At 44.8% G+C, this 122,034-nt stretch overlaps 1 protein-coding gene across 3 annotated transcripts; it reads left to right on the forward strand.

The window, feature by feature from the left end:
* The first annotated feature begins 57,326 nt into the window (after positions 1-57,326).
* LOC123995378 (sodium/potassium/calcium exchanger 4-like) lies at positions 57,327-110,459 on the forward strand. 3 transcript variants are annotated; one of them, XM_046298934.1, is made up of 17 exons: positions 57,327-57,469; positions 61,690-61,800; positions 77,940-78,016; positions 80,734-80,808; positions 81,148-81,232; positions 82,677-82,780; positions 89,602-89,676; positions 89,794-89,819; positions 89,964-90,017; positions 94,361-94,458; positions 97,738-97,907; positions 98,277-98,421; positions 99,950-100,116; positions 100,216-100,330; positions 100,545-100,657; positions 102,839-102,904; positions 106,339-110,459. In XM_046298934.1, exons 2-17 carry the CDS (start codon positions 61,698-61,700, stop codon positions 106,486-106,488), a joined length of 1,623 nt encoding a protein of 540 aa, XP_046154890.1. In that variant the 5' UTR covers positions 57,327-57,469; positions 61,690-61,697; the 3' UTR covers positions 106,489-110,459. The 3 variants fall into 3 exon arrangements, with proteins under 3 accessions (XP_046154890.1, XP_046154889.1, XP_046154891.1); XM_046298933.1 differs by having other exon boundaries at positions 57,332-58,188; XM_046298935.1 differs by lacking the exons at positions 57,327-57,469; positions 61,690-61,800 and adding an exon at positions 75,821-75,942.
* Positions 110,460-122,034: the final 11,575 nt, after the last annotated feature.

The raw sequence follows: 122,034 nt of genomic DNA on the forward strand, positions 1-122,034 counted from the left end.
TGGATCAGTCAGTCACATCAATCAGTCAGTCATCATGTGGAGATGACATCAGTCAGTCAGTCATCATAGTGGAGATGACATCAGTCAGTCAGTCATAGTGGAGATGACATCAGTCAGTCAGTAAGTCATAGTGGTCATCAGTCAGTCAGTCATAGTGGAGATGACATCAGTCAGTCAGTCATAGTGTCATCAGTCAGGAGATGATCATCAGTCAGTCATAGTGGAGATGACATCAGTCAGTCAGTGGGAGATGACATCAGTCAGTCAGTCATAGTGGAGATGACATCAGTCAGTCAGTCATAGTGGAGATGACATCAGTCAGTCAGTCATAGTGGAGATGACATCAGTCAGTCAGTCAGTAATAGGAGATGACATCAGTCAGTCAGATGACATCAGTCAGTCAGTCATAGTGGAGATGACATCAATCAGTCAGTCATATCAGTGGAGATGACATCAGTCAGTCAGTCATAGAGATGGAGATGACATCAGTCAGTCAGTCATCATAGTGGAGATGACATCAGTCAGTCAGTTATAGTGGAGATGACATCAGTCAGTCAGTCATTGTGGAGATGACATCAGTCAGTCAGTCAGTCATAGTGGAGATGACATCAGTCAGTCACTCATAGTGGAGATGACATCAGTCAATCAGTCATAGTGGAGATGGCATCAGTCAGAGATGGACATCAGTCAGTCAGTCATAGTGGAGATGACATCAGTCAGTCACTCATAGTGGAGTCATCAGTCAATCACTCATAGTGGAGATGACATCAGTCAGTCAGTATCTTAGTGGGATGACATCAGTCAGTCAGTCATCATGGAGATGACATCAGTCAGTCAGTCATAGTAGATGACATCAGTCATCAGTCAGTCAGTGGAGATGACATCAGTCAGTCAGTCATAGTGGAGATGACATCAGTCAGTCAGTCAGTCAGTCAGTCAGTCAGTCAGTCAGTCAGTCGCCGTGAGATGACATTAGTCAGTCAGTCATAGTGGAGATGACATCAGTCAGTCACCCATCAAGATCTTCAGTCAGTAAGTTGTAGTGGAGATGACATCAGTCATCAGTCAGTCAGTCAGTCAGTCATAGTTATAGTGGAGATGACATCAGTCAGTCAGTCAGTCATTGTGGACATGACATCAGTCAGTCAGTCATTGTGGAGACATCACATCAGGTGGAGATGACATCAGTCAGTCAGTCAGTCAGTCATGGTAGAATGACATTAGTCAGTCAGTCAGTCACATCAGTCAGTCACTCATATGGAGATGTGATAGTGGAGATGACATCAGTCAGTCAGTCTTAGTGGGGATGACATCAGTCAGATGACATCAGTCAGATGACATGTCATCAGTCCGTTATAGTGGATGACATCAGTCAGTCAGTCATTATAGTGGAGATGACATCAGTCAGTCAGTCTTAGTGGAGATGACATCAGTCAGTCATGTCAGTCAGTCCGTTATAGTGGAGATGACATCAGTCAGTCAGTCATTATAGTGGAGATGACATCAGTCAGTCAGTCATAGTCAGGAGATGACATCAGTCAGTCAGTCATAGTGGAGATGACATCAGTCAGTCAGTCAGTCAGTCAGTAAGAGATGACATCAGTCATCAGTCATCCAGTCAGTCAGTCATAGTGGAGATGGCATCAGTCAGTCAGTCAGTCATAGTGGAGATGACATCAGTCAGTCAGTCATTAGATGGCACATCAACAATCAGTCATAGTGGAGATGACATCAGTCAGCCAGTCAGTCAGTCAGTCATCAACCTAGTGGAGATGACATTGATCAGAGTCTTAGTGGAGATGACATCAGTCAGTCAGAGATGAGTCAGTCAGTCAGTCAGTCAGTGAGTGACAGTCAGTCAGTCAGTCCGTCATCATAGGAGATGACATCAGTCACATCAGTCATCAGTGACATCAGTCAGTCATCAGTCATGGTCAGTCAGTCAATAATAGTGGAGATGACATCAGTCAGATGACATCAGTCAGTCAGTGGAGATGACATCAGTCAGTCAGTCAGTCAGTAGTGGAGATGACATCAGTCAGTCAAGTTATAGTGGAGATGACATCAGTCAGTCAGTCATAGTGGAGATGACATCAGTCAGTCAGTCATAGTGGAGAGGACATCAGTCAGTCACTCATAGTGGAGATGACATCAGTCAGTCAGTCATCAGTCATAGTGGACATGACATCAGTCAGTCAGTCAGTGGAGATGACATCAGTCAGTCAGTCATAGTGGAGATGACATCAGTCAGTCAGTCAGTCATAGTGGAGATGACATCAGTCAGTCAGTCATCATGGAGATGACATCAGTCAGTCAGTCATAGTGGAGATGACATCAGTCAGTCAGTCAGTCAGTCAGGAGATGACATCAGTCAGTCAGTCATAGTGGAGATGACATCAGTCAGTCAGTCAGTCAGTGGAGATGACATCAGTCAGTCAGTCATTAGTGGAGATGACATCAGTCAGTCATAAGTGGAGATGACATCAGTCAGTCAGTCAAGTCATAGTGGATGACATCAGTCAGTCATCAATGGAGATGACATCAGTCAGTCAGTCAGTCATTGTGGAGATGACATCAGTCAGTCAGGAGATGACATCAGTCAGTCAGTTATAGTGGAGATGACATCAGTCAGTCAGTCAGAGATGACATCAGTCAGTCATAGTGGAGATGACATCAGTCAATCCGTTATAGTGGAATGACATCTGTCAATCAGTCCATAGTGAGATGACATAAACAGTCAGTCATCAGTCATAGTCAGTCATAGAGATGACATCAGTCAGTAAGTCAGTCAGTCAGTCACTGACATAGTGGAGATGACATCAGTCAGTCAGAGATGACAGTCAAACAGATGTACATCAGTCACCAAATGACATGGCATCAGTCATCAGTGGAGATGACATCAGTCAGTCAGTCATAGTGGAGATGACATCAGTCAATCAGTGGAAGGAACATCAGTCAGTCAATCGTGGAGATGACATCAGTCAGTCAGTCATAGTGGAGATGACATCAGTCAGTCAGTCATAATGAGATGACATCAGTCAGTCAATCAGTCAATGGAGATGACATCAGTCAATCAGTATAATGGAGATGACATCAATCAGTCAGTCATAGTGGTCAGAGATGACATCAGTCAGTCAGTCATAAATGAAGATTACATCAGTGGAAGATGTGGAGATGACATCAGTCAGTCAGTCAGTCAGATGACATCAGTCAGTCAGTAATAGTGGAATGACATCAGTTATGAATGACATCAGTCAGGTCAGATGACATCAGTCAGTCATCAGTCAGTCAGTTGTAGGAGATGACATCAGTCAGTCAGTCATAGTGGAGATGACATCAGTCAGTCAGTCATAGTGGAGATGACATCAGTCAGTGGAGATGACAGTCAGTCATAGTGGAGATGACATCAGTCAGTCATAGATGGAGACATCAGTCAGTCAGTCATAGTGGAGATGACATCAGTCAGTCTTAGTCATCAGTCATCATAGTGGAGATGACATTAGTCAGTCAGTCTTAGTGGAGATGACATCAGTCAGTCAGTCATAGTGGAGATGACATCAGTCAGTCACATAGTAGTCAGTCAGTCAGTCAGTCATCAGTGGAGATGACATCAGTCAGTCAGTCATGTGGAGATGACATCAGTCAGTCAGTCAGTCAGTCAGTCATAGTGGAGATGACATCAGTCAGTCAGTCATAGTGGAGATGACATCAGTCAGTCAGGATGTGGAGATGACATCAGTCAGTCATCAGTGGAGATGACATCAGTCAGTCAGTCATAGTGGAGATGACATCAGTCAGTCAGTCATCAGTGGAGATGACATCAGTCATCAGTCATAGGAGATGACAGTCAGTCAGTCAGTCATAGTGTCAGTCGAGATGACATCAGTCAGTCAGTCAGTCAGTCATAGTGGAGATGACATGTCACATCATAGTGGAGATGACATTAGTCAGTCAGTCTAGTGGAGATGACATCAGTCAGTCAATCATAATGGAGATGACATCAGTCAGTCAGTCATAATGGAGATGACATCAGTCAGTCAGTCATAATGGAGATGACATCAGTCAGTCAGTCCGTGTAATAGATGACATCAGTCAGTCAGTCATAGTGGAGATGACATCAGTCAGTCAGTCATCAGTGGACATCAGTCAGTCAGTCATAGTGGAGATGACATCAGTCAGTCATAATGGAGATGACATCAGTCAGTCATCGTAGAATGACATCAGTCAGTCAGTCAGTCAATAGTGGAGATGACATCAGTCAGTCAGTCATCAGTCAGTCAGTCAGTCATATTGTGGAGATGACATCAGTCAGTCAGTCAGTCATAGTGGAGATGACATCAGTCATCAGTCAGTCAGTCATTGTGAGTCATAGTGGATGACATCAGTCAGTCACTCATAGTGGAGATGACATCGTCAATCAGTCATAGTGGAGATGACATCAGTCAGTCAGTCATAGTGGAGATGACATCAGGAGATGACATCAGTCAGTCACTCATAGTGGAGATGACATCAGTCAGTCAGTCAGTCATCAGTCTTAGTGGATGACATCAGTCAGTCAGTCATCATGGAGATGACATCAGTCAGTCAGTCATAGTGGAGATGACATCAGTCAGTCAGTCAGTCAGTCAGTCAGTCATCGTGGAGATGACATCAGTCAGTCAGTCAGTCAGTCAGTCAGGAGATCAGTCAGTCAGTCAGTCAGTCATCGTGGAGATGACATTACTCAGTCAGTCTTAGTGGAGATGACATCAGACATCATCAGATCAGTCATAAGTTGGAGATGACATCAGTCAGTCAGTCATCAGTGGAGATGACATCAGTCAGTCAGTCAGTCATTGTGGACATGACATCAGTCAGTCAGTCAGTCATTGTGGAGATGACATCAGTCAGTCAGTCAGTCATAGTGGAGATGACATCAGTCAGTCAGTCATCATAGTGAGATGACATCAGTCAGTCAGTCATAGTGGAATGACATCAGTCAGTCAGTCATAGTGAGATGACATCAGTCAGTCAGTCATAGTGGAGATGACATCAGTCAGTCAGTAAGTCATAGTGGAGATTCGACAGTCAGTCATAATGGAGATGACATCAGTCAGTCAATCATAATGGAGATGACATCAGTCAGTCAGTCATAATGGAGATGACATCAGTCAGTCATAATGGAGATGACATCAGTCAGTCAGTCCGTGATAATGGAGATGACATCAGTCAGTCAGTCATAATGGAGATGACATCAGTCAGTCAGTGATAATGGAGATGACATCAGTCAGTCAGTCATAGTGGAGATGACATCAGTCAGTCAGTCATAATGGAGATGACATCAGTCAGTCAGTGATCAGAGATGACATCAGTCAGTCAGTCATAGTGGAGATGACATCATCAGTCATAGTGGAGATGACATCAGTCGGTAAGTTATTGTGGAATGACATCAGTCAGTCAGTCATAGTGGAGATGATATCAGTCAGTCAGTCATTGTGGAGATGACATCAGTCAGTCAGTAAGTTATAGTGGAGATGACATCAGTCAGTAAGTTATAGTGGAGATGACATCAGTCAGTCAGTCATAGTGGAGATGACATTAGTCAGTCAGTCATAGTGGAGGTGACATCAGTCAGTCACTCATAGTGGAGATGACATCAGTCAATCAGTCATAGTGGAGATGGCATCAGTCAGTCAGTCAGTCATAGTGGAGATGACATCAGTCAGTCAGTCATAGTGGAGATGACATCAGTCAGTCACTCATAGTGGAGACATCAGACATCATAGTCATTAGTCAGTCAGTCTTAGTGAGATGACATCAGTCAGTCAGTCATCATGGAGATGACATCAGTCAGTCAGTCATAGTGGAGATGACATCAGTCAGTCAGTCATCAGTGGAGATGACATCAGTCAGTCAGTCATAGTCAGTCAGTCAGTCAGTCAGTCAGTCAGTCAGTCAGTCAGTCAGTCATCGTGGAGATGACATTACTCAGTCAGTCTTAGTGAGATGACATCAGTCAGTCACCCATACTGAAGATTACTTCAGTCAGTAAGTTGTAGTGGATGACATCAGTCAGTCAGTCAGTCAGTCAGTCAGTCAGTTATAGTGGAGATGACATCAGTCAGTCAGTCAGTCATTGTGGACATGACATCAGTCAGTCAGTCAGTCATTGTGGAGATGACATCAGTCAGTCAGTCAGTCATAGTGGAGATGACATCACATCAGTCAGTGACATTAGTCAGTCAGTCATAGTGGAGATGACATCAGTCAGTCACTCATAGTGGAATGACATCAGTCATAGTCATAGGAGATGACATCAGTCAGTCAGTCAATCAGTCATAGTGGAATGACATCAGTCAGTCAGTCATAGTGGAGATGACATCAGTCAGTCAGTCATAATGGAGATGACATCAGTCAGTCAGTCATAATGGAGATGACATCAGTCAGTCATAATGGAGATGACATCAGTCAGTCAGTCATAATGGAGATGACATCAGTCAGTCAGTCATAATGGAGATGACATCAGTCAGTCAGTCATAATGGAGATGACATCAGTCAGTCAGTCATAATGGAGATGACATCAGTCAGTCAGTCATAATGGAGATGACATCAGTCAGTCAGTCATAATGGAAGATGACATCAGTCAGATGACATCAGTCAGTCATATAATGGAGATGACATCAGTCAGTCAGTCATAGTGGAGATGACATCAGTCAGTCAGTCATAGTGGAGATGACATCAGTCAGTCAGTAAGTTATTGTGGAGATGACATCAGTCAGTCAGTCATCGTGGAGATGATATCAGGAGTCATTGTGGATGACATCAGTCAGTCAGTCATAGTGGAGATGACATCAGTCAGTAAGTTATAGTGGAGATGACATCAGTCAGTCAGTCATTGTGGAGATGACATTAGTCAGTCAGTCATAGTGGAGACATCAGTCAGTCACTCATAGTGGAGATGAAATCAGTCAATCAGTCATAGTGGAGATGGCATCAGTCAGTCAGTCAGTCATAGTGGAGATGACATCAGTCAGTCAGTCATAGTGGAGATGACATCAGTCAGTCACTCATAGTGGAATGACATTAGTCAGTCAGTCTTAGTGGAGATGACATCAGTCAGTCAGTCATCATAGGAATGACATCAGTCAGTCAGTCATAGTGGAGATGACATCAATCAGTCAGTCATCAGTCAGTCAGTCAGTCAGTCATCGTGTCAGTCAGTCATAGTGGATGACATCAGTCAGTCAGTCAGTCAGTCAGTCAGTCAGTCAGTCAGTCAGTCAGTCAGTCAGTCAGTCAGTCATCATCGTGGAGATGACATTACTCAGTCAGTCTTAGTGGAGATGACATCAGTCAGTCACCCATACTGAAGATTACTTCAGTCAGTAAGTTGTAGTGGAGATGACATCAGTCAGTCAGTCAGTCAGTCAGTCAGTCAGTCAGTAAGTTAGGAGATGACATCAGTCAGTCAGTCAGTCATTGTGGACATGACATCAGTCAGTCAGTCAGTCATTGTGGAGATGACATCAGTCAGTCAGTCAATCATAGTGGAGATGACATCAGTCAGTCAGTCATTGTGGAGATGACATCAGTCAGTCAGTCATAGTGGAGATCATCAGTCAGTCACTCATAGTGGAGATGACATCAGTCAGTCAGTCATAGTGGAGATGACATCAGTCAGTCAATCAGTCATAGTGGAGATGACATTAGTCAGTCAGTCATAGTGGAGATGACATCAGTCAGTCAATCATAATGGAGATCATCAGTCAGTCAGTCATAATGGAGATGACATCAGTCAGTCATAATGGAGATGACATCAGTCAGTCAATCCGTGATAATGGAGATGACATCAGTCAGTCAGTCATAATGGAGATGACATCAGTCAGTCAGTCATAGTGTCAGAGATGACATCAGTCAGTCAGTCATAGTGGAGATGACATCAGTCAGTCAGTCATCATAGTCGGTGGAGATGACATCAGTCAGTCAGTCATCGTGGAGATGATATCAGTCAGTCAGTCATTGGAGATGACATCAGTCAGTAAGTTATAGTGGAGATGACATCAGTCAGTCATAGTGGAGATGACATCAGTCAGTCAGTCATGAGATGACATTAGTCAGTCAGTCATAGTGGAGGTGACATCAGTCAGTCACTCATAGTGGAGATGACATCAGTCAATCAGTCATAGTGGAGATGGCATCAGTCAGTCAGTCAGTCATAGTGGAGATGACATCAGTCAGTCAGTCATAGTGGAGATGACATCAGTCAGTCACTCATAGTGGAGATGACATCAGTCAGTCACTCATAGTGGAGATGACATTAGTCAGTCAGTCATAGTGGAGATGACATCAGTCAGTCAGTCATCATGGAGATGACATCAGTCAGTCAGTCATAGTGGAGACATGACAGTCAGTCAGTCAGTCAGTCATCGTGGAGATGACATCAGTCAGTCAGTCATAGTGGAGATGACATCAGTCAGTCACTCATAGTGGAGATGACATCAGTCAGTCAGTCATAGTGGAGATGACATTACTCAGTCAGTCTTAGTGGAGATGACATCAGTCAGTCACCCATACTGAAAATCATCAGTGGAGATGACATCAGTCAGTCAGTCAGTCAGTCACATCAGTCAGTCAGTCATAGTGGAGATGACATCAGTCAGTCAGTCAGTCATTGTGGACATGACATCAGTCAGTCAGTCATTGTGGAGATGACATCAGTCAGTCAGTCAGTCATAGTGAGATGACATCAGTCAGTCAGTCATAGTGGAGATGACATCAGTCAGTCATATTGGTCAGTCAGTCAGTCATAGAGAGATGACATCAGTCAGTCAGTCATAGTGGAGATGACATCAGTCAGTCAGTCAGTCAGTCAGTGGAATGACATTAGTCAGTCAGTCTTAGTGGAGATGACATCAGTCAGTCAGTCATCATAGTGGAATGACATGACATCAGTCAGTCATGGTGGAGATGACATCAGTCAGTCAGTGGAGATGACATCAGTCAGTCAGTCAGTGGATGACATCAGTCAGTCACTCATAGTGGAGATGACATCAGTCAGTCACTCATAGTGGAGATGACATCAGTCAGTCACTCATAGTGGAGATGACATGACATCAGTCAGTCAATGACATCAGTCAGTCAGTGGAGAATGAGTCATCAGTCATCAGTCAGTCATAGTGGAGATGACATGTGAGTCAGTCATAGTCATCAGTCAGTCAATAAGTCATAGTGGAGATGACATCAGTCAGTCAGTCATAGTGGAGATGACATCAGTCAGTCATCAGTGGAGATGACATCAGTCAGTCAGTCAGTCATAGTGGAGATGACATCAGTCAGTAAGTTATAGTGGAATGACATCAGTCAGTCAGTCAGTTATAGTGGAGATGACATCAGTCAGTCAGTCATAGTGGAGATGACATCAGTCAGTCAGTCATAGTGGAGATGGCATCAGTCAGTCAGTCATAGTGGAGATGACATCAGTCAGTCAGTCATAGTGGAGATGACATCAGTCAGTCACTCATAGTGGAGATGACATCAGTCAGTCAGTCATAGTGGAATGACATCAGTCAGTCAGTCATAGTGGAGATGACATTCAGTCAATCAGTCAGTCATAGTGAGATGACATCAGTCAGTCATCTTAGAGATGACATCAGTCAGTCACCCATAGTGGAGATGACTTCAGTCAGTAAGTGAGATTACATCAGTCAGATGACATCAGTCAGTCAGTCATAGTCATAAGTTATAGTGAGATGACATCAGTCAGTCAGTGGAGTGACATCAGTATAGTCAGTCATTGTGGAGATGACATCAGTCAGTCAGTCATAGTGGAGATGACATCAGTCAGTCAGTCATAGTGGAGATGACATCAGTCAGTCAGTCAAGTTAGGTGAGATGACATCAGTCAGTCAGTGACATCAGTCAGTCAGTCAATCAGTCAGTCATGGATGATGACATCAGTCAGTCAGTCATAGTGGAGATGACATCAGTCAGTCAGTCATAGTGGAGATGACATCAGTCAGTCACTCATAGTGGAGATGACATCAGTCAGTCAGTCATAGTGGAGATGACATTAGTCAGTCAGTCTTAGTGGAGATGACATCAGTCAGTCATCATAGTGTCATCAGTCAGTCACTCATAGTGGAGATTACATGTCAGTCAGTCCGTTATAGTGGAGATGACATCAGTCAGTCAGTAATTATAGTGGAGATGACATCAGTCAGTCAGTCTTAGTGGAGATGACATCAGTCAGTCAGTCAGTCATAGTGGAGATGACATGTCAGTCAGTCCATTATAGTGGAGATGACATCAGTCAGTCAGTAGTTATAGTGGAGATGACATCAGTCAGTCAGTCATCAGTGGAGATGACATCAGTCAGTCAGTCATAGTGGAGATGACATCAGTCAGTCAGTCAGTCATAGAGGAGATGACATCAGTCAGTAAGTTATAGTGGAGATGACATCAGTCAGTCAGTAAGTTATAGTGGAGATGACATCAGTCAGTCAGTGACATCAGTCAGTCAGTCATAGTGGAGATGACATCAGTCAGTCATAGTGGAGATGACATCAGTCAGTCAGTCATAGGAGATGACATCAGTCAGTCACCCATAGTGAAGATTGACTTCAGTCAGTGTTGTAGTGGAGATGACATCAGTCAGTCAGTCATAGTGGAGATGACATCAGTCAGTCAGTCAGTCAGTAAGTTATAGTGGAGATGACATCAGTCAGTCAGTCATTGTGGAGATGACATCAGTCAGTCAGTCAGTCATTGGAGATGACATCAGTCAGTCAGTCATAGTGGAGATGACATCAGTCAGTCAGTCAGTCAGTCATAGTGGAGATGACATCAGTCAGTCAGTCATAGTGGAGATGACATCAGTCAGAGATGAGATGACATCAGTCAGTCATAGTGGAGATCATCAGTCAGTCAGTCACAGTGGAGATGACATCAGTCAGTCAGTCATTGTCATCAATCAGGAGATGACATCAGTCAGTCAGTCATAGTGGAGATGACATCAGTCAGTCACTCATAGTGGAGAGGACATCAGTGGTGGATGACATTATCAGTCAGTCTTAGTGGAGATGACATCAGTCAGTCAATCATAATGGAGATGACATCAGTCAGTCAGTCATAATGGAGATGACATCAGTCAGTCAATGATAATGGAGATGACATCAGTCAGTCAGTCATAGTGGAGATGACATCAGTCAGTCAGTCATAGTGGAGATGACATCAGTCAGTCAGTCATAGTGGAGATGACATCAGTCAGTCAGTCATAGTGGAGATATATCAGTCGGTAAGATGACAGATCAGTCAGTCAGTCAGTCATTGGAGATGACATCAGTCAGTCAGTCAATAGTCATCAGTCAGTCATAGTGGAGATGACATCAGTCAGTCAGTCATTGTGGAGATGACATCAGTCAGTCAGTCATAGTGGAGATGACATCAGTCAGTCAGTCATTGTGGAGATGACATCAGTCAGTCACTCATAGTGGAGATGACATCAGTCAGTCACTCATAGTGGAGATGACATCAGTCAGTCAGTCATAGTGGAGATGACATCAGTCAGTCAGTAAGTCATAGTGGAGATGACATCAGTCAGTCAGTCATAGTGGAGATGACATCAGTCAGTCACTCATAGTGGAGATGACATCAGTCAGTCACTCATAGAGATGACATCAGTCAGTCAATCATAATGGAGATGACATCAGTCAGTCAGTCATAATGGAGATGACATCAGTCAGTCAGTCATCATAATGGAGATGACATCAGTCAGTCAGTCATAATGGAGATGACATCAGTCAGTCAGTCATAATGGAGATGACATCAGTCAGTCAGTCATAATGGAGATGACATCAGTCAGTCAGTCATAATGGAGATGACATCAGTCAGTCAGTCATAATGGAGATGACATCAGTCAGTCAGTGATAATGGAGATGACATCAGTCAGTCAGTCATAATGGAGATGACATCAGTCAGTCAGTCATAGTGGAGATGACATCAGTCAGTCAGTCATAGTGAAGATGACATCAGTCAGTCAGTCATAGTGGAGATGACATCAGTCAGTCAGTCATAGTCATCAGTCAGTCAGTCATAGTGGAGATGACATCAGAAGTCATAGTGGAGATGACATCAGTCAGTCAGTTATAGTGGAGATGACATCAGTCAGTCAGTCATCGTGGAGATGATATCAGTCAGTCAGTCATTGTGGAGATGACATCAGTCAGTCAGTCAGTAAGTTATGTGAGATGACATCAGTCAGTCAGTCATTGTGGAGAGTGACATCATTCAGTCAGTCAGTAAGTTATAGTGGAGATGACATCAGTCAGTCAGTCATCGTGGAGATGACATTAGTCAGTCAGTCATAGTGGAGATGATATCAGTCAGTCAGTCATAGTGGAGATGACATCAGTCAGTCAGTCATTGTGGAGATGACATCAGTCAGTCAGTCATAGTGGAATGACATTAGTCAGTCAGTCTTAGTGGAGATGACATCAGTCAGTCAGTCAGTCAGTCATAGTGGAGATGACATCAGTCAGTCAGTCAGTCAGTCATGGTGGAGATGACATTAGTCAGTCAGTCATAGTGGAGATGACATCAGTCAGTCAGTCATAGTGGAGATGACATCAGTCAGTCACTCATAGTGGAGATGACATCAGTCAGTCACTCATAGTGGAGATGACATTAGTCAGTCAGTCTTAGTGGGGATGACATCAGTCAGTCAGTCATAGTGGAGATGACATCAGTCAGTCATTCATAGTGGAGATGACATGTCAGTCAGTCCGTTATAGTGGAGATGACATCAGTCAGTCAGTCATTATAGTGAGATGACATTAGTCAGTCAGTCTTAGTGGAGATGACATCAGTCAGTCATAGTGAGATGACATCAGTCAGTCATTATAGTGGAGATGACATCAGTCAGTCAGTAAGTTATAGTGGAGATGACATGAGTCAGTCAGTCATAGTGGAGATGACATCAGTCAGTCATTGTGAGAGATGGCATCAGTCAGTCAGTCAGTCATAGTGGAGATGACATCAGTCAGTAAGTTATAGTGGAGATGACATCAGTCAGTCAGTAAGTTATAGTGGAGATGACATCAGTCAGTCATAGTGGAGATGACATCAGTCAGTCAGTCATAGTGGAGATGGCATCAGTCAGTCAGTCAGTCATAGTGGAATGACATTAGTCAGTCAGTCTTAGTGGAGATGACATCAGTCAGTCACCTATAGTGAAGATGACTTCAGTCAGAAGATGGAGATTACATCAGTCAGTCAGTCATAGTGGAGATGACATCAGTCAGTCAGTCAGTCAGTCAGTCAGTAAGTTATAGTGGAGATGACATCAGTCAGTCAGTCATTGTGGACATGACATCAGTCAGTCAGTCAGTCATTGTGGAGATGACATCAGTCAGTCAGTCATAGTGGAGATGACATCAGTCAGTCAGTCATCGTGGAGATGACATCAGTCAGATGACATCAGATGACAGTCAGTCAGTCATAGTGGAGATGACATCAGTCAGTCAGTCAGTCAGTCATGGTGGAGATGACATTAGTCAGTCAGTTATAGTGGAGATGACATCAGTCAGTCAGTCATAGTGGAGATGACATCAGTCAGTCACTCATAGTGGAGTGACATCAGTCAGTCAGTCATAGTGGAGATGACATCAGTCAGTCAGTCATAGTGGAGATGACATCAGTCAGTCCATCATAGTGGAGATGACATCAGTCAGTCAGTCATAGTGGAGATGACATGTCAGTCAGTCCGTTATAGTGGAGATGACATCAGTCAGTCAGTCAGTTATAGTGGAGATGACATTAGTCAGTCAGTCTTAGTGGAGATGACATCAGTCAGTCAGTCAGTCATAGTGGAGATGACATGTCAGTCAGTCATAATGAAGATGACATCAGTCAGTCAGTCAGTTATAATGGAGATGACATCAGTCAGTCAGTGATAATGGAGATGACATCAGTCAGTCAGTCATAGTGGAGATGACATCAGTCAGTCAGTCATAGTGGAGATGACATCAGTCAGGTAAGTTATTGTGGAGATGACATCAGTCAGTCAGTCATCGTGGAGATGATATCAGTCAGTCAGTCATTGTGGAGATGACATCAGTCAGTCAGTCAGTAAGTTATAGTGGAGATGACATCAGTCAGTAAGTTATAGTGGAGATGACATCAGTCAGTCAGTCATTGTGGAGATGACATTAGTCAGTCAGTCATAGTGGAGGTGACATCAGTCAGTCACTCATAGTGGAGATGACATCAGTCAATCAGTCATAGTGGAGATGGCATCAGTCAGTCAGTCAGTCATAGTGGAGATGACATCAGTCAGTCAGTCATAGTGGAGATGACATCAGTCAGTCACTCATAGTGGAGATGACATCAGTCAGTCACTCATAGTGGAGATGACATTAGTCAGTCAGTCTTAGTGGGGATGACATCAGTCAGTCAGTCATCATGGAGATGACATCAGTCAGTCAGTCATAGTGGAGATGACATCAGTCAGTCAGTCAGTCAGTCAGTCAGTCAGTCATCGTGGAGATGACATCAGTCAGTCAGTCATAGTGGAGATGACATCAGTCAGTCAGTCAGTCAGTCAGTCAGTCAGTCAGTCAGTCAGTCAGTCAGTCAGTCAGTCATCGTGACATTACTCAGTCAGTCTTAGTGGAGATGACATCAGTCAGTCACCCATACTGAAGATTACTTCAGTCAGTAAGTTGTAGTGGAGATGACATCAGTCAGTCAGTCAGTCAGTCAGTCAGTCAGTCAGTAAGTTATAGTGGAGATGACATCAGTCAGTCAGTCAGTCATTGTGGACATGACATCAGTCAGTCAGTCAGTCATTGTGGAGATGACATCAGTCAGTCAGTCAGTCATAGTGGAGATGACATCAGTCAGTCAGTCATTGTGGAGATGACATCAGTCAGTCAGTCATAGTGGAGATGACATCAGTCAGTCAGTCATAGTGGAGATGACATCAGTCAGTCAGTCATAGTGGAGATGACATCAGTCAGTCAGTCATAGTGGTGGAGATGACATCAGTCAGTCAGTCATTGTGGAGATGACATCATTCAGTCAGTCAGTAAGTTATAGTGGAGATGACATCAGTCAGTCAGTCATCGTGGAGATGACATCAGTCAGTCAGTCATAGTGGAGATGACATCAGTCAGTCAGTCATAGTGGAGATGACATCAGTCAGTCAGTCATTGTGGAGATGACATCAGTCAGTCAGTCATAGTGGGAATGACATTAGTCAGTCAGTCTTAGTGGAGATGACATCAGTCAGTCAGTCAGTCAGTCATAGTGGAGATGACATCAGTCAGTCAGTCAGTCAGTCATGGTGGAGATGACATTAGTCAGTCAGTCATAGTGGAGATGACATCAGTCAGTCAGTCATAGTGGAGATGACATCAGTCAGTCACTCATAGTGGAGATGACATCAGTCAGTCACTCATAGTGGAGATGACATTAGTCAGTCAGTCTTAGTGGGGATGACATCAGTCAGTCAGTCATAGTGGAGATGACATCAGTCAGTCATTCATAGTGGAGATGACATGTCAGTCAGTCCGTTATAGTGGAGATGACATCAGTCAGTCAGTAAGTTATAGTGGAGATGACATTAGTCAGTCAGTCTTAGTGGAGATGACATCAGTCAGTCATAGTGGAGATGACATGTGAGTCAGTCCGTTATAGTGGAGATGACATCAGTCAGTCAGTAAGTTATAGTGGAGATGACATGAGTCAGTCAGTCATAGTGGAGATGACATCAGTCAGTCATTGTGGAGATGGCATCAGTCAGTCAGTCAGTCATAGTGGAGATGACATCAGTCAGTAAGTTATAGTGGAGATGACATCAGTCAGTCAGTAAGTTATAGTGGAGATGACATCAGTCAGTCATAGTGGAGATGACATCAGTCAGTCAGTCATAGTGGAGATGGCATCAGTCAGTCAGTCAGTCATAGTGGAGATGACATTAGTCAGTCAGTCTTAGTGGAGATGACATCAGTCAGTCACCTATAGTGAAGATGACTTCAGTCAGTAAGTTGTAGTGGAGATTACATCAGTCAGTCAGTCATAGTGGAGATGACATCAGTCAGTCAGTCAGTCAGTCAGTCAGTAAGTTATAGTGGAGATGACATCAGTCAGTCAGTCATTGTGGACATGACATCAGTCAGTCAGTCAGTCATTGTGGAGATGACATCAGTCAGTCAGTCATAGTGGAGATGACATCAGTCAGTCAGTCAGTGGAGATGACATCAGTCAGGAGATGACATCAGTCAGTCATAGTGGAGATGACATCAGTCAGTCAGTCAATCAGTCAGTCATGGTGGAGATGACATTAGTCAGTCAGTCATAGTGGAGATGACATCAGTCAGTCAGTCATAGTGGAGATGACATCAGTCAGTCACTCATAGTGGAGATGACATCAGTCAGTCAGTCATAGTGGAGATGACATTAGTCAGTCAGTCTTAGTGGGGATGACATCAGTCAGTCCATCATAGTGGAGATGACATCAGTCAGTCACTCATAGTGGAGATGACATCAGTCAGTCCGTTATAGTGGAGATGACATCAGTCAGTCAGTCAGTTATAGTGGAGATGACATTAGTCAGTCAGTCTTAGTGGAGATGACATCAGTCAGTCAGTCATAATAGTGGAGATGATGTCAGTCAGTCATAATGAAGATGACATCAGTCAGTCAGTCAGTTATAATGGAGATGACATCAGTCAGTCAGTGATAATGGAGATGACATCAGTCAGTCAGTCATAGTGGAGATGACATCAGTCAGTCAGTCATAGTGGAGATGACATCAGTCAGGTAAGTTATTGTGGAGATGACATCAGTCAGTCAGTCATCGTGGAGATGATATCAGTCAGTCAGTCATTGTGGAGATGACATCAGTCAGTCAGTCAGTAAGTTATAGTGGAGATGACATCAGTCAGTAAGTTATAGTGGAGATGACATCAGTCAGTCAGTCATTGTGGAGATGACATTAGTCAGTCAGTCATAGTGGAGGTGACATCAGTCAGTCACTCATAGTGGAGATGAAATCAGTCAATCAGTCATAGTGGAGATGGCATCAGTCAGTCAGTCAGTCATAGTGGAGATGACATCAGTCAGTCAGTCATAGTGGAGATGACATCAGTCAGTCACTCATAGTGGAGATGACATCAGTCAGTCACTCATAGTGGAGATGACATTAGTCAGTCAGTCTTAGTGGGGATGACATCAGTCAGTCAGTCATCATGGAGATGACATCAGTCAGTCAGTCATAGTGGAGATGACATCAGTCAGTCAGTCAGTCAGTCAGTCAGTCAGTCATCGTGGAGATGACATCAGTCAGTCAGTCATAGTGGAGATGACATCAGTCAGTCAGTCAGTCAGTCAGTCAGTCAGTCAGTCAGTCAGTCAGTCAGTCATCGTGGAGATGACATTACTCAGTCAGTCTTAGTGGAGATGACATCAGTCAGTCACCCATACTGAAGATTACTTCAGTCAGTAAGTTGTAGTGGAGATGACATCAGTCAGTCAGTCAGTCAGTCAGTCAGTAAGTTATAGTGGAGATGACATCAGTCAGTCAGTCAGTCATTGTGGACATGACATCAGTCAGTCAGTCAGTCATTGTGGAGATGACATCAGTCAGTCAGTCAGTCATAGTGGAGATGACATCAGTCAGTCAGTCATTGTGGAGATGACATCAGTCAGTCAGTCATAGTGGAGATGACATCAGTCAGTCAGTCATAGTGGAGATGACATCAGTCAGTCAGTCATAGTGGAGATGACATCAGTCAGTCAGTAAGTCATAGTGGAGATGACATTCAGTCAGTCATAATGGAGATGACATCAGTCAGTCAATCATAATGGAGATGACATCAGTCAGTCAGTCATAATGGAGATGACATCAGTCAGTCATAATGGAGATGACATCAGTCAGTCAGTCCGTGATAATGGAGATGACATCAGTCAGTCAGTCATAATGGAGATGACATCAGTCAGTCAGTGATAATGGAGATGACATCAGTCAGTCAGTCATAATGGAGATGACATCAGTCAGTCAGTCATAATGGAGATGACATCAGTCAGTCAGTGATAATGGAGATGACATCAGTCAGTCAGTCATAGTGGAGATGACATCAGTCAGTCAGTCATAGTGGAGATGACATCAGTCGGTAAGTTATTGTGGAGATGACATCAGTCAGTCAGTCATCGTGGAGATGATATCAGTCAGTCAGTCATTGTGGAGATGACATCAGTCAGTCAGTCAGTAAGTTATAGTGGAGATGACATCAGTCAGTAAGTTATAGTGGAGATGACATCAGTCAGTCAGTCATTGTGGAGATGACATTAGTCAGTCAGTCATAGTGGAGGTGACATCAGTCAGTCACTCATAGTGGAGATGACATCAGTCAATCAGTCATAGTGGAGATGGCATCAGTCAGTCAGTCAGTCATAGTGGAGATGACATCAGTCAGTCAGTCATAGTGGAGATGACATCAGTCAGTCACTCATAGTGGAGATGACATCAGTCAGTCACTCATAGTGGAGATGACATTAGTCAGTCAGTCTTAGTGGGGATGACATCAGTCAGTCAGTCATCATGGAGATGACATCAGTCAGTCAGTCATAGTGGAGATGACATCAGTCAGTCAGTCAGTCAGTCAGTCATCGTGGAGATGACATCAGTCAGTCAGTCATAGTGGAGATGACATCAGTCAGTCAGTCAGTCAGTCAGTCAGTCAGTCAGTCAGTCATCGTGGAGATGACATTACTCAGTCAGTCTTAGTGGAGATGACATCAGTCAGTCACCCATACTGAAGATTACTTCAGTCAGTAAGTTGTAGTGGAGATGACATCAGTCAGTCAGTCAGTCAGTCAGTCAGTCAGTCAGTAAGTTATAGTGGAGATGACATCAGTCAGTCAGTCAGTCATTGTGGACATGACATCAGTCAGTCAGTCAGTCATTGTGGAGATGACATCAGTCAGTCAGTCAGTCATGGTGGAGATGACATCAGTCAGTCAGTCAGTCAGTCATGGTGGAGATGACATTAGTCAGTCAGTCATATTGGAGATGACATCAGTCAGTCACTCATAGTGGAGATGACATCAGTCAGTCAGTCATAGTGGAGATGACATCAGTCAGTCAGTCAGTCAGTCATAGTGGGAATGACATTAGTCAGTCAGTCTTAGTGGAGATGACATCAGTCAGTCAGTCAGTCAGTCATAGTGGAGATGACATCAGTCAGTCAGTCAGTCAGTCATGGTGGAGATGACATTAGTCAGTCAGTCATAGTGGAGATGACATCAGTCAGTCAGTCATAGTGGAGATGACATCAGTCAGTCACTCATAGTGGAGATGACATCAGTCAGTCACCATAGTGGAGATGACATTAGTCAGTCAGTCTTAGTGGGGATGACATCAGTCAGTCAGTCATAGTGGAGATGACATCAGTCAGTCACTCATAGTGGAGATGACATGTCAGTCAGTCCGTTATAGTGGAGATGACATCAGTCAGTCAGTAAGTTATAGTGGAGATGACATTAGTCAGTCAGTCTTAGTGGAGATGACATCAGTCAGTCATAGTGGAGATGACATGTGAGTCAGTCCGTTATAGTGGAGATGACATCAGTCAGTCAGTAAGTTATAGTGGAGATGACATGAGTCAGTCAGTCATAGTGGAGATGACATCAGTCAGTCAGTCATAGTGGAGATGACATCAGTCAGTCAAGTCATAGTGGAGATGACATCAGTCAGTCATCAGTCAGTCATCATCGTGGAGATGACATCAGTCAGTCAGTCATTGTGGAGATGACATCAGTCAGTCAGTCAGTAAGTTATAGTGGAGATGACATCAGTCAGTCAGTCATTGTGGAGATGGACATCATTCAGTCAGTCAGTAAGTTATAGTGGAGATGACATCAGTCAGTCAGTCATCGTGGAGATGACATCAGTCAGTCAGTCATAGTGGAGATGATATCAGTCAGTCACTCATAGTGGAGATGACATCAGTCAGTCAGTCATTGTGGAGATGACATCAGTCAGTCAGTCATAGTGGAGATGACATTAGTCAGTCAGTCTTAGTGGAGATGACATCAGTCAGTCAGTCAGTCAGTCATAGTGAGATGACATCAGTCAGTCAGTCAGTCATGGTGGAGATGACATTAGTCAGTCAGTCATAGTGGAGATGACATCAGTCAGTCAGTCATAGTGGAGATGACATCAGTCAGTCACTCATAGTGGAGATGACATCAGTCAGTCACTCATAGTGGAGATGACATTAGTCAGTCAGTCTTAGTGGGATGACATCTGTCAGTCAGTCATAGTGGAGATGACATCAGTCAGTCATTCATAGTGGAGATGACATGTCAGTCAGTCCGTTATAGTGGAGATGACATCAGTCAGTCAGTAAGTTATAGTGGAGATGACATTAGTCAGTCAGTCTTAGTGGAGATGACATCAGTCAGTCATAGTGGAGATGACATGTGAGTCAGTCCGTTATAGTGGAGATGACATCAGTCAGTCAGTAAGTTATAGTGGAGATGACATGAGTCAGTCAGTCATAGTGGAGATGACATCAGTCAGTCATTGTGGAGATGGCATCAGTCAGTCAGTCAGTCATAGTGGAGATGACATCAGTCAGTAGTTATAGTGGAGATGACATCAGTCAGTCAGTAAGTTATAGTGGAGATGACATCAGTCAGTCATAGTGGAGATGACATCAGTCAGTCAGTCATAGTGGAGATGGCATCAGTCAGTCAGTCAGTCATAGTGGGAATGACATTAGTCAGTCAGTCTTAGTGGAGATGACATCAGTCAGTCACCTATAGTGAAGATGACTTCAGTCAGTAAGTTGTAGTGGAGATTACATCAGTCAGTCAGTCATAGTGGAGATGACATCAGTCAGTCAGTCAGTCAGTCAGTCAGTAAGTTATAGTGGAGATGACATCAGTCAGTCAGTCATTGTGGACATGACATCAGTCAGTCAGTCAGTCATTGTGGAGATGACATCAGTCAGTCAGTCATAGTGGAGATGACATCAGTCAGTCAGTCATCGTGGAGATGACATCAGTCAGACAGTAAGTTAGAGTGGAGATGACATCAGTCAGTCATAGTGGAGATGACATCAGTCAGTCAGTCAATCAGTCAGTCATGGTGGAGATGACATTAGTCAGTCAGTTATAGTGGAGATGACATCAGTCAGTCAGTCATAGTGGAGATGACATCAGTCAGTCACTCATAGTGGAGATGACATCAGTCAGTCAGTCATAGTGGAGATGACATTAGTCAGTCAGTCTTAGTGGGGATGACATCAGTCAGTCCATCATAGTGGAGATGACATCAGTCAGTCACTCATAGTGGAGATGACATGTCAGTCAGTCCGTTATAGTGGAGATGACATCAGTCAGTCAGTAAGTTATAGTGGAGATGACATTAGTCAGTCAGTCTTAGTGGAGATGACATCAGTCAGTCAGTCAGTCATAGTGGAGATGACATGTCAGTCAGTCATAATGAAGATGACATCAGTCAGTCAGTCAGTTATAATGGAGATGACATCAGTCAGTCAGTGATAATGGAGATGACATCAGTCAGTCAGTCATAGTGGAGATGACATCAGTCAGTCAGTCATAGTGGAGATGACATCAGTCGGTAAGTTATTGTGGAGATGACATCAGTCAGTCAGTCATCGTGGAGATGATATCAGTCAGTCAGTCATTGTGGAGATGACATCAGTCAGTCAGTCAGTAAGTTATAGTGGAGATGACATCAGTCAGTAAGTTATAGTGGAGATGACATCAGTCAGTCAGTCATTGTGGAGATGACATTAGTCAGTCAGTCATAGTGGATGACATCAGTCAGTCACTCATAGTGGAGATGAAATCAGTCAATCAGTCATAGTGGAGATGGCATCAGTCAGTCAGTCAGTCATAGTGGAGATGACATCAGTCAGTCAGTCATAGTGGAGATGACATCAGTCAGTCACTCATAGTGGAGATGACATCAGTCAGTCACTCATAGTGGAGATGACATTAGTCAGTCAGTCTTAGTGGGGATGACATCAGTCAGTCAGTCATCATGGAGATGACATCAGTCAGTCAGTCATAGTGGAGATGACATCAGTCAGTCAGTCAGTCAGTCAGTCAGTCAGTCAGTCAGTCAGTCAGTCAGTCATCGTGGAGATGACATCAGTCAGTCAGTCATAGTGGAGATGACATCAGTCAGTCAGTCAGTCAGTCAGTGGAGTCATGTCAGTCAGTCAGTCATCGTGGAGATGACATTACTCAGTCAGTCTTAGTGGAGATGACATCAGTCAGTCACCCATACTGAAGATTACTTCAGTCAGTCAGTTGTAGTGGAGATGACATCAGTCAGTCAGTCAGTCAGTCAGTCATCAGTCAGTCAGTAAGTTATAGTGGAGATGACATCAGTCAGTCAGTCAGTCATTGTGGACATGACATCAGTCAGTCAGTCAGTCATTGTGGAGATGACATCAGTCAGTCAGTCAGTCATAGTGGAGATGACATCAGTCAGTCAGTCATTGTGGAGATGACATCAGTCAGTCAGTCATAGTGGAGATGACATCAGTCAGTCACTCATAGTGGAGATGACATCAGTCAGTCAGTCATAGTGGAGATGACATCAGTCAGTCAGTCAGTCATAGTGGAGATGACATTCAGTCAGTCAGTCATAATGGAGATGACATCAGTCAGTCAATCATAATGGAGATGACATCAGTCAGTCAGTCATAATGGAGATGACATCAGTCAGTCATAATGGAGATGACATCAGTCAGTCAGTCAGTGATAATGGAGATGACATCAGTCAGTCAGTCATAATGGAGATGACATCAGTCAGTCAGTGATAATGGAGATGACATCAGTCAGTCAGTCAGTCAGTCAGTCAGTCAGTCAGTCATCGTGGAGATGACATCAGTCAGTCAGTCATAGTGGAGATGACATCAGTCAGTCAGTCAGTCAGTCAGTCAGTCAGTCATCGTGGAGATGACATTACTCAGTCAGTCTTAGTGGAGATGACATCAGTCAGTCACCCATACTGAAGATTACTTCAGTCAGTAAGTTGTAGTGGAGATGACATCAGTCAGTCAGTCAGTCAGTCAGTCAGTCAGTCAGTAAGTTATAGTGGAGATGACATCAGTCAGTCAGTCAGTCATTGTGGACATGACATCAGTCAGTCAGTCAGTCATTGTGGAGATGACATCAGTCAGTCAGTCAGTCATAGTGGAGATGACATCAGTCAGTCAGTCATTGTGGAGATGACATCAGTCAGTCAGTCATAGTGGAGATGACATCAGTCAGTCAGTCATAGTGGAGATGACATCAGTCAGTCAGTCATAGTGGAGATGACATCAGTCAGTCAGTAAGTCATAGTGGAGATGACATTCGTCAGTCAGTCATAATGGAGATGACATCAGTCAGTCAATCATAATGGAGATGACATCAGTCAGTCAGTCATAATGGAGATGACATCAGTCAGTCATAATGGAGATGACATCAGTCAGTCAGTCCGTGATAATGGAGATGACATCAGTCAGTCAGTCATAATGGAGATGACATCAGTCAGTCAGTGATAATGGAGATGACATCAGTCAGTCAGTCATAATGGAGATGACATCAGTCAGTCAGTCATAATGGAGATGACATCAGTCAGTCAGTGATAATGGAGATGACATCAGTCAGTCAGTCATAGTGGAGATGACATCAGTCAGTCAGTCATAGTGGAGATGACATCAGTCGGTAAGTTATTGTGGAGATGACATCAGTCAGTCAGTCATCGTGGAGATGATATCAGTCAGTCAGTCATTGTGGAGATGACATCAGTCAGTCAGTCAGTAGTTATAGTGGAGATGACATCAGTCAGTAAGTTATAGTGGAGATGACATCAGTCAGTCAGTCATTGTGGAGATGACATTAGTCAGTCAGTCATAGTGGAGGTGACATCAGTCAGTCACTCATAGTGGAGATGACATCAGTCAATCAGTCATAGTGGAGATGGCATCAGTCAGTCAGTCAGTCATAGTGGAGATGACATCAGTCAGTCAGTCATAGTGGAGATGACATCAGTCAGTCACTCATAGTGGAGATGACATCAGTCAGTCACTCATAGTGGAGATGACATTAGTCAGTCAGTCTTAGTGGGGATGACATCAGTCAGTCAGTCATCATGGAGATGACATCAGTCAGTCAGTCATAGTGGAGATGACATCAGTCAGTCAGTCAGTCAGTCAGTCAGTCATCGTGGAGATGACATCAGTCAGTCAGTCATAGTGGAGATGACATCAGTCAGTCAGTCAGTCAGTCAGTCAGTCAGTCAGTCAGTCATCGTGGAGATGACATTACTCAGTCAGTCTTAGTGGAGATGACATCAGTCAGTCACCCATACTGAAGATTACTTCAGTCAGTAAGTTGTAGTGGAGATGACATCAGTCAGTCAGTCAGTCAGTCAGTCAGTCAGTCAGTAAGTTATAGTGGAGATGACATCAGTCAGTCAGTCAGTCATTGTGGACATGACATCAGTCAGTCAGTCAGTCATTGTGGAGATGACATCAGTCAGTCAGTCAGTCATGGTGGAGATGACATCAGTCAGTCAGTCAGTCAGTCATGGTGGAGATGACATTAGTCAGTCAGTCATATTGGAGATGACATCAGTCAGTCACTCATAGTGGAGATGACATCAGTCAGTCAGTCATAGTGGAGATGACATCAGTCAGTCAGTCAGTCAGTCATAGTGGGAATGACATTAGTCAGTCAGTCTTAGTGGAGATGACATCAGTCAGTCAGTCAGTCAGTCATAGTGGAGATGACATCAGTCAGTCAGTCAGTCAGTCATGGTGGAGATGACATTAGTCAGTCAGTCATAGTGGAGATGACATCAGTCAGTCAGTCATAGTGGAGATGACATCAGTCAGTCACTCATAGTGGAGATGACATCAGTCAGTCACTCATAGTGGAGATGACATTAGTCAGTCAGTCTTAGTGGGGATGACATCAGTCAGTCAGTCATAGTGGAGATGACATCAGTCAGTCACTCATAGTGGAGATGACATGTCAGTCAGTCCGTTATAGTGGAGATGACATCAGTCAGTCAGTAAGTTATAGTGGAGATGACATTAGTCAGTCAGTCTTAGTGGAGATGACATCAGTCAGTCATAGTGGAGATGACATGTGAGTCAGTCCGTTATAGTGGAGATGACATCAGTCAGTCAGTAAGTTATAGTGGAGATGACATGAGTCAGTCAGTCATAGTGGAGATGACATCAGTCAGTCATTGTGGAGATGGCATCAGTCAGTCAGTCAGTCATAGTGGAGATGACATCAGTCAGTAAGTTATAGTGGAGATGACATCAGTCAGTCAGTCATTGTGGAGATGACATTAGTCAGTCAGTCATAGTGGAGGTGACATCAGTCAGTCACTCATAGTGGAGATGAAATCAGTCAATCAGTCATAGTGGAGATGGCATCAGTCAGTCAGTCAGTCATAGTGGAGATGACATCAGTCAGTCACTCATAGTGGAGATGACATCAGTCAGTCACTCATAGTGGAGATGACATTAGTCAGTCAGTCTTAGTGGGGATGACATCAGTCAGTCAGTCATCATGGAGATGACATCAGTCAGTCAGTCATAGTGGAGATGACATCAGTCAGTCAGTCAGTCAGTCAGTCAGTCATCGTGGAGATGACATCAGTCAGTCAGTCATAGTGGAGATGACATCAGTCAGTCAGTCAGTCAGTCAGTCAGTCAGTCAGTCAGTCAGTCAGTCATCGTGGAGATGACATTACTCAGTCAGTCTTAGTGGAGATGACATCAGTCAGTCACCCATACTGAAGATTACTTCAGTCAGTAAGTTGTAGTGGAGATGACATCAGTCAGTCAGTCAGTCAGTCAGTCAGTCAGTCAGTCAGTCATAGTGGAGATGACATCAGTCAGTCAGTCAGTCATTGTGGACATGACATCAGTCAGTCAGTCAGTCATTGTGGAGATGACATCAGTCAGTCAGTCAGTCATGGTGGAGATGACATCAGTCAGTCAGTCAGTCAGTCATGGTGGAGATGACATTAGTCAGTCAGTCATATTGGAGATGACATCAGTCAGTCACTCATAGTGGAGATGACATCAGTCAGTCAGTCATAGTGGAGATGACATCAGTCAGTCAGTCAGTCAGTCATAGTGGGAATGACATTAGTCAGTCAGTCTTAGTGGAGATGACATCAGTCAGTCAGTCAGTCAGTCATAGTGGAGATGACATCAGTCAGTCAGTCAGTCAGTCATGGTGGAGATGACATTAGTCAGTCAGTCATAGTGGAGATGACATCAGTCAGTCAGTCATAGTGGAGATGACATCAGTCAGTCACTCATAGTGGAGATGACATCAGTCAGTCACTCATAGTGGAGATGACATTAGTCAGTCAGTCTTAGTGGGGATGACATCAGTCAGTCAGTCATAGTGGAGATGACATCAGTCAGTCACTCATAGTGGAGATGACATGTCAGTCAGTCCGTTATAGTGGAGATGACATCAGTCAGTCAGTAAGTTATAGTGGAGATGACATTAGTCAGTCAGTCTTAGTGGAGATGACATCAGTCAGTCATAGTGGAGATGACATGTGAGTCAGTCCGTTATAGTGGAGATGACATCAGTCAGTCAGTAAGTTATAGTGGAGATGACATGAGTCAGTCAGTCATAGTGGAGATGACATCAGTCAGTCATTGTGGAGATGGCATCAGTCAGTCAGTCAGTCATAGTGGAGATGACATCAGTCAGTAAGTTATAGTGGAGATGACATCAGTCAGTCAGTCATTGTGGAGATGACATTAGTCAGTCAGTCATAGTGGAGGTGACATCAGTCAGTCACTCATAGTGGAGATGAAATCAGTCAATCAGTCATAGTGGAGATGGCATCAGTCAGTCAGTCAGTCATAGTGGAGATGACATCAGTCAGTCATAGTGGAGATGACATCAGTCAGTCACTCATAGTGGAGATGACATCAGTCAGTCACTCATAGTGGAGATGACATTAGTCAGTCAGTCTTAGTGGGGATGACATCAGTCAGTCAGTCATCATGGAGATGACATCAGTCAGTCAGTCATAGTGGAGATGACATCAGTCAGTCAGTCAGTCAGTCAGTCAGTCAGTCATCGTGGAGATGACATCAGTCAGTCAGTCATAGTGGAGATGACATCAGTCAGTCAGTCAGTCAGTCAGTCAGTCAGTCAGTCAGTCAGTCAGTCAGTCATCGTGGAGATGACATTACTCAGTCAGTCTTAGTGGAGATGACATCAGTCAGTCACCCATACTGAAGATTACTTCAGTCAGTAAGTTGTAGTGGAGATGACATCAGTCAGTCAGTCAGTCAGTCAGTCAGTCAGTAAGTTATAGTGGAGATGACATCAGTCAGTCAGTCAGTCATTGTGGACATGACATCAGTCAGTCAGTCAGTCATTGTGGAGATGACATCAGTCAGTCAGTCAGTCATAGTGGAGATGACATCAGTCAGTCAGTCATTGTGGAGATGACATCAGTCAGTCAGTCATAGTGGAGATGACATCAGTCAGTCAGTCATAGTGGAGATGACATCAGTCAGTCAGTCATAGTGGAGATGACATCAGTCAGTCAGTAAGTCATAGTGGAGATGACATTCGTCAGTCAGTCATAATGGAGATGACATCAGTCAGTCAATCATAATGGAGATGACATCAGTCAGTCAGTCATAATGGAGATGACATCAGTCAGTCATAATGGAGATGACATCAGTCAGTCAGTCCGTGATAATGGAGATGACATCAGTCAGTCAGTCATAATGGAGATGACATCAGTCAGTCAGTGATAATGGAGATGACATCAGTCAGTCAGTCATAATGGAGATGACATCAGTCAGTCAGTCATAATGGAGATGACATCAGTCAGTCAGTGATAATGGAGATGACATCAGTCAGTCAGTCATAGTGGAGATGACATCAGTCAGTCAGTCATAGTGGAGATGACATCAGTCGGTAAGTTATTGTGGAGATGACATCAGTCAGTCAGTCATCGTGGAGATGATATCAGTCAGTCAGTCATTGTGGAGATGACATCAGTCAGTCAGTCAGTAAGTTATAGTGGAGATGACATCAGTCAGTAAGTTATAGTGGAGATGACATCAGTCAGTCAGTCATTGTGGAGATGACATTAGTCAGTCAGTCATAGTGGAGGTGACATCAGTCAGTCACTCATAGTGGAGATGACATCAGTCAATCAGTCATAGTGGAGATGGCATCAGTCAGTCAGTCAGTCATAGTGGAGATGACATCAGTCAGTCAGTCATAGTGGAGATGACATCAGTCAGTCACTCATAGTGGAGATGACATCAGTCAGTCACTCATAGTGGAGATGACATTAGTCAGTCAGTCTTAGTGGGGATGACATCAGTCAGTCAGTCATCATGGAGATGACATCAGTCAGTCAGTCATAGTGGAGATGACATCAGTCAGTCAGTCAGTCAGTCAGTCATCGTGGAGATGACATCAGTCAGTCAGTCATAGTGGAGATGACATCAGTCAGTCAGTCAGTCAGTCAGTCAGTCAGTCAGTCAGTCAGTCAGTCAGTCAGTGGAGATGACATTACTCAGTCAGTCTTAGTGGAGATGACATCAGTCAGTCACCCATACTGAAGATTACTTCAGTCAGTAAGTTGTAGTGGAGATGACATCAGTCAGTCAGTCAGTCAGTCAGTCAGTCAGTCAGTAAGTTATAGTGGAGATGACATCAGTCAGTCAGTCAGTCATTGTGGACATGACATCAGTCAGTCAGTCAGTCATTGTGGAGATGACATCAGTCAGTCAGTCAGTCATGGTGGAGATGACATCAGTCAGTCAGTCAGTCAGTCATGGTGGAGATGACATTAGTCAGTCAGTCATATTGGAGATGACATCAGTCAGTCACTCATAGTGGAGATGACATCAGTCAGTCAGTCATAGTGGAGATGACATCAGTCAGTCAGTCAGTCAGTCATAGTGGGAATGACATTAGTCAGTCAGTCTTAGTGGAGATGACATCAGTCAGTCAGTCAGTCAGTCATAGTGGAGATGACATCAGTCAGTCAGTCAGTCAGTCATGGTGGAGATGACATTAGTCAGTCAGTCATAGTGGAGATGACATCAGTCAGTCAGTCATAGTGGAGATGACATCAGTCAGTCACTCATAGTGGAGATGACATCAGTCAGTCACTCATAGTGGAGATGACATCAGTCAGTCACTCATAGTGGAGATGACATGTCAGTCAGTCCGTCATAGTGGAGATGACATCAGTCAGTGGAGATGACATGTCAGTCCGTTAGTTCAGTCAGTAAGTTATAGGAGATGACATTAGTCAGTCAGTCTTAGTGGAGATGACATCAGTCAGTCATAGTGGAGATGACATGTGAGTCAGTCCGTTATAGTGGAGATGACATCAGTCAGTCAGTAAGTTATAGTGGAGATGACATGAGTCAGTCAGTCATAGTGGAGATGACATCAGTCAGTCATTGTGGAGATGGCATCAGTCAGTCAGTCAGTCATAGTGGAGATGACATCAGTCAGTAAGTTATAGTGGAGATGACATCAGTCAGTCAGTAAGTTATAGTGGAGATGACATCAGTCAGTCATAGTGGAGATGACATCAGTCAGTCAGTCATAGTGGAGATGGCATCAGTCAGTCAGTCAGTCATAGTGGAGATGACATCAGTCAGTCAGTCATAGTGGAGATGACATCAGTCAGTCACTCATAGTGGAGATGACATCAGTCAGTCACTCATAGTGGAGATGACATCAGTCAGTCAGTCATAGTGGAGATGACATCAGTCAGTCAGTCAGTCAGTCATAGTGGGAATGACATTAGTCAGTCAGTCTTAGTGGAGATGACATCAGTCAGTCACCCATAGTGAAGATGACTTCAGTCAGTAAGTTGTAGTGGAGATTACATCAGTCAGTCAGTCATAGTGGAGATGACATCAGTCAGTCAGTCAGTCAGTCAGTCAGTAAGTTATAGTGGAGATGACATCAGTCAGTCAGTCATTGTGGACATGACATCAGTCAGTCAGTCAGTCATTGTGGAGATGACATCAGTCAGTCAGTCATAGTGGAGATGACATCAGTCAGTCAGTCATCGTGGAGATGACATCAGTCAGACAGTAAGTTAGAGTGGAGATGACATCAGTCAGTCATAGTGGAGATGACATCAGTCAGTCAGTCAATCAGTCAGTCATGGTGGAGATGACATTAGTCAGTCAGTTATAGTGGAGATGACATCAGTCAGTCAGTCATAGTGGAGATGACATCAGTCAGTCACTCATAGTGGAGATGACATCAGTCAGTCAGTCATAGTGGAGATGACATTAGTCAGTCAGTCTTAGTGGGGATGACATCAGTCAGTCCATCATAGTGGAGATGACATCAGTCAGTCACTCATAGTGGAGATTACATGTCAGTCAGTCCGTTATAGTGGAGATGACATCAGTCAGTCAGTAAGTTATAGTGGAGATGACATTAGTCAGTCAGTCTTAGTGGAGATGACATCAGTCAGTCAGTCAGTCATAGTGGAGATGACATGTCAGTCAGTCCATTATAGTGGAGATGACATCAGTCAGTCAGTAAGTTATAGTGGAGATGACATGAGTCAGTCAGTCATAGTGGAGATGACATCAGTCAGTCAGTCATTGTGGAGATGGCATCAGTCAGTCAGTCAGTCATAGAGGAGATGACATCAGTCAGTAAGTTATAGTGGAGATGACATCAGTCAGTCAGTAAGTTATAGTGGAGATGACATCAGTCAGTCATAGTGGAGATGACATCAGTCAGTCAGTCATAGTGGAGATGACATCAGTCAGTCAGTCATAGTGGAGATGACATCAGTCAGTCAGTCATAGTGGAGATGACATCAGTCAGTCACCCATAGTGAAGATGACTTCAGTCAGTAAGTTGTAGTGGAGATTACATCAGTCAGTCAGTCATAGTGGAGATGACATCAGTCAGTCAGTCAGTCAGTAAGTTATAGTGGAGATGACATCAGTCAGTCAGTCATTGTGGACATGACATCAGTCAGTCAGTCAGTCATTGTGGAGATGACATCAGTCAGTCAGTCATAGTGGAGATGACATCAGTCAGTCAGTCAGTCAGTCATAGTGGAGATGACATCAGTCAGTCAGTCATAGTGGATATGACATCAGTCAGACAGTAAGTTAGAGTGGAGATGACATCAGTCAGTCATAGTGGAGATGACATCAGTCAGTCAGTCACAGTGGCGATGACATCAGTCAGACAGTCATTGTGGAGATGACATCAGTCAGTCAGTCAGTCAGTCATAGTGGAGATGACATCAGTCAGTCACTCATAGTGGAGAGGACATCAGTCAGTCACTCATAGTGGAGAGGACATCAGTCAGTCACTCATAGTGGAGATGACATTAGTCAGTCAGTCTTAGTGGAGATGACATCAGTCAGTCAATCATAATGGAGATGACATCAGTCAGTCAGTCATAATGGAGATGACATCAGTCAGTCAATGATAATGGAGATGACATCAGTCAGTCAGTCATAGTGGAGATGACATCAGTCAGTCAGTCATAGTGGAGATGACATCAGTCAGTCAGTCATAGTGGAGATGACATCAGTCAGTCAGTCATAGTGGAGATAACATCAGTCGGTAAGTTATTGTGGAGATGATATCAGTCAGTCAGTCATCGTGGAGATGACGTCAGTCAGTCAGTAATAGTGGAGATGATATCAGTCGGCACGTTATAGTGGAGATGACATCAGTCAGTCAGTCATTGTGGAGATGACATCAGTCAGTCAGTCAGTAAGTTATAGTGGAGATGACATCAGTCAGTCAGTAAGTTATAGTGGAGATGACATCAGTCAGTCAGTCAGTCATAGTGGAGATGACATCATTCAGTCAGTCAGTCATAGTGGAGATGACATCAGTCAGACAGTCATTGTGGAGATGACATCAGTCAGTCAGTCAGTCATAGTGGAGATGACATCAGTCAGACAGTAAGTTAGAGTGGAGATGACATCAGTCAGTCATAGTGGAGATGACATCAGTCAGTTAGTCAGTCAGTCATGGTGGAGATGACATCAGTCAGTCAGTCATAGTGGAGATGACATCAGTCAGTCAGTCATAGTGGAGATGACATCAGTCAGTCACTCATAGTGGAGATGACATCAGTCAGTCACTCATAGTGGAGATGACATCAGTCAGTCAGTCATAGTGGAGATGACATCAGTCAGTCAGTAAGTCATAGTGGAGATGACATCAGTCAGTCAGTCATAGTGGAGATGACATCAGTCAGTCACTCATAGTGGAGATGACATCAGTCAGTCACTCATAGTGGAGATGACATCAGTCAGTCAATCATAATGGAGATGACATCAGTCAGTCAGTCATAATGGAGATGACATCAGTCAGTCAGTCAGTCATAATGGAGATGACATCAGTCAGTCAGTGATAATGGAGATGACATCAGTCAGTCAGTCATAATGGAGATGACATCAGTCAGTCAGTGATAATGGAGATGACATCAGTCAGTCAGTCATAATGGAGATGACATCAGTCAGTCAGTCATAATGGAGATGACATCAGTCAGTCAGTGATAATGGAGATGACATCAGTCAGTCAGTCATAGTGGAGATGACATCAGTCAGTCAGTCATAGTGGAGATGACATCAGTCAGTCAGTCATAGTGGAGATGACATCAGTCAGTCAGTCATAGTGGAGATGACATCAGTCAGTCAGTCATAGTGGAGATGACATCAGTCAGTCAGTCATAGTGGAGATGACATCAGTCGGTAAGTCATAGTGGAGATGACATCAGTCGGTAAGTTATTGTGGAGATGACATCAGTCAGTCAGTCATCGTGGAGATGATATCAGTCAGTCAGTCATTGTGGAGATGACATCAGTCAGTCAGTCAGTAAGTTATAGTGGAGATGACATCAGTCAGTCAGTCATTGTGGAGAGGACATCATTCAGTCAGTCAGTAAGTTATAGTGGAGATGACATCAGTCAGTCAGTCATCGTGGAGATGACATTAGTCAGTCAGTCATAGTGGAGATGATATCAGTCAGTCAGTCATAGTGGAGATGACATCAGTCAGTCAGTCATTGTGGAGATGACATCAGTCAGTCAGTCATAGTGGGAATGACATTAGTCAGTCAGTCTTAGTGGAGATGACATCAGTCAGTCAGTCAGTCAGTCATAGTGGAGATGACATCAGTCAGTCAGTCAGTCAGTCATGGTGGAGATGACATTAGTCAGTCAGTCATAGTGGAGATGACATCAGTCAGTCAGTCATAGTGGAGATGACATCAGTCAGTCACTCATAGTGGAGATGACATCAGTCAGTCACTCATAGTGGAGATGACATTAGTCAGTCAGTCTTAGTGGGGATGACATCTGTCAGTCAGTCATAGTGGAGATGACATCAGTCAGTCATTCATAGTGGAGATGACATGTCAGTCAGTCCGTTATAGTGGAGATGACATCAGTCAGTCAGTAAGTTATAGTGGAGATGACATTAGTCAGTCAGTCTTAGTGGAGATGACATCAGTCAGTCATAGTGGAGATGACATGTGAGTCAGTCCGTTATAGTGGAGATGACATCAGTCAGTCAGTAAGTTATAGTGGAGATGACATGAGTCAGTCAGTCATAGTGGAGATGACATCAGTCAGTCATTGTGGAGATGGCATCAGTCAGTCAGTCAGTCATAGTGGAGATGACATCAGTCAGTAAGTTATAGTGGAGATGACATCAGTCAGTCAGTAAGTTATAGTGGAGATGACATCAGTCAGTCATAGTGGAGATGACATCAGTCAGTCAGTCATAGTGGAGATGGCATCAGTCAGTCAGTCAGTCATAGTGGGAATGACATTAGTCAGTCAGTCTTAGTGGAGATGACATCAGTCAGTCACCTATAGTGAAGATGACTTCAGTCAGTAAGTTGTAGTGGAGATTACATCAGTCAGTCAGTCATAGTGGAGATGACATCAGTCAGTCAGTCAGTCAGTCAGTCAGTCAGTAAGTTATAGTGGAGATGACATCAGTCAGTCAGTCATTGTGGACATGACATCAGTCAGTCAGTCAGTCATTGTGGAGATGACATCAGTCAGTCAGTCATAGTGGAGATGACATCAGTCAGTCAGTCATCGTGGAGATGACATCAGTCAGACAGTAAGTTAGAGTGGAGATGACATCAGTCAGTCATAGTGGAGATGACATCAGTCAGTCAGTCAATCAGTCAGTCATGGTGGAGATGACATTAGTCAGTCAGTTATAGTGGAGATGACATCAGTCAGTCAGTCATAGTGGAGATGACATCAGTCAGTCACTCATAGTGGAGATGACATCAGTCAGTCAGTCATAGTGGAGATGACATTAGTCAGTCAGTCTTAGTGGGGATGACATCAGTCAGTCCATCATAGTGGAGATGACATCAGTCAGTCACTCATAGTGGAGATGACATGTCAGTCAGTCCGTTATAGTGGAGATGACATCAGTCAGTCAGTAAGTTATAGTGGAGATGACATTAGTCAGTCAGTCTTAGTGGAGATGACATCAGTCAGTCAGTCAGTCATAGTGGAGATGACATGTCAGTCAGTCCATTATAGTGGAGATGACATCAGTCAGTCAGTAAGTTATAGTGGAGATGACATGAGTCAGTCAGTCATAGTGGAGATGACATCAGTCAGTCAGTCATTGTGGAGATGGCATCAGTCAGTCAGTCAGTCATAGAGGAGATGACATCAGTCAGTAAGTTATAGTGGAGATGACATCAGTCAGTCAGTAAGTTATAGTGGAGATGACATCAGTCAGTCATAGTGGAGATGACATCAGTCAGTCAGTCATAGTGGAGATGACATCAGTCAGTCAGTCATAGTGGAGATGACATCAGTCAGTCAGTCATAGTGGAGATGACATCAGTCAGTCACCCATAGTGAAGATGACTTCAGTCAGTAAGTTGTAGTGGAGATTACATCAGTCAGTCAGTCATAGTGGAGATGACATCAGTCAGTCAGTCAGTCAGTAAGTTATAGTGGAGATGACATCAGTCAGTCATAGTGGAGATGACATCAGTCAGTCATGGTGGAGATGACATTAGTCAGTCAGTTATAGTGGAGATGACATCAGTCAGTCACTCATAGTGGAGATGACATCAGTCAGTCACTCATAGTGGAGATGACATCAGTCAGTCAGTCATAGTGGAGATGACATTAGTCAGTCAGTCTTAGTGGGGATGACATCAGTCAGTCCATCATAGTGGAGATGACATCAGTCAGTCACTCATAGTGGAGATGACATGTCAGTCAGTCCGTTATAGTGGAGATGACATCAGTCAGTCAGTAAGTTATAGTGGAGATGACATTAGTCAGTCAGTCTTAGTGGAGATGGCATCAGTATTGACGAATACGCTGATTCGGTGTGCGAGTTCATTAGAACGTGCGTCGAAGATGTCGTTCCCATAGCAACGATAAAAACATTCCCTAACCAGAAACCGTGGATTGATGGCAGCATTCGCGTGAAACTGAAAGCGCGAACCACTGCTTTTAATCAGGGCAAGGTGTCTGGCAACATGACTGAATACAAACAGTGCAGCTATTCCCTCCGTAAGGCTATCAAACAAGCTAAGCGTCAGTACAGAGACAAAGTGGAATCTCAATTCAATGGCTCAGACACAAGAGGCATGTGGCAGGGTCTACAGTCAATCACGGACTACAAGATGAAATCCAGCCCAGTCACGGACCAGGATGTCTTGCTCCCAGGCAGACTAAATAACTTTTTTGCCCGCTTTGAGGACAATACAGTGCCACTGACACGGCCTGCAACGGAAACATGCAGTCTCTCCTTCACTGCAGCCGAGGTGATTAAGACATTTAAACGTGTTAACCCTCGCAAGGCTGCAGGCCCAGACGGCATCCCCAGCCGCGCCCTCCGAGCATGCGCAGACCAGCTGGCTGGTGTGTTTACGGACATATTCAATCAATCCCTATACCAGTCTGCTGTTCCCACATGCTTCAAGAGGGCCACCATTGTTCCTGTTCCCAAGAAAGCTAAGGTAACTGAGCTAAACGACTACCGCCCGTAGCACTCACTTCCGTCATCATGAAGTGCTTTGAGAGACTAGTCAAGGACCATATCACCTCCACCCTACCTGACACCCTAGACCCACTCCAATTTGCTTACCGCCCAAATAGGTCCACAGACGATGCAATCTCAACCACACTGCACACTGCCCTAACCCACCTGGACAAGAGGAATACCTATGTGAGAATGCTGTTCATCGACTACAGCTCGGCATTCAACACCATAGTACCCTCCAAGCTCGTCATCAAGCTCGAGACCCTGGGTCTCGACCCCGCCCTGTGCAACTGGGTACTGGACTTCCTGACGGGCCGCCCCAGGTGGTGAGGGTAGGCAACAACATCTCCTCCCCGCTGATCCTCAACACGGGGCCCCACAAGGGTGCGTTCTGAGCCCTCTCCTGTACTCCCTGTTCACCCACGACTGCGTGGCCACGCACGCCTCCAACTCAATCATCAAGTTTGCGGACGACACAACAGTGGTAGGCTTGATTACCAACAACGACGAGACGGCCTACAGGGAGGAGGTGAGGGCCCTTGGAGTGTGGTGTCAGGAAAATAACCTCACACTCAACGTCAACAAAACTAAGGAGATGATTGTGGACTTCAGGAAACAGCAGAGGGAACACCCCCTATCCACATCGATGGAACAGTAGTGGAGAGGGTAGCTAGTTTTAAGTTCCTCGGCATACACATCACAGACAAACTGAATTGGTCCACTCACACTGACAGCGTCGTGAAGAAGGCGCAGCAGCGCCTATTCAACCTCAGGAGGCTGAAGAAATTCGGCTTGTCACCAAAAGCACTCACAAACTTCTACAGATGCACAATCGAGAGCATCCTGGCGGGCTGTATCACCGCCTGGTACGGCAACTGCTCCGCCCTCAACCGTAAGGCTCTCCAGAGGGTAGTGAGGACTGCACAACGCATCACCGGGGGCAAACTACCTGCCCTCCAGGACACCTACACCACCCGTTGTTACAGGAAGGCCATAAAGATCATCAAGGACATCAACCACCCGAACCACTGCCTGTTCACCCCGCTATCATCCAGAAGGCGAGGTCAGTACAGGTGCATCAAAGCTGGGACCGAGAGACTGAAAAACAGCTTCTATCTCAAGGCCATCAGACTGTTAAATAGCCACCACTAACATTGAGTGGCTGCTGCCAACACACTGTCATTGACACTGACCCAACTCCAGCCATTTAATAATGGGAATTGATGGGAAATGATGTAAATATATCACTAGCCACTTTAAACAATGCTACCTTATATAATGTTACTTACCCTACATTATTCATCTCATATACATATGTATATACTGTACTCTACAACATCGACTGCATCCTTATGTAACACATGTATCACTAGCCACTTTAACTATGCCACTTTGTTTACTTTGTCTACATACTCATCTCATATGTATATACTGTACTCGATACCATCTACTGTATGCTGCTCTGTACCATCACTCATTCATATATCCTTATGTACATGTTCCTTATCCCCTTACACTGTGTATAAGACAGTAGTTTTGGAATTGTTAGTTAGATTACTTGTTGGTTATCACTGCATTGTCGGAACTAGAAGCACAAGCATTTCGCTACACTCGCATTAACATCTGCTAACCATGTGTATGTGACAAATAAAATTTGATTTGATTTGATTTGATCAGTCAGTCAGTCAGTAAGTTATAGTGGAGATGACATCAGTCAGTCAGTAAGTTATAGTGGAGATGACATCAGTCAGTCATAGTGGAGATGACATCAGTCAGTCAGTCATAGTGGAGATGACATCAGTCAGTCAGTCATAGTGGAGATGACATCAGTCAGTCAGTCATAGTGGAGATGACATCAGTCAGTCACCCATAGTGAAGATGACTTCAGTCAGTAAGTTGTAGTGGAGATTACATCAGTCAGTCAGTCATAGTGGAGATGACATCAGTCAGTCAGTCAGTCAGTCAGTAAGTTATAGTGGAGATGACATCAGTCAGTCAGTCATTGTGGACATGACATCAGTCAGTCAGTCAGTCATTGTGGAGATGACATCAGTCAGTCAGTCATAGTGGAGATGACATCAGTCAGTCAGTCAGTCAGTCATAGTGGAGATGACATCAGTCAGTCAGTCATAGTGGATATGACATCAGTCAGACAGTAAGTTAGAGTGGAGATGACATCAGTCAGTCATAGTGGAGATGACATCAGTCGGTCAGTCAGTCAGTCAGTCATGGTGGAGATGACATCAGTCAGTCAGTCATAGTGGAGATGACATCAGTCAGTCAGTCACAGTGGAGATGACATCAGTCAGACAGTCATTGTGGAGATGACATCAGTCAGTCAGTCAGTCAGTCATAGTGGAGATGACATCAGTCAGTCACTCATAGTGGAGAGGACATCAGTCAGTCACTCATAGTGGAGAGGACATCAGTCAGTCACTCATAGTGGAGATGACATTAGTCAGTCAGTCTTAGTGGAGATGACATCAGTCAGTCAATCATAATGGAGATGACATCAGTCAGTCAGTCATAATGGAGATGACATCAGTCAGTCAGTGATAATGGAGATTTGACTTCCGGCGCCGACTGAGATGGCCGCCTCGCTTCGCGTTCCTAGGAAACTATGCAGTTTTTTGTTTTTTTACGTGTTATTTCTTACATTAGTACCCCAGGTCATCTTAGGTTTCATTACATACAGTCGAGAAGAACTACTGAATATCAGCGTCAACTCACCATCAGTACGACCAAGAATATGTTTTCCGCGACGCGGATCCTGTGTTCTGCCTTACAAACAGGACAACGGAATGGATCGCATGCAGCGACCCAAGGAAACGACTCCGAAAAAGAGGGAAACGCGGCGGTGTTCTGGTCAGACTCCGGAAAAGGGCACATCGCGCACCACTTCCCAGTATTCTTCTTGCCAATGTCCAGTCTCTCGACAACAAGGTTGATGAAATCCGAGCAAGGGTGGCATTCCAGAGGGACATCAGAGACTGCAACGTTCTCTGCTTTACGGAGACATGGCTTACTGGGAAAACGCTATCCAGGGCGGTGCAGCCAACGGGTTTCTCCACGCATCGCGCGGACAGAAACAAACATCTCTCTGGTAAGAAGAGTGGAGGGGGCGTATGCCTCATGACTAACGGGACATGGTGTGATGAAGAAAACATACAGGAACTCAAATCCTTCTGTTCACCTGATTTAGAATTCCTCACAATCAAATGTAGACCGCATTATCTTCCAAGAGAATTCTCTTCGATTATAATCACAGCCGTATATATCCCCCCAAGCAGACACATCGATGGCTCTGAACGAACTTTATTTAACTCTTTGCAAACTGGAAAACATTTATCCGGAGGCTGCATTCATTGTAGCTGGGGATTTTAACAAAGCCAATCTGAAAACAAGACTCCCTAAATTTTATCAGCATATCGATTGCGCAACCAGGGGTGGTAAAACCTTGGATCATTGTTACTCTAACTTCCGCGACGCATATAAGGCCCTGCCCCGCCCCCTTTCGGAAAAGCTGACCACGACTCCATTTTGCTGATCCCTGCCTACAGACAGAAATTAAAACAAGAGGCTCCCACGCTGAGGTCTGTCCAACGCTGGTCAGAACAAGCTGACTCTACACTCCAAGACTGCTTCCATCACGTGGACTGGGACATGTTTCGTATTGCGTCAGATGGGAATATTGACGAATACGCTGATTCGGTGTGCGAGTTCATTAGAACGTGCGTCGAAGATGTCGTTCCCATAGCAACGATAAAAACATTCCCTAACCAGAAACCGTGGATTGATGGCAGCATTCGCGTGAAACTGAAAGCGCGAACCACTGCTTTTAATCAGGGCAAGGTGTCTGGCAACATGACTGAATACAAACAGTGCAGCTATTCCTCCGTAAGGCTATCAAACAAGCTAAGCGTCAGTACAGAGACAAAGTGGAATCTCAATTCAATGGCTCAGACACAAGAGGCATGTGGCAGGGTCTACAGTCAATCACGGACTACAAGATGAAATCCAGCCCAGTCACGGACCAGGATGTCTTGCTCCCAGGCAGACTAAATAACTTTTTTGCCCGCTTTGAGGACAATACAGTGCCACTGACACGGCCTGCAACGGAAACATGCAGTCTCTCCTTCACTGCAGCCGAGGTGAGTAAGACATTTAAACGTGTTAACCTCGCAAGGCTGCAGGCCCAGACGGCATCCCCAGCCGCGCCCTCCGAGCATGCGCAGACCAGCTGGCCGGTGTGTTTACGGACATATTCAATCAATCCCTATACCAGTCTGCTGTTCCCACATGCTTCAAGAGGGCCACCATTGTTCCTGTTCCCAAGAAAGCTAAGGTAACTGAGCTAAACGACTACCGCCCCCGTAGCACTCACTTCCGTCATCATGAAGTGCTTTGAGAGACTAGTCAAGGACCATATCACCTCCACCCTACCTGACACCCTAGACCCACTCCAATTTGCTTACCGCCCAAATAGGTCCACAGACGATGCAATCTCAACCACACTGCACACTGCCCTAACCCACCTGGACAAGAGGAATACCTATGTGAGAATGCTGTTCATCGACTACAGCTCGGCATTCAACACCATAGTACCCTCCAAGCTCGTCATCAAGCTCGAGACCCTGGGTCTCGACCCCGCCCTGTGCAACTGGGTACTGGACTTCCTGACGGGCCGCCCCAGGTGGTGAGGGTAGGCAACAACATCTCCTCCCCGCTGATCCTCAACACGGGGGCCCCACAAGGGTGCGTTCTGAGCCCTCTTCCTGTACTCCCTGTTCACCCACGACTGCGTGGCCACGCACGCCTCCAACTCAATCATCAAGTTTGCGGACGACACAACAGTGGTAGGCTTGATTACCAACAACGACGAGACGGCCTACAGGGAGGAGGTGAGGGCCCTTGGAGTGTGGTGTCAGGAAAATAACCTCACACTCAACGTCAACAAAACTAAGGAGATGATTGTGGACTTCAGGAAACAGCAGAGGGAACACCCCCTATCCACATCGATGGAACAGTAGTGGAGAGGGTAGCTAGTTTTAAGTTCCTCGGCATACACATCACAGACAAACTGAATTGGTCCACTCACACTGACAGCGTCGTGAAGAAGCGCAGCAGCGCCTATTCAACCTCAGGAGGCTGAAGAAATTCGGCTTGTCACCAAAAGCACTCACAAACTTCTACAGATGCACAATCGAGAGCATCCTGGCGGGCTGTATCACCGCCTGGTACGGCAACTGCTCCGCCCTCAACCGTAAGGCTCTCCAGAGGGTAGTGAGGACTGCACAACGCATCACCGGGGGCAAACTACCTGCCCTCCAGGACACCTACACCACCCGTTGTTACAGGAAGGCCATAAAGATCATCAAGGACATCAACCACCCGAACCACTGCCTGTTCACCCCGCTATCATCCAGAAGGCGAGGTCAGTACAGGTGCATCAAAGCTGGGACCGAGAGACTGAAAAACAGCTTCTATCTCAAGGCCATCAGACTGTTAAATAGCCACCACTAACATTGAGTGGCTGCTGCCAACACACTGTCATTGACACTGACCCAACTCCAGCCATTTAATAATGGGAATTGATGGAAATGATGTAAATATATCACTAGCCACTTTAAACAATGCTACCTTATATAATGTTACTTACCCTACATTATTCATCTCATATACATATGTATATACTGTACTCTACAACATCGACTGCATCCTTATGTAACACATGTATCACTAGCCACTTTAACTATGCCACTTTGTTTACTTTGTCTACATACTCATCTCATATGTATATACTGTACTCGATACCATCTACTGTATGCTGCTCTGTACCATCACTCATTCATATATCCTTATGTACATGTTCCTTATCCCCTTACACTGTGTATAAGACAGTAGTTTTGGAATTGTTAGTTAGATTACTTGTTGGTTATCACTGCATTGTCGGAACTAGAAGCACAAGCATTTCGCTACACTCGCATTAACATCTGCTAACCATGTGTATGTGACAAATAAAATTTGATTTGATTTGATTTGATCAGTCAGTCAGTCAGTCATAGAGGAGATGACATCAGTCAGTAAGTTATAGTGGAGATGACATCAGTCAGTCATAGTGGAGATGACATCAGTCAGTCAGTCATAGTGGAGATGACATCAGTCAGTCAGTCATAGTGGAGATGACATCAGTCAGTCAGTCATAGTGGAGATGACATCAGTCAGTCACCCATAGTGAAGATGACTTCAGTCAGTAAGTTGTAGTTATGTGGAGTCACATCATCAGTCAGATTACATCAGTCAGTCAGTCATAGTGGAGATGACATCAGTCAGTCAGTCAGTCAGTCAGTCAGTCAGTTATAGTGGAGATGACATCAGTCAGTCAGTCATTGTGGACATGACATCAGTCAGTCAGTCAGTCATCATGTGGAGATGACATCAGTCAGTCAGTCAGTAGTGGAGATGACATCAGTCAGTCAGTCAGTCAGTCATAGTGGAGATGACATCAGTCAGTCAGTCATAGTGGATATGACATCAGTCAGACAGTAAGTTAGTGGAGATGACATCAGTCAGTCAGTCATAGTGGAGATGACATCAGTCAGTCAGTCAGTCAGTCATGGTGGAGATGACATCAGTCAGTCAGTCATAGTGGAGATGACATCAGTCAGTCAGTCACAGTGGAGATGACATCAGTCAGATCATTGTGGAGATGACATCAGTCAGTCAGTCAGTCAGTCATAGTGGAGATGACATCAGTCAGTCACTCATAGTGGAGAGGACATCAGTCAGTCACTCATAGTGGAGAGGACATCAGTCAGTCACTCATAGTGGAGATGACATTAGTCAGTCAGTCTTAGTGGAGATGACATCAGTCAGTCAATCATAATGGAGATGACATCAGTCAGTCAGTCATAATGGAGATGACATCAGTCAGTCAGTGATAATGGAGATTTGACTTCCGGCGCCGACTGAGATGGCCGCCTCGCTTCGCGTTCCTAGGAAACTATGCAGTTTTTTGTTTTTTACGTGTTATTTCTTACATTAGTACCCCAGGTCATCTTAGGTTTCATTACATACAGTCGAGAAGAACTACTGAATATCAGCGTCAACTCACCATCAGTACGACCAAGAATATGTTTTCCTGCGACGCGGATCCTGTGTTCTGCCTTACAAACAGGACAACGGAATGGATCGCATGCAGCGACCCAAGGAAACGACTCCGAAAAGAGGGAAACGCGGCGGTGTTCTGGTCAGACTCCGGAAAAGGGCACATCGCGCACCACTTCCCAGTATTCTTCTTGCCAATGTCCAGTCTCTCGACAACAAGGTTGATGAAATCCGAGCAAGGGTGGCATTCCAGAGGACATCAGAGACTGCAACGTTCTCTGCTTTACGGAGACATGGCTTACTGGGAAAACGCTATCCAGGGCGGTGCAGCCAACGGGTTTCTCCACGCATCGCGCGGACAGAAACAAACATCTCTCTGGTAAGAAGAGTGGAGGGGGCGTATGCCTCATGACTAACGGGACATGGTGTGATGAAGAAAACATACAGGAACTCAAATCCTTCTGTTCACCTGATTTAGAATTCCTCACAATCAAATGTAGACCGCATTATCTTCCAAGAGAATTCTCTTCGATTATAATCACAGCCGTATATATCCCCCAAGCAGACACATCGATGGCTCTGAACGAACTTTATTTAACTCTTTGCAAACTGGAAAACATTTATCCGGAGGCTGCATTCATTGTAGCTGGGGATTTTAACAAAGCCAATCTGAAAACAAGACTCCCTAAATTTTATCAGCATATCGATTGCGCAACCAGGGGTGGTAAAACCTTGGATCATTGTTACTCTAACTTCCGCGACGCATATAAGGCCCTGCCCCGCCCCCTTTCGAAAAGCTGACCACGACTCCATTTTGCTGATCCCTGCCTACAGACAGAAATTAAAACAAGAGGCTCCCACGCTGAGGTCTGTCCAACGCTGGTCAGAACAAGCTGACTCTACACTCCAAGACTGCTTCCATCACGTGGACTGGGACATGTTTCGTATTGCGTCAGATGGGAATATTGACGAATACGCTGATTCGGTGTGCGAGTTCATTAGAACGTGCATCGAAGATGTCGTTCCCATAGCAACGATAAAAACATTCCCTAACCAGAAACCGTGGATTGATGGCAGCATTCGCGTGAAACTGAAAGCGCGAACCACTGCTTTTAATCAGGGCAAGGTGTCTGGCAACATGACTGAATACAAACAGTGCAGCTATTCCCTCCGTAAGGCTATCAAACAAGCTAAGCGTCAGTACAGAGACAAAGTGGAATCTCAATTCAATGGCTCAGACACAAGAGGCATGTGGCAGGGTCTACAGTCAATCACGGACTACAAGATGAAATCCAGCCCAGTCACGGACCAGGATGTCTTGCTCCCAGGCAGACTAAATAACTTTTTGCCCGCTTTGAGGACAATACAGTGCCACTGACACGGCCTGCAACGGAAACATGCAGTCTCTCCTTCACTGCAGCCGAGGTGAGTAAGACATTTAAACGTGTTAACCCTCGCAAGGCTGCAGGCCCAGACGGCATCCCCAGCCGCGCCCTCCGAGCATGCGCAGACCAGCTGGCCGGTGTGTTTACGGACATATTCAATCAATCCCTATACCAGTCTGCTGTTCCCACATGCTTCAAGAGGGCCACCATTGTTCCTGTTCCCAAGAAAGCTAAGGTAACTGAGCTAAACGACTACCGCCCCGTAGCACTCACTTCCGTCATCATGAAGTGCTTTGAGAGACTAGTCAAGGACCATATCACCTCCACCCTACCTGACACCCTAGACCCACTCCAATTTGCTTACCGCCCAAATAGGTCCACAGACGATGCAATCTCAACCACACTGCACACTGCCCTAACCCACCTGGACAAGAGGAATACCTATGTGAGAATGCTGTTCATCGACTACAGCTCGGCATTCAACACCATAGTACCCTCCAAGCTCGTCATCAAGCTCGAGACCCTGGGTCTCGACCCCGCCTGTGCAACTGGGTACTGGACTTCCTGACGGGCCGCCCCCAGGTGGTGAGGGTAGGCAACAACATCTCCTCCCCGCTGATCCTCAACACGGGGGCCCCACAAGGGTGCGTTCTGAGCCCTCTCCTGTACTCCCTGTTCACCCACGACTGCGTGGCCACGCACGCCTCCAACTCAATCATCAAGTTTGCGGACGACACAACAGTGGTAGGCTTGATTACCAACAACGACGAGACGGCCTACAGGGAGGAGGTGAGGGCCCTTGGAGTGTGGTGTCAGGAAAATAACCTCACACTCAACGTCAACAAAACTAAGGAGATGATTGTGGACTTCAGGAAACAGCAGAGGGAACACCCCCTATCCACATCGATGGAACAGTAGTGGAGAGGGTAGCTAGTTTTAAGTTCCTCGGCATACACATCACAGACAAACTGAATTGGTCCACTCACACTGACAGCGTCGTGAAGAAGCGCAGCAGCGCCTATTCAACCTCAGGAGGCTGAAAAATTCGGCTTGTCACCAAAAGCACTCACAAACTTCTACAGATGCACAATCGAGAGCATCCTGGCGGGCTGTATCACCGCCTGGTACGGCAACTGCTCCGCCCTCAACCGTAAGGCTCTCCAGAGGGTAGTGAGGACTGCACAACGCATCACCGGGGCAAACTACCTGCCCTCCAGGACACCTACACCACCCGTTGTTACAGGAAGGCCATAAAGATCATCAAGGACATCAACCACCCGAACCACTGCCTGTTCACCCCGCTATCATCCAGAAGGCGAGGTCAGTACAGGTGCATCAAAGCTGGGACCGAGAGACTGAAAAACAGCTTCTATCTCAAGGCCATCAGACTGTTAAATAGCCACCACTAACATTGAGTGGCTGCTGCCAACACACTGTCATTGACACTGACCCAACTCCAGCCATTTTAATAATGGGAATTGATGGAAATGATGTAAATATATCACTAGCCACTTTAAACAATGCTACCTTATATAATGTTACTTACCCTACATTATTCATCTCATATGCATATGTATATACTGTACTCTACAACATCGACTGCATCCTTATGTAACACATGTATCACTAGCCACTTTAACTATGCCACTTTGTTTACTTTGTCTACACACTCATCTCATATGTATATACTGTACTCGATACCATCTACTGTATGCTGCTCTGTACCATCACTCATTCATATATCCTTATGTACATGTTCCTTATCCCCTTACACTGTGTATAAGACAGTAGTTTTGGAATTGTTAGTTAGATTACTTGTTGGTTATCACTGCATTGTCGGAACTAGAAGCACAAGCATTTCGCTACACTCGCATTAACATCTGCTAACCATGTGTATGTGACAAATAAAATTTGATTTGATTTGATTTGATTTGACATCAGTCAGTCAGTCATAGTGGAGATGACATCAGTCAGTCAGTCATAGTGGAGATGACATCAGTCAGTCAGTCATAGTGGAGATGACATCAGTCAGTCAGTCATAGTGGAGATGACATCAGTCGGTAAGTTATTGTGGAGATGATATCAGTCAGTCAGTCATCGTGGAGATGACGTCAGTCAGTCAGTAATAGTGGAGATGATATCAGTCGGCACGTTATAGTGGAGATGACATCAGTCAGTCAGTCATTGTGGAGATGACATCAGTCAGTCAGTCAGTAAGTTATAGTGGAGATGACATCAGTCAGTCAGTAAGTTATAGTGGAGATGACATCAGTCAGTCAGTCATTGTGGAGATGGCATCAGTCAGTCAGTCAGTCATAGAGGAGATGACATCAGTCAGTAAGTTATAGTGGAGATGACATCAGTCAGTCAGTAAGTTATAGTGGAGATGACATCAGTCAGTCATAGTGGAGATGACATCAGTCAGTCAGTCATAGTGGAGATGACATCAGTCAGTCAGTCATAGTGGAGATGACATCAGTCAGTCAGTCATAGTGGAGATGACATCAGTCAGTCACCCATAGTGAAGATGACTTCAGTCAGTAAGTTGTAGTGGAGATTACATCAGTCAGTCAGTCATAGTGGAGATGACATCAGTCAGTCAGTCAGTCAGTAAGTTATAGTGGAGATGACATCAGTCAGTCAGTCATTGTGGACATGACATCAGTCAGTCAGTCAGTCATTGTGGAGATGACATCAGTCAGTCAGTCATAGTGGAGATGACATCAGTCAGTCAGTCAGTCAGTCATAGTGGAGATGACATCAGTCAGTCAGTCATAGTGGATATGACATCAGTCAGACAGTAAGTTAGAGTGGAGATGACATCAGTCAGTCATAGTGGAGATGACATCAGTCGGTCAGTCAGTCAGTCAGTCATGGTGGAGATGACATCAGTCAGTCAGTCATAGTGGAGATGACATCAGTCAGTCAGTCACAGTGGAGATGACATCAGTCAGTCAGTCATAGTGGAGATGACATCAGTCAGTCAGTCATCATCATAGTGGAGATGACATCAGTCAGTCACTCATAGTGGAGAGGACATCAGTCAGTCACTCATAGTGGAGAGGACATCAGTCAGTCACTCATAGTGGAGATGACATTAGTCAGTCAGTCATAGTGGAGATGACATCAGTCGGTAAGTTATTGTGGAGATGATATCAGTCAGTCAGTCATCGTGGAGATGACGTCAGTCAGTCAGTAATAGTGGAGATGATATCAGTCGGCACGTTATAGTGGAGATGACATCAGTCAGTCAGTCATTGTGGAGATGACATCATTCAGTCAGTCAGTAAGTTATAGTGGAGATGACATCAGTCAGTCAGTAAGTTATAGTGGAGATGACATCAGTCAGTCAGTCAGTCATAGTGGAGATGACATCATTCAGTCAGTCAGTCATAGTGGAGATGACATCAGTCAGACAGTCATTGTGGAGATGACATCAGTCAGTCAGTCAGTCATAGTGGAGATGACATCAGTCAGACAGTAAGTTAGAGTGGAGATGACATCAGTCAGTCATAGTGGAGATGACATCAGTCAGTTAGTCAGTCAGTCATGGTGGAGATGACATCAGTCAGTCAGTCATAGTGGAGATGACATCAGTCAGTCAGTCATAGTGGAGATGACATCAGTCAGTCACTCATAGTGGAGATGACATCAGTCAGTCACTCATAGTGGAGATGACATCAGTCAGTCAGTCATAGTGGAGATGACATCAGTCAGTCAGTAAGTCATAGTGGAGATGACATCCGTCAGTCAGTCATAATGGAGATGACATCAGTCAGTCAATCATAATGGAGATGACATCAGTCAGTCAGTCATAATGGAGATGACATCAGTCAGTCAGTCAGTCATAATGGAGATGACATCAGTCAGTCAGTGATAATGGAGATGACATCAGTCAGTCAGTCATAATGGAGATGACATCAGTCAGTCAGTGATAATGGAGATGACATCAGTCAGTCAGTCATAATGGTGATGACATCAGTCAGTCAGTCATAATGGAGATGACATCAGTCAGTCAGTGATAATGGAGATGACATCAGTCAGTCAGTCATAGTGGAGATGACATCAGTCAGTCAGTCATAGTGGAGATGACATCAGTCAGTCAGTCATAGTGGAGATAACATCAGTCAGTCAGTCATAGTGGAGATGACATCAGTCAGTCAGTCATAGTGGAGATGACATCAGTCAGTCAGTCATAGTGGAGATGACATCAGTCGGTAAGTCATAGTGGAGATGACATCAGTCGGTAAGTTATTGTGGAGATGACATCAGTCAGTCAGTCATCGTGGAGATGATATCAGTCAGTCAGTCATTGTGGAGATGACATCAGTCAGTCAGTCAGTAAGTTATAGTGGAGATGACATCAGTCAGTCAGTCATTGTGGAGAGGACATCATTCAGTCAGTCAGTAAGTTATAGTGGAGATGACATCAGTCAGTCAGTCATAGTGGAGATGATATCAGTCAGTCAGTCATAGTGGAGATGACATCAGTCAGTCAGTCATTGTGGAGATGACATCAGTCAGTCAGTCATAGTGGAGATGACATCAGTCAGTCAGTCATAGTGGAGATGATATCAGTCAGTCAGTCATAGTGGAGATGACATCAGTCAGTCAGTAAGTCATAGTGGAGATGACATTCGTCAGTCAGTCATAATGGAGATGACATCAGTCAGTCAATCATAATGGAGATGACATCAGTCAGTCAGTCATAATGGAGATGACATCAGTCAGTCATAATGGAGATGACATCAGTCAGTCAGTCCGTGATAATGGAGATGACATCAGTCAGTCAGTCATAATGGAGATGACATCAGTCAGTCAGTGGTAATGGAGATGACATCAGTCAGTCATAATGGAGATGACATCAGTCAGTCAGTCATAATGGAGATGACATCAGTCAGTCAGTCATAATGGAGATGACATCAGTCAGTCAGTGATAATGGAGATGACATCAGTCAGTCAGTCATAGTGGAGATGACATCAGTCAGTCAGTCATAGTGGAGATGACATCAGTCAGTCAGTCATAGTGGAGATGACATCAGTCAGTCAGTCATAGTGGAGATGACATCAGTCGGTAAGTTATTGTGGAGATGACATCAGTCAGTCAGTCATCGTGGAGATGATATCAGTCAGTCAGTCATTGTGGAGATGACATCAGTCAGTCAGTCAGTAAGTTATAGTGGAGATGACATCAGTCAGTAAGTTATAGTGGAGATGACATCAGTCAGTCAGTCATTGTGGAGATGACATTAGTCAATCAGTCATAGTGGAGATGATATCAGTCAGTCAGTCATAGTGGAGATGACATCTTCAGTCAGTCATTGTGGAGATGACATCAGTCAGTCAGTCAGTCATAGTGGAGATGACATCATTCAGTCAGTCAGTCAGTCATAGTGGAGATGACATCAGTCAGTCAGTCATAGTGGAGATGACATCAGTCAGTAAGTCATAGTGGAGATGACCTCAGTCAGTAAGTCATAGTGGAGATGACATCTTCAGTCAGTCATTGTGGAGATGACATCAGTCAGTCAGTCAGTCATAGTGGAGATGACATCATTCAGTCAGTCAGTCAGTCATAGTGGAGATGACATCAGTCAGTCAGTCATAGTGGAGATGACATCAGTCAGTAAGTCATAGTGGAGATGACATCAGTCAGTAAGTCATAGTGGAGATGACATCAGTCAGTCAGTCATAGTGGAGATGACATCAGTCAGTCAGTAAGTTATAGTGGAGATGACATCAGTCAGTCATAGTGGAGATGACATCAGTCAGTCATAGTGGAGATGACATCAGTCAGTCAGTCATAGTGGAGATGACATCAGTCAGTCAGTAAGTCATAGTGGAGATGACATCCGTCAGTCAGTCATAATGGAGATGACATCAGTCAGTCAATCATAATGGAGATGACATCAGTCAGTCAATCATAATGGAGATGACATCAGTCAGTCAGTCATAGTGGAGATGATATCAGTCAGTCAGTCATAGTGGAGATGACATCAGTCAGTCAGTCATTGTGGAGATGACATGAGTCAGTCAGTCAGTCATAGTGGAGATGACATCAGTCAGTCAGTCATAGTGGAGATGACATCAGTTAGTCAGTCATAGTGGAGATGACATCAGTCAGTCAGTAAGTCATAGTGGAGATGACATCCGTCAGTCAGTCATAATGGAGATGACATCAGTCAGTCAATCATAATGGAGATGACATCAGTCAGTCATAGTGGAGATGACATCAGTCAGTCAGTCATAGTGGAGATGACATCAGTCAGTCAGTAAGTCATAGTGGAGATGACATCCGTCAGTCAGTCATAATGGAGATGACATCAGTCAGTCAATCATAATGGAGATGACATCAGTCAGTCAATCATAATGGAGATGACATCAGTCAGTCAGTCAGTCATAATGGAGATGACATCAGTCAGTCAGTCATAATGGAGATGACATCAGTCAGTCAGTCATCGTGGAGATGATATCAGTCAGTCAGTCATTGTGGAGATGACATCAGTCAGTCAGTCAGTAAGTTATAGTGGATGTTACGGATACAGATATCCTGTGTGTGTGTGTATCCTGTGTGTGTGTTTCTTTTCTCTCCTTCTCCCCTCACAGGTGAAAACCATCACTCCCCAATCAGTCAACAATCAATCATCAATCAGAAGACACACCTCCTCCTATTTCCTGACCTATTACAGTTCCTTCCCCATGGTTTAAAAACCCCATAATTTATTTGTTCTAAAGCTCAGCTCAGCTCAGCTCAATCAATCTCTCTGTAAATGCCATGTCTGTAGGTCTCTGTGTTTCACCCTCGCTTTGTGTCTTAACCTCTCTTTTGTTTAAACACCTCCATAGCACTTTGTCATCACCTGTGAGTATTATTTTTGGTTATGGTGTTTGTTTGTTTGCTGGTGGGAAAAGGGGAAACCAAGACAAGTCGCCCATGGGCATACACTACCCGTAGGTGAACTTTGTTAAATACACTAGTTAGAACTGGGCGGACCACCCACTGTATTTTTGGTTAGTTAGTTAGCTGTTAAAGTAGGCTAGTCTATCTAAGGGGTGTGTTTTGTATATTTATTGTTTCTTTCCTTGGGTCCAGCTCAGCCCCTTTTCCTGCTCCCCCCATTACCGTGTGTTTATAAATAAACCTGGAGTTTGACGGTAGATTACTGTTGTCGTGGTTATTTCGTGCACACTTTTACTTTGTCACAATAATAATTTGCATGAGTTATGTTACGGGTCTCATTACCATCCCCCCTAGACTGTCGGGCCAAAAGGGATTCGTAACAGTGGAGATGACATCAGTCAGTCAGTCATTGTGGAGATGACATCATTCAGTCAGTAAGTATATAGTGGAGATGACATCAGTCAGTCAGTCATAGTGGAGATGATATCAGTCAGTCAGTCAGTCATAGTGGAGATGACATCAGTCAGTCAGTCTTAGTGGAGATGACATCAGTCAGTCAGTCATAGTGGAGATGACATTAGTCAGTCAGTCATAGTGGAGATGATATCAGTCAGTCAGTCATAGTGGAGATGACATCAGTCAGTCAGTCAGTCATAGTGGAGATGACATCAGTCAGTCAGTCTTAGTGGAGATGACATCAGTTAGTCAGTCATAGTGGAGATGACATCAGTCAGTCAGTAAGTCATAGTGGAGATGACATCAGTCAGTCAGTAAGTCATAGTGGAGATGACATCAGTCAGTCAGTAAGTCATAATGGAGATGACATCAGTCAGTCAGTCATAGGAGATAATAATATCAGTCAGTAAGTCATAATGGAGATGACATCAGTCAGTAAGTCATAGTGGAGATGACATCAGTTAGTCAGTCATAGTGGAGATGACATCAGTCAGTCAGTAAGTCATAGTGGAGATGACATCAGTCAGTCAGTAAGTCATAGTGGAGATGACATCAGTCAGTCAGTAAGTCATAATGGAGATGACATCAGTCAGTCAGTCATAGGAGATAATAATATCAGTCAGTAAGTCATAATGGAGATGACATCAGTCAGTAAGTCATAGTGGAGATGACATCAGTCAGTCAGCCACAGTGGAGATGACATCAGCCAGTCAGTCATCGTGGAGATGGCATCAGTTATAGTGGAGATGACATCAGTCAGTCAGTCATAGTGGAGATGACATCAGTCAGTCAGTCATAGTGGAGATGACATCAGTCAGTCAGTCAGTCATAGTGGAGATGACGTCAGTCAGTCATAGTGGAGATGACATCAGTTATAGTGGAGATGACATCAGTCAGTCAGTCATAGTGGAGATGACATCAGTCAGTCAGTTATAGTGGAGATGACATCAGTTACAGTGGAGATGACATCAGTTATAGTGGAGATGACATCAGTCAGTCAGTTATAGTGGAGATGACATCAGTCAGTCAGTTATAGTGGAGATGACATCAGTCAGTCAGTTATAGTGGAGATGACATCAGTCAGTCAGTTATAGTGGAGATGACATCAATTATAGTGGAGATGACATCAGTCAGTCAGTTATAGTGGAGATGACATCAGTCAGTCAGTTATAGTGGAGATGACATCAGTCAGTCAGTTATAGTGGAGATGACGTCAGTCAGTCATAGTGGAGATGACTGTTGGCTCCAGAATGCATATGTTATTAGGCTCTCTGCAGCTTCTCTCTCCCTGATGTTTACTCTTCCCACCCGACCAGGCATACAAACACACCTGCAGTGCTGCCACAGAACCAACGCTCCACCTCGAGGATGAATATTTTATTTTTCCTGCAGCTAACGGAGATTTTTGCGAGGAGTAAATTTTGAGCTTCCCCAGGGACTCTCTTTGTACACAACGATGCTGTACTGTGCTATTTGTGGCATCCGTTCAGGAGGGAAAGTTGGGGGACGTTAGCACATGGGAAACCATCAGTAAAAAAAGGTCAGTCCTGGTTTCTGCGTTGCATTGTGCTATTAATACAGAACCGGAGACTAGCGGATTAGCGTCCCTCGGACTCCCCTCCCTCTCTCCTCCACCAGCTCCTGAACAATTAGCTAAACATTGGTTACAATGCCAGCAGGGCATTAATACAAGGTGTCAGACTTCCTCCTGCAGCTCCCACTGTCACCCAGGCATCCTCTCCTCCCTCATCCTCTCCTCTTCCCACCGCTCCTGTCCTCTAGAGTTGGACATGTATGCTCGCTCAGCTTTCTGCGCGCTACTGGTGAATCTGCCACTCTCATGTATAGTATTGGATATCCCAGCTCAGCCTAGCAACAGATTGGATATACCAGCTCAGCCTAGCAACAGATTGGATATCTCAGATCAGTTTAGCAACTGATTGGATATCCCAGCTCAGCCTAGCAACTGATTGGATATCCCAGCTCAGCCTAGCAACTGATTGGATATCCCAGCTCAGCCTAGCAACATATTGGATATACCAGCTCAGCCTAGCAACAGATTGGATATCTCAGATCAGTTTAGCAACTGATTGGATATCCCAGCTCAGCCTAGCAACTGATTGGATATCCCAGCTCAGCCTAGCAACTGATTGGATATCTCAGATCAGCCTAGCAACTGATTGGATATCCCAGCTCAGCCTAGCAACTGATTGGATATCCCAGCTCAGCCTAGCAACTGATTGGATATCCCAGCTCAGCCTAGCAACTGATTGGATATCCCAGCTCAGCCTAGCAACTGATTGGATATCCCAGCTCAGCCTAGCAACTGATTGGATATCTCAGATCAGCCTAGCAACCCCCCCCCCCCACCCCACTTACATAATGCCTGCTAACAACTTTAGAATACAAACAAGTTATGTAGCATGACAATGCAGAGATGCAGACATTGCTCATTTGAATTGTGAATAGCGGGGCATGAATCACCCCAATGCTGATGAACACAACGGGAGAAACTGTCGCTAGGTTGAACACACCAATTGTTATGTGTCACACGGTCCATTGTTAAAGCCCTCCACACTTGTCTTCGTTGGAGAAGAACATGACACATGGCTTGCCATTTATTCCCAGCAACAGGCAACCACACTAGACTGATTGTTTACTCTGACAACCTGCTCGTCCCTATTAAAAACCTTCCCTCCAATGAGATTAGTGCTTTTTTTGCTTTTGCATCGTAAGTTGTTTGGCCACAGCAGTCCACGTACACGCACGCACATACGCACACTGCTCTCTCTCTCTCTGTGTTTCTCTGCTGCAGGTCTGTGGCACTGCGATGGCTCCCACAGAATGAGCAGGAGGGAGCAGGCAGGCAGGCAATGTGTGTATAGCTTTGAAATGACCAGGGAGAGGCCAGGGAGTGTAGAACAGTGGATAAAACCCTGTAAGCAGGCCCTGGCAAGGCTCCCCGATTGCCTGCCTTCCGTGTGGGCCGCGGCCTGGGGGACTAATCCTTTGGCATGGGCGCGGGGCGTGTCACACATGTTGTGTGTGTGTGTGTGTGGCTGGGGACCCAAGCTGCAGCCTACAGGATGAAGACAAGACCTGGGGCCAGATTAAAAAGTCCTCCCTAATGACAAAGACGCCTTCTATCCACATGACCAGCCGACACACAGACACAGGCCCCTCAGAAAGCATCAATGGTACTGCAGTACATCCCTAACTGCACAGTGAGTGAGGTATGGAGGTCGTTTTTAACAAACTGGTGACCTGGCCTGACATAATGCAGGTCCACTGGAAATTATGAGGCAAGTGCCCTGACCTCTATATCCTCCTTGGTGTTTTGCTGTTTTTTGCTAAGTGGGCGGGCCCGGCGGAAGATGACTGGCTGATTTTCTGACAGGCTGGTTTTCTGACAGGCTGATTTCTAACAGGCTGGTTTTCTGACAGGCTGGTTTCTAACAGGCTGGTTTTCTGACAGGCTGACTTCTAACAGGCTGGTTTTCTGACAGGCTGGTTTCTAACAGGCTGGTTTTCTGACAGGCTGGTTTCTAACAGTCTGGTTTTCCGAAAGGCAGTTTTCTTTTGGCAGGCTGCTTTTGTGTGTGTTTTTTTTTGCCCATTTTCTCCCCAATTTCGTGGTATCCAATTGTTTAGTAGCTACTATCTTGTCTCATCGCTACAACTCCCGTACCGGCTCGGGAGAGACGAAGGTTGAAGGTCATGCGTCCTCCGATACACAACCCAACCAAGCTGCACTGCTTCTTAACACAGCACTCATCCAATGTGTCGGAGGAAACACCGTGCACCTGGCAACCTTGGTTAGAGCGCACTGCGCCCGGCCCGCCACAGGAGTCGCTGGTGCGCGATGAGACAAGGACATCCCTACCAGCCAAACCCTCCCTAACCCGGACGACGCTAGGCCAATTGTGCGTCTCCCCACGGACCTCCCAGTCACGGCCGGTTACGACAGAGCCTGGGCGCGAACCAAGAGTCTCTGGCGCAGGCTGCTTTTTGACAGGCTGCTTACTGACTTATCAACCTGCACCCTGCAGATTGGTGCATGCGGCATCTCCTCTCCTGCATGGTATCTTGTCAGTTAAGGTGACCTGAGGGGTTTGGAGCAATATCTGTCCCACGGCACCTTCTCAGGGCTACGGTCTACAGCTGTCTATTGTTATGAAACAGGTGTGTGTTTGATTTGTAACGGTGGGCTACATTGGTGGCTCTCTATGTCATACTTCATTAGTGTGAAAGTCATCAACATTTAATTGAACAAGGCAAGCTATTAAAAGTTCAACAATGGGAATGGAGTTAATTATTGCAGGAGAAGTCTATAAATATAAGTGGTTAATAGACTGGTTAATGGGGGTGGCCTCTGCACACGACTGCTGCAGTGGAGACCTGGAGATGTGGCCCCACAGAGCGAAACAAGCAGCAGAGCTGAGGGCCCATGCAGCAGTCACAGTGACACCACTGTGTACCCGTTGACACACACATAGGTGCAAGGAAGTAGAGCCACAGACACACACAACCCTTTATATAGACTTTCTTCAAATTATTAAATGTCACAGATATAGACACCTCCATATATTTACATGGGAAGTAGGTGCACTAGGGCCACCTCTCGCACAAGGTGAGCATAAGGTGATAACACGTCCATCGATAGATACACGATAATGACTTGTCCTTACCTCAATCGTCACAAAGGCACATAGCTAAAGCAGCTAACCATACTTTATATTCGTCATACTTCACTGGCATAGAACTATATACACAACACTGTATGAAATAGGCTACTTGACACTATTATTAAGCCCATTGAAATGTCAGTGTTAACGTTTTCCTCCAGGTACTCAATTGTGCATTCTGATTTGCATGCATTCTTGCTCAGCAGGATAGAGCCATGTATAAGCCCCAAAGTCTAGACCAAATTTGGGGATTGTGAGAATATAATTCAAGGTGAGGGCACAACCAGGTATATTGGTACCTCGGAGCTATGGGGTCTTTCACCTCAATTTCATACAGGTATATCAAACTGTGAATATCCCAGTAAGCAGGGTCAGTCAGTTTTTAAAGGGTGTATGCTCAGGAAGGATGCAGACAGATATTAGATTGCGTTTCTCCAATACTGCAGCACTCGAAGGGTCTGGGTATCTCTTCCGTAGCATGATATGGCTTGCATCACCTCATCCGCACTGATCCAAATCTATTTAGCCTCAGCGGCAACCTGCGAATAATGTGTGGTCAAATAAGAGGTGTTGTCGTTCAGAGTGATCGATACCCGGCTGGCATGATGGTCCAGTTGTTTTCAGTTCAGTTGTAACCGAGCTCTCTACGAGAGAATTATCTATTGTTGCACACTATCACGTGTCTGCGCATGACACCCTCGAAAAAGTTGCAGTTGGCAGAATCCGGCGAAGTGTTATCATAACAGCCAACAACTGTACAAGAAGACTACACCTGGAACGACGGAGTTAATGATTGTTTCATCATCTGCGGGTCTATTCTTCTGCACTAGGAAGTTAAGGGGAGGTGCCATACCGAGGTGACATGACTTTGCTTCACGAATGTAACAATTAGGCGAACCTTGATGAAATCAGATTGGTTGCAATTAATATGCGGCGGCAGAACGCAGTTGGTGCGTGTAACCTAGTTCTGCAGCCACATCCAGTTGAATCATTTCATTGAAGAGGATGATTTAAATTGATATTCACTAGTCGATTTTGTGCTATTTTGAAGGCAATCAGTGATATAATTCGTTTCAAATTAAATGGAATCTTATTTGCAAAAATTTAAAGGGCAGAATCTGGGAATGCTGAATTGATTGGAGACCATCGGAATTGCCCGCCCTGTGTCATTCATTACCTGTTGTGCAGGCACGGAATTTTCACGCGCTGTTCTAGCAATCAAACAGCTGAACAGCCTTGTCTCGGCGGCACGTGCAAACCGTCCGCTCCACCACTTCCCATCTGCGCTCTGGGCACTTCAAATGAGGACCGCGTCCGGAGCGTATTCTATGTGAAGCTGCGAAAACGGGCAATTCCTTCGGTCTCTCCCGTCTGCAGTGAGGCAAGGACGAAAAGTCACGGTTTGGCCGAGCTGCAGCCATGGACCAGGACGAGAACAAGAGCGTCTCGAAAAAGACCATAATCGCAAAGATTTTCAAAGTTCGCAAGAGGAGAGAGATGCTTTTCGTGCAAGTGTGTTTTCTCTGCAGTGTCCTCTTCATGGCGTGGAGCATGTCAGCACTTCTGACAAAGACAGGTGAGTGTGAGCCGTGGAAACTGCTGATAAACGCGGGGCAAGGAGGACGAAGCGGAACAGCTGAGAATTCTGCAGTGTAATAGTGCACCCTATAACCAGCTAGCCATTAACTATATAGTCTACCGAGAATTGTATTTCGCCACGGTCATAAAAATACATTTTCAAGGACATGCAAGCGGAACATTCAGTCCAAATAATTTATGGTGCGCCCCTCCCGCATTGCCATATATTTATCTGCATCAAACCGATGGAGAGAAGATGGAACCACCGATAGTGCAGGGTTATTACTCTTAATTATTCAGTGCAAAATGCGTAACGTTTGCTTTATACCAGTGTCGAGAGAAACTGCATCTAGTTTCATTGTCGACGCAGTCACTGTAGCCTAGCTTATGTTTGTCTCGGCATTCCGCACGCTGTCATTAAATAATTCACATGTACCTGTTAATTGTGAGGGAACCACACTGCTATATTTTTCTTCCTCGTTTTCGAGTATGCGTCGGTCTGTCCATATGCCGCAGTGTGCGCAGAGGCAACGACACGTTTCTAAGAGAAGCTGCCACGGTGGCTAACACATTGACAAGCATGTAGCAGCCTACATCACCTCGGATAAATCATGGAACCCCACAAATATTTGAAAGTTGCTTATGTGTTGGTCGACATTTTGGTTTGAGCGTTGACAACCTATGGCAAAATGGGACTGTGCCAGGCGCATCATCAGTCACCCAGCGGTTGAGAGAAAGGGAGCGAGTGAGCGTAGGCTTGTGGTAATGCTGGCATCATCGCGTCTCGCCCGGGGCTTCACACACCATTGCACACTGGATCACCTTAATCACTCTCCAGCATCTTGCTCCCTGGTTCCGCAAGGAGTTGGAGAGATACGATTACGCAGAGGCCGTAGAAGATTACACTCGTTTGGGACATTGGTTACACATGAGGAGTTCTGTGTCTCCCTCTCTCTCTCGATGGCTAATACATTATTCGCAGCTGCTCAGAGGTGTGCTCTGTGTAAAGTTTCAGATGGCTTACCATGCATTGAGTTGTGTGTGTGTGTGTGTGTGTGTGTGTGTGACACATGCCCAACAACCAAAGGGCATGTACCTCCATGCAGGACTCACCTCAGGTGTGTGTGAACATTTACAGGCTCACAGAATCAGATTTCCTCACAAATTAGGATGATGTAGGTATACCTGAGCTGTCAAGGTGAAACCTCCGGTAGATGTGCATTTGAGCAAGGCACTTAACCCTGATTTGCTCCAGGGGCCCTGTAGTACTACTGACCCTGTAAAACAACACATGTCACTGCATCTATGCACTGTATGTGACAACATAACATGAATGAAATTAGATGTGTGTTTTATCTCACAGCCAAGTATCTCTTTAAGTTGGCTTTTGAACAGTACATCATATGTATGACTGATAAGTGCTCTGTCACTCAGACTGTCTTCATCTTGTTCTGACACGAATGGAGATTTCACCCGAGATCAATTATCAATGGCTGTCAAAATCAGCCTAAAGTGATTAGGCAGCCATGTTTAGGATGGACACAATAAGCTTGGAGCGCACACACACACCACATAATCCTCCAATTTCAAAATGAATCTATTCACCTGACATATTTGCATTCAGAGTAATATTAACGTACACAGGGGAGACGGCATAGAAGGCCATCCTCTCTGCCTGCTGTAGGCATGTAGGTAAGGAATGGGCACAATCTGATTTGTTCTCAATTCTTTTAACCCTCCACCTCCTACCCAGTAGCAGAACATGTCCATGTGATGTCAATCACTCTGACCCTTGAACTCAGAAACAAATAAATCGGCACACAATGTGGTGTAGGCTTATGTCAGCGCTCACGGATATATTGGAATTTTTATTAATTACATTACAAACAACAAAAGGCTTAAAAGATTATTCTGGAATGATATCACGCAGATGAGCTCATCTCCAAAAGGCTCTCTGGGGACCAAAGTAATGGCTTGGCTTTATTTAGCATTTATTCAAGGTTGCTGACGTGTGCCGTGGTTGTCGGCCATTAAGAGGTTATTTGATGAGGGGTCATGCTGTGTGAACGCCATGGTACATGCTTTATCCTCACCTTTTGTGAGGTGAGGCAGGTGTTTGATCAGAGAGCAATATAACCCCCCCCCCCTGTACTCACTTCTCCTATACTCACCCCCCCCCAACTCTTCTGAATGCACTCCATGTTGCAGTCATTGTTGAACCACCATCAGAATAATAACCAGGCATTCATCATGACATACTATGTCTCTGTCCCCTCTCTTACTCAGATGGGAGTACTCCAGGGTTGGTTATGTCTGGGACTAATGTAGTGCCAAGCTGAATAGACCAGATAGATGGGAATTGAGTGATGGACTACTTAAGGGTTATGCTTCTCTGTTCTGTCAAGGAGGGAGTCTCCATCATCTCTCACCTCCAGTCTGATTGGAGGAGGTGTATGTCTCCATGATGGACAAGGTAGAGTACGGCTGACTGGTTACAGAGCCAGGGCCCCGGTCTGACAGGTGTGTGTGTGTGTGTGATGTTGATGCGATGGAATGGAGAGGTGGCTGGGACATCAGGGCAGGGAGGCCGAGGGGAGCCGCTCATGGCAGAGATTGATAGGCATCCTTGGTCCGTCTCCCTTGCCAGCTGATTGGACCAAGTTGCAGGATGATTTCGCCCTCTATTTCTTTCCCTCTCTCTCGCAGCATAATGCAGTCAAAGGTAGCTGCTCCTCTGCTTGGGTAACGTCTTTGTATTCTGCCTCAAGACAGCAAATTAGTTAGGTTACAGAGAAAGGGGCTTGTTTTGCCTTGCCATTTCCATGGATTCATCCTGAGGCTTTTATCTCCGATGGAATTCAGCCGTTGTAACGCATCTTAAGTCTGGTTGGTCTGTTCTGTTCTTTCAAAGACTTGACCAAAAGTCATTACCCAAAAGGGAAAGGCTACTTAGTCATTTGGTTAGGACTGTAATAATTTTGTGTTGGTGGTTGAAATCAGTGAGCCTATAATCTAACTGGGGTCAAACACTGAATGCCTGCAAATCTGGGTTATTTTCTCATTAAAATGTCATTCAAATGCTCTGTAAAACCTTTGAGAAATGACTGAACAAAAGCCACAAGCGTCGGAAGTTGGCCGTGTGTATAGGTGATTTGCATCCAGCAATCAGGAATTAAACCGTTCTCATTTTGTATTCATCCCATTTAAAACCCTTTGGCACATTCAAACCTGAATGGAAGGGGGAAATGAACTAAATCCACTCCACCCAATGTGATTCATTATCAAGTGTGGTAGGAATGCATATACATTTTGTTTCAAATCTATCAATTAAGCATCTTAAAGATGGTTGACATGATTTGTGAATGCTTCAGTGAATTTTGAGCCTCTTTTTCACAGATCCATTGGTTATGTTCGGTTCAGTGTTTCCTCAGCTTCTTTGTAACATGGTTTTTGATGAGCAAGGACACCCTCCCTTTTATAATATATTTTGTTCTTCCAGGCCATGGAATGATCCTGGAGAATGGACACGAGAAGCACGAACATTGGGGAAGGAGGCTCATGGGACATGAACCCGACAATGAGACCGAGTGGAAGAACTGCACAGAGCCAGGTATGCTCCATCACTGGAGAAAACTACTGTCGTCATTGTTCTTAATGAGTTAGTCTTCTATTGGGTGACATTGGCCCTAGACTTGTATTTATTATTTGAAAATGAAATTTATTTAAAAAGCCCTTTTTACATCGTCCAATGTCACAAAATGCTGTACAGAAACCCAGCCTAAAATCCCAAACAGCAAGCAATGCAAATGTAGAAGCACGGTGGCTAGGAAAACCTCCCTAGAAAGGCCAGCACCTAGGAAGAGACCTAGAGAAGAACCAGGCTCTGAGGGGTTGCCAGTCTTCTTCTGGCTGTGCCGGGTGGAGATTATAACAGAACATGGCCAAGATGTTCATAGATGACCAGCAGGGTCAGATAATAATAATCACAGAGAGGGTGCAACAGGACAGCACCTCAGGAGTAAATGTCAGTTGGCTTTTCATAGCCGATCAGTCAGACAGCAGGTGCGGTAGAGAGTCCAAAACAACAAGTCCGGGTAGCAGTCAAGGTAGCACGTCCAGTGAACAGGTCAGGGTTCCATAGCCGTAGGCAGAACAGTTGAAACTGGAGCAGCAGCATGACCAGGTGGTCTGGGGACAGCAAGGAGTCATCAGGCCAGGTAGTCTGAGGCATGGTCCTAGGGCTCAGGTCCTCAGAGAAAGAGAAAAAGTGTCTGGAGACACTGTGGCCCTGTCCGACGATACAGGCAGGATATAACCCCACCCACTTTGCCAAAGAACAGCTCCCACACCACTAGAGGGATATCTTCAACCACCAACCTACTACCCTGAGACAAGGCAGAGTATAGCCTACGAAGATCTCCCCCACGGCACGAACCAGAGGGGGGGCGCCAACCTGGACAGGAAGACCACGTCAGTGACTCAACCCACTCAACTGACGCACCCCTCCTAGGGACGGCATGGAACGGCAGCCCCCGAAAAAGGGTTAGAGGCAGACAATCCCAGTGGAGAGAGGGGAACCGGCCAGCAAGGGTAGTTAGTTGCTCATTACCTTTCCGTTCACCTTCACACCCCTGGGCCAGGCTACACTCAATCATAGGACCTGCTGCCTACTGAAGAGATGAGTCTTCAATGAAGACTTAAAGGTCGAGACCGATTCTGCATCTCTCACAAGGATATAGGCAGACATTACATAAAAATTGAGCTCAATAGGAGAAAGCCCTGCCTCAAGCTGTTTGCTTAGAAGTTCTAGGGAGAATAAGGAGGCCTGTGTCTTGTAACTGTAGCGTACGTGTAGGTATGTACAGCAGGACCAAATCAGAGAGATGGGTAGGAGCTAGCCTGTGTAATGCTTTGTAGGTTAGCAGTAAAACCTTGAAATCAGCCCTTTCCTTAACAGGAAGCCAGTGTAGAGGCTAGCACTGGAGTAATATGATCAAATTTTCGGGTTCTAGTTAAGATTTTAGCAGCCTTTTTTAGCACTTAACTGAAGTTTATTTAGTGCTTTATCCGGGTAGCTGGAGAGTAGAGCATTGCAGTAGTCTAACCTAGAAGTGACAAAAGCATGGATTAGCTTTTCTGCATCATTTTTGGACAAAGTTTCTTAATTTTGCAACGTTATGAAGATGGAAAAAAAGCTGTCCTTTAAATATTCTTGATATGTTTGTTAAAAGCGAGATCAGGGTCCAGAGTAATGCCAAGGTCCTTCAGTTTTATTTGAGACGATAAAAACTATTTTCACACTAATCAATGAAATGTATTTTATATTCGCAGTACTTTAGATACCCAGCCTAAACCAAAGAATAACTGATTAGTGTTCTATTTAAAACACTGATCAGGGTTTATTGGTCAATGCAGAGATGTTCTTCTGGTCCATTGACCTGCATTCTGCGTTGTTTAGTTTGCTCCAAGGCCATTTAAATCATTTGCATTGCAATACACACTAAAATACCAATTCTAAGTTCAGGTGTTGAATATGTTAGAGCAGCCTTGGTCCTCCTAGGAATGATCTATTTTTGTGCAGTACACAGAAGAAACCACTGACATTGCTGAAAGGGTGTTCCGCATTTGGCTTGGTAAATTTTGATGAATGCTCAGGTGTGCATGAATTCGCATTGATTTAACAGTACACTGGTAACGACAACTAGGTATATCATTTAAATGTATATTGTTTATGTATGAGCAGACTCAAGCTTCTGTTCCACTGTGATATTGTTGTGATTCCGATAAGTAAAACTTTTAAACATGTTAAATGACTTTTTATAGGGAGTTTTTCCTTAAACACTCGGAGGGTGACACAAGGTGACAGACACTTAGGAAGGTAATGACTGGCTATATACTGCTCAAAAAAATAAAGGGAACACTAAAATACCACATCCTAAGTCGCTCTGGATAAGAGCGTCTGCTAAATGACTTAAATGTAAATGTAGATCTGAATGAATGAAATATTCTTATTAAATACTTTTTTCTTTACATAGTTGAATGTGCTGACAACAAAATCACACAAATTATCAATGGAAATCAAATGTATCAACCCATGGAGGTCTGGAATTGGAGTCACACTCAAAATTAAAGTGGAAAACTACACTACAGGCTGATCCAACTTTGATGTAATGTCCTTAAAACAAGTCAAAATGAGGCTCAGTAGTGTGTGTGGCCTCCACGTTCCTGTATGACCTCCATACAACGCCTGGGCATGCTCCTGAGGGATCTCCTCCCAGGACTGGACTAAAGCATCCGCCAACTCCTGGACAGTCTGTGGTGAAACGTGGCGTTGGTGGATGGAGCGAGACATGATGTGCTCAATTGGATTCAGGTCTGGGAACGGACGGGCCAGTCCATAGCATCAATGCCTTCCTCTTGCAGGAACTGCTGACACACTCCAGCCACATGAGGTCTAGCATTGTCTTGCATTAGGAGGAACCCAGGGCCAACCTCACCAGCATATGGTCTCACAAGGTGTCTGAGGATCTCATCTCGGTACCTAATGGCAGTGAGGCTACCTCTGGCGAGCACATGGAGGGCTGTGCGGCCCCCCAAAGAAATGCCACCCCACACCATGACTGACCCACCACCAAACCGGTCATGCTGGCGGATGTTGCAGGCAGCAGAACGTTCTCCACGGCATCTCTAGACTCCCACATCTGTCACGTGCTCAGTGGTAACCTGCTTTAATCTGTGAATAGCACAGGGCGCCAGTGGCGAATTTGCCAATCTTTGTGTTCTCTGGCAAATGCCAAACGTCCTGCACGGTGTTGGGCTGTAGGCTCAACCCCCACCTGTGGACGTCGGGCCCTCATACCACCTTCATGGAGTCTGTTTCTGACCGTTTTAGCAGACACATGCACATTTGTGGCCTGCTGGAGGTCATTTTGCATGGCTCTGACAGTGCTCCTCCTTGCACAAAGGCGGAGGTAGCGGTCCTGCTGCTGGGTTGTTGCCCTCCTACGGCCTCCTCCACGTCTCCTGATGTACTGGCCTGTCTCCTGGTAGAGCCTCCATGCTCTGGACACTATGCTGAGGGACACAGCAAACCTTTTGCCACAGTTCGCATTGATGTGCCATCCTGGATGAGCTGCACTACCTGAGCCACTTGTGTGGGTTGTAGACTCCGTCTCATGCTACCACTAGAGTGAAAGCACCGCCAGCATTCAAAAGTGACCAAAACATCAGTCAGGAAGCATAGGAACTGAGAAGTGGTCTGTGGTCACCACCTGCAGAACCACTCCTTTATTGGGGGTGTCTTGCTAATTGCCTATAATTTCCACCTGTTGTCTATTCCATTTGCACAACAGCATGTGAAATGTATTGTCAATCAGTGTTGCTTCCTAAGTGGACAGTTTGATTTCACAGAAGTGTGATCGAGTTACATTGTGTTTGTGTTCCCTTTATTTTTTTGAGCAGTGTGTGTATGTATAGCTCCTTTGTGACATGTTTGACCTAATGGAGATTGACAGTTTCTCATTACTGTCCACAAAGAGCATAACCGTTTGAGGGCCTCACTGGAAGTGTTGAAGGGCCTCACTGGAAGTGTTGAAGGGCCTCACTGGAAGTGTTGAAGGGCCTCACTGGAAGTGTTGAAGGGCCTCACTGGAAGTGTTGAAGGTTGAAGCATCCTGTTATTATAAGAGGAACTTTGTGTTGAATTGTTCAAGCAAAGCCTCCATAAACCTAATGAGTTAACACTTTTACTCTACAAATGTATTTTGTAGAGTTAATTTGTTGTTGTATTACACTCAAAGTATATTGGATTTACATTGTCAAGTGCATAGAATTTTTGTTAACTTTATTTAAACGCAGTAGGGTCCTTTTGAGACATGTGCCAGTTGACAAGATTATGAGCTGGAAATCGTAGTACTTCTAATCCCGAGGGGGATTACCTTTTATTCTCATCCAAGGCCTTCTTTCCCCCTCCAGACAGACTGCCCCATTCATTCCTCCTCTCCTCTTTTGTTCTACATTCTCCTGGCCCACCACATGTCTTTCTAATATGAAAATATGCTCATTTGACAGTCTGGTTGTGTTTCCAAGAAATGTGCTCTTAAAGTGTGACCGGGACGACCATGTAGCATCCTGGCATCTCCCCCTCGGCCCCCTGGGACAGAGCAGGGACAGTTGGGTTGGGGATGGCACCAGGGTAAACTGAATGATTATTATTATCCAAGGCCTTTTTTATGCTGTGTGTAATTAGGCCAATGTTATTGTCTTCCACTTGCTTTGGTCTTCTCTTTCTTCAACATCATAATCTCTATATGCTCAGTAGGAGAAAGTCCTGGGTTCACCAGAGGTGCTAATGTTGATCAGAGGCGGAGGACGCTTGATGAAGACCATTATCGTAAATGAGGTTTATTGGGCATTTAGCAATATTACGTTCTTAGAAATAGACGTAATTAAAAAAGCTAAGAATGATGTTGCTGGTACACTAGACTATGAAACACTGGCATCAAATTAAATGAATGTTTGATATTTGACTTCATTCACAGTATCATATCAACTGGAATGCTTCTGTATTCTTTTACTTGTCATCATTACCCCCTTTTATATAATTAAAATGTGTGTTTAGAGATCTCAATTCCCCTTTGACTGGCCCAATGATGAATGGCAACTGTAGTTCTGCTCTAAATGGTTGGAGCTGTAGTTCTGCTGTAGTTGTAACTAGTTCAGCTGGAACTGTATCTCTGCCTAATTTGACAGCATATAATAATTCTGAGTGTAAGCAGTTCTGTTTTATTGCTAAACTTGAGTGTTTTATTTGCCCCTACAGGGGGAAGTGAACCAAATTGGCGAGTGAACAACTTGCTTTTGAATTGTACTTTGTTACAGGCACTTACTCAATTGCAAGGTTAAATCATAGGAGGAATACATTGACTTATTCCAGTAGCATAATTAATATGCTTATGGTGTATTAGAACAGAAAAAAAACTAAGTGAAACTGAACCATAAAGCAAAGGTTTTAGTATAGCCTTGTTTGTAGTATGTAATAATCCCTGGGGGGATTTGATTACATTGGTTTTAGATACTCCATCACACTAATCTGCAGGAGAGAGGTGGAGGTGTATGTGTACATGCAGGGGTGATCTGGAAAGGTGAGTCACACTGCCCACAGCTGAAACATCATGACACTGGCAGCCTTGAAACTGCAGTGTTGGTGTGTCTGTGAGGGAGAGAGTTGGAGAAAGTGCGGTACATTAAAGGCTGTAGTGTTGGGAAAATTGATTTTAAGGGGCGACTGTTGGGCAGATGTGACCCGTTTAGAAACGGTAGCCTGCTGGTTGTTGCAGCCCGCCCCGCACTCCAGCCCGCCCCGCACTCCAGCCCGCCCCCCTCTCCAGCTCCTTTCGGTGGCGAGTCAAGCAGGTTAATCAAATCTGGGGAAACACCAGAAGGAAGCATTTTAAAAGGGGAATTACACAAGTAGGGGATTATGCTGCTGCAGCTTCCGCATATTGGAACATGACCTTCCTTCCGCTTTCTTGCTCGCATGCCAACAGGAAGAGCTATATAGGGCCCTGTTCATTTGGCACCAAACGGATGGAAGCGGACTGAAATGGGTCCAACAAGAAGCGGGCATTTCCATTGCAATATGTTTTTAAAATGTTGCAGGCACTAAATGACCAGAACCCAGTCGAATGGGTGAGTGACTGTCCTGTGCTGCCCAGAACCCAGTCGAATGGGGGAGTGACTGTCCTGTGCTGCCCAGAACCCAGTCGAATGGGGGAGTGACTGTCTTGTGCTACCCAGTAGAAGAATGGGGGAGTGACTGTCCTGTGCTGCCCAGCACCCAGTAGAAGAATGGGGGAGTGACTGTCCTGTGCTGCCCAGCACCCAGTAGAAGAATGGGGGAGTGACTGTCCTGTGCTGCCCAGAACCCAGTAGAAGAATGGGGGAGTGACTGTGCTGCCCAGAACCCAGTAGAAGAATGGGGGAGTGACTGTGCTGCCCAGAACCCAGTAGAAGAATGGGGGAGTGACTGTGCTGCCCAGAATCCAGTAGAAGAATGGGGGAGTGACTGTGCTGCCCAGAACCCAGTAGAAGAATGGGGGAGTGACTGTGCTGCCCAGAACCCAGTAGAAGAATGGGGGAGTGACTGTGCTGCCCAGAACCCAGTAGAAGAATGGGGGAGTGACTGCTGCCCAGAACCCAGTAGAAGAATGGGGGGGTGACTGTGCTGCCCAGAACCCAGTAGAAGAATGGGGGGTGACTGTGCTGCCCAGAACCCAGTAGAAGAATGGGGGTGACTGTGCTGCCCAGAACCCAGTAGAAGAATGGGGGGTGACTGTGCTGCCCAGAACCCAGTAGAAGAATGGGGGTGACTGTGCTGCCCAGAACCCAGTAGAAGAATGGGGGTGACTGTGCTGCCCAGAACCCAGTAGAAGAATGGGGGGTGACTGTGCTGCCCAGAACCCAGTAGAAGAATGGGGGTGACTGTGCTGCCCAGAACCCAGTAGAAGAATGGGGGGGTGACTGTGCTGCCCAGAACCCAGTAGAAGAATGGGGGTGACTGTGCTGCCCAGAACCCAGTAGAAGAATGGGGGTGACTGTGCTGCCCAGAACCCAGTAGAAGAATGGGGGTGACTGTGCTGCCCAGAACCCAGTAGAAGAATGGGGGTGACTGTGCTGCCCACAACCCAGTAGAAGAATGGGGGTGACTGTGCTGCCCACAACCCAGTAGAAGAATGGGGGCTGACTGTGCTGCCCACAACCCAGTAGAAGAATGGGGGTGACTGTGCTGCCCACAACCCAGTAGAAGAATGGGGGGGTGACTGTGCTGCCCACAACCCAGTAGAAGAATGGGGGTGACTGTGCTGCCCACAACCCAGTAGAAGAATGGGGGGCTGACTGTGCTGCCCACAACCCAGTAGAAGAATGGGGGGCTGACTGTGCTGCCCACAACCCAGTAGAAGAATGGGGGAGTGACTGTCCTGTACTGCATGCAGCACCTTCTCTCGTTCACGTCTCTATGTTCATATCTATCTTGTCCAACACGCCCTCATCAGACTCCCATTTATTCATGCTTTTGTATTCAAGTCCCCTTCTCGCTCACCATTGAGAGATTTGACTCAACACTTTTGTATATTATTCATGAGTTTATGGTTTTTACACCAATTAGCTGTTTAGAGCAATGCAGCAATTTTATAATTCAGCCATGCATTGATTTGGCCACTAAGTACATTCTGAATAGGACCCACTGCTATAAGCGTTTGTTGCATGTCCATGGAGTGATCCTTTAGGGGACTTGTTTTACCTATCACCCCATTACACAGTTAGGTTATTGAAGCAGCAATCTACTGGTCCAACAAGTCTGCTTCCTCTCCCACCTCTACAACTAGCCTGCCCTGTCACTCTGCGGCCCTGTCACTCTGCCCTGGCCCTGTGTACTACACTGACATATGTCTGAAGGGACTCTTGTGTCGTCAATCTACTGGAACAGAAGGTGTGTGTGTGTGTGTGTGTGTGTGTGTGTGTGTGTCAATGACATTTCTGTGTGTCTCTGTATGTGCACATTAAGTGTGTGCGCGCGGCTGTTGTGGAGTGGGTTTACCCAGCCATGTGACGGGGAGGCACAGCTTGGACTGGTACGTCAACCGCCACATGCCAACAGTGGGATTTGCAGTGTTGACATGGTTTCTAGGTGCCACGGCAACATGCTCAGATGTTCAGCCTGACCCTGACCAGCTCCCCAGAGTAGACGGTATGATGTGGGCCTCCATTGATGATGTCACATAATTCTTGTGTACCTAAGACATCATTTGCAGGCATAACGAATGACAATCTGGTCATGCAAATGAGTAATTATCTACAAATAATGAATTCGTTACTTGCAACTTTCATCATTTATATTTTCCAGTTGAATATTATGTTTTGCAGTACGGATTTCAGAAAATAATCAGCACCCTCTTGACTAATCAGAATGTAATATTCTGTCATGCTATGGTATGAATTTTAGTAATTGCATTTCTTGTGGGGAACCTTATTGATCTGGTTTAGTCCTTGGCAGAATGGTATCAGAACTGGCTAGTGTGATGCGTGTTCGGTCTGTCCTGATATGGATCAAGGACAACAGACGAACCCCATATACTGAGCCCTGTTATGTAAGGCCTCAGCATACATCTCAGTCACATTACAGACTAAATGCATTAAATTACAGCATAGTTAATGTGTTCTGTTTGATTATGGCTGATAAGTGAATGGACTTTTTGAAGGGTGCACCTAGGGCTTCTGCTGTGACCGTATTAACGCCACATCGGTGGTCATGAAGGCAGTCAAATTCCACGTGACCGTTTAGTTACAGTAATTAGGCTTCTTCAAGCTCTGATGCTGCTGATGGTCATTAGTAGTCTACCAAACTTCCTAACTGCCTGATACTCAACACTCTTGTCCCTCTAATCACTCTGACATCAATGCAAATGTACTTGAACATCTAATCAAACACTTAATGAAAGCCCATGAGTTCATGTTGCGCAACATTTCTGTAGGCTATGCAATTGTAGGAGAACAGAGTCATGGCCTCTATTTAAAAAAAAAATTTTTAAAAAAAAATGAGGATCCCATCAGCTTTCTATAGGCTTACTATTTATTTCTCAACTTTCCTAACATTAAGCACATTGCTTCCCTTAACAACAGGAGCACATCCTTTACAACAGGAGCACATCCTTTGCAACAGGAGCACAGCCTTTGCAACAGGACCACAGCCTTTGCAACAGGAGCACAGCCTTTGCAACAGGAGCACAGCCTTTGCAACAGGAGCACAGCCTTTGCAACAGGAGCACAGCCTAATTTCACATATCTTATTTAATAAACTCAGCAAAAAAAGAAACATCCCTTCTTCAGGACCCTGTCTTTCAAGGATAATTTGTAAAAATCCCAAAAACTTCACAGATCTTCATTGTAAAGGGTTTAAACACTGTTTCCCATGCTTGTTCAATGAACCATAAACAAATAATGAACATGCACCTGTAGAACGGTCGTTAAGACACTAACAGCTTACAGAGGGTAGGTAATTAAGGTCACAGTTAGGACACTAAAGAGGCCTAGGTTTTCATATCTACTGACTGAAAAACACAGATGCCCAGGGTCCCTGCTCATCTGCGTGAATGTGCCTTAGGCATGCTGCAAGGAGGCATGAGGACTGCAGATGTGGCCAGGGTAATAAATTACAATGTCCGTACTGAGCGACGCTTAAGACAGCGCTACAGGATTGACAGCTGATTGTCCTCGCAGTGGAAGACCACGTGTAACAACACCTGCACAGGATCGGTAGATCCGAACATCACAACTGCGGGACAGGTACAGGATGGCAACATCTGCCCGAGCTATACCAGGAACACACAATCCCTCCATCAGTGCTCAGACTGTTTGCAATAGGCTGAGAAAGGCTGGACTGAGGGCTTTTATGCCTGTTGTCTGGTGAGGACCTGCCTTACATCACCGGCAACAACGTCGCCTATGAGCACAAACCCACTGTCACTGGACCAGACAGGACTGGCAAAAAGTGCTCTTCACTGACGAGTTGCAGTTTTGTCTCACCAGGGGTGATCGTCGGATTCGCGTTTATCATCGAAGGAACGAGCTTAACCCCGAGGCCTGTACTCTGGAGCGGGGTTGATTTTGGAGGTGGAGGTTCCGTCATGGTTTGAGGCAGTGTGTCACAGCATCATCGGACTGAGCTTGTCATTTCAGGCAATCTTAACGCTGAGGCCTACGGGCCATTAATAGCAAATATAAGTTCAAACTTTTAATGTTCACAAGAACTTAAATTGATAAAGATCTAACACAACATTAGGTGATAATATATGTATTATTATGGATTTATAATCAGCTAAAACGGGGCAGACATTTTGGACCAGGTACACAGAATTAATCAACATGAAACTAACACAAAAGGAGGGTTAAATCAGAAGTCTGATGGGTGACAATATTAGCCAATCTCTTGTGAATTATATATTTTCACTGACTTTTTAAAGTCTTAGTTGCACAACTCATGTAGGCCTATATGTTTTGATAAGGTTTGTATCACAACGAAAGTGGCCAAATGACTTCTTAAAATGAAGCACATTCATCTACGTACTTTACAAAGAGAGTACAACCCAACATAAGCAGCACGTTTTGGGGAAGATCATTTTCGCCATAAAAATGCACCTATTTGTAGTAAAAGCATTACATGCATAATTACATTTAAGGTCACGTTTGATAATGGTCTTTTCCCGGTAATGCAATATTTGCTTATAGCGTACTGCCATGTGCTCATTGCTGTGCTTATGTGAATAAATAGCCTATTAATTAATTTGGGATCTATCGTATCCCACAACTGTCCCAGACTATGTTTGGAATATTTATTTCTCACAAAAAAAATAGGTCAACTTTTGTACTATGGGGGACCTTGAATTATGCACCTCGGAATTGGATAATAATGCACGCAGTTGTATCCCTGATGTAACGGTATTCGCTTGTAGCCTGTGAGAAAGACCCAATCACGTGACTGAGAGCCATGTGAGGTGCTTCCGAGCGCGTAGTACTCTGGGAGAAGGGCACAACGCAGCACTCCGGGTCAAGGGCACAATGGTCACTGGTCGCAAAAGTAATGGATTTTTTTAGGGGGCATTACGGCCACACACAGGGGATGCCGCCGGGAAATTCAAGGCATTGCTTGTCAAATTGTGAATGAAATACTTAAAATTTGTAAAAATCATCATTAGTCTCGCGTCATGCTGACTTACAATGTATTAAATCAAAACATATATAGCCCAACGTTTGTAGAACAACTAAAGTTACATTAACTCATTTAAGCATCTAGGAGTACCTATTTCTATGTTAAGTCCTCAACACAGAATAGCCGCATATGCGCGCTCCTGCAAATCCTTTAGAAAATATCCCTTCTATTCAATTCAGCTTTGTTCAATTGTATTCTTAATACTATAAAAATTTTATTTTTATTTTTTTATTTCACCTTTATTTAACCAGGTAGGCTAGTTGAGAACAAGTTCTCATTTGCCACGGAATTTTAAGCAAATCTTGTCTACTAAATGAACTAGTGTATCCCACAGCCATTTGGCATAGCCAGATCAGGACCGAACATAAGGACAACTCAGAGCATGTTCTTCTGAAACGGACTACATTTTCTTCATATCATGTTGCTTTAGACCTGTCTAAAATAATGGATTTATTATGACGGTGTAGACTATTACATGGATTTATTAGACTTTTTAAAATGTACATGTTCCAAAGGTCTGAATCAGTGGCTGTGTGGAAGCCAGAAGATGCTAAATTAGTTTGTTAATTAACGGTCAATTACCGTGAGACCGACAGTCATTTGCATGACAATCACCAGCTGATGCATTTTGTGACGCCACAGTCCTAGGTGCACCCGGATAAGAACATGAAATGCATGCATTAAATTTGGCAGAGATGGCAGACCATATCCATGTACTACACACACACACACACACAGCCTATTCAGTCATGTTGATGTACCAATACATATGGAGATATGTTTGTCAAGTCCAAGCTTAGCAAATGTATTTAGTGTGTGAGAGACGTTGCGAGGAGAGCACTAGAGCTACTTATGATCACAGGCCTAATGTCCAGACAGGTGAGGCCTATAGGATCTGGTATGTGGCAGGATATGATTGGATAAGAATCTCATTGACCAACCAGTGGTTCGCGCTAGCAGGGCAGAGGCTTGTGCTGGTAAACCCTCCAACAGAGCTCTGGACTTAGATTACTCCTGGGGCTGTGGTGTGTGGGTGTGGAGGAGACCGATAAACAAAAGTGTTGCCAGCATTTTCTTGCATAAGCAGCCGCCACTCGTCAGGTGTCCAAACAGAAAAGCCAGTGATTTATTAATAGACGTTTCTCTCTGCCTTCCCAGTTAGACTTCCCAATGCAACAATCCCAAACAAATTCAACAACAATGTGACAAAGGAGGTTATTCTGCTGTTGTCCTTTTCCACAAGGTCCATTGAGAACACTATGTATTTACATGGTACAAAATGTAGCTTGTTAATGCCACGCATTAGTGCCGGTTTACACTAACTATCGTTGTGGAAAACAATATCGATAGAATGTACATTTTGTAGACTGACTAAAATAAAGGCTTGGGCATTTAAAAAGGTAATCGGTGGAAATCAAATCATTTTTAACATTGTATTTTGTCTGAGTCAGATGGCTCAGCTCATGTGACGTAAAGCTGTGGTGACAGCATTCACTGCTACTATCGTTGGCACAGAATCTAATATGATAGAATCTAATATGATAGAAGTTAAGGGCACCAAACTATTTTAACCTTGCATGTGTGCAATATGTCACTCAGACTTTATCTTAGCCTACTACTTTGTACGTTGTTTTGTCATAACTAAAGGTATTCTAGTTGAAATTGATTCACATTGGCATGCTTTTAGTATGACTTTGTGGATTAGGGTCCTGTACACTCAAGTTGTGCAACACATTTGGCACTAGATGTGATTCATAAGAGTTTTTCTAAACAATAATAAATCCCGACTTTGGAAACTCTCCGTTGGATCACAACCATTGTCATGCATCAGTTGTACAACTTGAGTTTTAGATGCACTATTGTTAAGTGACTGTCCCACTGGATGTCATAAGGTGAATGCACCAATTTGTAAGTCGCTCTGGATAAGAGCGTCTGCTAAATGACTTAAATGTAATGTAAATGTATACCGGGGCCAAGGTGTATCACTGCATGTGATTTTGAAATTGCATTGTGGCAGTGCATTAATGTATGGTGTACCATTTGCCATTCATATCAAAGTGGTGCAGTGTCCATTTGACACATTTAGCTGGTACACAGATATACCTCTCTTATGCATGGGTAGGAAGGGTGGTGAGAGCCTGCGTTTCAATTTGTGCTTACCACGTTCAGGAATGTTGATTTAAAAAAATATATATATATATTCTCCAAGAACATTATTTGAAAGTTGACTCGGGTTGAAACGGAATGATACATAGCCTACTCCAAGGAGATAACCCCCAAAAGGGTTCCACACACTGTTTCACACTGACCAGCTGCAACAACCTGCGGAACACAGCAGGGGGTTGTCAGTGCAACTGCCGTCACCTCTGGATCCCACTTGTGTGCCGTATTTTTTAAAAGGGTGAATCTGCATTTGGAAAAATAAATGGACAACCCCACCACTGATTTGGTGAACAGCTGAGGGATGGGGCTGGATTAATGTAACTCCTCTCAAACTCATGGACAGAGCTATGGAGGCAAGGACTGACCATCCATTAAATCAAAATGATAGTTTTAACCATGCTTTAATGATATGGTGTTTGTTTACAATTACTTTTGTAAACAAGAGTTTATGTAGATACCGCAGATTGCCAATGTTTAAACATCAACACTGTCGGATATACCGATGCATTATGACGTTCTTCCAATTAATAGCGAGACATTTGGCAGAAAGCGAGCATATAGATAACCTTGTCCTATGTGAGGGTGTTAATCTAGCTAGTCTATATGATGCTATTCTTGGGCCAGGTTTGAGACTCGTCATTTAATCAAGCAGCACGCTCACGCCTAAGGGCTGCTCCCCTTTCTGTCTGCTGTAGCAGTAGCCTAGCAAACTCCCCGCCTATCCCCGTGTGGCAAAGGGCTGTTGAAGCATGTTCCTGTCCGGACTGACCTCCGCAGGGAAGGACACGGGAAAACGGTGTCCGGTTCACTGTTTACAACGCGGTGAGCGAGAGGCGAACCCCTCCGTCCGCCCAACTGTGTGCTAGCTCCCGGTCGCGTCCTCTAAGTACTTTTTTGCTATCGTACCTATTTATACCACGCGCACAGCTAGATCTGATTGCATCGTGGCACCAAGGGATTGTGCCATTAACAGCAAAGAGGGAGAGATGGTGATGGCTGGTAGAGCCATTCAATTATTGATTGACTCTCAGAACACCCCAGTCGGTATTGGAAGACGTAACGGGCAAACGTGGACCGTACAGAGAGCGGGTTAAAGCCACTCTAGGGGAAACGTATGTTATTTACTTGGATGGCAGCTCTATTTGATTCCTCTTCAGTTTTGTAGTCGTCATTGCCAAACGAGTCAAGTTAATGATGCCTCTAGTATTTCCCGAATTGGGCTTTTAATGTTATTGTTGTGTTACATAATGGCACTAGAGTACAACGCCTCCTCGTGCGCAGCTGTCGTTTTAATTTATTGCACCTGTGATCTCCAGAACAGTAGTCTACAACAAGCTTTCGCCACAATGACTGCCTTCATAAATACAATAGGCAAAATCTAGTCAGTGGTGTAATATTTTTCCGCACTGAATTTCACATATTGCCTTTGACTATGTGTTGTGACATGCAGCATCCGACCTTGGGAGGACTCAGACATTTCTCTGTGGGGACTTTGTCACGTGGCAAAGTACCGACACTGCGCTAATATAAACAATTCATGCTGCTAGCGGAGATTAAGCACCATGGACAGCGACCAACGGGAATCCCCGATCTGACATTTAAACGCTCTCTTTCCTCGTCCCTACCTGCATGTCTACTGGGGAAGGGATGTCATAGGCCACTGTAATAGCATATGATATCCATTGGTAGAGTTGGGCCAAAGCAATGTTGCCAAGGAGGATTTAGAACTTGGGTTAGTGAATCAGTCATGAGCGCCATCTAATGTATATAGACGGTGTATTGCACTAGGTGTGTGACAGGTGCACTGGTATAGGGTCTCAGGTGATCATTGCCATTTCATGAGTCTATATGCCACAGAAGATCAAATGTAGGTTATTGGTGCGTACTTAGTATGAAACTGTGCTTAGTACTTCTGCTAGTTTTTGAACTGTAATGCATGATTGTTTGCATGACTATTGTATCAAGGCATGTGCAAATGCAGGAGAGCTGATCTACACGTAGCCTATGGGGGCTTTTGGACAATCTAGGATCATATAACTTCATGGTCTGGTATCCTAATTGCCTGTGACATTATTCTACACAATGGAAGTAATGGGAAGAGAAGGTACATGCAGGTGGGAGTATATCTGACTTCTGGGTCCCATGGAGGGCCAGTCTGTTGCTCACTGCTGTGGCCAGATGCTCAGCAGAGTGACCATGTTTTTGGGCAGTACAGGGATCAGTAGAGTCAGGGGTCAACCTGTGTTCTGGCCAGGTTTAAAGGGCTTCTGGTGTTTTTTCATTGGCTTCTGGCCAGGTTTAGAGGTGGTGAATGAGTCTTGTGTCTGTGTCGCCACCTAGCTTCCTTGCACTCTATCAGTTCCGTGTTCAGTAGGGCACACTGTAAAGAAAGCTCTTTGAAATGTTTGCAATGGAAAACAAGGGTTTCATATTGCACAAGTTCAGGTAGTGTATATATGGTTCTAAACTGTTTATCCCTACTGAACACACAAACTAGTTCGTGCCCTGTGAGAATGACCTTATTGTCATTATTTTAGGTGATGAGGATGGGTCCATTGGTGACACAATGCAAACAGAAATTAAGTCGTGTTTCGTAGTTGACATGTATTTGTACACACATTGTGTCTTTACAAACTTCTGTCAATCACGTCACCACAGAAATGAAGTCATGTGTTTCGGAGTTGCCTGGAACATTTTCAAAGTCTTTACAAACCTCAGTCAGTGTTGCCACCACGTCACAAGGTGACCTCGTCCTTGGAGTTTGGACATCTGGCACATCGGGCACATTACTGACATGCGGTGATGTTTTCTCTCCTCAGCGATCAAGGAGTTCCCTGAAGACCTTTTCACCAACAACGAGCGCAAGAGTGGGGCCGTCCTGCTGCACATAGTGGCGGTAAGGCAGCTCTTTGAATGCATCTATTACTAATTATGATGCTTTCATCACTGGTCCAGTCCAAAATCAACCTCTTGTCCCTAGCCCTAGTTGGTAGACTTCTTGATTGCCCCCGGTATGACAGGTGTAAGTAATATGGGAATTCCTCCACCTAGACATTGATCTTAGAATGATGGCTGGAGTTTTCACCACAAATATTTGCTGGGGTACTGATGGCTTAATTCAATATCTTCACATTAATTATATTTTCTATCTTGTATTTTGTTATCATGAAAATTGAAAATATTTAAGGGGTCAAGTGATCTCGGTTTCAGTGGGTAAGAAACGTCTGGTACCCCCCCAGTATTATCAAGAGGTGTCTGGGGGTAGGGCACTAAGGGTAGGGTGTCAACTCGCAATGCCCATAGTGGGTGAAAAATGCACTTTGGTGATGACATTTCACTTATGTTCTAAAATTAATTTTTACCAAGACATATGATTGTTCATGTTGTGAATCGTTCAGGGGTTCTGTCTCATATTATTAACATTATGTCTAAGTTTGATTTCGTAACCTAATACATCCCATAATACGCACTGAGCTCTGTTGACCGAGCGGTGTGCTTTCTCGCAGCGACTTGTGGTGGTCGCAAAAAGCCAAATGAACATGACATAAACTGAATGAAATGTAAAAGGCTTTGCAAATACAAAGCTTGTGGTACGCTCAGTGCTCTGACATTTCACAGTGATACTGTCTTTGTTTTTGAGAGACATCTTTGAAAAAGAACAGGAATTTAGCATTAATATGTAAAAGCGTACACTCAAATGTGAAAGTACTACATGTCATGTCTATCTTCGCTGTATTGTTTTATATGCTCTGGAAGCGATGTTATTTTTCACATATTTGACTGCTTTGTTTTGGTCTGGCCTCCACTGATTTAGCCACCAATTTTTTTTACATGTATTTTTTTACCCATTGGTCAAAATAAGTGTTAATTGGACACCCTTTTAAGGGTTGAATGGACTGGCATACCTTGTCTCCATTCTCCACCACACCAGCTTGATTTCACAATAATTTGACCCAAAGCAGGGTCTCCTGCCCCCTTCTGTTGCCTCACTAACAGCAAACCTTGTCCTGTTGGGTTCTGTCCTGCTGGGTTCAGCCCTGGTCTAGGGGTTCTGTCCCGCTGGGTTCAGCACCGGTCTGGGGGTTCTGTCCCGCTGGGTTCAGCACCGGTCTGGGGGTTCTGTCCCGCTGGGTTCAGCACCGGTCTGGGGGTTCTGTCCTGCTGGGTTCAGCACCGGTCTGGGGGTTCTGTCCCGCTGGGTTCAGCACCGGTCTGGGGGTTCTGTCCCGCTGGGTTCAGCACCGGTCTGGGGGTTCTGTCCCGCTGGGTTCAGCCCTGGTCTGGGGGTTCTGTCCCGCTGGGTTCAGCACCGGTCTGGGGGTTCTGTCCCGCTGGGTCCAGCCCTGGTCTGGGGGTTCTGTCCCGCTGGGTTCAGCACCGGTCTGGGGGTTCTGTCCCGCTGGGTTCAGCACCGGTCTGGGGGTTCTGTCCCGCTGGGTTCAGCACCGGTCTGGGGGTTCTGTCCCGCTGGGTTCAGCACCGGTCTGGGGTTCTGTCCCGCTGGGTTCAGCCCGGTCTGGGGGTTCTGTCCCGCTGGGTTCAGCACTGGTCTGGGGGTTCTGTCCCGCTGGGTTCAGCCCTGGTCTGGGGGTTCTGTCCCGCTGGGTTCAGCCCTGGTCTGGGGGTTCTGTCCCGCTGGGTTCAGCACTGGTCTGGGGGTTCTGTCCCGCTGGGTTCAGCCCTGGTCTGGGGGTTCTGTCCCGCTGGGTTCAGCCCTGGTCTGGGGGTTCTGTCCCGCTGGGTCCAGCCCTGGTCTGGGGGTTCAGCCCTGTTCTAGGAACCTTTTCTCAATTTTACAGGTCTTCATTGTAAATATGAATGTGTTCTTAATAGACTTAGCTGTATAAATAAAATACATCTCACATGTAATATGTGTCAAGTTAATAAGAATCTTGAGTAATTTAATGTAATGCTATGAGGGTGAGATGAGAGGACTAATGGTAAATTGGAGCTAATTATTCACTGGTCTTACAGTGCCCCCTGTGGCTGGGCTGGAGCACAGCACCCTCTGGACCCAGTGTCAGTCTTGATCTATAATTTATATATCTATCACGTCAGCTGTACTGAAATAGAATAGTTTTTTTTCTCTCACTCCCACAATGCTAAGGAACAATTGCCTGCTCACGTCTTTGTGCTGTCTTGCCAACTGCTATGGGTTATTTGGCATGAAAATGATCACAATAGTTGGCTATACAGCAGGAATAGATCTGGGACCAGGCGAGGCGGATATTATGCAGTATGCACTGCAGTTAATGTCTAAGCAATATGCAAACAATTTTCAACGTGATTGTCTCAATCCCAGATCAGATGGCTATCATTCTACTAGGTGGTAGTAGTAGTTCCCTCTTCAGATATGTTAGGTAGAATGTTCCCCACATTTATTACCTTAGGTATGTAATCCTAGATGTTTCTAATCCTCTCAGATCTACGTCATACCTAGCAGCTATGTGTTAGGGCTCCATTTTGGGATTGGTCGATAGTGCTCTCTAGGTCCTTCCTTCCTTCCTTCCTTGATCTGCCAAGTTTCCTATCAGTTAAGCCAATTTCTGTTGAGTTCATGTTTGACGCGTATGCTCGCACACACACCATGACTTCTCTCCCGTCTCTCCACAGGCCCTCTATATGTTCCTGGCCTTGGCTATAATCTGTGATGACTACTTTGTGACATCGCTGGAGAAGATCTGTGAGGTGAGGGACAGTTTCCCCCCACCCTTGTTAGGAACACAATCTGGTGAAAGTGGTCAGAGATATTAGGCCTTATGTTCTTAACACAGGTAAGTTTTCTGCTAACATAGTAGCTAGGTTGGCACTTTACTTCTCGAGTAATACTTTCACTAATTAATATTCTTTGAGAACTGAATCAAATATTCCTAATGAAGTACTTCTCTATTCTATGATTGATTTGGGTGTGAAGATGCATGAAGTGCCACATTTTAAATGCAAAGCTTTTTGGAAGCTCACCTTGAGTAAGCACTCTGGTCTCTCTGGTAAGCACACTCTCCTTTCTCGTCTCTTTCTGTCCGTCAGAAACTAGACCTAAGTGAGGATGTTGCCGGAGCCACTTTTATGGCAGCTGGGAGTTCTGCTCCAGAGCTGTTTGCCTCTGTCATTGGTAAGATATGACACACACACACACCAACACATCATCTCTGATACAAGTAAAGTCTTGTGTATTTGCGTCAGATGCTGGATTATGTTTTGTGGAGAGATGTATGGGATAAAATACTAACCATACTAGAGAAGTCTCCACCCCCCTAAACGTAAACTTTCAGACAAAGCATGAACCAAATGTCCCCTCCCCATTCTGAAATGTGAAAGATGTCAACTCCTGGGAAACTGTGATTTGTCCAAATGATCAGTGTCTAAAAAAAAACCTGCGTACTGGAAAAAAGTGACTTAATCATCACATCCCACAGTCTTCTGACAGACACTACGTGTGTGTGTTCACCGGATTTCACACACACACACACACACACACACACACACACACACACACACACACACACACACACACACCAATATATCCAAATATAAAAAACACACACACACACACCAATATATCCAAATATAAAAAACACACACACACACACCAATATATCCAAATATAAAAAACACACACACACACCAATATATCCAAATATAAAAAACACACACACACACCAATATATCCAAATATAAAAAACACACACACACACCAATATATCCAAATATAAAAAACACACACACACTCTCCCACACACACACACACCAATATATCCAAATATAAAAAACACACACACACACACCAATATATCCAAATATAAAAAACACACACACACACACCAATATATCCAAATATAAAAAACACACACACACACACACACACACACCAATATATCCAAATATAAAAAAAACACACACACACACACACACACACCAATATATCCAAATATAAAAAAAACACACACACACACACACACACACCAATATATCCAAATATAAAAAAACACACACACACACACACCAATATATCCAAATATTAAAAACACACACACACACACACCAATATATCCAAATATTAAAAACACACACACACACACACCAATATATCCAAATATTAAAAACACACACACACACACACACCAATATATCCAAATATAAAAAACACACACACACACACACACCAATATATCCAAATATAAAAAAACACACACACACACACCAATATATCCAAATATAAAAAACACACACACACACACACCAATATATCCAAATATAAAAAACACACACACACACACACCAATATATCCAAATATAAAAAACACACACACACACACACCAATATATCCAAATATAAAAAAAACACACACACACACACACCAATATATCCAAATATAAAAAACACACACACACACACACACCAATATATCCAAATATAAAAAACACACACACACACACACACACACACACACACACACACACACACACTAATATATCCAAATATAAAAAACACACACACACTCTCCCAGATGGCTGTTGTCAGGGCTGATTGTGGATGGCTCCCTCCCTCTGTGCAGGTGTCTTCATCACCCACGGTGATGTGGGGGTTGGGACAATCGTTGGCTCAGCCGTCTTTAATATCCTGTGCATCATCGGTGTGTGCGGAATCTTCGCCGGACAGGTGTGTGTGTTTCTTTCCACGTATGCATGTGCACGTCTCGTTTAGCGCAGCATTTGCGTTTAGATCACTTATGGGCTGAGAAGTAAATGGGAAGATTGAGTTCCCCTAAGGGGAACCATGTCCAGATGACTGTTGATGTTTGTCTTGGAAAGCATATTTCTGGGCCCGTGTTCAGAAAGAGCAGGAGTGCTGATCTAGGATCAGTTTAGCCTCTTTTAGATGATAATGAATAGGATTACAGAGCCTTCAGAAAGTATTCAGACCATTAAAACAAAATCATCAGCAATCTGCACACAACTCTCCATAATGTCAGTGAAAACAGATTTCTTTTGACATTTTTGCAAATGTATTAAAAATAAACAAATACCTTATTTATGTACAGTTGAAGTCGGAAGTTTACATACACCTTAGCCAAATACATTTAAACTCAGTTTTTCACAATTCCTGACATTTAATCATAGTAAAAATTCCCTGTGATTAGTTAGGATCATCACTTTATTTTAAGAATGTAAAAATGTCAGAATAATAGTAGAGATTTATTTAGTTCACCTTTTATTTCTTTCATCACATTCCCAGTGGATCAGAAGTTTACATGCACTCAATTAGTATTTGGTAGCATTGCCTTTAAATTGTTTAACTTGGGTTAAATGTTTTGTGTAGCCTTCCATTCCTCCTGACAGAGCTGGTGTAACTGTCAGGTTTGAAGGCCTCCTTGCTCACACACGCTTTTTCAGTTCTGACCACACATTTTCTATAGGATTGAGGTCAGGGCTTTGTGATGGCCACTCCAATACCTTGACTTTGTTGTCCTTAAGCCATTTTGCCACACCTTTCGAAGTATGCTTGGGGTCATTGTCCATTTGGAAGACCCATTTGCGATCAAGCTTCAACTTCCTGACTGATGTCTTGAGATGTTGCTTCAATATATCCACAATTTTCCTTCCTCATGATGCCATCTATTTTGTGAAGTGCCCCAGTCTCTCCTGCAGCAAAGCACCCCCACAACATGATGCTGCCACCCCCGTGCTTCAGAGTTGGGATTGTATTCTTCGGCTTGCAAGCCTCCCCCTTTTCCTTCAAACATAACGATGGTCATTATGGCCAAACAGTTAGATTTTTGTTTCATCAGACCAGAGGACATTTCTCCAAAAAGTATGCTCTTTGTCCCCATGTGCAGTTGCAAACTGTAGTAGAGGTCGACCGACTATGATTTTAATGCCTATACCAATTATTGGAGGACCAAAAAAGCCGATGCCGATTTAATAACTAAATAAAAATGTTTTTTTTTATATATAGATTTTATTTATTTGTAATAATGACAATTACAACAATACTGAAGAACACTTATTTTAACTTAATATAATACATCAATAAAATCAATTTATTCTCAAATAAATAATGAAACATGTTCAATTTGGTTTAAATAATGCAAAAACAAAGTGTTGGAGAAGAAAGTAAAAGTGCAATATGTGCCATGTAAGAAAGCTAAAGCTAACGTTTTAAGTTCCTTGCTCAGAACATGAGAACATATGAAATCTGGTGGTTCCTTTTAACATGAGTTTTCAATATTCCAAGATAAGTTTTAGGTTGAAGTTATTATAGGACTATTTCTCTCTATACCATTTGTATTTCATTAACCTTTGACTATTGGATGTTCTTATAGGCACTTTAGTATTGCCAGTGTAACAGTATAGCTTCCGTCCCTCTCGTCACTCCTACCTGGGCTCGAACCAGGAACACAACGACAACAGCCACGCTCGAAGCAGCGTTACCCATCTCTCCACAAAAGCCGCGGCCCTTGCAGAGCAAGGGGAACAACCACTCCAAGTCTCGGAGCGAGTGACGTTTGAAACGCTATTAGGGTGCAACCCGTTAACTAGCTAGCCATTTCATATCGGTTGCACCAGCCTAATCTCGGGAGGTGATAGGCTTGAAGTCATAAACAGCTGCTGGCAAAACGCACAAAAGTGTTGTTTGAATGAATGCTTACTAGCCTGCTGGTGCCTACCATCGCTCCGTCAGACTGCTCTATCAAATCATAGACTTAGTTATAACGTGATAACACACAGAAATACGAGCCTTAGGTCATTAATATGGTCGACTCCGGAAACGATCATCTCAAACAAGACATTTATTCTTTCAATGTAATACGGAACAGTTCCGTATTTTATCTAACGGGTGGCATCCATAAGTCTAAATATTCCTGTTACATTGCACAACCGTCAATGTTATGTCATAATTATGTAAAATTCTGACAAATTAGGTGGCCCAAACTGTTGCATATACACTGACTCTGCGTGCAATGAACGCAAGAGAAGTGACACAATTTCACCTGGTTAATATTGCCTGCTGACCTGGATTTCTTTTTGCTAAATATGCAGGTTTAAATATGTATACTTCTTCTGTGTATTGACTTCAAGAAAGGCATTGATGTTCATGGTTAGGTACACATTGGAGCAACGATACGCACCGCATCGGTTATATGCAACGCAGGACACGCTAGATAACTACACATGGTTGATATTACTAGTTTAACTAGTGGTTATGATTGATTAGATTTTTTTTACAAGAACTTTAATGCTAGCTAGCAACTTGCCTTGGCTTACTGCATTTGCGTAACAGGCAGTCTCCTCGTGGAGTGCAATGAGGCAGGTGGTGAGAGTGTTGGACTAGTTAAATGTAAGGTTGCACGATTGAATCCCCCGAGCTGAGGTAAAAATCTGTCATTCTGCCCCTGAACGAGGCAGTTGACCCACTGTTCCCTGGTAGGCCGTCATTGAAAATAAGGATGTGTTCTTAACTGACTTGCCGAGTTAAATAAAGATTTTAAAGGTGTATTAAAAAATAATTGGCCAAATCGGTGTCCAAAAATACAAATTTCCGATTGTTATGAAAACTTAAAATTGGCCCTAATCAATCGGCCATTCCGATTAATCGGTCGACCTCTAAAGCTTGTTAGGGAAGTGCTCCCGCTGTGGGAACATCAATCAGTGGGAATTTCAAGTGTGCCACGTATAGTTTTTGATAAAACTCTAACTTTCATTAAAATTGACGTACAATATACTGAATTAAAGCTACACTCGTTGTGAATCTATCCACCTAGTCAGATTTGTAAAATGCTTTTCGGCGAAAGCATGAGAAGCTATTATCTGATGCCATGCACCCTCAAAATACTGCAACGTCACCTAACACGACAGATTTTGCGTTAGCCGTCGCAAACCAAAACGCTGAAATAAAATATAAAACATTCATTACCTTTGACAAGCTTCTTTCTTGGCACTCCTAGATGTCCCATAAACATCATTTAGGGTCTTTTTTCCGATTAAATCGGTCCATATATAGCCTAGATATCGATCTAAGAATACTGTGTGATAAACAGAAAAAAATAGCGTTTCATAACGTAACGTCATTTTTTAAAATTCAAAAAGTCGACGATAAACTTTCACAAAACACTTTGAAATACTGTTCTAATGCAACTTTAGGTATTAGTACACGTTATTAAGCGATAAAATTCATCAGGAGGCGATGTAATTTCTTTTGCTGTCCGTGTATAAAACTTGTCCGGAGAGAGCTCGATCAAAACATCCAGTCGGAGACCGGAGGGAAGGAGTTCCCTTGAACCGGTTAGACCAAGAATCAATTGCGAATCAAATGACAAGACTCTAGACAACGTGTGGAAGCTGTAGGCAGTGTAACCTCTGCCCTATTTAATTCGGTTCACTTTGAACAAATCCTTGAAGTCGCGGAAGGATATATTTTCCCATTCACAGCCGTGATTTAAACAGTTGTAGAAACTTCTGAGTGTTTTCTATCCACACGTACAAATCATATGCATATACTATATTCCTGGCATGAATAGCAGGGCCTTGAAATGTTGCGCTATTTTTAACAAAAAGCTGCGAAAAGCTGCCTGAATTCTCTACTTCCTTAACAGGACTGTAGTCTGGCTTTTTATGGTGGTTTTGGAGCAGTGGCTTCTTCCTTGCTGAGCAGCCTTTCAGGTTATGTCGATTATAGGACTTGTTTTACTGTGGATATAGATACTTGTACCTGTTTCCTCCAGCATCTTCACAAGGTCCTTTGCTGCTGTTCTGGGATTGATTTCAACTTTTTGCACCAAAGTATGTTCGTCTCAAGTAGACAGAATGGGTCTTCTTCCTGAGCGGTTATGACGGCTGCGTGGTCCCATGGTGTTTATACTTGCATACTATTGTTTGTACAGACGAATGTGGTACCTTCAAGCGTTTGGAAATTGCTCCCAAGGATGAACCAGACTTGTGGAGGTCTTGGCTGATAAAAAACGGGAAAAAATAATAATTCCAAGCAAAAAGGCACTGGTTTGAAGGTAGGCCTTGAAATACATCCACAGGTACACCTCCAATTGACTCAACTGATGTCAATTAGCCTATCAGAAGCTTCTAAAGTCATTACATAATGTTCTGGAATTTTCCAAGCTGTTTAAAGGCACAGTCAATGTTAACTTCTGACCCACTGGAATTGTGATACAGTGAAATAATCTGTCTGTAAACAAGTGTTGGAAAGATTACATGTCATGCACAAAGTAGATGTCCTTGCCAAAACTATAGTTTGTTAACAAGAAATTTGTGGAGTGGTTGAAAAACTAGCTTTAATGACTCCAATCTAAGTGTCTGTAAACTTCCGACTTCAACTGTACGTATTCAGACCCTTTGCTTTGAGACCCTAAATTGAGCACCGGTCCTGTTTCCTTTGATCATCCATGTTTCTACAAGTTATTTGGAGTCCACCTGTGGCAAATTCAGGTGATTGGACATGATTTGGGAAAGCACACGCCTGTCTATATAAGGCCCCACAGTTGACAGTGCATGTCAGAGCAAAAACAAAGCCATGAGGTCGAAGGAATTGTCCGTATAGTTCCGAGACAGGATTGTTTCGAGGCACAGATCTGGGGAAGGGTACCAAAACATTTCTGCAGCATTGAAGGTCCCCGAGAACACAGTGGCCTCCATTCTAAATGGAGGAAGTTTAGATTCACCAAGACTTCCTAGAGCTGACTACCCGGCCATACAGAGCAAACAGGGGAGAATGGCCTTGGTCAGGGAGGTGACAGAGAACACGATGGTCACTCTGACAGCGCTCCAGAGTTTCTCTGTGGAGATGGGAGAACCTTCCAGAAGGACAACCATCTCTGCAGCACTCCATAAATCTAGCTTTTATGGTAGAGTGGCCAGACGGAAGCAGCTCGTCAGTAAAAGGCACATGACAGCCAGCTTGCCAAAAGCCCCCTAATGGACTCTCAGACCATGAAACAAGATACTCTGGTCTGATGAAACCAAAATTTTATTCTGGCCTGAATGCCAAGCATCACATCTGGAGGAAACATGGCACCATCCCTACTGGGAAGCGTGGTAGTGGCAGCATCGTGCTGGGAAGCGTGGTAGTGGCAGCATCGTGCTGGGAAGCGTGGTAGTGGCAGCATCGTGCTGGGAAGCGTGGTAGTGGCACCATCCGTGCTGGGAAGCGTGGTAGTGGCACCGCATCCGTGCTGGGAAGCGTGGTAGTGGCAGCATCCGTGCTGGGAAGCGTGGTAGTGGCAGCATCCGTGCTGGGAAGCGTGGTAGTGGCAGCATCCGTGCTGGGAAGCGTGGTAGTGGCAGCATCCGTGCTGGGAAGCGTGGTAGTGGCAGCATCCGTGCTGGGAAGCGTGGTAGTGGCAGCATCCGTGCTGGGAAGCGTGGTAGTGGCAGCATCCGTGCTGGGAAGCGTGGTAGTGGCAGCATCCGTGCTGGGAAGCGTGGTAGTGGCAGCATCCGTGCTGGGAAGCGTGGTAGTGGCAGCATCCGTGCTGGGAAGCTAGTGGCAGCATCCGTGCTGGGAAGTGGTAGTGGCAGCATCCGTGCTGGGAAGCGTGGTAGTGGCAGCATCCGTGCTGGGAAGCGTGGTAGTGGCAGCATCCGTGCTGGGAAGCGTGGTAGTGGCAGCATCGTGCTGGGAAGCGTGGTAGTGGCAGCATCGTGCTGGGAAGCGTGGTAGTGGCAGCATCCGTGCTGGGAAGCGTGGTAGTGGCAGCATCCGTGCTGGGAAGCGTGGTAGTGGCAGCATCCGTGCTGGGAAGCGTGGTAGTGGCAGCATCCGTGCTGGGAAGCGTGGGAAGCGTAGTGGCAGCATCCGTGCTGGGAAGCGTGGTAGTGGCAGCATCGTGCTGGGAAGCGTGGTAGTGGCAGCATCGTGCTGGGGAGCGTGGTAGTGGCAGCAGTTTACTTTCCAACAGGACAATGACCCTAAGCACACAGCCAAGATGACAGAAGTGGCTTTGGGACAAGTCTCTGAACATCCTTGAGTGTCCCAGAGCCTGGACTTGAACCTGATTTGAACAACTGCAACACTCTCCATCCAACATGACACGAGCTTGAGAGGATCTGCAGAGAAGAATGGGAGAAACTCCCCAAATACAGGTGTGCCAAGCTTGTAGCATCATACCCATGAAGACTCGAGGCTGTAATCGATGCCAAAGGTGCTTCAACAATGTACTGAGTAAAGGGTTTGAATACTTATGTGATATTTCAGTTTTTTTATTTTTTTAAATGTTTTTTTTTTAAATAAAGTAGCAAAAATGTGTAAACCTGTTTTTTTCTTCGCCGTTATGGGATATTGTGTGTAAAAACGATTGAATCAATATTATAATCGGGCTTTAACCTAACATGTGGAAAAAGTCAGGCTTTCTGAATACATTCCGAATGCGCTATACGTAGAAAAAGGATCCTAGATCAGAACGTCTAGTCTGAGACACTTTAGTTACTGAATACCAGAACGGGATCTCTTTCCTGACTCTCTCTTTCTAGGTCGTAATGTTGGGTTGGTGGTCTGTTTTCCGAGATTCATTCTACTACATCTTGTCTATCCTAGCTCTTATTGCAGTAAGTCTGACATTAAATTGCTCTTAACATGTACTGTATTCCACCATAAACAATATATTTATTGAATACTTCCTAACTGGCATTGTTTTGATTTCTGCCTGTGCTCTTTTTCCCCAGTTCATTTACGATGAGAAGGTGGTGTGGTAAGTGATCTGCCCTTTTTTAAATATGACCTTTGATATTTCATTGGTTATGTACCTGAACTCTGCTCCTTATTGGGCGATATGTGATTTTATCGGGTTACTGTGATGTGATTTCATTGGTCTGTGCTCCTCTGTCCGTCTCAGGTGGGAGAGCCTGGTGTTGGTGCTCATGTACTGTGGATACATCCTCATCATGAAGTAAGTGCTGCACTACTAAGTCTGACATCACGCAACTCAGGGCGGCCAATGAAACTGAGGGCGGATATCTTGAAGAGATTCTCCTGTACTTTTTAGCCAGTAGTTCTAAAAATAGAGCTAGCGATCCAAAAGTGGTCCCCAGAAGAAAGAAAATGGTGTACGACTTCATATACAGTACCAGTCAAAAGTTTGGGCACGCCTACTCATTCAAGGGTTTTTCTTTATTTTATTTAGAGTTTTCTACATTGTAGAGTGTGCAAAGCTGTCATCAAGGGTGGCTACTTTGAAGAATCTCAAATATAAAATAAATATTTTTAACACTTTGTTTGGTTACTACATGATTCATAGTTTGTCTTCACTATTATTCTACAATGTAGAAAATAGGAAAAATAAAGAAAAACCCTGAAATGAGTAGGTGTCAACTGTTTTGACTGGTACTGTATGTGCAGACCTGCTTGTTTTTATTTTATTTTACCTTTATTTAACCAGGCAAGTCAGTTAAGAACAAATTCTTATTTTCAATGACGGCCTTGGAACAGTGGGTTAACTGCCTGTTCAGGGGCAGAACGACAGATTTGTACCTTGTCAGCTCGGTGGTTTGATATTGCAACCTTCCAGTTACTAGTCCAACGCTCTAACCACTAGGCCACCCTGCCGCCCCGTTGAACATCTCATTCTAAAATCATTGGCATTAATATGGAGTTGGTTGCCCCTTTGCTGCTACAACAGCCTCCACTCTTCTGGGAAGGCTTTCCACTAGATGTTGGCACATTACTGCTATAACAGCCTCCACTCTTCTGGGAAGGCTTTCCACTAGATGTTGGTACATTACTGCTATAACAGCCTCCACTCTTCTGGGAAGGCTTTCCACTAGATGTTGGGACATTGCTGCTATAACAGCCTCCACTCTTCTGGGAAGGCTTTCCACTAGATGTTGGGACATTGCTGCTATAACAGCCTCCACTCTTCTGGGAAGGCTTTCCACTAGATGTTGGGACATTGCTGCTATAACAGCCTCCACTCTTCTGGGAAGGCTTTCCACTAGATGTTGGGACATTGCTGCTATAACAGCCTCCACTCTTCTGGGAAGGCTTTCCACTAGATGTTGGGACATTGCTGCTATAACAGCCTCCACTCTTCTGGGAAGGCTTTCCTCTAGATGTTGGAACATTGCTGCTATAACAGCCTCTTCTCTTCTGGGAAGGCTTTCCTCTAGATGTTGGAACATTGCTGCAGGGACTTGTTCCTTTCAGCCAGAAGAGCGTTAGTGAGGTCGGGGACTAATGTTGGGTGATTAGCTCTGCAGTCGCAGTCGGTGTTCCAATTCATCCCAAAGGTGTTCAATAGGATTGAGATCAGGGCTCTGTGCAGGCCAGTCAAGTTCATCCACACCGATCTCGGGAAAAAAAAATTCTGTATGGACCTCGCTGTGTGCATAGGGGCATTGTCATGCTGAAACAGGAAAGGGCCCTCCCCAAACTGTTGCCACAAAGTTGGAAGCACAGACTCGTCGAATATTATTGTATGCTGTATCGTTTAGAATTTCCCTTCACTTGAACTAAGGGTGCTAGCCCAAACAATCAAATCACATTTTATTTGTCACATACACATAGTTGGCATATGTTAATGTGAGTGTTGCGAAATGATTGTGCTTCTAGTTCTGACAGTGCAGTAATATCTAACAATTTCCTAACAACCACCAAATACATACAAATCTAAAGGGGTGAATGAGAATATGTACATATAAGTATATGGCCGAGCGGCATAGGCAAGATGCAATAGATGGTATAAAATGCAGTATAGACATGTAAACCATTATTTAGAGTGGCATTGTATAAAGTGACTAGTGATCCATTTATTAAAGTGGCCAGTGATTGGGTCTCAATGTAGGCCGCAGCCTCTCTGAGTTAGTGGTGGCTGTTTAACAGTCTGATGGCCTTGAGATATAAGCTGTTTTTCAGTCTCTCAGTCCCAGCTTTGGTGCCCCTGTACTGACCTCAAATTCTGGATGGTAGCGGGGTGAACAGGCAGTTGCTCGGGTGGTTGAGGGCCTTCCTGTGACATCGGGTGTCATGGAGGGCTGGTAGTTGGCCCCCGGTGATGTGTTGTGCAGACCGCACCACCTCCTGGAGAGCCTTGTGGTTGTGGGCGGAGCAGTTGCAGTACCAGGCGGTGATACAGCCCGACAGAATGCTCTCGATTGTGCAGCTGTGAAAGTTTGAGCGTTTTGGGTGACAAGACAAATTTCCTCAGCCTCCTGAGGTTGAAGAAGCGCTGTTGCGCCTTCTTCACCACACTGTTTGTGTGGGTGGACCATTTCAGCTTGTCAATGACGTCTACGCCGTGGAACTTAGACTATTATTCCTCCACCTACTTTACAGTTGGCACTATGCATTCTGGTAGGTAGCGTTCGCCTGGCATCTGCCAAACCCTGATTCGCCCATCTAACTGCTAGATGGTGACGTGTGATTCATCGTTCCAGAGAACGTGTTTCCACTGCTCCAGAGTCCAATGGCGATGAGCTTTACACCACTACAGTCGATACTTGGCATTGCGCATGGTGATCTTAAACTTGTGTGCGGCTGCTCTGACATGGAAACCCATTTCATTCATCTCCCGACGAACAGATCTTGTGCTGCCGTTGCTCCCAGAGGTTTGTTTGGGACTCTGTAGTGAGTGTTGCTCCCAGAGGTTTGTTTGGGACTCTGTAGTGAGTGTTGCTCCCAGAGGTTTGTTACATGCTATGTGCTTCAGCACTCTGTGGTCCTGTTCTGTGAGCTTGTGTGACCTACCACTTTGTGGTAAGAGCCGTTGTTCCTCTTAGACGTTTCCACTTCACAACAGCACTTACAGTTAACTGGGGCAGCTCTAGCAGGGCAGCATTTTGACTTGTTGGAAAGATGGCATCCTATAACGGTGCCACATTAAGTCACTGAGCTCTTCAGTATGGACCATTCTACTGCCAATTTTTGTCTATGGAGATTGCATGGCGGTGTGCTCGATGTTATACACCTGTCAGCAACAGGTGTGGCAGACTTTGCCAAATTCACTCCTTTGAAGGGATGTCCACATACTTTGGGCCTTTTATTGTATGTGCACCGCGTCCTCTCGCTCGCTCTCTGCTGTGTGTTCATCTTACTCAAATGGCGAGGGGGGTGAAGCTCAATGGCTAGAACCTGAATTGCTAGGGGGCTGGCCCACATGGGGGGGGGGGAATGTAGGGAAAATGGTGAAGCACAGCTACCAGAAAACGCCCTAGGGATTTGGTGGCTAATTGAGGTAAGACCGTAATTCTGGTGATCGATTGAACATGTGAAGCAACACAAACATTTGCATACGCACTATACATACACATGGATTTAGTACTGTAGATATGTGGTGGAGTAGAAGCCTGAGGGCACACGGTGTGTTGTGAAATCTGTGAATGTTTTAAAATGGTATAAACTGCCTTAATTTTGCTGGACCCCAGGAAGAGTAGCTTCTGCTTTGGCAAGAACTAGTGGGGATCCATAATAAACCCTGGGAAGAGTAGCTGCTGCTTTGGCAGGAACTAATGGGGATCCATAATAAATACAAACTACACATTGACACATTCAGCCCAAAGCGAGAGGTTTACATTTTCTGTAACATGTCTTTCAAGATGTTGTGTACATATTTCTAAGAAATGTACAAAGACTGAATGCAAAGATATTGAATTAGATTTTTGGGGGGATGGGAGTTAATTTTTTTCCCTGTCTGTTTCTGCCTTGGTTCATCCAGGACACTTTCTGCTGCCAGTAATCTGTCTCTCAGCCCCAGCCTGCTCACTCCCAGCCCAGCCATAACACTTTAATCCTCCCTCTGCAGTGGCTAAAGAGCACCAGACTTAACTGGATATCACTTGTCTCCTGTCTAGTTTGGAGGAAAGAACTTCTGACTGCCCTTCTATGACCCATTATGAAAGCCACTCTGGGAAAATGGCCTACTCACGGACTATTTCAGACTTTTCCGTCCATAGGGGTTGCTGTATCATTAGAAGTGTGCATACATAGGATGTCAAATATATAACATGGTTCATATTCCCCAGAAGTTGCAGAACTGAGTTTGCCACAGTTTTTGTAAATATGACCAGTTGTAACAATGTTGATGCAGTTTACTGTATACACAGGGCCAGTTTACAGGATCCAGAGTAAACCTATTAATCCTAGTCCTAAAATGTTTTTTTTTTCAATGGAGAATTAAGTCAATTTATTAATCTGTGTCCAGGAAACTGGTCCCTAGAGTTCACACAGCACTGCATACAATTGAGTGATTGGCTGTTGCTGAACAAGGCAGCCATTGACCAGTGTCTCCTCTTCTCCCAGGTTTAACCAGAGCTTGCAGAAGTTGTTCACGGGGAAAGGGGGTAAAGACCAGAACCAGGCCAACGGTAACGCTGCGGCCAGCAGCGAGATGGAGGATGGTAAAACAGCTTGTTATGGGGCTGATGACCCCTCATTACCTATACTCAGCACAGCAGCAGGTAAGGCTGACCAGACAGGCTGTAGTACACACCAAGGCTTCTCGAAGACATATTCTCAACTGGTCTTCTTTGAAATTCCCAAAATTGACTAATGGCTGTTTTTTGAGGGAATGGCTGTTTTTTGAGGGAATGGCTGTTTTTTGAGGGAATGGCTGTTTTTTGAGGGAATGGCTGTTTTTTGAGGGAATGGCTGTTTTTTGAGGGAATGGCTGTTTTTTGAGGGAATGGCTGTTTTTTGAGGGAATGGCTGTTTTTTGAGGGAATGGCTGTTTTTTGAGGGAATGGCTGTTTTTTGAGGGAATGGCTGTTTGAGGGAATGGCTGTTTGAGGGAATGGCTGTTTGAGGGAATGGCTGTTTGAGGGAATGGCTGTTTGAGGGAATGGCTGTTTGAGGGAATGGCTGTTTGAGGGAATGGCTGTTTGAGGGAATGGCTGTTTGAGGGAATGGGGCTTTGAGGGAATGGGGCTTTGAGGGAATGGGGCTTTGAGGGAATGGGGCTTTGAGGGAATGGGGCTTTGAGGGAATGGGGCTTTGAGGGAATGGGGCTTTGAGGGAATGGGGCTTTGAGGGAATGGGGCTTTGAGGGAATGGGGCTTTGAGGGAATGGGGCTTTGAGGGAATGGGGCTTTGAGGGAATGGGGCTTTGAGGGAATGGGGCTTTGAGGGAATGGGGCTTTGAGGGAATGGGGCTTTGAGGGAATGGGGCTTTGAGGGAATGGGGCTTTGAGGGAATGGCTGTTTGAGGGAATGGCTGTTTGAGGGAATGGCTGTTTGAGGGAATGGCTGTTTGAGGGAATGGCTGTTTGAGGGAATGGCTGTTTGAGGGAATGGCTGTTTGAGGGAATGGCTGTTTGAGGGAATGGCTGTTTGAGGGAATGGCTGTTTGAGGGAATGGCTGTTTGAGGGAATGGCTGTTTGAGGGAATGGCTGTTTGAGGGAATGGCTGTTTGAGGGAATGGCTGTTTGAGGGAATGGCTGTTTGAGGGAATGGCTGTTTGAGGGAATGGCTGTTTGAGGGAATGGCTGTTTGAGGGAATGGCTGTTTGAGGGAATGGCTGTTTGAGGGAATGGCTGTTTGAGGGAATGGCTGTTTGAGGGAATGGCTGTTTGAGGGAATGGCTGTTTGAGGGAATGGTTCAATTGCATTGGTCTTGGTTGGGTTGTGGAAGGGAAGTTGGAATATGGACTTCTGGGATTTGGGTAGGACTTCCTCTGTCAGTGTGCTGAAGGTGTTGCAGCTCAACAGTCCATTCTACTATGCTGACTAACACTGGATACGAGGTACCCTTCTGCTCAACCACAGTGCTCTCCCTCTCTCTCACTGCCTCTCTCTCAGCCTAGACACCTCATCTTTGGTATTTAATGTCATAAGCGGCTTGTAACTTGTGTAGATGCGACCCTTCGTCTTTCTTCCCACTGTCAAAGCGCCTGTCTGTTTAGCCTTACTAAAACATTCTGTTGCTTATTGTGTGTAGTAACTATTTCTGCTTGCTAGAATGCAGTGTTTCTCTGCTAGTCTCTGGATGTTTCAGCCCACTGACTTATGGTACTAAATAATGTTTGTCAGCTTTGTTTACTTAATATATGCATATCAATTTCTATATAATCAATATACTCTTGCTAATTGAATATAGAAGACTTAAACCATGCATCCAGGCATTATACTAGGAGTATGTTTAAAACACAAGTGAAAACGTTTCGCGGGAAGGTGTTTTTACACTTTAAAATAATTGTCCTGTGTTTCCATATTTCTATTAGATATGACCTCTATTTAGTTAGTGTGAGTGAAAAAATGTTTTCCTTCCAAAAGCATGTTTTCTGTGTTGGTGTTTTCATCGCCGTCCACTAATAATTTTCACCCGGCTACTTTTTCCACTTCATATTATCTAGACTATGTTTTTCATTTAAAAGTTTCAATTCGCTAGTCCATCAAGCCACTCTGCCTCTGACATGCATCTTCTAGCCATCTTTTGATAGAATCGGTGCATGTCAGTCACTAAGCAAGCGATGACAGGGAAACGCAGTCTGATCTGTCTCGACTCCCGGTACAATGTGTGCACTGTGGTTGATTGCAGTCACATGTCTTTACACAGAGGAGGGAGAAGGCATGATGCTTGTGAATTTCCGCGTCATATGTAATGTAAGTGGTAACGAGTTAATCAACTTAGCCTAATTATTGTTTTAATGCACATTATTTTCTTTCACGTAGTCACCACGCGGAGTCGTGGCTCATGGGCTATTTACTGTGCGTTGATTGACAACTGAATAGCAAGTGTTGACTAGTTTTATTTATAATACATTTTTTATTGGCAAATAATTATCTGATACACAACCAAAACAAATAGCCAATGCATTCAACAAGTTTGTAGAGTCAAAGGCTTTATGTAATCATTGCATGCTATGAATATGGGACAAAATACTAAACTTTTGACTACATTAATATACATATGTGAATTTGTCCCAATAGTTTTGCTGCAATTTCTGAACGGTGCACCCGGTTTATGGATTAAAACACCCTTAAAGCTGACAGCCTGCTGCTGAACCTCTGTCACTGTCCCAATACTTTTGGAGCTCACTGTATATTGTATAGGGCCCCAACTAATGATCATTAATTAATTTAGGCGATGTCAAATCTGACATACTTCACTGATATTCCTTTTTTTTAAAGATGTGGGCAATTTACTTCAATTTTCTGTTCTTCAAACTATGTATTTTATTAGAACAAACATTGTGGCAATACATATTTTGCAGTAAAACTGTAAAGACTTTAATCTCATGAGAAGACCAGTTGCATGTTAAAGGGTTAAATGTTCTCCTAGAAAATAGTCCTGCTCATATTGGCCTAGATTTAGATGACATTCAAACAACTAACACTGAATACATACATGTTCAAATGACTGAACATGTAAAGTCATGTCTTTTCTACAAGAGTCCACCAAAATAGAGCTCCTTAGGCCGAAAGTGACCTTATCCCCTGAGGAAATAGCAAACGGCTGTCTGTTTGAGATACAAGTTTGAGCTGGAGCTATGAAGTGTTTTGTTCTCCAATTTATGTTTTGGCCACGAGTACAGGATGAGACAACAACTTGTGGGTATGAGGTTTTTTTTAAAGTGAGATTTTCACTGGATAATGACTTCAGTGTTATTTTGCTAGCATGTTTGTGTTAGCGTCTGTGTGCATGTCAGTGTGAAGGACTAATGTGTCTGTCCATCTCCAGTTAAGCCCAGTAAGGCTTATAGTCGTGGCTCTGTGGTCATGGTCGATGAGATTATGCACGCCAGCCCTCCCAAGTTACGCTTCCCAGAGGCTGGCCTCCGCGTCATGGTCACCAGCCATTTTGGACCAAAGACCCGGCTGCGCATGGCCAGTCGCCTCATAATCACTGAGGTATGGATAGATAGGGATGCAACTACAGGAACGAGATGAGGAGCAGATTGTTTGCATGTTAAAAAATGCAATTGTCTCATATGGATTTTATAGTGTTCATTAGACACCAGACAGAAAGAATCTGACTGAAACAGCGGGGGTCTGCTTGGGGTGTGTTCACTAGTCGCAGACCGTAGCAAAACGTTTGGTCTGTTGCAAAACGTTTTGCACTTTGCAAAGCAAACTGTTAACTCCAAACGGAATAAGTTTTGCAACAAAAACGGTAAAGGCCAAAAGGTTTTCTACGGTCTGCGAGTAATGAATTCACCCCTGGATGTTTTCGGATGTGTACCGTAATGAACAGCTTCCTGTTTTGCCTCTTCCTCACAGCGTCAGAAGCTAGTCCAGGGTGCCAACGGGGTGGAGACCCAGGTTCTGGAGGGGAAGGTGGACATTGAGAATGGCAACGTGCCCGAAGACAAACCAGCAGAGGAGGAGCAGGAGAATGAAACCATCTCCCCCTTTCATATCCCTGGTGTGTGTGTGTGTTTGTATTAGCGTGATGTTTATCCAGACAGAGTCTAACATGACTGTCGATAAGAAATGTTTTGTCGACAAGATTGGTGCCATTTGCTTCCACTTCAGTAGACGTGGGGCCATTACCCAAATTATTCAGTGACTTTATCATATCATGACAAACTCTAATGATCTCTGACAGACTTATGTGCATGACAAACTCTAATGATCTCTGACAGACTTATGTGCATGGCAAACTCTAATGATCTCTGACAGACTTATGTGCATGGCAAACTCTAATGATCTCTGACAGACTTATGTGCATGGCAAACTCTAATGATCTCTGACAGACTTATGTGCATGGCAAACTCTAATGATCTCTGACAGACTGTTATGTGCTTGACAAACTCTAATGATCTCTGACAGACTTATGTGCATGGCAAACTCTAATGATCTCTGAAAGACTTATGTGCATGGCAAACTCTAATGATCTCTGACAGACTTATGTGCATGGCAAACTCTAATGATCTCTGACAGACTTATGTGCATGACAAACTCTAATGATCTCTGACAGACTTATGTGCATGGCAAACTCTAATGATCTCTGACAGACTTATGTGCATGGCAAACTCTAATGATCTCTGACAGACTTATGTGCATGGCAAACTCTAATGATCTCTGACAGACTGTTATGTGCTTGACAAACTCTAATGATCTCTGACAGACTTATGTGCATGGCAAACTCTAATGATCTCTGAAAGACTTATGTGCATGGCAAACTCTAATGATCTCTGAAAGACTTATGTGCATGGCAAACTCTAATGATCTCTGACAGACTGTTATGTGCATGGCAAACTCTAATGATCTCTGAAAGACTTATGTGCATGACAAACTCTAATGATCTCTGAAAGACTTATGTGCATGACAAACTCTAATGATCTCTGAAAGACTTATGTGCATGGCAAACTCTAATGATCTCTGACAGACTGTTATGTGCATGGCAAACTCTAATGATCTCTGAAAGACTTATGTGCATGGCAAACTCTAATGATCTCTGAAAGACTTATGTGCATGGCAAACTCTAATGATCTCTGACAGACTTATGTGCATGGCAAACTCTAATGATCTCTGACAGACTTATGTGCATGGCAAACTCTAATGATCTCTGACAGACTTATGTGCATGGCAAACTCTAATGATCTCTGACAGACTTATGTGCATGACAAACTCTGCCAAGTGTGTGTATGAAACAGACTTGTTTCAGCTGTCAAGTGCTTAATGATTAAAGTAGCGGATGAGTTGAATTAGTTCTGTAAGTTGAGTGGGCTGGAACAAATACCTTCAGACTTCTGTGAATCTCCAGGACCAGAACACTGTTCTAGAATGTTGTAGAGTAGTAGGTTCATCTAGGGAGTTTGTCACCACTGTGCTTCTGCATGCTTTTCCAGACTCTTGGCCCCATGGTTTACTGTAAAGCACTTTGACTGCATGTAAAAAGGGCTTTATAAATACATTTGATATGTTTATCTTCCACGGCTGTTCTGCAGATGGCATCGGCAGCAAGTGCAAGTGGCTGATCTCGTGGCCCCTGCTGCTCCTCCTGTTCTTCACCATCCCCAACTGTGCGAAGCCTCGCTGGGAGAAGTTCTTCATGGTCTCCTTCTTCCTTTCTACCGTCTGGATCGCTGTCTTCTCCTACTTCATGGTCTGGATGGTGAGTCTCAGGGTAGAGGGTGTGTGTGTGGGGGGGCAAGGGTTGTTTCTGTCGTTCTGGTGAATTATCAGCCGTAACGTGTGTGGGGGTGGGTCACAGGTCACCATCATCGGCTACACCCTTGGCATCCCAGATGTCATTATGGGAATCACCTTCCTGGCAGCCGGCACCAGTGTTCCAGACTGCATCGCCAGTCTCATTGTTGCTCGGCAAGGTACAGCTCTACTTTCTGTCATTTCCCTGAACTGTTTGATAGGACATCTAGTCATTGGCTTTTTTTCATTGGGTGGGGTGGGTAGGTGGGGGGTGGGGGGGTCTTCAGACTGTACCATCTTTAGCCATACTCTTTAAGGCTTTTCAAAGTTAATTCTGGAGGATGTTTTTTTATGTAAAATGCTTATATTTGAACGACAGCTATTTGTGTTTAGGATTGGGTGACATGGCAGTGTCCAACACCATCGGCAGTAATGTGTTTGATATCCTGGTTGGGCTGGGCGTTCCTTGGGCACTACAGACCATGGCGGTCAGCTACGGCTCCGAGGTAAGAACAGCTATAGGGAACGGAGTAGGGTGAGGTTGCCCCCGGACACTGATCTTGGATCAGTTTAGCTTTTTAGTTAGGATGGGGGGAGTGGAAGCTGATACCTTCACCCTGGAGCATAGGGAACAGAGCCCACTACTGAGAGATGTACAACTTTAGCTCAATATGCACTAAATATTTGTAGTATATTAGTCATCTTTCTGGAAGTGAATACACTCAAATTGAAGAGGGGAATAAAACCTTTTTTAAGGACTGTGTTTCAGTACTGTGTTGAGTCCTTGACCTTATTGACGCTCCAGCTCTCTCCCACCTGTCTACTAGGAGTGCATCTCAATAGTATAAGACGTTGTCTGCTCATCATGGCCGGAGGAAGCCATTTAAGACTGTAGAGATACGCCCCTTGAGTTAACTAATACCTTGTGTTTACAGGGGTTGATTATGACCTGGAGCCGTGTGTTTACAGGGGTTGACTATGACCTGGAGCTGTGTGTTTACAGGGGTTGACTATGACCTGGAGCCGTGTGTTTACAGGGGTTGACTATGACCTGGAGCCGTGCGTTTACAGGGGTTGATTATGACCTGGAGCCATGTGTTTACAGGGGTTGATTATGACCTGGAGCCGTGTGTTTACAGGGGTTGACTATGACCTGGAGCCGTGTGTTTACAGGGGTTGACTATGACCTGGAGCTGTGTGTTTACAGGGGTTGACTATGACCTGGAGCCGTGTGTTTACAGGGGTTGACTATGACCTGGAGCCGTGTGTTTACAGGGGTTGACTATGACCTGGAGCCGTGTGTTTACAGGGGTTGACTATGACCTGGAGCCGTGTGTTTACAGGGGTTGACTATGACCTGGAGCCGTGTGTTTACAGGGGTTGACTATGACCTGGAGCCGTGTGTTTACAGGGGTTGACTATGACCTGGAGCCGTGTGTTTACAGGGGTTGACTATGACCTGGAGCCGTGTGTTTACAGGGGTTGACTATGACCTGGAGCTGTGTGTTTACAGGGGTTGACTACGACCTGGAGCTGTGTGTTTACAGGGGTTGACTATGACCTGGAGCTGTGTGTTTACAGGGGTTGACTATGACCTGGAGCTGTGTGTTTACAGGGGTTTGACTATGACCTGGAGCTGTGTGTTTACAGGGGTTGACTATGACCTGGAGCTGTGTGTTTACAGGGGTTGACTACGACCTGGAGCTGTGTGTTTACAGGGGTTGACTATGACCTGGAGCTGTGTGTTTACAGGGGTTTGACTATGACCTGGAGCTGTGTGTTTACAGGGGTTTGACTATGACCTGGAGCTGTGTGTTTACAGGGGTTGACTACGACCCGGAGCCGTGTGTTTACAGGGGTTGACTACGACCTGGAGCTGTGTGTTTACAGGGGTTGACTGTGTCTGCCTTTACGGCGGTTGACTGTGTCTGCCTTTACGGCGGTTGACTGTGTCTGCCTTTACGGCGGTTGACTGTGTCTGCCTTTACGGCGGTTGACTGTGTCTGCCTTTACGGCGGTTGACTGTGTCTGCCTTTACGGCGGTTGACTGTGTCTGCCTTTACGGCGGTTGACTGTGTCTGCCTTTACGGCGGTTGACTGTGTCTGCCTTTACGGCGGTTGACTGTGTCTGCCTTTACGGCGGTTGACTGTGTCTGCCTTTACGGCGGTTGACTGTGTCTGCCTTTACGGCGGTTGACTGTGTCTGCCTTTACGGCGGTTGACTGTGTCTGCCTTTACGGCGGTTGACTGTGTCTGCCTTTACGGCGGTTGACTGTGTCTGCCTTTACGGCGGTTGACTGTGTCTGCCTTTACGGCGGTTGACTGTGTCTGCCTTTACGGCGGTTGACTGTGTCTGCCTTTACGGCGGTTGACTGTGTCTGCCTTTACGGCGGTTGACTGTGTCTGCCTTTACGGCGGTTGACTGTGTCTGCCTTTACGGCGGTTGACTGTGTCTGCCTTTACGGCGGTTGACTGTGTCTGCCTTTACGGCGGTTGACTGTGTCTGCCTTTACGGCGGTTGACTGTGTCTGCCTTTACGGCGGTTGACTGTGTCTGCCTTTACGGCGGTTGACTGCGTCTGCCTTTTTTAGAATGTTGAATATTGTTCTAATTCTAAACTTTCAGTTAGAAAACATGATTGACATATTCCCCGTCTAACTAACGTGCACTATACCTTCCCCCTCTAGGTCATGATCAACAGTCGAGGACTGGTCTACTCTGTCGTGTTGCTACTGGGATCTGTGGCTTTGACGGTGAGCAGAAACCCTCTTTTGTAGAGCAGGATGCTTGTAATGCCAGGGTAGTGGGTTCCATGGGACCTCCCATACGTAAAACATGTGTATGCACGAATGACTAAGTCACTTGGATAAAAATGTCTGCTATATGGCATATTTTATACATGTGTTGTAGTCGCTACACACAGTATGACTGGTCAGTAGTGTATCTATGACTGCCGCTGTCCAATCTGCCAGTGTATTTATTAGGCTGTGGCTTGTGTTTTTGAAAATGTTGAATATTGTTCTAATGGAAAGGGTCATTAAACTTTGCAGTTAAGAAAACATGATTGACATATTCCCCATGTGCAGTTAACATAGGTACTGCATCTTAAATCACAACTAATTGGAAAATGTAATTGCTTACACATGAAATTTGAGGGTATCATTTATAAATGTTAATATGCACAAATTTGATTTGTGGCATTGACGGTGAGCACAAACCCTCTTTTGTAGAGCAGGATGCTTGTAATGCCAGGGAGTGGGTTCCCCTGGTGACTATCCCATCTGCAGAACATGTGTGATGCACTGACTGTCACTTGGAGGGAAAAATGTCTGTGTTCCCCTCTGCAGAGGGACTATTTTATACATGTGTTCCCCTCTGCAGAGGGACATATATGATGACTGGTCAGAGGGACTATCTATGATGTACTGCTGTCCCCTCTGCAGAGGTGTATTTATGTAGGCTGTGTTCCCCTCTGCAGAGGGACTTGTGTGTGTTCCCCTCTGAAAAGGGACTATATGATGATGGAAGAGGGACTATATATGATGTTGTGTTCCTCTGCAGATGGACTATATATGATGTAGGGACTATTAGATGTACTTGTTCCCTCTGCAGAGGGACTATATATGATGCTGTTGCACTGTAGTAGTTGTTTTAAAGGGACCATGTGCAGTTAACATAGGTACTGCATCTTAAATCACAACTAATTGGAAAATGTAATTGCTTGTTCCCATGAAATTTGAGGGTATCATTTATAAATGTTAATATGCAGAACTATTTGATTTGTCATCCCCTCTGCAGAGGGACTATATATGATGTAGTGTTCCCTGTCTGCAGAGGGACTATATATAGGATGTACTGTGTTCCCCTCTGCAGAGGGACTATATATGATGTGTGTGTTCCCCTCTACAGAGGGACTATATATGATGTACTGTGTTCCCCTCTGCAGAGGGACTATATATGATGTACTGTGTTCCCCTCTGCAGAGGGACTATATATGATGTACTGTGTTCCCCTCTGCAGAGGGACTATATATGATGTACTGTGTTCCCCTCTGCAGAGGGACTATATATGATGTACTGTGTTCCCCTCTGCAGAGGGACTATATATGATGTGTGTGTTCCCCTCTGCAGAGTGACTATATATGATGTGTGTGTTCCCCTCTACAGAGTGACTATATATGATGTGTGTGTTCCCCTCTGCAGAGGGACTATATATGATGTACTGTGTTCCCCTCTACAGAGGGACTATATATGATGTGTGTGTTCCCCTCTGCAGAGGGACTATATATGATGTACTGTGTTCCCCTCTACAGAGTGACTATATATGATGTACTGTGTTCCCCTCTGCAGAGGGACTATATATGATGTACTGTGTTCCCCTCTGCAGAGGGACTATATATGATGTACTGTGTTCCCCTCTGCAGAGGGACTATATATGATGTACTGTGTTCCCCTCTGCAGAGGGACTATATATGATGTACTGTGTTCCCCTCTGCAGAGGGACTATATATGATGTACTGTGTTCCCCTCTGCAGAGGGACTATATATGATGTACTGTGTTCCCCTCTGCAGAGGGACTATATATGATGTACTGTGTTCCCCTCTGCAGAGGGACTATATATGATGTACTGTGTTCCCCTCTACAGAGGGACTATATATGATGTACTGTGTTCCCCTCTGCAGAGGGACTATATATGATGTACTGTGTTCCCCTCTACAGAGGGACTATATATGATGTACTGTGTTCCCCTCTGCAGAGGGACTATATATGATGTACTGTGTTCCCCTCTGCAGAGGGACTATATATGATGTACTGTGTTCCCCTCTGCAGAGGGACTATATATGATGTGTGTGTTCCCCTCTGCAGAGGGACTATATATGATGTGTGTGTTCCCCTCTGCAGAGGGACTATATATGATGTACTGTGTTCCCCTCTGCAGAGGGACTATATATGATGTGTGTGTTCCCCTCTGCAGAGGGACTATATATGATGTACTGTGTTCCCCTCTGCAGAGGGACTATATATGATGTACTGTGTTCCCCTCTGCAGAGGGACTATATATGATGTACTGTGTTCCCCTCTGCAGAGGGACTATATATATGATGTACTGTGTTCCCCTCTGCAGAGGGACTATATATGATGTGTGTGTTCCCCTCTGCAGAGGGACTATATATGATGTACTGTGTTCCCCTCTGCAGAGGGACTATATATAGGATGTACTGTGTTCCCCTCTGCAGAGGGACTATATATATGATGTGTGTGTTCCCCTCTACAGAGTGACTATATATAGGATGTACTGTGTTCCCCTCTACAGAGTGACTATATATGATGTACTGTGTTCCCCTCTGCAGAGGGACTATATATGATGTGTGTGTTCCCCTCTGCAGAGGGACTATATATGATGTGTGTGTTCCCCTCTACAGAGTGACTATATATAGGATGTACTGTGTTCCCCTCTGCAGAGGGACTATATATGATGTGTGTGTTCCCCTCTGCAGAGGGACTATATATGATGTACTGTGTTCCCCTCTGCAGAGGGACTATATATGATGTGTGTGTTCCCCTCTGCAGAGGGACTATATATGATGTGTGTGTTCCCCTCTGCAGAGGGACTATATATGATGTGTGTGTTCCCCTCTACAGAGGGACTATATATAGGATGTACTGTGTTCCCCTCTACAGAGGGACTATATATGATGTGTGTGTTCCCCTCTGCAGAGGGACTATATATAGGATGTACTGTGTTCCCCTCTGCAGAGGGACTATATATAGGATGTACTGTGTTCCCCTCTACAGAGGGACTATATATAGGATGTACTGTGTTCCCCTCTGCAGAGGGACTATATATAGGATGTACTGTGTTCCCCTCTGCAGAGGGACTATATATAGGATGTACTGTGTTCCCCTCTGCAGAGGGACTATATATAGGATGTACTGTGTTCCCCTCTGCAGAGGGACTATATATAGGATGTACTGTGTTCCCCTCTGCAGAGGGACTATATATAGGATGTACTGTGTTCCCCTCTGCAGAGTGACTATATATAGGATGTACTGTGTTCCCCTCTACAGAGGGACTATATATAGGATGTACTGTGTTCCCCTCTACAGAGGGACTATATATAGGATGTACTGTGTTCCCCTCTGCAGAGTGACTATATATATATGATGTGTGTGTTCCCCTCGGCAGGTGGGGGGGATTCACGTGAACCACTGGAAGCTGGATCTGAAGCTGGGTATCTACACGCTGGTCCTCTACGCTGTCTTCCTGTGTTTCTCCATCATGATCGAGTACAACGTGTTCACCTTCGTCAACCTGCCCATGTGCATGGAGGAGTAGCTGGACCACGCCCACCTCAACTAGGAAGCTCCACTCAACTCCTAACGGCAACCAATCACAATCAACTTTCCACATCCTCCACCACGTTACTAAACCTGGTTATCTCCTGTTTGACAGGTCACCTTTCATTTTCATAACAGACCTGTTGACCTCTTGATCTGATCCTGGTCTTTAAATATTTTATTTCCCTGTGCTTGGACTCACTTTCCCATGAGGCTTTGTTCTGAGGAGTGGACAGACGCATTAAACGAACTGGACCCATTTTCAGACTACTCCATTCCCCCATCCACACGATCTGTAGTCTGACTGGCTTTCCTTAGCCTTCCCCCACAGGCCCTAGAATCAACCCTACAGTAGTCTGCCTCTTACAAACAACCCAAACATACCTCTGTCCAAGTTAGGGTTAGTCCTGACCCTCAACATTGACCCTCACCCCTTCTCCTACTCTTCCCCCATCCAAACTTCTCCTCTTCTCATCCCCACCCCACCGATCCACCCAAAGACCCTACGGAGAATACACAACCTCACCCTAAAACTCTACCTCTCCCCCGACTCCTGCTTGTACCCTCAACCTTTGGAGGGGGAACTCTCCTCCTCCTCTTTCAGACCTGGACCCCTCAGACATAGTCCGAACTTTGACTTTTTCCAGATGGCTTCGTCCCACCCCTCTGCAGCAGACACTCATCTTTCACTGCTATCTACTCTAAGTTTTCTCTTCTCTCCATCAACACTTAAAGACATTTTGTCAGGAAGCTTTGTGTCTCTGACTACCAGAAGAGTCATGTATATTTGTCAGGAAGCTTTGTGTCTCTGACTACCAGAAGAGTCATGTATATTTGTCAGGAAGCTTTGTGTCTCTGACTACCAGAAGAGTCATGTATATTTGCAGCACAATGGAAAACTTATCAACATCTTTTTTCTTCTTGTTTTTGTATCGTATTTTTGTTTTATAGAGTTTAAAAATGACTACAAAATACTTTTGAGAGCTTGTTGCAATCACAAAGGACATTGCCTGTTTCACAGTAATGAATTAGCACACAGAGAAAATACTTTTATTGTAAGGACATTTGGCTCCCCCTCGAAGGGTGGTGTCTGGCTCATGGCGGCAACTCCAAAATCCGTGGTGCTGAAATTTCAGCCTTTTTTTTCTTGTTCTGAGAGATCACACACACCCCCTCAGACTGCACAACCATGAAGAGAAGAAACACCTGCTCCAGAGTTGGGAGAAATCTTTTGGACGGTGTCCATATTCGGACGTCTTTGGACGGTAGCATGTATATGTATCGTGTTACAGATGAGATTCGGTCTGTTCTTTTGTCTGCTCGACCCCTTTTGACCACCAGGGGGCAATGTCCCCTCACTGATCTATCTGCATGGCAGGGGTCTCAAGCAACCGCAGCCGTTTGGTTATCAGGGAATATCTGGAGCCTCCGCAGATCCAGTAGGGGGCGACATAGGTGTTCTCTCTCTGAATTACATGTAGATATTGCACTTTAAAACAAGCAAAGCTGTCCTACTTTCTGAATCAAATAGTGCTTCCTGTGTGTGTGGGGGGGTTGGGGGGTTGTTGTGTATGTACTGTGTGTTTGTGTGAGAGAATGACGAGGGTGTGTGCTGACTTGCAGGCTCGCGCCCAGCTTGGTCTCACCGCCTCCCCCTTCCCCAATCCCCTATAGACTTGAACCTCTAACATCGTGAACACATACCCATTTCTGTCTGCAGTGCAATGCATGTTGGGACAATAAATGCAGGCTCCTCCATGGCACGACCCACCCCCCCACCTGGCAACCACTTTATAAATAAACGGCAGCTACATGCTACTGCAATCTAAGACATTTGACATCATGCAAAAACACCTGCAGGAACTTAGTCTACAATAAGCTGGAGAGACTTGCATTGATAGGGGAGTGTTAAAGATGAGGACTTATCTTTCCCTTTGTGTTGGCAGCAGGTACTTGTATATGCAATCTCAATGTAATGTGTGTTGGACTCTGGAGGAACTCCATTGGTGTTGCCATAATGTTAGTGGTTAATATGAGCTCACTGGTCTGAATGACCCGCTAAAGGACCGAGCCAGAGGACATGGAGGAAAGGTTCTGGAACTGGAGATTCTGTGTGTGCGGGGGAGTCTGACCCTCTGGTACAAGGGCATTACTCAATCACCAACTCTACCTGAGGAGCGGAGGGGAAGGACTCCTGCTGGGAAACACCCCCCCCCAGGCTGGCTACAGATGGTTTAGTCCAGAATCCTCTGAACTTTCTGGAAGTTTTCCTTCTCCATGGACGAACTTTGTGAGATGAGATCTCCACTCTGTATGAAGGACCTGAGGAGCAGACATTTTAGTAGCAGGACCCCTAAACTGATACCCTGGGGGGGGGTAGACTCGCTGTGTTCAAGACTCTACTGCCCCCCCCCCCCCTTATCCTCCCTTCTCCTCATCACACCCCGATGCTCTCTCTGAACCCCCCTTCTGGACCATCAGTTTATAGCAGTTACCCCCACTGCTCTGTATATACCCCAGTGGGTCTTTTCCCCATAGTGTTCTCTGCTAGTGCCATTCTGATTGTCATTGTTGTCTTTGCAACGATCACTGCATTCTTAATCTTTTCACTGGTTCTTATTAACTGTAAACATACATAGATATTTTTTGAACATCTGATGCTCGCTGTTTGGGTCTAGAGTCGATCTGATTTCCTTTGTACATTTCCCTTTGTTTGTCTTGCTTTTGAGCGGTGTACAACACCTGTGTGGTCATGTCCTTGGTCCAATCCCCAATGGACCCCTAGACCCTACGCCCTAGGTACTTGTGGAGAGTTGAGTGTTTAACAGCTGTCAGTAATCGCTCCACATTGCTCAGTAGTTTCACCATATTGCGCTAATACCAGTCAAATCCTCTCAGATCTCCACTAGTGTATAGGGTCTAGGGGTTGCTTTAAATTGGGCCCTCGGTGCCAGGTTCTGAGAGGTGACAACGGGTGTATTCATTAGTTAGACTGCTGCAAAAATGTTTTGAAACTGAAACTGTTTACTTTAAACGGATAATGTTTTGCAACGAAAACGAGAGTTTCTATTGGACAAATTCAGGTAAGTCCCTCCCTGTTTGGTTCCTAGAGTAAACGGTTTCCGTTAAATAAATGTTTTGCAACAGTCAAAACGATTTGTAACGGTCTGCACCTAATGAATACACCTCACCACAGCAGGTCACACTGCTCTTCCTGCTTGACTATCCTAACTCCTCTAACACCCACACACATGTCACCGTGGAATAATTCTCTGGGCAATCTGCCACAACTTTATCACTGTTTAAAAAGAAGTAGAATTCAGATGCCATAAACGTCATAGCTCTGCATCGAAAATACAGATTGTATGGAAACCATGTTGTACAAAATAAAAGTGCACAAATCTACACACAACCCCCCCCCTATGGCAAAAATGACCATGAACCTAATTTATAATCTAGTAGTGTGATTTAATTAAACTTTTCCTCAGTGTGTGTTAAGACTGTATTGCTCTGTGTACTAAACTATAGTTAAATCATCTCTTTATAGCACACATTGTTGAAGAAAAGTTAATTGTCAAACTAACAGATTATAGAGGGTTACTGAATTTTTTTTTTTTGCACTCTGCAACAATTTGTTTGCACTATGAAAATGTTGCGCGCACACACACACACGTTCAATAACTATGACTTCTCAACACCAGATTGGAGCCGTATGTAATTGTATTGAATGAATGAAACGACCTGATGCACTGTGAGCTCAATGTGATGTGGGAGTCATTTGTCAACCAATAAAAATGAGACATAAAACATAATGATAATATATTTAATGTAAAGTTAGTTCATATGAAACATTTATCGAAAACATCTGTATAACTTATATGAATGTATTGTCTCGCTATACTGGACATATCCAACCAATGCATTTTACTGTAAAGCAATAATGTGAAAAAATTAAATTGCAAAAATAATTCCTGAACATTTGTCTCTCCTTGAATACCAGATTTTTAAAAAGTCACTTATTAAATGTAGCAATTTAGTATGGATTTTGATAACTGCTTTGACTTGAATTTCTCAGCTGTAGTGTGTGTCTACATACATGGGCATTAATATGGAGTTGCCACCCCCCTTTCCTGCTATAACAGCCTCTACTCATTTCCACTAGATGTTGGAACATTTTGATGCAGGGACTTGCTTCCATTCAGCCACGAGCATTAGTGATGTCGGGCACTGATGTTGGGTGATTAGGCCTGGCTTGCAGTCTGCGTTCCAAAGGTGTTCGATGGGGTTGAAGTCAGGGCTCTGTGCAGGCCAGTCCAGTTCTTCCACACAGATCTCGAACAAACCATGTCTGTATGGACCTCACTTTGTGCACAGGGTTGTCATGCTGAAACAGGGAAGGGCCTTCCCCAAACTGTTGCCACAAAGTTTGAAGCACAAAATCATCTAGAAATCGTATGCTCGTCTAGTCATTGTATGCTGTAGCTTTAAGATTTCCCTTCACTGGAACTATGGGGGCTAGCTCGAACCATGAAAAACGGCTCCAGACCATTATTCCTGCTCCAAACTTTACAGTTGGCACTATACATTTGGACAGGTAGCATTCTCCTGGCATCTGCCAAACTCACATTTGTGATTTTAGGCTTGTAGAAACCCATTTCCCAAAGCTGTTTTGAAGTCTGTAGTGAGTGTTGCAACCGAGGACAGGCGGTCCCGTTCTGGGAGCTTGTATGGCCTACCACTTCGTAGCTGAGCTGTTGTTTCTCCGAGGACAGGCGGTCCCGTTCTGGGAGCTTGTATGGCCTACCACTTCGTAGCTGAGCTGTTGTTTCTCCGAGGACAGGCGGTCCCGTTCTGGGAGCTTGTATGGCCTACCACTTCGTAGCTGAGCTGTTGTTGCTTCGAGGACAGGCGGTCCCGTTCTGGGAGCTTGTATGGCCTACCACTTCGTAGCTGAGCTGTTGTTGCTCAGAGGACAGGCGGTCCCGTTCTGGGAGCTTGTGTGGCCTACCACTTCGTAGCTGAGCTGTTGTTGCTCCGAGGCGTTTCCACTTCACAATAGCAGAAATTACAGTTGACCAGGGCAGACATTTGTAGAAACTAGTATTTGATCGCAGCATACTTAGTTTTCACTGAATACGTATCAGCAGTCAAACTTTTTCAGAATTTTCATGTGAACTGCTACAGTACTTGGGTTCACGCAGCGAGGAGGTTTACAGTCCTGCCCAGAAGGAAGCACCCGAGGCATAGTAATTTCAGACCTAGTGGTCTGCTGGTGTCTAACTGAAGACAGTCCTGCCCAGAAGGAAGCACTCGAGGCATAGTAATTTCAGACCTAGTGGTCTGCTGGTGTCTAACTGAAGACAGTCCTGCCCAGAAGGAAGCACTCGAGGCATAGTAATTTCAGACCTAGTGGTCTGCTGGTGTCTAACTGAAGACAGTCCTGTCCAGAAGGAAGCACTCGAGGCATAGTAATTTCAGACCTAGTGGTCTGCTGGTGTCTAACTGAAGACAGTCCTGCCCAGAAGGAAGCACTCGAGGCATAGTAATTTCAGACCTAGTGGTCTGCTGGTGTCTAACTGAAGACAGTCCTGCCCAGAAGGAAGCACTCGAGGCATAGTAATTTCAGACCTAGTGGTCTGCTGGTGTGGTGTCTAACTGAAGACAGTCCTGCCCAGAAGGAAGCACTCGAGGCATAGTAATTTCAGACCTAGTGGTCTGCTGGTGTCTAACTGAAGACAGTCCTGCCCAGAAGGAAGCACTCGAGGCATAGTAATTTCAGACCTAGTGGTCTGCTGGTGTCTAACTGAAGACAGTCCTGCCCAGAAATGAAGCGTGAGCATCATGTAAGAGCTGCCTGACCATCACTGCCTTCCATTTTCCCTTAACTTAACTACACTGCTCAAAAAAATAAAGGGAACACTATAATAACACATCCTAGATCTGAATGAATGAAATATTTTTATTAAATACTTTTTTTCTTCACATAGTTGAATGTGCTGACAACAAAATCACACAAATTATCAATACAAATCAAATTTGTCAACCCATGGAGGTCTGGAATTGGGGTCACACTCAAAATTAAAGTGGAAAACCACACTACAGGCTGATCCAACTTTGATGTAATGTCCTTAAGTCTAAATGAGGCTCAGTAGTATGTGTGGCCTCCACGTGCCTGTATGACCTCCCTACAACGCCAGGGCATGCTCCTGATGAGGCGGACAGTCTCCTGAGGGATCTCCTCCCAGACCTGGACTAAAGCATCCGCCAACTCCTGGACAGTCTGTGGTGCAACGTGGCGTTGGTGGATGGAGCGAGACATGATGTCCCAGATGTGCTCAATTGGATTCCGGTCTGGGGAACGGGAGGGCCAGTCCATAGCATCAATGCCTTCCTCTTGCAGGAACTGCTGACACACTCCAGCCACATGAGGTCTAGCATTGTATTGCATTAGGAGGAACCCAGGGCCAACCGCACCAGCATACGGTCTCACAAGGGGTCTGAGGATCTCATCTCGGTACCTAATGGCAGTGAGGCTACCTCTGGCGAGCACATGGAGGGCTGTGCGGCCCCCCCAAAGAAATGCAACCCCACACCATGACTGACCCACCGCAAAACAGGTCATGCTGGAGGATGTTGCAGGCAGCAGAACGTTCTCCACGATGTCTCCAGACTGTCACGTCTGTCACGTGCTCAGTGTGAACCTGCTTTCATCTGTGAAGAGCACAGGGCGCCAGTGGCATATTTGCCAATCTTGGTGTTCTCTGGCAAATGCCAAACGTCCTGCACGGTGTTGGAATGTAAGCACAACCCCCACCTGTGGACGTCGGGCCCGCATAACACCCTCATGGAGTCTGTTTCTGACCGTTGGAGCAGACACATTTGTGGCCTGCTGGAGGTCATTTTGCATGGCTCTGGCAGTGCTCCTCCTGCTCCTCCTTGCACAAAGGCGGAGGTAGCGGTCCTGCTGCTGTGTTGTTGCCCTCCTACGGCCTCCTCCACGTCTCCTGATGTACTGGCCTGTCTCCTGGAGTGCCTCTATGCTCTGGACACTACGCTGACAGACACAGCAAACCTTCTTGCCACAGCTCGCATTGATGTGCCATCCTGGATGAGCTGCACTACCTGAGCCACTTGTGTGGGTTGTAGACTCCGTCTCATGCCATCACTAGAGTGAAAGCACCGCCAGCATTCAAAAGTGACCAAAACATCAGCCAGGAAGCATAGGAACTGAGAAGTGGTCTGTCGTCACCACCTGCAGAACCACTCCTTTATTGGGGGTGTCTTGCTAATTGCCTATAATTTCCACCTGTTGTCTATTCCATTTGCACAACAGCATGTGACATTGTCAATCAGTGTTGCTTCCTAAGTGGACAGTTTGATTGCACAGAAGTGTGATTGACTTGGAGTTACATTGTGTTGTTTAAGTGTTCCTTTTATTTTTTTGAGCAGTGTACTTCAATTGATTTACACTAACTTAATGGAAACTTCTTTAGTTTTGGCAGACTATTTGTTTAACTTAAAGGGATAGTTATCCCGAATTACAAAAGGACAGACTGCTTAAAGGGTAAGGAAACTAGTATATAATTTTGTAATATGGTTGGACTATCCCTTTAAGTGAAACTCTAATGCCAAAGCATAGCTCAGTTTCCATTCCAACTGCCTTTCCATTTCAATATTAACTTTGTTAGATCTAATCTTTTTCACCAAGATGGGTGACCATCTCTTGTTCTATCCACGCGCATCACGTCAGGGATTTGACTATCTGGATCTTGCAGCATGTATGACCCAATGTAGCCAGTGATGTGTCTTCCTCTAACGAGACAGCCTCTTGGCTAGTATTTCACTGTTAACAAGCTTTTCTCACTCTCTCTCTCTCTTCTGGTCCCCTCTTCTCTACCGTGATCTTGTGCTCTGAAGATCCTCTTCTTCTCAATGGCCCCTAACAAGCGTTCCGTTTGGACTGCTTTATCTCATGAATATCTCTCTCTGCTCTCGCTCTCTCCTATTTGTCTCCTGTCTAAATCCTGAGAGAATGGCCTAGACTGTTTAGAAGTTTGGCCTATATAGATCTAGCAATCCAACTGCGCTTCAGGAGAAAAATGTTGTTCTTCCAGCCAGCTCTGTGGTAGTATTTTGGGGACATTTTGTTTTTGTTGGTTTTTCTGTTATTTTTTACATGGTCCTGCTGTTTCTGCAAATTGCTTTGCTCAAAGTGATGGATGGTGGGCATACTGGGCTGCTGTTGCCTGTTGTAGTGTACTTTGAGTGCCTCAAACTATGTACAAAAGTTAACGTCAACATTACCTAATTCCTTGGTTTTACCTTGTAAAATGAAGTCGCCAATATAGGGAAGGTGGGAAGGTGTCACATAACCTCCAGGTATCTGTTTAACAAAATGAAATCTACATAAATATATTTAGAAGCATATCTTTTGAATCTTTCCTCAATCCTGATGTTTCTTTGTAAAGGACACCTTGTGTTAAATATATTTCTGGTTTTCTATAAATCTGAAGCTCTATACAGATTTGTACGGAACAGATTGTAAATTCCAAACCAAAAAACTATTAACGTATTTTCTGCCATTCAAGTAAAGTGTTCCTCCAATAACTTACTGAGTATTCTGAAAAGTAGTCTTTCTGGCTAGTGTTGGGCCAGTACCGGAAAGGTCACTGGTTCGAATCCCTGAGCTGAGTAAGTAAGAAATGTTGATGAGCCCTTGAGCAAGGCACTTAACCCCAATTGCTCCTTTAAGTCTCTCTGGATAAGAGTGTCTGCTAAATGACTCAAATGGAAATGTCCCCGACTACCTCGAAAAACTCCTAAGTGTCTCTGGGTCTGAATTTGCCTGATGACTCGTACTGAATTTAATTCCCCTGCTCGATCCATTGGTACATATATAGTCAGACTGCCGTCCTAGAAGTCCTTTCTGCTGATCCATTCAGTCAGACTGCCATCCTAGAAGTCCTTTCTGCTGATCCATTCAGTCAGACTGCCATCCTAGAAGTCCTTTCTCCTGATCCATTCAGTCAGACTGCCATCCTAAAAGTCCTTTCTCCTGATCCATTCAGTCAGACTGCCATCCTAGAAGTCCTTTCTCCTGATCCATTCAGTCAGACTGCCATCCTAGAAGTCCTTTCTGCTGATCCATTCAGTCAGACTGCCATCCTAGAAGTCCTTTCTGCTGATCCATTCAGTCAGACTGCCATCCTAGAAGTCCTTTCTCCTGATCCATTGACTGCCATCCTAGAAGTCCTTTCTCCTGATCCATTCAGTCAGACTGCCATCCTAGAAGGCCTTTCTCCTGATCCATTCAGTCAGACTGCCATCCTAGAAGTCCTTTCTCCTGATCCATTCAGTCAGACTGCCATCCCAGAAGTCCCTTCTCCCGATCCATTCAGTCAGACTGCCATCCTAGAAGTCCTTTCTCCTGATCCATTCAGTCAGACTGCCGTCCTAGAAGTCCTTTCTGCTGATCCATTCAGTCAGACTGCCATCCTAGAAGTCCTTTCTGCCTGATCCATTCAGTCAGACTGACGTCCTAGAAGTCCTTTCTCCTGATCCATTGACTGCCGTCCTAGAAGTCCTTTCTCCTGATCCATTGACTGCCGTCCTAGAAGTCCTTTCTCCTGATCCATTGACTGCCATCCTAGAAGTCCTTTCTCCTGATCCATTCAGTCAGACTGCCATCCTAGAAGTCCTTTCGCCTGATCCATTCAGTCAGACTGACGTCCTAGAAGTCCTTTCTCCTGATCCATTGACTGCCGTCCTAGAAGTCCTTTCTCCTGATCCATTGACTGCCGTCCTAGAAGTCCTTTCTCCTGATCCATTGACTGCCATCCTAGAAGTCCTTTCTCCTGATCCATTCAGTCAGACTGGCGTCCTAGAAGTCCTTTCTGCTGATCCATTGACTGCCATCCTAGAAGTCCTTTCTGCTGATCCATTGACTGCCATCCTAGAAGTCCTTTCTGCTGATCCATTCAGTCAGACTGCCATCCTAGAAGTCCTTTCTCCTGATCCATTGACTGCCATCCTAGAAGTCCTTTCTCCTGATCCATTCAGTCAGACTGCCATCCTAGAAGTCCTTTCTCCTGATCCATTCAGTCAGACTGCCATCCTAGAAGTCCTTTCTCCTGATCCATTCAGTCAGACTGCCATCCTAGAAGTCCTTTCTCCTGATCCATTCAGTCAGACTGCCATCCTAGAAGTCCTTTCTCCTGATCCATTCAGTCAGACTGCCATCCCAGAAGTCCCTTCTCCCGATCCATTCAGTCAGACTGCCATCCTAGAAGTCCTTTCTCCTGATCCATTCAGTCAGACTGCCGTCCTAGAAGTCCTTTCTGCTGATCCATTCAGTCAGACTGCCATCCTAGAAGTCCTTTTGCCTGATCCATTCAGTCAGACTGACGTCCTAGAAGTCCTTTCTCCTGATCCATTGACTGCCGTCCTAGAAGTCCTTTCTCCTGATCCATTGACTGCCGTCCTAGAAGTCCTTTCTCCTGATCCATTGACTGCCATCCTAGAAGTCCTTTCTCCTGATCCATTCAGTCAGACTGGCGTCCTAGAAGTCCTTTCTGCTGATCCATTGATTGGCGTCCTAGAAGTCCTTTCTGCTGATCCATTGACTGCCATCCTAGAAGTCCTTTCTCCTGATCCATTGACTGCCATCCTAGAAGTCCTTTCTCCTGATCCATTCAGTCAGACTGCCATCCTAGGAGTCCTTTCTCCTGATCCATTCAGTCAGACTGGCGTCCTAGGAGTCCTTTCTGCGGTGTCAAAGTGAGGAGCGTTGTACAAAACAAGTCATTAGCGAATGGATTGTCTCCAACCAATCGAGAGCATCAAAGCTAATTACTATTTCCGAAACGCCGCTTTACCCACGTGTGTCCTGGCTCTGGCCACACCAAAAGGTTTCTGTGACCAATCAGAATGGCTTGAATGTGTTCACGTTGGAAATGCAGGTGGGAGGTGATCAGATTCAGATCGTGTTCCCCTGCTCAGACGTTTCTGACACATGCCAGATCTTACAACGCCTGAATATGTATTTTACATAGCAGCTAACAACATACAGTATGTTATAGCAATCTTGTGCCTGACTGCACAGTTGATGACGTGGCAGCAACCATTGGTTGATGCAATGCAACATCTGAGCAACCATTGGTTGATCCAATGCAGCGTCAGGGGAACCCGACTCCAGATTCATCGTGGAGAAGAAACGTTAGAGTGGGCGTGGCGTTTGTCCGGAGTGATGTGTCTGGGTAGCCAGACAAGGTCTGAATACTGTTTCATTTAATGTGTTTTCTAAAACTCTGTGTGAACCTTGTATTTAGATTACATTAAAAAGCAATTTCAAAAAAATTGGAGGTCAGTGATTGTCACCCATTCTGAAAAGCAGATTTATTAAAGATAGATTTCCAGAGACACGCACCATCATATTAATTCTTATTTGTGTTTATTCCTATTTTAGCATTTAGATATGACATGCAGGGAGAAATAACCATGTCACTGAATTAATAGACTTTCAGAGACTGCAGTGTGACTCTCCAGGGTCGTTTTAAATTAGGGCATGGAAACAGAAAACGTTTTATTAAGTTTTGCAACAAAAAACATGTTCCATGGTTCATTGTGATGTGCATAGTCTCCACCCCGGTCAATCCCTAGAGGTTTTGACTAGATAGAATACAATTTATGTAAAAATTGACTTTTTGTAGCAGGTTAGGATAGTTAGGTTAAGGTTAGGGAAAGGGTTAGGGCTAGCAAAAGTTTGAAACTTTTGATGTCAATTTGACATAAACTGGCATATTTATAGTGTCATTGTCTCTATGGAATATTTCCTTCCTGGATTATTACACAGACTATATTAGTTAATCACTCTGTCCTTTAAAGGACTGAGACGTTATTGCTCAACGTTAAAGGACGCAGACATTATTACTCAACGTTAAAGGACAGAGACGTTATTGTTCAACATTAAAGGACGGACACGTTATTGTTCAACGTTAGAGGGAGACGTTATTGCTCAACGTTAAAGGACGGAGACGTTATTGCTCAACGTTAAAGGACGGAGACGTTATTGCTCAACGTTAAAGGACGGAGACGTTATTGTTCAACGCTAAAGGACGGAGACGTTATTGCTCAACGTTAAAGGAAGGAGACGTTTTTGCTCAACGTTAAAGGAAGGAGACGTTATTGCTCAAGGTTAAAGGACGGAGACGCTATTGCTCAACGTTAAAGGACGGAGACGCTATTGCTCAACGTTAAAGGAGGGGGATGTTATTGTTCAACGTTAGAGGGAGATGTTATTGTTCAACGTTAAAGGACTGAGACGTTATTGCTCAACGTTAAAGGAAGGAGACGTCATTGCTCAACGTTAAAGGAGGGAGACGTCATTGCTCAACGTTAAAGGAGGGAGACGTCATTGCTCAACGTTAAAGGAGGGAGACGTTATTTCTCAACGTTAAAGGACGGAGACGTTATTGCTCAACGTTAAAGGACGGAGACGTTATTGCTCAACGTTAAAGGACGGAGACGTTATTGCTCAACGTTAAAGGACGGAGACGTTATTGTTCAACGTTAAAGGACGGAGACGTTATTGCTCAACGTTAAAGGAAGGAGACGTTATTGTTCAAAATTTAAAGGACGGAGACGTTATTGCTCAACGTTAAAGGAAGGAAATGTTATTGCTCAACGTTAAAGAACGGAGACGTTATTGCTCAACGTTAAAGGACAGAGACGTCATTGTTCAACGTTAAAGGACAGAGACGCCATTGTTCAACGTTAAAGAACGGAGACGTCATTGTTCAACGTTAAAGGAGGGAGACGTCATTGCTCAACGTTAAAGGACGGAGACGTTATTGCTCAACGTTAAAGGACGGAGACGCTATTGCTCAACGTTAGAGGGAGATGTTATTGCTCAATGTTAAAGGAAGCAGACGTTTTTGCTCAACGTTAAAGGACGGAGACGCTATTGTTCACCGTTAAACGACGGAGATGTTTTTGTTCAACGTTAAAGGAAGGAAATGTTATTGTTCAACGTTAAAGGAAGGAGACGTTATTGCTCAACGTTAAAGGAGGGAGACGTTGTTGCTCAACGTTAAAGGAGGGAGACGTTGTTGCTCAACGTTAAAGGAGGGAGACGTTGTTGCTCAACGTTAAAGGAGGGAGACGTTGTTGCTCAACGTTAAAGGAGGGAGACGTTGTTGCTCAACGTTAAAGGAGGGAGACGTTGTTGCTCAACGTTAAGGAGGGAGACGTTGTTGCTCAACGTTAAAGGAGGGAGACGTTGTTGCTCAACGTTAAAGGAGGGAGACGTTGTTGCTCAACGTTAAAGGAGGGAGACGTTGTTGCTCAACGTTAAAGGAGGGAGACGTTGTTGCTCAACGTTAAAGGAGGGAGACGTTGTTGCTCAACGTTAAAGGAGGGAGACGTTGTTGCTCAACGTTAAAGGAGGGAGACGTTGTTGCTCAACGTTAAAGGAGGGAGACGTTGTTGCTCAACGTTAAAGGAGGGAGACGTTGTTGCTCAACGTTAAAGGAGGGAGACGTTGTTGCTCAACGTTAAAGGAGGGAGACGCTGTTGCTCAACGTTAAAGGAGGGAGACGCTGTTGCTCAACGTTAAAGGAGGGAGACGCTGTTGCTCAACGTTAAAGGAGGGAGACGCTGTTGCTCAACGTTAAAGGAGGGAGACGTTGTTGCTCAACGCTAAAGGAGGGAGACGCTGTTGCTCAACGTTAAAGGAGGGAGACGCTGTTGCTCAACGTTAAAGGAGGGAGACGCTGTTGCTCAACGTTAAAGGAGGGAGACGCTGTTGCTCAACGTTAAAGGAGGGAGACGCTGTTGCTCAACGTTAAAGGAGGGAGACGCTGTTGCTCAACGCTAAAGGAGGAGACGCTGTTGCTCAACGTTAAAGGAGGGAGACGCTGTTGCTCAACGTTAAAGGAGGGAGACGCTGTTGCTCAACGCAAAGGAGGGAGACGCTGTTGCTCAACGTTAAAGGAGGGAGACGCTGTTGCTCAACGTTAAAGGAGGGAGACGCTGTTGCTCAACGCTAAAGGAGGGAGACGCTGTTGCTCAACGCTAAAGGAGGGAGACGCTGTTGCTCAACGCTAAAGGAGGGAGACGCTGTTGCTCAACGCTAAAGGAGGGAGACGCTGTTGCTCAACGCTAAAGGAGGGAGACGCTGTTGCTCAACGCTAAAGGAGGGAGACGCTGTTGCTCAACGCTAAAGGAGGGAGACGCTGTTGCTCAACGCTAAAGGAGGGAGACGCTGTTGCTCAACGTTAAAGGAGGGAGACGCTGTTGCTCAACGTTAAAGGAGGGAGACGCTGTTGCTCAACGTTAAAGGAGGGAGACGCTGTTGCTCAACGTTAAAGGAGGGAGACGCTGTTGCTCAACGTTAAAGGAGGGAGACGCTGTTGCTCAACGTTAAAGAACGGAGAAGTTATTTTGCATTTCCATCTGTTTCAGAGAGTGTCTTTTGGAGTTAGGAGGTTTCTAGTTTGATACTGCATGACATCTGATTCATTTGTGATTATATATATGTTTTATATGATGTTCTTTCCCTCCCATGTTTTTGTACTGGGTTTAGTCCTGACTGACCATTATAAAACAAATCAGCCTTTCTTGTTGGCTAGTCCTTGTAGTCCCTCCCTGTTTCAGTCCATTTTCTTCCTTTTGGTGACGAATGAACACAACCCATATCTAGACAGTTGCTGTAGAGGTGAGGATTGATGAGTCTCACTGCTATAAGACCACAGCACTCCACCTAGTCACTGGGTATGGAGTTGGGAAACAAGAAAGAAACTCATTTTAAACCATGAATCCCAGCGGTTAGATGGGATGTCCGGGCAGGATGCTGGTAGCATGCTTCGGGTTTGTTCGGTTTAATAGGGCCACACACCTCAGTCATGAGTAATGACCAAGCACACAGACGCATAAGTGTTGGTCAGGGTCCAAGACATACATTTGCTGCTGAAATATAGATTAATGAATTGTGTGCTCAGAGCATTGTGTCTTCGACTCTGTCTTAGAGAGAGAGAAAGGGTAAAGCAAAAACTGAATTTGGGAGCGAGAGGCCTAAATGGATGGCATAGGTCTCAATGGATATTTTGGCACTGTCATGATATGATCCATAATTTAGACAAGGTGTTTTACTGCTTTAGAGAGAGACCTGTTAACACTGTTATATTAGCTTCATATTGTAATGCAGAGACCTGTTACTGGGTTGTGTCTAGTGTTGAGAATCCAATGGGCTGTCCCTAGTGGACTACTGGTCACAGTGCAGCCAACGTGTAGGCCTGCAACAGTCCCAACGCTCTGTCTAACCGTTAATAATCCTGTTAATAAACTCTGCTTTCACACCACCCAAAATAGTTTTATAAATACAAAAAGATACAGCATTTTAACACAGATTCCCACTGAGGCGTTTTGTGTTGCACATTTACCTGAACGAGGCTACGACACTTCCTGAACTAAAATGTTGTTACACCACAAAAAACCTCTGTAGAGATCTGTAGTAAAACGGTGCACAGTAAGTGTGTCTTTTGTATTT

Source organism: Oncorhynchus gorbuscha, linkage group LG14, assembly GCF_021184085.1.
Source record: "Oncorhynchus gorbuscha isolate QuinsamMale2020 ecotype Even-year linkage group LG14, OgorEven_v1.0, whole genome shotgun sequence".
In the NCBI taxonomy this organism is placed as follows: domain Eukaryota; kingdom Metazoa; phylum Chordata; class Actinopteri; order Salmoniformes; family Salmonidae; genus Oncorhynchus; species Oncorhynchus gorbuscha.

What these genes read in the sequence shown, in the direction of transcription:
- LOC123995378 (XM_046298933.1), top strand. Translation starts at nt 58,032, where the DNA reads ATGGACCAGGACGAGAACAAGAGCGTCTCGAAAAAGACCATAATCGCA. An exon ending in TCCTGCTGCACATAGTGGCG is followed by an intron (nt 78,017 to 80,733) that starts GTAAGGCAGCTC and finishes GTCTCTCCACAG; the next exon opens with GCCCTCTATATGTTCCTGGC. An exon ending in CTATCCTAGCTCTTATTGCA is followed by an intron (nt 89,677 to 89,793) that starts GTAAGTCTGACA and finishes CTTTTTCCCCAG; the next exon opens with TTCATTTACGATGAGAAGGT.